Raw genomic sequence first — 142,752 nt, 5'->3', positions numbered from 1 at the left:
ACAGCCAACATGCACAGTGGTTAGCTATTGTGCGAGGCAGCAAATGACCGCCGAGCAAATCGCTTTGTGCGTTCGCCGCCTCGCTGCCTAGCAAAGCGTCGTCTGCCTTGGGCGCCTAGCAAAGCTGCGCGTGCCGTCGCCGTCAAGCAAAGCGTTGTGTTCCTTGGGCGCCTAGCAAAGAAGTGCCTGCGTTGGGCGCCTCGGCGCATCGCAGCCTAGCAAAGCGCTGCGTGCCTTCGGCGGCTGGCAAAGCAGTGCGTGCCTTCGCCGCCTCACACAGCGCGGCGTGCCTTCGGCGCCTCGCCGCCTAAGAAAGCGCTGCGTGCCTTCTCGCCCTCGCCGCCTAGCAAAGCTCCGCGTCCCTTCGCCGCCTCGCCGCCTAGCAAAGCTCCGCGTGCCGTCGCCGCCTAGCAAAGCGCCGTGTTCCTTCGCTGCCTCGCCGCCTAAGAAAGCGCTGCGTCCCTTTTCGCCCTCGCCGCCCAACAAAGCGCCGTGTCCCTTCACCGCCTCCCCAATCGCTTCGTGCCTTCGGCGCCTAGCAAAGCGCTGCTTGCCTTCGCCGCCTCACACACCGCTGCGTCCCTTCGCCGCCTCGCCGCTTAGCAAACGCCGTAGTAGCGCCGAAGGGACACGGCGCTTTTGTAGGCGCCGAAGGCACGTGGCGCCTTGCTAAGCACCGAGGCAGCGAAGGCACGCAGCCATTTGATCGTGGTCGACGGGCTCGGGCGCCTTGCTAGGCGGCGAAGGCACGCAGCGCTTTGCCAGGCGCCGAAGGCACACAGCGCTTTGCCAGGCGCCCAAGGACGCAGCGCTCTAGGAGGCGGCGAGGGCACACAGTGCTTTGCTAGGCGGCGAGCGGACGTGCAGCTTTGCTAGGCAGCCAAGGCTGAGGACGCTTTGCTAGGAGGCTAGGCGGCGAAGGCACGAAGCGATTTGGGAGGCAGCGAAGGGACACGGCGCTTTGCTAGGCGGCGAGGGCGAGAAGGCACGCAGCGCTTTCAGAGGCGGCCAGGCGGCGAAGGCACGCGCTGCTTTGCTAGGCGCCGAAGGCACGCAGTGCTTCCTTCGTTTGCGAGGCAGCGAAGAGATGCAGCGGTTTGCTTGTTGGCGAGGCAGCGAAGAGATGCAGCAGTCTCCTTGTTTGTGAGACAGCCAACATGCCCAGTGCTTGCTCCTTGTGCGAGGCAGCGAAGAGATGCAGCACTTTGCTTGTGCACCAGGTGGCGCAGTGGCATCGCGGATGGCTTTTTCGCCTGGAGGCGAAGCGAGGCAGCACTTTGCTAGTTGGCGAGGCAGCGAAGAGACGCAGCAGGCTGCTTGTTTGTGAGACAGCCAACATGCACAGTGGTTAGCTATTGTGCGAGGCAGCGAATGACCGCCGAGCAAATCGCTTTGTGCGTTCGCCGCCTCGCTGCCTAGCAAAGCTCCGTGTCCCTTCGCCGCCTCGCCGCCTAGCAAAGCTCCGCGTCCCTTCGCCGCCTCGCCGCCTAGCAAAGCGCCGTGTTCCTTGGGCGCCTAGCAAAGAAGTGCCTGCCTTCGGCGCCTCGGCGCATCGCAGCCTAGCAAAGCGCTGCGTGCCTTCGGCGGCTGGCAAAGCAGTGCGTGCCTTCGCCGCCTCACACAGCGCGGCGTGCCTTCGGCGCCTCGCCGCCTAAGAAAGCGCTGCGTGCCTTCTCGCCCTCGCCGCCTAGCAAAGCGCCGTGTCCCTTTGCCGCCTCGCCGCCTAGCAAAGCTCCGCGTCCCTTCGCCGCCTCGCCGCCTAGCAAAGCTCCGTGTTCCTTCGCTGCCTCGCCGCCTAAGAAAGCGCTGCGTCCCTTTTCGCCCTCGCCGCCCAACAAAGCGCCGTGTCCCTTCACCGCCTCCCCAATCGCTTCGTGCCTTCGGCGCCTAGCAAAGCGCTGCTTGCCTTCGCCGCCTCACACAGCGCTGCGTCCCTTCGCCGCCTCGCCGCTTAGCAAACGCCGTAGTAGCGCCGAAGGGACACGGCGCTTTTGTAGGCGCCGAAGGCACACAGCTCTTTGCCAGGCGCCCAAGGACGCAGCGCTCTAGGAGGCGGCGAGGGCACACAGTGCTTTGCTAGGCGGCGAGCGGACGTGCAGCTTTGCTAGGCAGCCAAGGCTGAGGACGCTTTGCTAGGAGGCTAGGCGGCGAAGGCACGAAGCGATTTGGGAGGCGGCGAAGGCACACGGCGCTTTGCTAGGCGGCGAGGGCGAGAAGGCACGCAGCGCTTTCCTAGGCGGCGAGGCGGCGAAGGCACGCGCTGCTTTGCTAGGCGCCGAAGGCACGCAGCGCTTCCTTCGTTTGCGAGGCAGCGAAGAGGTGGAGCGCTTTGCTTGTTGGCCAGGCAGCGAACAGGCGCCGTGCTTTGCTTTCTGCCACTCAGCGAATACACGCAGCGCTCTGCTTTTTGGCGAGGCACTGAACAGATGCAGCGTTTAGTTTGCGAGGCGGCGAAGAGACGCGGCGCTTTGCATGCTGGCGAGGCGGCGAGCAGATCGAGTGCTTTGCTTGTTGGCGAGGCAGCGAAGAGATGCAGCGGTTTGCTTGTTGGCGAGGCAGCGAAGAGACGCAGCAGTCTGCTTGTTTGTGAGACAGCCAACATGCACAGTGGTTAGCTATTGTGCGAGGCAGCAAATGACCGCCGAGCAAATCGCTTTGTGCGTTCGCCGCCTCGCTGCCTAGCAAAGCGTCGTCTGCCTTGGGCGCCTAGCAAAGCTGCGCGTGCCGTCGCCGTCAAGCAAAGCGCCGTGTTCCTTGGGCGCCTAGCAAAGAAGTGCCTGCGTTAGGCGCCTCGGCGCATCGCAGCCTAGCAAAGCGCTGCGTGCCTTCGGTGGCTGGCAAAGCAGTGCGTGCCTTCGCCGTCTCACACAGCGCGGCGTGCCTTCGGCGCCTCGCCGCCTAAGAAAGCGCTGCGTGCCTTCTCGCCCTCGCCGCCTAGCAAAGCTCCGCGTCCCTTCGCCGCCTCGCCGCCTAGCAAAGCTCCGCGTCCCGTCGCCGCCTCGCCGCCTAGCAAAGCTCCGCGTCCCGTCGCCGCCTAGCAAAGCGCCGTGTTCCTTCGCTGCCTCGCCGCCTAAGAAAGCGCTGCGTCCCTTTTCGCCCTCGCCGCCCAACAAAGCGCCGTGTCCCTTCACCGCCTCCCCAATCGCTTCGTGCCTTCGGCGCCTAGCAAAGCGCTGCTTGCCTTCGCCGCCTCACACAGCGCTGCGTCCCTTCGCCGCCTCGCCGCTTAGCAAACGCCGTAGTAGCGCCGAAGGGACACGGCGCTTTTGTAGGCGCCGAAGGCACGTGGCGCCTTGCTAAGCACCGAGGCAGCGAAGGCACGCAGCCATTTGATCGTGGTCGACGGGCTCGGGCGCCTTGCTAGGCGGCGAAGGCACGCAGCGCTTTGCCAGGCGCCCAAGGACGCAGCGCTCTAGGAGGCGGCGAGGGCACACAGTGCTTTGCTAGGCGGCGAGGGCGAGAAGGCACGCGCTGCTTTGCTAGGCGCCGAAGGCACGCAGCGCTTCCTTCGTTTGCGAGGCAGCGAAGAGATGGAGCGCTTTGCTTGTTGGCCAGGCAGCGAACAGGCGCCGTGCTTTGCTTTCTGCCACTCAGCGAATACACGCAGCGCTCTGCTTTTTGGCGAGGCACTGAACAGATGCAGCGTTTAGTTTGCGAGGCGGCGAAGAGACGCGGCGCTTTGCATGCTGGCGAGGCGGCGAGCAGATCGAGTGCTTTGCTTGTTGGCGAGGCAGCGAAGAGATGCAGCGGTTTGCTTGTTGGCGAGGCAGCGAAGAGACGCAGCAGTCTGCTTGTTTGTGAGACAGCCAACATGCACAGTGGTTAGCTATCGTGCGAGGCAGCGAATGACCGCCGAGCAAATCGCTTTGTTCGTTCGCCGCCTCGTTGCCTAGCAAAGCGTCGTCTGCCTTGGGCGCCTAGCAAAGCTGCGCGTGCCGTCGCCGTCAAGCAAAGCGCCGTGTTCCTTGGGCACCTAGCAAAGAAGTGCCTGCGTTGGGCGCCTCGGCGCATCGCAGCCTAGCAAAGCGCTGCGTGCCTTCGGCGGCTGGCAAAGCAGTGCGTGCCTTCGCCGCCTCACACAGCGCGGCGTGCCTTCGGAGCCTGGCAAAGCAGCGCGTGCCTTCGCCGCCTAAGAAAGCGCTGCGTGCCTTCTCGCCCTCGCCGCCTAGCAAAGCTCCGCGTCCCTTCGCCGCCTCGCCGCCTAGCAAAGCTCCGCGTCCCTTCGCTGCCTCGCCGCCTAAGAAAGCGCTGCGTCCCTTTTCGCCCTCGCCGCCCAACAAAGCGCCGTTTCCCTTCACCGCCTCCCCAATCGCTTCGTGCCTTCGGCGCCTAGCAAAGCGCTGCTTGCCTTCGCCGCCTCACACAGCGCTGCGTCCCTTCGCCGCCTCGCCGCTTAGCAAACGCCGTAGGAGCGCCGAAGGGACACGGCGCTTTTGTAGGCGCCGAAGGCACGTGGCGCCTTGCTAAGCACCGAGGCAGCGAAGGCACGCAGCCATTTGATCGTGGTCGACGGGCTCGGGCGCCTTGCTAGGCGGCGAAGGCACGCAGCGCTTTGCCAGGCGCCGAAGGCACACAGCGCTTTGCCAGGCGCCCAAGGACGCAGCGCTCTAGGAGGCGGCGAGGGCACACAGTGCTTTGCTAGGCGGCGAGCGGACGTGCAGCTTTGCTAGGCAGCGAAGGCTGAGGACGCTTTGCTAGGCGCTTTGCTAGGCGGCGAAGGCACGAAGCGATTTGGGAGGCGGCGAAGGCACGCAGCGCTTTCCGAGGCGGCGAAGGCACGCAGCGCTTCCTTCGTTTGCGAGGCAGCGAAGAGATGCAGCGGTTTGCTTGTTGGCGAGGCAGCGAAGAGATGCAGCAGTCTCCTTGTTTGTGAGACAGCCAACATGCCCAGTGCTTGCTCCTTGTGCGAGGCAGCGAAGAGATGCAGCACTTTGCTTGTGCACCAGGTGGCGCAGTGGCATCGCGGATGGCTTTTTCTCCTGGAGGCGAAGCGAGGCAGCACTTTGCTAGTTGGCGAGGCAGCGAAGAGACGCAGCAGGCTGCTTGTTTGTGAGACAGCCAACATGCACAGTGGTTAGCTATTGTGCGAGGCAGCGAATGACCGCCGAGCAAATCGCTTTGTGCGTTCGCCGCCTCGCTGCCTAGCAAAGCTCCGTGTCCCTTCGCCGCCTCGCCGCCTAGCAAAGCTGCGCGTCCCTTCGCCGCCTCGCCGCCTAGCAAAGCGCCGTGTTCCTTGGGCGCCTAGCAAAGAAGTGCCTGCCTTCGGCGCCTCGCCGCATCGCAGCCTAGCAAAGCGCTGCGTGCCTTCAGCGGCTGGCAAAGCAGTGCGTGCCTTCGCCGCCTAGCAAAGCGCGGCGTGCCTTCGGCGCCTCGCCGCCTAAGAAAGCGCGGCGTGCCTTCGGCGCCTCGCCGCCTAAGAAAGCGCTGCGTCCCTTTTTGCCCTCGCCGCCAAACAAAGCGCCGTGTCCCTTCACCGCCTCCCCAATCGCTTCGTGCCTTCGGCGCCTAGCAAAGCGCTGCTTGCCTTCGCCGCCTCACACAGCGCTGCGTCCCTTCGCCGCCTCGCCGCTTAGCAAACGCCGTAGTAGCGCCGAAGGGACACGGCGCTTTTGTAGGCGCCGAAGGCACACAGCTCTTTGCCAGGCGCCCAAGGACGCAGCGCTCTAGGAGGCGGCGAGGGCACACAGTGCTTTGCTAGGCGGCGAGCGGACGTGCAGCTTTGCTAGGCAGCCAAGGCTGAGGACGCTTTGCTAGGCGCTTTGCTAGGCGGCGAAGGCACGAAGCGATTTGGGAGGCGGCGAAGGCACACGGCGCTTTGCTAGGCGGCGAGGGCGAGAAGGCACGCAGCGCTTTCCTAGGCGGCGAGGCGGCGAAGGCACGCGCTGCTTTGCTAGGCGCCGAAGGCACGCAGCGCTTCCTTCGTTTGCGAGGCAGCGAAGAGGTGGAGCGCTTTGCTTGTTGGCCAGGCAGCGAACAGGCGCCGTGCTTTGCTTTCTGCCACTCAGCGAATACACGCAGCGCTCTGCTTTTTGGCGAGGCACTGAACAGATGCAGCGTTTAGTTTGCGAGGCGGCGAAGAGACGCGGCGCTTTGCATGCTGGCGAGGCGGCGAGCAGATCGAGTGCTTTGCTTGTTGGCGAGGCAGCGAAGAGACGCAGCAGTCTGCTTGTTTGTGAGACAGCCAACATGCACAGTGGTTAGCTATCGTGCGAGGCAGCAAATGACCGCCGAGCAAATCGCTTTGTGCGTTCGCCGCCTCGCTGCCTAGCAAAGCGTCGTCTGCCTTGGGCGCCTAGCAAAGCTGCGCGTGCCGTCGCCGTCAAGCAAAGCGCCGTGTTCCTTGGGCGCCTAGCAAAGAAGTGCCTGCCTTCGGCGCCTCGGCGCATCGCAGCCTAGCAAAGCGCTGCGTGCCTTCGGCGGCTGGCAAAGCAGTGCGTGCCTTCGCCGCCTCACACAGCGCGGCGTGCCTTCGGCGCCTCGCCGCCTAAGAAAGCGCTGCGTGCCTTCTCGCCCTCGCCGCCTAGCAAAGCGCCGTGTCCCTTCGCCGCCTCGCCGCCTAGCAAAGCTCCGCGTCCCGTCGCCACCTAGCAAAGCGCCGTGTTCCTTCGCTGCCTCGCCGCCTAAGAAAGCGCTGCGACCCTTTTCGCCCTCGCCGCCCAACAAAGCGCCGTGTCCCTTCACCGCCTCCCCAATCGCTTCGTGCCTTCGGCGCCTAGCAAAGCGCTGCTTGCCTTCGCCGCCTCACACACCGCTGCGTCCCTTCGCCGCCTCGCCGCTTAGCAAACGCCGTAGTAGCGCCGAAGGGACACGGCGCTTTTGTAGGCGCCGAAGGCACGTGGCGCCTTGCTAAGCACCGAGGCAGCGAAGGCACGCAGCCATTTGATCGTGGTCGACGGGCTCGGGCGCCTTGCTAGGCGGCGAAGGCACGCAGCGCTTTGCCAGGCGCCGAAGGCACTCAGCGCTTTGCCAGGCGCCGAAGGCACACAGCGCTTTGCCAGGCGCCCAAGGACGCAGCGCTGTGCGAGGCGGCGAGGGCACGCAGTGCTTTGCTAGGCGGCGAGCGGACGTGCAGCTTTGCTAGGCAGCCAAGGCTGAGGACGCTTTGCTAGGAGGCTAGGCGGCGAAGGCACGAAGCAATTTGGGAGGCGGCGAAGGCACACGGCGCTTTGCTAGGCGGCGAGGGCGAGAAGGCACGCAGCGCTTTCCTAGGCGGCGAGGCGGCGAAGGCACGCGCTGCTTTGCTAGGCGCCGAAGGCACGCAGTGCTTCCTTCGTTTGCGAGGCAGCGAAGAGATGCAGCGGTTTGCTTGTTGGCGAGGCAGCGAAGAGATGCAGCAGTCTCCTTGTTTGTGAGACAGCCAACATGCCCAGTGCTTGCTCCTTGTGCGAGGCAGCGAAGAGATGCAGCACTTTGCTTGTGCACCAGGTGGCGCAGTGGCATCGCGGATGGCTTTTTCTCCTGGAGGCGAAGCGAGGCAGCACTTTGCTAGTTGGCGAGGCAGCGAAGAGACGCAGCAGGCTGCTTGTTTGTGAGACAGCCAACATGCACAGTGGTTAGCTATTGTGCGAGGCAGCGAATGACCGCCGAGCAAATCGCTTTGTGCGTTCGCCGCCTCGCTGCCTAGCAAAGCTCCGCGTCCCTTCGCCGCCTTGCCGCCTAGCAAAGCGCCGTGTTCCTTGGGCGCCTAGCAAAGAAGTGCCTGCGTTGGGCGCCTCGCCGCATCGCAGCCTAGCAAAGCGCTGCTTGCCTTCGCCGCCTCACACAGCGCTGCGTGCCTTCGCCGCCTCGCCGCTTAGCAAACGCCGTAGTAGCGCCGAAGGGACACGGCGCTTTTGTAGGCGCCGAAGGCACGTGGCGCCTTGCTAAGCACCGAGGCAGCGAAGGCACGCAGCCATTTGATCGTGGTGGACGGGCTCGGGCGCCTTGCTAGGCGGCGAGGCGGCGAAGGCACGCAGCGCTTTGCCAGGCGCCGAAAGCACTCAGCGCTTTGCCAGGCCCCGAAGGCACACAGCGCTTTGCCAGGCGCCCAAGGACGCAGTGCTCTAGGAGGCGGCGAGGGCACACAGTGCTTTGCTAGGCGGCGAGCGGACGTGCAGCTTTGCTAGGCAGCCAAGGCTGAGGACGCTTTGCTAGGAGGCTAGGCGGCGAAGGCACGAAGCAATTTGGGAGGCGGCGAAGGCACACGGCGCTTTGCTAGGCGGCGAGGGCGAGAAGGCACGCAGCGCTTTCCTAGGCGGCGAGGCGGCGAAGGCACGCAGCGCTTTCCGAGGCGGCGAAGGCACGCGCTGCTTTGCTAGGGGCCGAAGGCACGCATTGCTTCCTTCGTTTGCGAGGCAGCGAAGAGATGCAGCAGTCTCCTTGTTTGTGAGACAGCCAACATGCCCAGTGCTTGCTCATTGTGCGAGTTAGCGAAGAGACGCAGCACTTTGCTTGTGCACCAGGTGGCGCAGTGGCATCGCGGATGGCTTTTTCTCCTGGAGGCGAAGCGAGGCAGCACTTTGCTAGTTGGCGAGGCAGCGAAGAGACGCAGCAGGCTGCTTGATTGTGAGACAGCCAACATGCACAGTGGTTAGCTATTGTGCGAGGCAGCGAATGACCGCCGAGCAAATCGCTTTGTGTGTTCGCCGCCTCGCTGCCTAGCAAAGCTCCGTGTCCCTTCGCCGCCTCGCCGCCTAGCAAAGCTCCGCGTCCCTTCGCCGCCTCGCCGCCTAGCAAAGCGCCGTGTTCCTTGGGTGCCTAGCAAAGAAGTGCCTGCGTTGGGCGCCTCGCCGCATCGCAGCCTAGCAAAGCGCTGCGTGCCTTCGGCGGCTGGCAAAGCACTGCGTGCCTTCGCCGCCTCACACAGCGCGGCGTGCCTTCGGCACCTCGCCGCCTAAGAAAGCGCTGCGTGCCTTCTCGCCCTCGCCGCCTAGCAAAGCGCCGTGTCCCTTTGCCGCCTCGCCGCCTAGCAAAGCTCCGCGTCCCGTCGCCGCCTCGCCGCCTAGCAAAGCGGCGTGTTCCTTCGGCGCCTAGCAAAGCGCCGTGTTCCTTCACTGCCTCGCCGCCTAAGAAAGCGCTGCGTCCCTTTTCGCCCTTGCCGCCCAACAAAGCGCCGTGTCCCTTCACCGCCTCTCCAATCGCTTCGTGCCTTCGGCGCCTAGCAAAGCGCTGCTTGCCTTCGCCGCCTCACACAGCGCTGCGTCCCTTCGCCGCCTCGCCGCTTAGCAAACGCCGTAGTAGCGCCGAAGGGACACGGCGCTTTTGTAGGCGCCGAAGGCACGTGGCGCCTTGCTAAGCACCGAGGCAGCGAAGGCACGCAGCCATTTGATCGTGGTCGACGGGCTCGGGCGCCTTGCTAGGCGGCGAGGCGGCGAAGGCACGCAGCGCTTTGCCAGGCGCCGAAGGCACGCAGCGCTTTGCCAGGCGCCGAAGGCACACAGCGCTTTGCCAGGCGCCCAAGGACGCAGCGCTGTGCGAGGCGGCGAGGGCACACAGTGCTTTGCTAGGCGGCGAGCAGACGTGCAGCTTTGCTAGGCAGCCAAGGCTGAGGACGCTTTGCTAGGCGCTTTGCTAGGCGGCGAAGGCACGAAGCGATTGGGGAGGCGGCGAAGGCACACGGCGCTTTGCTAGGCGACGAGGGCGAGAAGGCACGCAGCGCTTTCCTAGGCGGCGAGGCGGTGAAGGCACGCACTGCTTTGCTAAGCGCCGAAGGCACGCAGCGCTTCCTTCGTTTGCGAGGCAGCGAAGAGGTGGAGCGCTTTGCTTGTTGGCCAGGCAGCGAACAGGCGCAGCAGTCTCCTTGTTTGTGAGAGAGCCAACATGCCCAGTGCTTGCTCATTGTGTGAGGCAGCGAAGAGATGCAGCGGTTTTCTAGTTGGCGAGGCAGCGAAGAGACGCAGCAGGCTGCTTGTTTGTGAGACAGCCAACATGCACAGTGGTTAGCTATTGTGCGAGGCAGCGAATGACCGCCGAGCAAATCACTTTGTGTGTTCGCCGCCTCGCTGCCTAGCAAAGCTCCGTGTCCCTTCGCCGCCTCGCCGCCTAGCAAAGCTCCGCGTCCCTTCGCCGCCTCGCCGCCTAGCAAAGCGCCGTGTTCCTTGGGTGCCTAGCAAAGAAGTGCCTGCGTTGGGCGCCTCGCCGCATCGCAGCCTAGCAAAGCGCTGCGTGCCTTCGGCGGCTGGCAAAGCACTGCGTGCCTTCGCCGCCTCACACAGCGCGGCGTGCCTTCGGCACCTCGCCGCCTAAGAAAGCGCTGCGTGCCTTCTCGCCCTCGCCGCCTAGCAAAGCGCCGTGTCCCTTTGCCGCCTCGCCGCCTAGCAAAGCTCCGCGTCCCGTCGCCGCCTCGCCGCCTAGCAAAGCGGCGTGTTCCTTCGGCGCCTAGCAAAGCGCCGTGTTCCTTCACTGCCTCGCCGCCTAAGAAAGCGCTGCGTCCCTTTTCGCCCTTGCCGCCCAACAAAGCGCCGTGTCCCTTCACCGCCTCTCCAATCGCTTCGTGCCTTCGGCGCCTAGCAAAGCGCTGCTTGCCTTCGCCGCCTCACACAGCGCTGCGTCCCTTCGCCGCCTCGCCGCTTAGCAAACGCCGTAGTAGCGCCGAAGGGACACGGCGCTTTTGTAGGCGCCGAAGGCACGTGGCGCCTTGCTAAGCACCGAGGCAGCGAAGGCACGCAGCCATTTGATCGTGGTCGACGGGCTCGGGCGCCTTGCTAGGCGGCGAGGCGGCGAAGGCACGCAGCGCTTTGCCAGGCGCCGAAGGCACACAGCGCTTTGCCAGGCGCCCAAGGACGCAGCGCTCTAGGAGGCGGCGAGGGCACACAGAGCTTTGCTAGGCGGCGAGCGGACGTGGAGCTTTGCTAGGCAGCGAAGGCTGAGGACGCTTTGCTAGGCGCTTTGCTAGGCGGCGAAGGCACGAAGCGATTTGGGAGGCGGCGAAGGGACACGGCGTTTTGCTAGGCGGCGAGGGCGAGAAGGGACGCAGCGCTTTCTTAGGCGGCCAGGCGGCGAAGGCACGCGCTGCTTTGCTAGGCGCCGAAGGCACGCAGCGCTTCCTTCGTTTGCGAGGCAGCGAAGAGATGGAGCGCTTTGCTTGTTGGCCAGGCGGCGAACAGGCGCCGTGCTTTGCTTTCTGCCAGTCAGCGAATGCACGCGGCAGTCTGCTTTTTGGCGAGGCAGGGAACAGATGCAGCGTTTAGTTTGCGAGGCGGCGAAGAGACGCGGCGCTTTGCATGCTGGCGAGGCGGCGAGCAGATCGAGTGCTTTGCTTGCTGGTGAGGCAGCGAAGAGATGCAGCGGTTTGCTTGTTGGCGAGGCAGCGAAGAGACGCAGCAGGCTGCTTGTTTGTGAGACAGCCAACATGCACAGTGGTTAGCTCTTGTGCGAGGCAGCGAATGACCGCCGAGCAAATCGCTTTGTGCGTTCGCCGCCTCGCTGCCTAGCAAAGCGTCGTCTGCCTTGGGCGCCTAGCAAAGCTGCGCGTGCCGTCGCCGTCAAGCAGAGCGCCGTGTTCCTTGGGCGCCTAGCAAAGAAGTGCCTGCGTTGGGCGCCTCGCCGCATCGCAGCCTAGCAAAGCGCTGCGTGCCTTCGCCGCCTCACACAGCGCGGCGTGCCTTCGGCGCCTCACACACCGCTGCGTCCCTTCGCCGCCTCGCCGCTTAGCAAACGCCGTAGGAGCGCCCAAGGGACACGGCGCTTTTGTAGGCGCCGAGGGCACGCGGCGCTTTGCTAAGGCACGAGGCAGCGAAGGCGCGCAGCCATTTGATCGTGGTCGACGGGCTCGGGCGCCTTGCTAGGCGGCGAGGCGGCGAAGGCACGCAGCGCTTTCCGAGGCGGCGAAGGCACGCGCTGCTTTGCTAGGCGCCGAAGGCACGCAGTGCTTCCTTCGTTTGCGAGGCAGCGAAGAGATGCAGCGGTTTGCTTGTTGGCGAGGCAGCGAAGAGATGCAGCAGTCTCCTTGTTTGTGAGACAGCCAACATGCCCAGTGCTTGCTCCTTGTGCGAGGCAGCGAAGAGATGCAGCACTTTGCTTGTGCACCAGGTGGCGCAGTGGCATCGCGGATGGCTTTTTCGCCTGCAGGCGAAGCGAGGCAGCACTTTGCTAGTTGGCGAGGCAGCGAAGAGACGCAGCAGGCTGCTTGTTTGTGAGACAGCCAACATGCACAGTGGTTAGCTCTTGTGCGAGGCAGCGAATGACCGCCGAGCAAATCGCTTTGTGCGTTCGCCGCCTCGCTGCCTAGCAAAGCGTCGTCTGCCTTGGGCGCCTAGCAAAGCTGCGCGTGCCGTCGCCGTCAAGCAAAGCGCCGTGTTCCTTGGGCGCCTAGCAAAGAAGTGCCTGCCTTCGGCGCCTCGCCGCATCGCAGCCTAGCAAAGCGCTGCGTGCCTTCGGCGGCTGGCAAAGCAGTGCGTGCCTTCGCCGCCTCACACAGCGCGGCGTGCCTTCGGCGCCTCGCCGCCTAAGAAAGCGCTGCGTGCCTTCTCGCCCTCGCCGCCTAGCAAAGCGCCGTGTCCCTTTGCCGCCTCGCCGCCTAGCAAAGCTCCGCGTCCCTTCGCCGCCTCGCCGCCTAGCAAAGCTCCGCGTGCCGTCGCCGCCTAGCAAAGCGCCGTGTTCCTTCGCTGCCTCGCCGCCTAAGAAAGCGCTGCGTCCCTTTTCGCCCTCGCCGCCCAACAAAGCGCCGTGTCCCTTCACCGCCTCCCCAATCGCTTCGTGCCTTCGGCGCCTAGCAAAGCGCTGCTTGCCTTCGCCGCCTCACACAGCGCTGCGTCCCTTCGCCGCCTCGCCGCTTAGCAAACGCCGTAGTAGCGCCGAAGGGACACGGCGCTTTTGTAGGCGCCGAAGGCACGTGGCGCCTTGCTAAGCACCGAGGCAGCGAAGGCACGCAGCCATTTGATCGTGGTCGACGGGCTCGGGCGCCTTGCTAGGCGGCGAGGCGGCGAAGGCACGCAGCGCTTTGCCAGGCGCCGAAGGCACACAGCGCTTTGCCAGGCGCCCAAGGACGCAGCGCTCTAGGAGGCGGCGAGGGCACACAGTGCTTTGCTAGGTGGCGAGTGGATGTGCAGCTTTGCTAGGCTGCGAAGGCTGACGACGTTTTGCTAGGTGGCTAGGTGGCGAAGGGACGAAGTGATTTGGGAGGCGGTGAAGCGACACGGCACTTTGCTTGGCGACGAGGCCGAGAAGGCACGCAGCGCTTTCTTAGGCGGCGAGGCGGCGAAGGCACGCGCTGCTTTGCTAGGCGCCGAAGGCACGCAGCGCTTCCTTCGTTTGCGAGGCAGTGAAGAGATGGAGCGGTTTGTTTGTTGGCCAGGCAGCGAACAGGCGCCGTGCTTTGCTTTCTGCCAGTCAGCGAATACACGCAGCGCTCTGCTTTTTGGCGAGGCACTGAACAGATGCAGCGTTTAGTTTGCGAGGCGGCGAAGAGACGCGGCGGTTTGCATGCTGGCGAGGCGGCGAGCAGATCGAGTGCTTTGCTTGTTGGCGAGGCAGCGAAGAGATGCAGCGGTTTTCTAGTTGGCGAGGCAGCGAAGAGACGCAGCAGGCTGCTTGTTTGTGAGACAGCCAACATGCACAGTGGTTAGCTATTGTGCGAGGCAGCGAATGACCGCCGAGCAAATCGCTTTGTGCGTTCGCCGCCTCGCTGCCTAGCAAAACTCCGTGTCCCTTCGCCGCCTTGCCGCCTAGCAAAGCTCCGCGTCCCTTCGCCGCCTCGCCGCCTAGCAAAGCGCCGTGTTCCTTGGGCGCCTAGCAAAGAAGTGCCTGCGTTGGGCGCCTCGCCGTATCGCAGCCTAGCAAAGCGCTGCGTGCCTTCGGCGGCTGGCAAAGCAGCGCGTGCCTTCGCCGCCTCACACAGCGCGGCGTGCCTTCGGCGCCTCGCCGCCTAAGAAAGCGCTGCGTGCCTTCTCGCCCTCGCCGCCTAGCAAAGCGCCGTGTCCCTTCGCCGCCTCGCCGCCTAGCAAAGCTCCGCGTCCCTTCGCCGCCTCACCGCCTAGCAAAGCTCCGCGTCCCGTCGCCGCCTAGCAGAGCGGCGTGTTCCTTCGGCGCCTAGCAAAGCGCCGTGTTCCTTCGCTGCCTCGCCGCCCAACAAAGCGCCCTGTCCCTTCACCGCCTCCCCAATCGCTTCGTGCCTTCGCCGCCTAGCAAAGCGCTGCTTGCCTTCGCCGCCTCACACAGCGCTGCATCCCTTCGCCGCCTCGCCGCTTAGCAAAGGCCGTAGTAGCGCCGAAGGGACACGGCGCTTTTGTAGGCGCCGAAGGCACGTGGCGCCTTGCTAAGCACCGAGGCAGCGAAGGCACGCAGCCATTTGATCGTGGTCGACGGGCTCGGGCGCCTTGCTAGGCGGCGAGGCGGCGAAGGCACGCAGCGCTTTGCCAGGCGCCGAAGGACGCAGCGCTGTGCGAGGCGGTGAGGGCACACAGTGCTTTCCTAGGCGGCGAGCCGACGTGGAGCTTTGCTAGGCAGCCAAGGCTGAGGACGCTTTGCTAGGAGGCTAGGCGGCAAAGGCACGAAGCAATTTGGGAGGCGGCGAAGGGACACGGCGCTTTGCTAGGCGGCGAGGGCGAGAAGGCACGCGGCGCTTTCCTAGGCGGCGAGGCGGCGAAGGCACGCGCTGCTTTGCTAGGCGCCGAAGGCACGCAGTGCTTCCTTCGTTTGCGAGGCAGCGAAGAGATGCAGCGGTTTGCTTGTTGGCGAGGCAGCGAAGAGATGCAGCAGTCTCCTTGTTTGTGAGACAGCCAACATGCCCAGTGCTTGCTCCTTGTGCGAGGCAGCGAAGAGATGCAGCACTTTGCTTGTGCACCAGGTGGCGCAGTGGCATCGCGGATGGCTTTTTCTCCTGGAGGCGAAGCGAGGCAGCACTTTGCTAGTTGGCGAGGCAGCGAAGAGACGCAGCAGGCTGCTTGTTTGTGAGACAGCCAACATGCACAGTGGTTAGCTATTGTGCGAGGCAGCGAATGACCGCTGAGCAAATCGCTTTGTGTGTTCGCCGCCTCGCTGCCTAGCAAAGCTCCGTGCCCCTTCGCCGCCTCGCCGCCTAGCAAAGCTCCGCGTCCCTTCGCCGCCTCGCCGCCTAGCAAAGCGCCGTGTTCCTTGGGCGCCTAGCAAAGAAGTGCCTGCCTTCGGCGCCTCGCCGCATCGCAGCCTAGCAAAGCGCTGCGTGCCTTCGGCGGCTGGCAAAGCAGTGCATGCCTTCGCCGCCTCACACAGCGCGGCGTGCCTGCGCCGCCTCGCCGCCTGAGAAAGCGCTGCGTGCCTTCTCGCCCTCGCCGCCTAGCAAAGCGCCGTGTCCCTTCGCCGCCTCCCAAATTGCTTCGTGCCTTCGCCGCCTCGCCGCCTAGCAAAGCTCCGCGTCGCGTCGCCGCCTAGCAAAGCGGCGTGTTCCTTCGGCGCCTAGCAAAGCGCCGTGTTCCTTCGCTGCCTCGCCGCCTAAGAAAGCGCTGCGTCCCTTCGCCGCCTCGCCGCTTAGCAAACGCCGTAGTAGCGCCGAAGGGACACGGCGCTTTTGTAGGCGCCGAAGGCACGTGGCGCCTTGCTAAGCACCGAGGCAGCGAAGGCACGCAGCCATTTGATCGTGGTCGACGGGCTCGGGCGCCTTGCTAGGCGGCGAAGGCACGCAGCGCTTTGCCAGGCGCCGAAGGCACACAGCGCTTTGCCAGGCGCCCAAGGACGCAGCGCTCTAGGAGGCGGCGAGGGCACACAGTGCTTTGCTAGGCGGCGAGCGGACGTGCAGCTTTGCTAGGCAGCCAAGGCTGAGGACGCTTTGCTAGGCGGCGAAGGGACGGAGCGATTGGGGAGGCGGCGAAGGCACACGGCGCTTTGCTAGGCGGCGAGGGCGAGAAGGCACGCAGCGCTTTCCTAGGCGGCGAGGCGGCGAAGGCACGCGCTGCTTTGCTAGGCGCCGAAGGCACGCAGCGCTTCCTTCGTTTGTGAGGTAGCGAAGAGGTGGAGCGCTTTTCTTGTTGGCCAGGCAGCGAACAGGCGCCGTGCTTTGCTTTCTGCCAGTCAGCAAATACACGCAGCGGTCTGCTTTTTTGCGAGGCACTGAACAGATGCAGCGTTTAGTTTGCGAGGCGGCGAAGAGACGCGGCAGTTTGCTTCTTGGCGAGGCAGCGAAGAGGCGCAGCGTTTCCTTAGTTTGCGAGGCATGCAAGAGATGCAGCGGTGTGCTCGTTTGTGAGGCGTCGAAGAGACACAGCAGCTAGTTAGTTGGCCATGTGGCGAAGAGACGCAACGCTTTGCTTTTGGCGATGCAGTGAAGAGACGCAGCGGTTTGCTTGTTGGGCAGGCAGTGAAGAAACGCAGCAGTCTGCTTGTTTGTGAGACAGCCAACATGCACAGTGGTCAGTTATTGTGCGAGGCAGCGAATGACCGCCGAGCAAATCGCTTTGTCCCTTCGCCGCCTTGCTGCCTAGCAAAGCATCGTCTCCCTTCGGCGCCTAGGAAAGCTCCGTGTGCCGTCGCCATCAAGCAAAGCGCCATGTTCTTTTGGCGCCTAGCAAAGAAGTGCCTGCGTTCGGCGCCTCGCCGCATCGCAGCCTAGCAAAGCGCTGCGTGCCTTCGGCGGCTGGCAAAGCAGTGCGTGCCTTCGCCACCTCACACACTGCTGCGTGCCTTCGGCGCCTAGCAAAGCAGCGCATGCCTTCGCCGCCTCGCCGCCTAAGAAAGCGCTGCGTGCCTTCTCGCCCTCGCCGCCTAGCAAAGCGCCGTATCCCTTCGCTGCCTTGCCGTCTAGCAAAGCTCCGCGTCCTGTCGCCACCAAGCAAAGCGCCGTGTTCCTTCGGCGCCTAGCAAAGCGCCGTGTTCCTTCGCTGCCTCGCTGCCTAGGAAAGTGCTGCGTGCCTTCGCCGCCTCGCCGGCTAGGAAAGCGCTGCGTCCCTTTTCGCCCTCGCCGCCTAACAAAGCGCCGTGTCCCTTCACCGCCTTCCGAATTGCTTCGTCCCTTTGCCGCCTCACTGCCTCACACAGCGCTGTGTCCCTCCCTCCCACCGCCCGGCAAATGCCTGCCTCCTTCGGCACCTCAGCGCCTCGCCGCTTCGCCACCTAGCAAAGCGCTGCTTGCCTTCGCCGCCTCACACACCGCTGCGTCCCTTCGCCGCCTCACCGCTTAGCAAACGCCGTAGTAGCGCTGAAGGAACACCGCGCTTTTCTAGGCAGTGAAGGCACGTGGCACTTTGCTAAGGCACGAGGCAGCGAAGCCATGAAGCAATTTGGTAGTCGTTGACTGCATACAGTGCCTTGCTAGGCGTTGAGGAGTCGAAGGCTTTGCTAGGAGCCGAAGGAACACGGCGCTTTGCTTGTTGGCCACAGTATGCGGAGCTTTGCTAGGCGGTGAAGGGAGACGCTTTGCTAGGCAGCGAGGCAGCGAAGGCACGCAGCGCTTTGCTAGGTGCTGAAGGAACACGGCGCTTTGCTAGGCGAGGATAGGAGGCGGAGCTCTGCTAGACGGCCAGGCTGCAAAGAGACTGGGCCCTTTGCTAGGCGGAGAAGGGAGACGGCGCTTTGCTAGGTGGCGAGGCGGTGAAGGCACGCAGTGCTTTGGTAGGCAGCAAAGGAACACGGCACTTTGCTTGGCAGCAACAGGACACGGAGCTTTGCTAGGCAGCGAGGTGGCAACGGGATGCGGCGCTTTGTTTTTGACAGTGAGGGTGAAAAGGGACGCACTGCTTTCTTAGGCGGCGAGGCGGCGAAGGCCCGCACTGCTTTACTAGGCGGTGAAGGGACGCAGTGATGTGCGAGGCGGCGAGAGCACAGAGTGCTTTGCCAGGTGGCGAGGGGACACGGCGCTTTGCTTGGAGGCGAGTTGGCAAAGGCACTCAGTGCTTTACCAGGCGGCGAAGGGACGCAGCGGTGTGCAAGGCGGCGAGGGCACACAGTGTTTTGCCAGGAGGCGAGGGGACACGGCGCTTTGCCTGGCGGCGAGGCGGCGAAGGCACGCAGTGCTATGCCAGGCGGCGAAGGGATGCAGCAGTGTGCGAGGCAGCGAGGGCACACAGTGCTTTGCTAGGCAGTGACTGGACGTGGAGCTTTGCTAGGCAGCGAAGGGTGACGATGCTTTGCTAGGCGGCGAGGCGGCGAAGGGACAAAGCGATTTGGGAGGCAGCAAAGGGACACAGTGCTTTGGTAGGCAGTGAGGCGGCGAAGGGACACGGCGCTTTGCTAGGCGGCGAGGGCGAAAAGGGACGCAGCGCTTTCTTAGGCAGCAAGGCGGCGAAGGTACGCGCTGCTTTGCTAGGCGGCGAAGGGACGCAGCGTTTCCTTAGTTTGCCAGGCAGCGAACAGCTATGGTGGTTTGCTTGTTGGTCAGGCAGGGAACAGCCGCCGTGCTTTGCTTTCTGCCAGTCAGCGAATACACGCAGCGGTCTGCTTTTTTGCGAGGCACTGAACACATGCAGCATTTAGTTTGCGAGGCGGCGAAGAGATGCAGCAGCCTCCTTGTTTGCCAGGCAGCGTGCAGATGTATGGGCTAGTTAGTTTGCCAGGCCGGGAAGAGACTCAGTGGTTAGTTAGGTTGTGATGTGGCGAACAGACGCAGTGGTCTGCGTGTTGCCAGGTAGCGAAGAGACGCAGCGTTTCGTTATTTGTGAGGCAGCGGACAGACTCGACGGTTTGCTTTTTCGCAATGCAGTGAACAGGCACAGGTATTTGCTTGTTTGCGAGGCAGTGAACAGGCGCAGCGGATTTTATGTTCGTGAGGCGGTGAACAGATATAGCGGTTTGCTTTTTCACGAGGCAGTGAAAAGGCGCAGTGGTATGCTTGTTCGCCAGAGAGCAAACTGGTTCATTAATCTGCTTGTTTGTGAGACAGCGAACATCCTAAATGGTTACTCATTCCGTGAGGCAGCAAGAGATGCAGCACTTTGCTCGTCCACCAGGTGGCAAAGTGGCATCGTGGTTTGCTTTTTTGCGTGGAAGTGAAGCGAGGCAGCACTTTGCTAGCTGGCGAGGCAGCGAACAGATGTGGAGGTCAGTAAGTTTGCGAGGCAGCAAAGAGACCAGCGGTTTGTATTTTCAGGAGGCGGTGAAGAGATGGAGCGGTGTGCTTGTTTGTGAGACAGCCAACATCCACAGTGGTTAGTTATTCTGCGAGGCAGCGAATCACCGCATAGCAAATCGCTTTGTCCGTTCACCCCCTGGCCGCCTAGCAAAGCGCTGCCTCACTTCACCGCCTCGCTGCCTAGCAAAGCGCCGTCTCCTTTCGCCGCCTAGGAAAACTCCCCGTCCTGTCACCGCCAAGCAAAGCACTGCATACCTTCGTTGCCTAGCAAAGAACTGCATGCATTTGCTACCTCCCCGCCAAGCAAAGCGCCTTGTCCTTTGCCACCTAGCAAAGCAAAGTGTCCCTTTGCCACCTCGCCTCCTAGCAAATCGCCGCGTCCCTTTGCCGCCGACCAAATTGCTGCATGCTTTCGTCACTTCCCACTTAGCAAAGCGCCCTGTCCTTTCACCTCCTCGCCGCCAACAAAGCCCCGTCTCCCTTCGCCACCTCACCTTCTAGCAAAGCGCCGAGTCCCTTCGCTGCCTCCCAAATCGCTTCATCCTTTTGCCGCCTCACTGCCTAGCAGAGCATCGTCTCCCTTCGCCGACTAGCAAAGCTCCGTGTCCCATCACTGCCAAGCAAAGCACCGTGTTCCTTCGGCACCTAGCAAAGAACTGCCTGCGTTCGACGCCTCGCCGCCTAGCAAAGCCCTGCATGCCTTCGCTGCCTCGACACCTAGAAAAGCGCTGCGTCTGGTTGGTGCCTCAGCGCCTCGGCGCCTAGCACACCGCTGTGTCCCTTTTCCCCCTCTCCATCTGGCAAAGCACTGAGAGCCTTTGACGCCTTGCTGCCTAGCAAAGCACCATCTCCCTTGGCCGCCTCGCTGCCTAGGAAAGCTCCGCGTCATGTCACTGCCTAGCACAACGCTTAGGGTGTGACGTGGGTGGTTTGAAAGTGATGCTTGTGTGACGTGGGAAAATCGAAGGTGACATGGGTGTGACGTGGGTGTGACGTGGGAAATTCGAACGTCACGTGGGTGTGACGTGGGTGGTTTCGAGGTGGAGTAGGTGTGCCACCCTGCTGCAGACGCTCCCCCACCCACCAGGGCTCAGAGGCAAGAACACTGGGAAGGCAGAGCTTGCCTCTGCATGCCTAGGGCAGTCCCTCCACAAGTGCCTGGCTCCCTTGCCTCCCCTCCCCAAGCCTACACCAGGTGTCCTCACACCTTAGCACTAGGACTGTGATGCTGCTGCAAGGGACGACTGTGATTGTGTCGTGGGTGATTCGAAGGTGACGTGGGGGTGACGTGGGTGGTTCAAAGGCGATGTGCATGTGCTGTGGGTGATTCGAAGGTGATGTGGGTGTGACGTGGGAAATTTGAACGTGGCTTGAGTGTGACATAGGCGATTCGAACGTGATGTGGGTGTGATGTGGGTGATTCGAACGTGACGTGGGTGTGACCTGGGAAATTCGAAGGTGCCATGGGTGTGCCGTGGGTGATTCGAGCAAGACATGGGTGTGATGTGGGAAATTCAAACGTCACGTGGTTTTGACGTGGGTGTGACGTGGGTGGTTCAAAGGTGACGTGGGTGTGCCACCCTACTGCAAATGTTCCCCCACCAACCAGGGCTCAGAGGCAAGAGCACTGGGAAGGCAGAGCTTGCTTCCGCATGCCTAGGGCAGCCCCACAACAAGTGCACAGCTCTCTTGCCTTACCTCCACAGGCCTACACCAGGTGTCCTCACACCTTACCACTAGGACTGTCATGCTGCTGCAAGGAAGGACGGTGGTGTGATGTGGTTGATTTGAACGTGACGTGGGAAATTCGAACGTGATGTGAGTGTGATGTGGGTGTGACGTGGGTGTTTCAAACGAGTCGTGGGTGTGACATTGGAAATTCAAATGTGTCGTGGGTGTGACATGGGAAATTTGAACTTGATGGGGGTGTTACGTGGCTGGTTCAAATGTGCTCTGGCAGCTCTCTACTGTGAGGGCCACAGCTTTGAAAGCTTTGATGCAAGTCCATAGGCAGAAGGGATTTCCCTAAGTGCTCAGAAAGACCCAGGGAGGACTTATGGATGCCAAGAGAAACCCATCCCACCCACACCAAACCCACTGCTCTTCCCAGTGACCTTCCTGGACCCTTCGGCTGGGAGCTGGAGGGGTCATAGGGGCACTGCCACATCCCAGATTTGCCTCCATTAGGCCTTCATTGTAATCGCTGATTACAGGTAGACAGAGGAAATGTGCAGGTGGCTCTGATGCCATGTAAAGCCTTCATGTGTTTTATCAAGCAAAAAAGCCAAGCGCTGACACCAGGCCCCTGGGAAAGGAGACCCTTTGCCCCATGCGTTGCCCAAGGCTCCTCCTGAGGGCAGTGTGAGGGTGGGGACGTGCAGTGCCAAGTGCAGGACAATGATATGACACCTCTCAGGGCCCCCTGGGGGGCCAGGGGTCAATGAGGCCCCCCCAGTGTGTACTCGTAGGCCTCGGTGGCAGAGACAACAGCCATAGCCAAGAGCACAGAGACCTCAGTTCTGTCAGGACCCTTCAGCCTTGGCAGTGCCCTTTGGCCGTCTCCACTCCCCCACTGCCTGGCCCCTAGCCCTCCCCAAACATTGTATCCGTCTTCAAGAAGGACAGGAAAGAGGATCTGGGGAATGACAGGCTGGTCAGCATCACCTCGGTCCCTGGGAAGCAAATCTTCCCGGAAGCTAGTTCCAGCCACATGAAGGGGTTGGGAACAGGCAGCAGGAAGTCATCAAGGGCACGTTGTGCCTGACCAACCTGACTGCCTTCTGTGATGGGATGACTCCAGAAATGGGGACATAAGGGGGCTGAAGGGAAATCTCTCTGCTCTTTCTCTGGACCTTCCATCTCCATGGCAGTGACCAACTGAGACCCCAGATGGCATGAGATGAGGTCACAGTGGGATGTGCCGCATCACAGGGAGGTCTCCCTGCTGCTGCAGTGATGCCCTCCCTTCCCACAGCTGCCCTTTGGAGCTGCTCCACGGCAAGCAGTGGGGACAGGAGGCAGCAGGGCCACACTGTGGCCCCTCGCCAACACACACAGCAGCAGGAGCATGTCTGAGAGCAGTTTTGGGTGACGAGATGGGAAGAGCATCCTTCTTCCCCAGCTGGAGAGGCAAGACAAGGGCAAAGGGGCAAGCAAGATGGAGGACTGCTGGACCCATACCATCAGCCTGGACAGCAGTTCCTTGTTCCCAGTGCTCGTGCGGCTCTCCACCAAGGGTAAGGGCTTCGGGAGCTCCTTCCCGAGGTGTCGCACAGAGACTGTTAACTGCAAAAACTGCTGTGGTTCCCGGGCTGTGGGGGTGGCTGGACAGGGCTGGGGCTGCTGCGAGAGCCCTGCCTGAGGGTCCCCTCTGGCTCGGGGGACGATGTGGCAGCCGGGACTCCTGGGTCGTGGGGCTGGGGCTGCCCTGAGCCCCAAGGCTTCTGTGGCGTTGGGGGCAATCCATAGCCAGGTTTCCCTGGGAATGGGTCCCCCTTTGGGATGTGGCTCTGGGAGGAAAGGGGCCTGCATCCCAGAGGCTGGGGTGTCCTGCAGCCAAGCGGGGCTCTCCAGAGCCTGCTGCAAATGCCTTTGTTGGAAAGGGATTCTTCACCTTGTAAAGAAGAGCCCCCAAGCGGGGCAGGAGGGGTGAGAGGACACCGCCCTGCCCTGGGGGCAGCAGGACGCTGCCTGCGGGCTCTGGCGCCCCGGCCATGCCCAGGGCCCCCACGCCGGCACCAGGGCTGCCACCAGCACAGGCCCCAGAGCTGCCCCCCCCCGCGCCCGCCACGGCCCCCAGGGCGCAGGGCAGCGAGCAGCCCCGCAGGGCCCCTGCGGGAGATCCCAGCCCCGGCGGAGCAGCAGTTGCGCCCCGGGGCCCCGCACTGCCCGGCCACATGGCGCCGCACTGCCCCCAGGCCCCGCCACGCCCCGGCCCCGCGCTGCCGCCCACAAGATGGCGCCCGACCGCGGGGGGAGGGGGCAGAGAGGGCCGCCAGGGCAGGAGGGCCCAGCGTTGCCATGGCACTGCCCAGTGCAGCCCTTGGCTGCCTATTGGCTGGCATGAGGAGGAGGGCGGGGATGGATTTCACTGATGGCTCTGCCAGCCAATTGAAGCCCACCATGGGAAAAAAAAGCGACGTGAAAGAGGAGCGGGAGCAAAGCAGGCGAGAGGCGAGCGGGAGAGAGAGCGGTGGCGAGGGCGTTTGGTGGGGGCTGCGGGCGCGTTCAGCTGCTGGCGGATGCCGCGGTGCTGGTGACGGGGCTGCTTTGCTGCAGGAGCTGCATCAGGGGCTGGTGGGGCCGTGAGCATGGCACAGAGCGACCTGGGCCAGAGGGGGGAGCTGCCCTGCAGCCAGAGGTGCCGGCCTGCCGTGAGCAGCTGGGCCGGGGTGGCTCGGTGGGGTTCTGGGTGCAGGAACCTTTGGCCCTGTGGTGGGTCTGGGATCCATGTTAAAGTGTTTCCCCGAGCTGCTGCTGCCACCGCAGCCCCAGGTGCTGCTGCGAGCTGCATTTGGGAGCTGCTGGGCCAAGTGTGAGCAGGCTGCTGGTGTCGTCGCGAGGTGCCCTTCCCAAGGGCGTCTTTTGTTCTGAAAAGTGCACTTCCGAGTGGCTCTGAGAGAGGCTGTCCCGCGTGTGATGCCGTGCCTTAGCCATTGTTTTTGCTGCAGGCCTCTTGCTTCGCCCCGAGACCTGTGAGCCTGGCAGCAGCCTGAAGGGTGTTTCGAGAACAGCTCTGTAAGTGTGAGCTGTTTTGCTTGTGAAGGGCCTTGAAAGTTGATGAACGACCAGTGCTTGCACTTGCCATTGTTGTTTCCGTACTGCTAGGTCAGGGTGAAGAGTTGGTGAATTGTGGCTTTGCTGGTTTCCCCAAGCCGGGCCAGGATGCCCTGGCCTGAGTCCTTCCGCGTGTCTCAAGCTGTCAGGGCATAAAATAGGAGCATGCTGGTTGTCCTCGACGCCCTCGACGTGTAGAGGATTTTCTGGGTTTGTTCAGCACTGGGGAAGGAGCTAGACTTCTGGGTTGCAGGAAGTCTTCTCCCTCTGACTGGGCCATGAGGCCCTGCTGTCTTCAGGTTCGTAATTGCTGCTCTCATGCAATCCTGCCACTAGAAAATGTTGCTAAGAATTACTGGTAGGCCTTTCTGCCATTCCTAAGTGTCCTAGACTAGGTGTAGGTGTCACCTAGGCCAAAGCTCATCTTTTTTTGGGGTAGAAACTGGTCCGTAATGGGTGTTTTGCTGCACTATGAGCATTGAGAGGAGCACGAAGTGAGTGAGGGTGGCCATTCAGTAGGTGGCTCAGCCTTGGGGGAGGGCATGCAGGTGGCAACAGACACATGGTCAGGGTGTGGGTAGTGAGGTCATGAGTGTCTACGAGAGCCATGCCAGAAAATCCCCAGTGTCAAATGAATTCTGTGTAAAAGTTGCCGATAGGCCTGGAGGAGGCACGTGAGTCGGCCATTGCTGATGAGGTCACTTCTGCCAGAGTACGTGATAGGGCAGCTGGAGGAACAAGGCTTGGCTGTTGATTGTGAGGTCCCTTCTGACTGCTGAACCGATTGGAGAGCAGCAGAGATGTGGCTGGAAAGGTGACTGTGAGGTCATTCCTGCCTGAGCAGTTGATAGGGCAGCAGCAGGTCCGTGGCTGGGATCTGTGTTTTTGAGCTTATTTGTGCATGAGGTGCTTGCTGCTAAGGCAGGATTTGTCTCATGGCTGGGGAAGTTCTAGTGAGGCAATTTCTGTCTTAGAGGCTTCTAGGCCAGTGACAGAGACATGTCCGTGAAGGTGATTGTGAGGTCCTGTCTTTCTGAGTCCCTGCTAGGCCAGCAGCAGGCAGTTAGGCACGGGCGTTGATTGTGAGGTCCCTTTTGTCAGAGTGCCTGGTAGGCCAGCAGTAGCTGATGGCTGGGGAAGTTACTTTGCGGAAACTTCTGCCTCTGAAGCCCATAGGCCAGCAGCAGGCACCTGGTGGGGGCATGCACTTGGTGAGGTCACCTCGATGTGAGCAGCTGCTGGGTGAGGAGAAGACACATGGCTTGGATGCTGGTGGTGAGGTCACTTCTGGGTTTGCTGAGTGTGCTCAGAGGAGGGCTTGACCCCTGCAGAGCTCTACAGCAATACAGAAATGCAACTAATCAATCAAGCAGGAGTAGATGTTTCACGTCATCTGGCACAAATTTTCTTCCACTCCTTCATCATGAGTTAGTACTGCTCCATTGAAAATGCGGCTGATGTTCTGTGGTGAACACGGGCATGGAGTTGGCCTTTCCACTTGTTGCTAAGTAGAAGCTTGCAGCCTCCTGCCGGTCAGCTCGGGAGTGCAAGCAGCCTTTTTCGGCTGCTAAATTCATCTAGCGCTGGTGTGAGCAGTGGTGTTAGTAATCTCTTATTGCCAGGGGGTGTGTGCTTTAGAAATTGCCCCTGTCAAAAGAGCAGGGAGCTTGTGAGATTTTCCTGCAAGGTCTGAATGCTGTGTCTGTCTTTGAGGTGTCCACCTGCTTTTATGACACGTTAGGAAGTGTACCATGTTAGAGGTCTCTGATTTTCTGTCCGCGTACGCAGTCATTGGAGAATGGGTGCAACGGCTGTTGGAGGAGACAGAAGGAATGTCACTCTGCCAGAAATGGTATGTGCTACGTTTTCCAAGAGATTTCTTGTGCAGAGAAGTTGAGGCACAAGCGAGAAGCAAGAGCTGGCCTGATGAGCCGCTCTGAGGGCACTTCTTGTCTGCTTCCTGGAGGTGGGAAGTGAGCAGGCCCCAGGCTGTGAGTGGATGTTCAGAGGCAGTGCCTGTTGCAAGGCCTTGGAGGCCTAGAAGGGAATGGAGGGGCTGGAGAGTTGGGCTTTGTGCGTTGTGGGGCGCTTGGGGTGCCCTGTGTGCTGCCATGTGTAGTGCTGTGGCCTGTGTGTGGCTGATGCAGAGGCACGTGTTGGCTGCGAAGGCTCTGTGAGGTGTGGGGGTAGCGGCGTGTTGCAGTGCGAGATGCCCTGTGGTGGAGCCAGGTGGTGGCGCCAGTGTTTTGCTGCTCAGCATGGGAGGAGGTGGCTGGAGAGAGCAGTGCTCTGCTCCTAGAGCCCAGCATGCCATCACAGTGTCCTTCTGGGAGACGTGGGTGAGGACTGTTGGTGACCGTGTTCCCTCCTTGGAGCATGCTCGTGTGAGCCAGAGACGCTCGCAGTTTGGTCGTTTCTGTTAGCTGAGTTTCAAGCTTGGAGTTTCTGAAGGTCTTGACGCTTCCGTGAGTCTTTGGGATTTTACTGACTGCCCTGGAGAAAGTTGTCTTCTCCCTGCTTAAAGGCTTTCTGTTGAAGCTGGACCGTCATTGCATCTTCCCACCTCAGACCCTAATGCATTCCGATCCCTCAGAGAGATGGGTAGTTAATCAAAGCGGTCAGAGGCATTTCTGCAGTTTGTGTCTACGCAGAGCCTTGCAGAGAGGGGAGATGCCACCTCACAAGAAGTCAGGCCCCTGAGGACGATGGGTGGCTCTGAGACAGCTGTCCTTGGTCAGCAGTGGAGGGGGCAGCTGTAGAGCCGCTGGCGCCTTTGGAAAGAGTCTCAGAATAGCAGATTCCTTGAGGCTGCGATGGGGGAGACATGTGGAGGTAAGGCTCCAACACCCTGGTCAAAGCAGGTCGCAATAGAGGAGGTATCTCTGGGCCTTTTGCAGTGCAGTTTTGATTATCTCCAGTCTTTGATTATCTTGGAGATTTGAGAAGCCTCTCTGGATCCCTGTGCCATGGTGCGGCCACCGTCCCAGAGAAAAAGGTTTCTTCTTAACATCGAAGAAGAATTTCCCATTGTGCAATTTGTCCCGGTTGCCTCTCATGCTATTAGTGTGCACCTCCAAGAAAATCCGGCTCCGTCTTCTCTGTACCCTCCATAAGGTAGCTGTGCACAGCATGAAGATCCCCGTTGGCCTTCTCTTGTCTAGGCTGAACAAACCCAGCTCTCGCAGCCTCTCCTTATAGGCCCCACACCGCAGCCCCTGACCATCTTGGTGTCCCTGTGCTGGACTCCCTGCAGTGTGTTAGTGCCTGTGCAGAATTGGAGAGCCCAAATGGGACCTGGTATACAGACATAGTGTCACCTGTGCCAAAAAGAGGGGTAGAACGTCTCGGTGGCCCTGCTGGCTGTGCTCTCACCAATACAGCTCAGCATCGAGGGGAGACATTTGCTGCTGACTGTCACGACTATGTAAGACCAGCAGAACTGATAGTAACACTCCGGTTCTCTCTTTCTCTCTCTCTTTCTCTCTCTCTTTCTCTCTCTCTTTCTCTCTCTCTCTTTCTCTCTCTCTCTCTTTCTAGGTTGCTGCACTCATGGAGGCTCCCAGTGCGGTCGTAGAGCCGCTGAGGCTGGAGGCAAGATGCCAGGATGTGTCCGTGTACCTGTCAACATCTTTGCCAGCATCGTGAGCCCTCTGTGAAAGCAGCTGCAAGTGAATGAGATGAAGCTACGTGTGGATGCAAAGGCTTCCATAAATGCACCTGGCTTCCATGGGTGACTTGGGGTGTGGCTTCACCTCCCGGTACCTCTGCTGTGCTGCAAATTCCTCCTCCCGCAACTGTTGTTCCTGCCAGCCCGCTCAGCAAATGCTCTTGTGCCCCCTGCTTTTCCTAGGAGGTTGTGGGGCCATATAGGACGAGTGCAGGACCCTTATACTAAATGCCAGCATGTCTTGAGGGCCTTTGTGTGAGTGCTTGTGTGAGTGTGAGTAGCTTGACCGGAGGAAGTCTCAGAGCTCTTGGGCTGCTGGCTCTGCGAGGGGTGAAGATGTGCCCAGGGCCAGGTTGCCTGTGGCACCCAGCCCTCAGTGCTCTGTGAAGCCAGCGGTGGAACCCGGAGGGCTGCTGCAGAGCCTGCGCAGGCAGGACAGCTGTCATTTCAGCAGACGTCCAGTCTGGGGCTGTCTCATTGCTTGGGTCTCATGTCAAAGCCTCTGCACACTTTTCCCCTTCAGAGGGGCTCCTTGTGCAAGTAACTAAAGGAAAGGACCCGAGGTTACTTTGGGCTCAGGAGGCCTTCAGGATTCTCAAATGATTCTACATTGTATGTGTACCTTTTGTATTACTAAACAGAATCCCCATCCCTAGCTGGAGGTTCCTGAGGGGATGGAGGTGGAAAGAAGCAGCCTGCTGTGCCCAAAGAAAGCAGGATGCTTCCCTCTGAAAAGAGCAGCATCGCGCAAGGAGCCAGCTAAGTGCCTGACCTTGTGCTGCTCATTTGCACAGGCCTTGTGAGCCTCGAGTGCCTTGGCCACCTTGTGGTGTTACCGCAAGAGCTTGCCTGTGTGTCTAGGTTGAGGAGCCAAGAGATGGCATCGAGCAGAGCAGTGGCTGGGGAGTGTGCAAGTGGCGAGTGTCCTGCAGGCATCTGTTCTTGCTGGCACTTGGTTGTATCTAGCAGAAGAGGCAGCTGTGTGGGGCAGAGGCAGTGTGTTTGTAGAGCAGGTGGCAGAGCAGAGGTCTGGCATCAGGTTGATGGCTGGTGCAGTGCCGAGTTGATCTGAGAGTGTCAGAAAGCCTTTGCAGTGCAGCTGCTCCCTCAGCTGATCTCTGTCCCTAGAAATGCACTAGAAATGGAAGTGGCATCCTGCTGCCATTGTGTAGGTGCTGCAGTGCAAAGGCTCCCAGCTCGGACTTGATAGTACTAAAGGAAAAGCGAGACCAATTGTTCCCTTTTGTGATTTGTGCGCAGGGTGACAGAGTGGCGCTGTGCCATGATCTGGAGAGAGTCTTGCCAGGAGATGAAAGCTGTTTGCAGAAGACTGTTCTGTATGGAGTGATAACAGCGTAATCAAGGGATGTGAGAGTGGCCCAGGTGAGCTTGCACTTTTCAGATCCCTTGTGACTCGGTCCCAGATAGGGCAGCAGCAGGCAGGTCGATGCCATTTGTGCTTGTGAGGTGAGTTGTGCCTCTGAAGCTGGTAGGCCAACAGCATGCCCATAGGTTTGGTGATGCTGGTGAGGTCCCTTGTGTCTCACTGCCCCATAAAGCGGGAGCAGGCCCTTTGCTGCTGTTTGTGCTTTTGCGGTCAGTTGTGCATCAGTATGTGACTGGTGATCAGCATGCACATTGCTGCTGTTTGTGCTTGTTTAGGACAATTGTGCCTCAGTCCCTAAGAGGCCAGGAGCAGATATATGGCTTCATGGCTGCCTGTGAGATCACTTCAGCCTGAGCACCTGACAGTCCAGCTCGATGCATATTGCTGCTGTTTGTGTTTGTGGAGTCATTCGGCCTGAGTATCTGCTAGGCCACGAGCAGCCACAGTGCTCATTTTTGTACTTGTGAGGTGAAGTTGCTTCAGTACCTGATTAGACAGCATCAAGCACATTGCTGCTTTTGTGCTTGTGAGGTCACATATGCCTCAATGCCTGATAGGCCAGTGCTGGTCATGTGGCTGCTGTTAGTGGTTGTGAGGTCACTTGTTCCTCAGGGCCTGATAGGCCAGTGTTAGGCCCATGTCTGCAGTTTGTGGTTGTGAGGACAGTTCTGCTTCAGTGCCTAATAGGCCAGTGCTGGTCATGTGGGTGCAGTTTGTGGTTGTGAGGTCACTTGTGCCTCAGTACCTGATAGGCCAGTGCTGACAATGTGGCTGCAGTTTGTGGTTGTGAGGTCACTTGTGGCTCAGTGCCTGATAGGTCAGGGCTGTTCTTGTGGCTGGTGCTTGTGGTTGTGAGGTCACTTGTGCCTCAGGACCTGATAGGCCAGTGCTGGTCATGTGGCTGCAGTTTCTGATTATGAGGTCACTTGTGCCTCAGGACCTGATAGGCCAGTGCTGGTCATGTGGCTGCTGTTAGTGGTTGTGAGGTCACTTCTGCCTCATAATGAGAAACTGCAGGCACACCACCAGCACTCGTCTATCAGGCAGAGAGGCACGCGTGACCTCACAACCACAACCTGCAGTCACATCACCAGTACTGTCCTATTGTTACCAAAAGGCCCCAGACAAGAAAGAGTCTCAAAGGGGTGGGGGGAATGGGGGAACTGTTACCAGCTCGGACAAGAAGGAGTCTCAACAGGCGCCTCAGGTAAACATACCCAAGGACACAGGTGCAGCTGGGACTGATACATTCTGAGAAAGTACAGATAAACCAGCAGAAGCCAGTTGGAGCCAAAATTAGGACCAAGACAGCTTTTCTCAAACAAGGAAGCAAGCCAAGCTGAGACCATGTATGGAAAAATAGAGCAAAGTTCATGGCAAGATGCTGAGTGACACCTCTTCTGACACCACTAGGGACCACCAGAGACCACCAGAGACCCCCACAGAAGACCTCCCCCGAGACTCAGACCACATGCGTAATGATTATGTAAATGTAATAATTAGTTCTAGGAAATAGAATGAATATGTATAATCATTCCTGGAAATTGAATGCATATGTATGTGATAGAGCAATATAAACTTTAGATGATGTGACACATGGTGTGCACATTGGGTGGAGCTTTACCCTGTGCACCCGGCGCCATAATAAAGAGAATGCCTGCTTCTTAATGCTCCATTGGTGTTAAGGAGTTTTTCTCCCGATTTCAGTGACAAAACGATCTCCAAACCCGAACAATAGTGGGCCCTTGCAAACCATTGGGCCTTGCTTTTCAGCAAAGGAAAAACTCCCTTTGCTGAAATGGGATTGTTTCTAATGTAAATGCACGTTCTGTGGGTATACTGTCTCTTTTCTCTGCAAAAGAGTATTTTACCAGGAGACAAAACAAGGACTAGAACCGAGCTGGAATCTGATGGACTTTACCCAAAAATTCTTCCCCGGGCAAAGGCTGCAGCAGCAATGGGGGCTGCTGAAAGCAGGTTTTGGCTCTTGGAGTCCTGTGAAGTGGAAAATGCCAGAGGAACGGGGTTGCACTGTGCTTTAAAGATGGGAGTGCAGGGAAAGGTTTGTGTTGTTTGCCCCCAGGAACCGGGATTGCTCTCTTGCTTCAGGGCTTCCCTTCCGCTGTTCCTGCGGGGCCAGGTTCACACAACTGCTGCTTTATCCTCTGCTCATGTTTTGTCAAGAAAGCAATGTACTCACAGCAGCTGAAATATGTATACCAAAGCACATTTTTGACAATGGGGAGTTCCAGGTCCTGTGATGTTTTCTCATGTCGGTTATACAGCTAGTTCTGTTGTCCCCAGTCGGGGATTCGTTACACGGTGTGCAGAAAATCAAGCTACACACAGAGTCTAGATACCGTTTTTATTTTGAGATAGCGCGAAGTCAGGTGCTAGGTGGTAAATCCACAAAGCTAGCACACCAGGTATTTCTTTATCATTCCATTTATACAGCTTTTCTCAGCCAAGAGCTGCCTCTTGTTCCGCCCCTATTACATGATTGGTTAAATTATTTGCATATTACTTACACTGCAATTCTCACTTCTGCATGCCCAGTGGGGAAGGGTCTCCCCACAATTAGGGGTCTTCAACCTAGGGGTGTGATTTTTAGCATTGTAATGATATTATAATGAAAATAGATTACTCTCAGTCAGAGCTAGTTATTCTTTTTTTGCTGACTGATTAGCTATATACATGTTCCCAGGATGTTCCGAACTTGAAGGAGGAACATCGTCTCCGACACTGACTAGGAATTCCTCCTTGCTCATTCTTGGCAACTTGAAGGATAGGTCCCCCGGTCCTAAATCTTAACCATTAAAATTCCTTCCAAAGTAAAATTTGCAGGTTCAGTTAATAATTTCTCCTAATTCAGATAACAGGAAGGGTGTGAGCTGCAGGTCGAGGCAGGTGTTCCTTCCCCTGTGCTCAGCACTGATGAGGCCACCTCTGGAGTGCTTTGCCCCGTTCCGGCCTTCCCAGCAGAACAAAAAGGCATGGGCCTAGTGGAGCGAGCCCAGCCACCAAAGGTGACTGATTAAGGGCTTGGGGCATGTGTCATATGGCGAGAGGCTGAGCAAGCTGGAATTGTTCAACCTGGAGAAGAGAAGGCTCAGGGCAGGGGCAGGGGCAGGGGATCTTATCAATGTGTAGAACATCTGATGGTGTTATCTGAGTTAGGAGAATTATTAACTGAGCTTGCGAATTTTTACTTCAGAAGGAATTTTAATGTTTAAGCCTTAGCTAAGAGGCAGCTTTTGGCTGAGAAAGACTGTATAAATAGAATAAGAGAGAAATACTTGGTGTGCTAGCTTTGTGGATTTACCACCTAGAACCCCATTTTGCGCAATCTGGACATAAAAAATGATATCTCGACTCTGTGTGTAGCTTGACTTGTTGCACACCGGTAACGAATTCCAGATTTGGGACAACATTTTCTGGCGACCCAGGTGGGACTAGCCTTGCCCGGCTTGACTCGCTGCGCTTGCCGGGGAGCCCAAGAGCTGCGTGGACTCCAGCGCGCACCGACCTTTTGATTGGGGACTCCGGTGGCTCGGGCTCCGCGGCTGGACGGTGAGCGACACGGTGGTGCAACGCTGGAAGAGAGATATCGATAGAGGGAACAAAGGGGAGATCGATGAGTAGGAAAATTTGTTTCTGTAGCTCTACATAAGTCGCCCCATTGAAGGACCGCAGCAGTAGCATAAATTGGCTTCTACCCATAGACGCGGAGGAAGGAGAAGCAGGAGGCTCTCTTCCTAAATAGCCGAGTGTATGAAGTCTTGGTTAAGGAATTCTGGAAAATAATTATCCCATGGGGTCGGCTTCCTTCACTGAGATACTCCCCTTGTTCTCCCTTAGGATGCATCGTGGAAAACTGGAAAAAAATTGGTGGGGATCCCCTAATGAAAATACAATTGAAACGGTATTGTAACCAATGGTGGCCCATGTATAAATTAGATTATGAGGAAAATGGCCTGAAAATGGAACTTTGAATTATAATACTATTTTGCAGTTAATGTTGTTTTGTAGAAGGTTGGGAAAATGAGATGAAGTACCATATGTGGATTTGTTTCTCACTTTACGAAACGATTATGAGGCGAGAAAAAAAATGTAAATTGATGGATAATGACTCTAATGGTAGATATGTCTTGGCTGAAAAGGGGCAGAAGAAACGGAGACCGGAATGTTGTTCTGCATGTGACATTGTGCACGTGCCTTTTACAACCTCAGCTTTGCTAAATTGGAAGCAATCTGTAGGGTCTTATCGAGAAAACGTATCAATTGTTAGAAACAATTATGCTTACGCATAATCCAGATTGGAGCAATGTCCAGGCCTTACTAAATACTTTCTTCTCCACGGAGGAGAAACGTTTAATATTGGAAAAGGCTAGGGAGGAAAATGAATGGCAAAGTGTTGATAATAAGCCTGAAAGACACATGCCCAAACCAGAACCAGAATGGGATCCTAATAGCAGTGCTGGGAAAGCAATGATTAAACAATATCAACGATTGATCCTGTATGGAGTACAACACGGGGTAATGTACTTGCTAAGGAAGTGGAGGACTGGCAAGGTAGGAATCCTTCTGTTACTTTGTTGCAGTATGTGGATGATATACTATTGGGATCTGAGAGAAAACGAGAATGTAAAATGGCTACTATAGACCCGCTGAATTTCTTGGGATTAGCCAGATATTGGGTGTCCAGGAGAAAGCTCAGGTGGTGCAGCTTACGGTAACTTATCTAGGTTTTGAAATGTCTCAAGGAAAAAGAAAATTGGGGATGGAAAGAAAAGAAGCCATATGTAGAATTGCTCTGCCGACCTCAAAACGAGAATTGAGAGGCTTCCTAGGAATGGCCGGATGGTGCCAGCTGTGGATACCGAATTTCAGTCTGACTGCTAAACCATTGTACGATGCTATGAAGGGACCTGGAGAGGTCTTAGAATGGACCCCTGAGTGCCGTAAAAGTTTTGGCACTATAAAGACTGAATTAATGAGAGCGCCCGCGTTGGGCTTGCCAAAGCTGAATAAGCCTTTCTCATTAGATGTGCATGAGCAACAACATGCAGCATTAGGAGTTCTGACACAGACCTTGGGAGAATGGAAGAGACCAGCAGCCTACTTTTCTAAACAACCAGATGATGTGAGTAAAGGATGGCCAGCATGCCTCAGAGCAGTCGGTGCAACAGTATTATTGATTAAAGAGGCACAGAAATTGCCCTTAGGACAACCCATCACCGTATAGGTACCTCATGCCGTTTTAGCAGTATTAGAACAAAAAGGACATCCCTGGCTTTCACCAAGTAGATTGATTCAATACCAAGCCGCCTTCATTGAACAGGATGATGGTTCTTTAAAGGTATCTTCCGTTTTGAATCCTGCTACATTGCTCCCGACAAACCAGGAAGGAAAATTGGAACATGAGCGTTGGCAGGTTATTGAGCAAGTTTATTCCAGCCGGCCTGACCTGAAAGAGGAGCCCCTGACAAATCCTGAATGGGAACTGTTTACGGATGGAAGCAGCTTTGCAGTAAGGGGAGAACGGAAGGCCGGATATGCAGTGGTGACTTTGCAAGGAGAGATATTTGAATGAAAGAGATCCTGTACCTCTGGACACCCCGGTGCATTCATTTCGGCCAGGAGACACGGTTCTTATCTGAACATGGAAGGATGAACCTTGAAAGGAACGCTGGAAGGGACCTTATCTAGTATTGTTGACTACTTGTACTGCTGCTAAGGTTCGAGGTGTGAACTCCTGAATTCACTATACCCGAGTAAAATTTTCTCCAAAAGGGAACTGGATATCTGAGGAAGTCCATTAAAACTGAAGATTTCCAGAAGCTAACTAATGCGGTGCAGTCTGGCTGTACCAGAAACATACTTTGAACTAGACTGTAAACAAGGACTTGTTGTACTAGTGTTAATAGGATGATTATTTTGTTCAGCATCACTGTTTTGTTTATGCCGATGTACTGATTACCTGAAGTCAAAACATGGGAGTCCGAGGGAAGGTAATACCCCTTTGGTACTTGTTAATTCACTTACGAACTGAAGATACTAACCTAGTATTGAAACGAATCCAGTCATTTGGGAGAATTCACAATTCAAGTAGTATTACTGCCTGTCTCCCCTTACCTAAATCAGCTGAAAATCTGATAGACTGGGGAGTTTTAACAATAGACTTGAATGAAACTTTGGCATCAATGGTTAGCCAAACGGGAGTATTAATTATGAAATATAATAAAACAAAGGTGGTAGGCCATGGACATTGGACACCCAAACAAATGGGATATTGCCACGTAGAAGAAAGAGGGGAAAAGACTCTAACTATAAAGCCACAAGAGGGATGTGAAAATTTCCCCTGGGGTGAAACCCTCCCTTTGATATGGAAGGAATCTGTTGACAGAAGGTGGACGCATGTTCAACCCACTTCCTGGTGCATTTCATGGAATGGTACAAAGACAGGCGGAATTGACGACAAGTTGAAATTATTACGAGATGTAACTGATTCTGGGAAAGTAAATAGGATGCCCCAATGGAATTGTACCCGGATATTTGATTGCCAATCAACTGAAAAATCAATACAGGTTTTGGCTCCGGTCGCACGAGCGTTAAGGCTTGGGTGTACGTGCAGGAATCTGACTAGTAGTATAAAGAATACCTGGACGGGGAGAACCGTTGAAGATCTGATAGATGGACTCGATTGTGAGAAACTTGCCCTACTTACTATGGATCATTTAGTTTGGGTAAGCGAAGACGGAGACTGGACAACTGAACTGCGCGTAGCAGGTAAAATCAAACAAGGGACTTTGGGAATGTTAACCTTATGTCCTCTATGGAGAAAGAGACCTCTGGACGGTAACTGGTGGGGGAAATTAAAAAAACAAGATAATTCAGATCCTTCAATCCAGATTCTCCCTGACTGGTTGGCTAGCTAGCTTATTACAATCCCTAATTGTTGTAACAATAATCCTCGTTATAATATGTATCACTTTAAGTTGTGTAAAAAATTTAGCTATTCATACTTTAAGTAAGTACTGAATGGTGAGACTTGTGAAGATATGTATATATATTTCTCATGTCTCAAAGGGGGGAATTGTTATCTGAGTTAGGAGAATTATTAACTGAGCTCGCAAGTTTTTACTTTGGAAGGAATTTTAATGTTTAAGACTTAGGGCCAGATGACCTATCCTTGAAGTTGCCAAGAATGAGCAGGGGAGGAACTCCTAATCAGTGTTTGGCAACGATGTTCATCCTTCAAGTTAGGAACATCCTGGAAATATGTATATATCTAATCAGTCAGCAAAAAACAGTAACGAGCTCTACCCTAAAGTCTACTATCCTCATTATAATACTAAAAATCACACCCGCTAGGCTGAAGACCCCTAATTGTGGGGAGACCCTTCCCCACTGGGCATGCATAAGTGAGAATTGCAGTGTAAGCAATATGCAAATAATTTAACCAATCATGTAATAGGGGTGGAACAAGAGGCAGCTCTCAGGCAACTGTTACCAGGGGCCTCAGGCAGCTTTTCAAAAGGGGGTGGGAAAGGGGGGAACTGTTACCAGGATCTTCAGACAAGAGTGCACCCAAGGACACAATTCTTGCAACTGTAACTGATGCATCCTAAAGGAGTACAGAGAAACCTGCAGAAACCAGGTGAAACCAAGGTTAGGAGGAAGACAGCTTTCTCAAGCAAAGAAATGAACCAAGCCAAGACCATATATGGAAAAGGAGCTCAGAGTTCATGGAAAAGGCATCTCTTCAGCAACCACTACGGACCACCAGGGACCACCAGTGACCCCCATAGAAGCCTCCTGGAGACTCAGACCGCATGCGTAATGACTATGTAAATATGATAATTAGTTCCAGGAAATAGAATGAATATGTTTAATCATTCCAGGAAATTTAATGCATATGTATGCAACAAAGCAATATAAACTTTGGCTAATGCAACAGACAGCATGCATGTTGGAAGGAGTGTTTCCCCATGCATCTGGTGCCGTAATAAAGAGAATGCCTGCTTCTTAATGCTACATTGGTGTTAAGGAGTTTTACTCCCAATTTTGGTGACAGTTTTGGCGACCCAGGTGGGACTCTGCTTCTGAATCTCGACAGATCTGCGGGACCGCAGGACCTCCAGCCGGCACCGAGGTATTCTAAGGGAGAACCTCCGATCCCCAGACCAAAGAGCTCTGAACAAGACCCCTGGGAAGGTAAAGGCATTCCTTTCTTAAATTAAAAAAATAATAATAATTAAAAAAAAAAAGCAACCTTACAGGCTAGGGGCTAAGCAGCTGGAAAGCAGCTCAGCAGAGAAAGACCTGGGGGTCCTGGGGGAGAGCAAGTGGCCAGGAGTCATCAATGTGCCCTTGTGGCGCAGAAGGCTGCCAGCATCCCAGGCTGCATTAGGAATGTTGTCCCAAATCAGGGATTCGTTACCCGGTGTGCCACAAGTCAATCCACACGCCCAGTCGAGATGTCACCGAAATCGGGAGTAAAACTCCTTAATACTAATGTAGTATTAAGAAGCAGGCATTCTCTTCAGCCCCGCCGCTCTCTCCAGCACGGGCACGGGCACGGGCAGAGTAACCTTGGGTGCGCTCACCGCTCGGTGGGAGCCCCGCGGGGCCGCGGCAGGCTGCGGTTCACACGCGTGAGGCGTCTGGCTGCAGTGCCGCGCCACGAGCACGTGAGGGCGCCATTGCGGGTCTCGCCTCGCTCCTGCTCCCGCTGCCCTCCCCTCGCTCTCCCCACCCCCCCGCCCCTCCCAGTCGATCTGGTCTGTAGCCAATGCATGCGCGGTGCTCGAGCGCCGGGCCGCCGCTGCGGCCACGCTCCGTTCGCGGCCAGCGCATGCGCGGTGGCAGGGAGCAGCATGGCGGCAAGCAGGGTCGACGTTTTCGCTCCGTGGCAGCCCGGTCCTTTAGGGCCCTGGTTCCTCCCCAGCACGGGCTGGGGCGTGCGCTTGCCCCTGTGGATGTGGCCCGGAGGAGTGGGGAGGCGGGCGGGCCCCGGAGCAGGGTTGTGGCATGGTGTCGGCGGAAGGACGGCTCCTGCTGTGGCAGGCACGCCCGAGAGTGCTGGTAAGTCACGAGGAGGTTTAAAACCACTGGACCAAGCAGATTGAAGGTCACTTTGAGTCAGGTACGATTAGTGCAGCCCCAGGTTATTTGCTTGAGAACTGTGGCTAGGCAAGCAAGAAGACGGATAGAAGAATGACGCTCCCAGGCACCTGGAGGCCTCCCCCACCCCCAGGCACAGACTGTGGGCACCAGCCAACGCGGGCACCAGTTGACTGAAAGCCCCGCTGAGCCCTGCTCCCTCCTGTACAGCTGCCCCAAAGCCATGGGCTTCCCCACTGCGGTATGTGGTGATGGGACCTCCGTTGCCTCTGACATCTCCCCAGGCACAGGGGAGCTGCACATATGCTGCACAGAGGTCTGGATGTCTCCAGCAGTGGCACAGCAGCCTGATGTTCCCTAGCCCCAAACAATCCTAAAACCACTCCCAGACCCAGTGCCCACAGCAGTGAGGTGTTCTAATAAATATGGGGGGTGATCTGTGTCTCCCCTTTGACTCAGTCCCACTTTAGAGAAAAGGGAATTTACAGCACTTCTTGGTGAAGAATGTTGATGGGTGGGTGCGCAGATGACAAACAGACTTTTCTCTCTTTTCTTCTGAGCCATCTCTTAGAAGCCTCTGTGCGTGCAAGAGGACTCTGTTAATGCGGTTGGTCTCGGATAATTGTGCTGTACACAGTGCTTAAGGGGAACGTTAACATAAAATTGCAGGCTAAGGAATAACCTAAAAAAAATACAGGGCTTGGGAAGAGCCTAAGAGAACACTGGTGGGCTATGGGAAGCCCCAGTGATGCTACTACAGAAAACAGCATGGCTTTTAGGCACCTCCTCAGAGCAGGAGAAATGACTTACTCCAGCCCATAGGACAATGGATGCTCTTAATTCCCACCTTTAATTACCAAAAGCATTGTGATAGCAGAAGGGACTAGAGATGATGTGTAGCAGGTTATGGACTACATGTAAAGTTTCAACAAACAGCAATCCCGTCTTAAAATAGAAACAGCAACCTGAGTATTTCCTTTGCCTACCTGTAATCAGTGATTACAGTTTTCTGCTCCAATCGGGTCCTGTGGAGCCTTTGTTGCTAATGGCCCTCAGTGGGACCCGGTAATGCTCTATGAACCTTTGGGGTTTACTTCTGACTTTGACTTCTTCGATGTTTTGTTCACTTTCCTCTCAGTAGCTGAGGTTCATGGACTCAGCACCAAATACACCATGGGGCTCATTAAAATGCAAAAAGCCCTGACAAACCATGTCTCTACCTATAATTTTCTTCAAGTCTTGCATGGCTAATTGGAGAGGTTTGGGGAGCGTAGCTGAAAGATGGAGACGTCAGTAATATACAGGTATTTTTGCTTTTAAAGGGTATTATTATTATTATTATTAACATTATTCAGCTACAGCATAAGTGCTAATTGCATAGCACAGAAGTTGCCAAAGAAATTTAGCAAAGCGTACCCCACTAAGTATTTGTCGATCAGCTGCTTTCATTAGTTCAGTGAAGACTCTATCATGCATCAATTCTCCAGCACTAAGTTCGTCACAGAGGGCAAAAGGAGAGAGCAGCCCCGTTCTTGGGAAAGCCTTCTGGAGGGAGAAAGTCAAAGCATGCACGCCATGATGAGGACGCACGCTAATACTAACGCGTAGTAGCGTCAGGCTTTTCTGCTAATTCCTGGAGACAGGTGAGCTTGTGCCGAAGCTTCCAGAATGACTTAAAAGTTTTCTGGAGTTCCAAGGTCTTCACGCAGGCTTGCTCGTAAGGGCTGTTGAAGGGCTGTGTTTCTCTGGTGCCAGTATTGCAAAATCAGCCGATTGCTTTCCCTCCTGTCCTTGACAGAATTCCTTGAGAAGGGCCCTGTAGGACAGCAGGTGGTGTGCTCTACAAGTCTTTGGGACAGAGTGGCAGACACCAGAAGAGGGCAGAAGACACCCCGCGCCAACGTGAACATGCCAGCGCAAACTGCCCAACAGGTACGGTGTCAGCAGCATGCCTTTTTTTCTTAGTAGGCTGCTTCTGCCTGGGAAGGAGGCGTGAGCTGTGCTGGCGGAAGCACAGCCCCCGCCCCCGCCACGAGTGGGGCAGCGCAGCGGCCGCAGGCTGCGGAGGGTGCCCGGCGGTCCCTGGCGCCAGGGGAGCGCATCTCCGCCGCGGCCTCGCGTCATAAAGGGGGCAGGGCCATGCTGCCCCCGGCAGCCGCCCGTCACAGACACTCTGCGATCCAATTGGCTGTGCCACATCAGGACCGGCCCACTCGACTGCTACGAGCCTCCTCATTGGCCGAGCTGCCCGCCATCACAATGGCCCGCAGGGCTGGGGTCACTCTCCGGCAGAGAGGGCGGCGGCGCAGCAGCTGCTCGCGCGCTCTCTGCCCGGGCGCTCGCGGACACGCTGGCGGGAGCGAGCGTGGGCTGAGCGAGCCTTCTGGATAGCTGGGCTCATTCCTTTTCCACTTGGAATTGTATGTGCCAAAAATGGAGTCACGCTCTGCAAGCTGGGGTCGGGTACCACCTGCAGGAGCTGGCCGAGAAAGGAGCTCCTCCTGTGAGTAAAGACTTCAAGAGTAAAGGGTAACTTTGTGACTCCCCGAAGGCAGCGGAAGTGGCTAGTGTTTGTTGCAAGGCTGACTTTCAATAGGTTGACAGGCTCTGGTGGATGCTGGGGAGTTTTCTGGTAATACAGAGACTTCTGCAGGTGTGCACGACACTTGAAGACTACATTGCCTAGAAAAAGACCTGATCCTGGGAGGGCTGCTGGCTTCTTTGGGGGTCTTTGTTCTTCCCTTTATTACCATGTAATTGCAAGTCTAAGGGTAAGGGTTAAGGTTAGGATGAGGAGAAAGAACCGAATAATTGCACTGCCGGATGAGCGCCTCGAGATGGAAGGGACTCAGCAGCAGTTCCTGAAGGCCGAGTAGTAATTGTTGCCCATGAGAAAAAGCAAAGCAGAGGAATAAACTCTTCTTCCCCAACCGTGCGCTGGCCAGCCAACATGAGCGGCAGCCTTCGTGGGCCGTCTCTACTATGTACTTGTGTTCTCCAGGGCAGCTGGTTCTTGTGGGGGCTGCTCTCCAGAACGCTGCCTCTGAAACCTGCGTTCCTAAAACAAAGGCAGGCAGTCTCTTTTACGATCTGATTTCCTTGCAGTCATTGCCGATGGAATTGCTCCGCCACAAAGGATTCTTTTCCCACCCGAGAAGATTTCTGTGGCTTGGCGGCAAGGGCAAGGTGTCGGAGCTGGACTCTGCAACCTGGGCAATACGTGTTTCCTCAACTCTGTTCTACAGTGTTTGACCTACACTCCCCCTCTGGCCAATTACCTGCTTTCCGGGGAACACAGCCAGTCGTGTGAGTACTTGTGAACATGTTGCTTGCAACCTCCTGGACAGCTCTTCAGGTGAAAGAACAAGAATGGCTCTGTGAAGCAAACTCTGAGTTTTCCTATTTTCCCTGTAGGGGCTGGCTTTTAAACGCGCGTTCACAGCAGGCTCAGGATAGCTGGTGGAGTGCTTGCTTTCATTTAATGCCCTGCGCTCAGATGTCAAAGAAGGGTTCTTTCTTCCCTCGTGTGAATGATCAAGGGCATTGGGAAGTAAGGCACTTCATGAAAATTTGGCCCGTGGCTTTCCAGCTGGTAGGAAGAGGATAAAATTTTGGAGGAGGGCATCACAGGTTCTCAGTGTTCCTTCACAGCCGGGTTTCCCTAATGCACGACCGCTGTGAGAACTGATATGGTCACTGTTGAACCGTGAGAAGAGTAAAAGTCCCGAAGAGCACCGTGAAAGCAGTATGAGCTGGTCTGGCTACTCCTGTGCACCTCCCTGCAAAAGAGGGCTTGGCAGTAGTCCTTCAGGAGTTTCATCAGAAATTGTGTGCCAGTACAGACTGAGTGGTTAATGCTTATGCACACGGGCTGGGCTGTTGGCACCTTTGGAGAAGAGAGCGTGGAATGGAGAACAGAGACTGCACTTACAACTTCAAGACTGCTGTTGCTTCAGGTTTTCCACAGGTACGTAGGTGTCTTTCACTAGGCTGAGGTGGTTTCTTCCTTGACTCTTGACAGGTTGCGAGCAAGGCTTCTGCATGCTGTGTACGATGGAAACCCACCTTAAGCAGGTCCTGTTCTGCTCTGCCAGTGCCGTCGAGCCTACGGCTGTCTTCAGTAACCTTAGACGTAAGTCATTTCAGGTGGCGTTCTTTGCAGAAATGTCTGAATTTTCAGAGGGTTATTTCATGGGTGCAAAGGGTTTGGAGAGTTTAATTTTTTAAGGAAGAGAGCTTTCAGAAAAGTACGCTTTCTGTCCCTTCTTATGAGATAAGCGTTGTACCCTTTGTATTTCTTAGGAATAGGGGAGCATTTCTGTTTTGGCAGACAGGAAGATGCTCATGAATTCTTACGTTACACCGTGGCCGCTATGCAGACAGCTTGTTTGAATGGAAGCTCCGAGTAAGCAGAACCACGTTAACCTTTAAGTGTTCTCTAGCACGTTTGACGCCTTCGTTTCCTACCCTACGTGAAAACCTTTGTCCAGGGTTTTCGTAGAAAAGAAAAGCTCTTTGTTCAAAGAGCTAACTCTCTGCCTCAGCTCTTCTGAGCGCTGATGATCATTTGTTTCCAGCTTGGACGCATCGTCGCAAGCCACCACGGTCATTCACCAAATATTTGGAGGATTTCTAAGATCCAGAGGTACTTTTTAGAACTATTACCGTCCTTAGAACTGATCTGTGCCTTTGTGTCCATTTGTCGCAAAGAGCTTGCAGTGTGACTGAAGTAGTGGGTCTCAGTAATGTCAAGGGGTGAAGTGAGTCTCCTTCGCATTTTGTGACGTGCTTCTGTTTGGATTCCAGTAACATGCTTGAGCTGCCAAGCAGTTTCAGAGTCCTATGAGGCGTTCCTCGATATCCCTTTGGAGATAGAGGTAAGACATTTTGGAACTGTGGCCAAAGATGCGGTTGAAGGTGCCGAGCTTTTGGGGTTTGTTCTTTCTTCTTGTGGCTTCCTAAGCTCGACGGAGTTCACCTAGGAATGTATGCTGTTCACAGCAAAAACGCTTGGTGGTGGCTGGCAAGTGGATTGGACTCGGTCCTCCTCTGGAAGCCCTGTGAATAGTCTCCATGTATGCATGGGGTTTAAGCTGGAGAGAGGTCAATTAGCATATCTCCACACGCATGTTCAGCCTATGATACTTCCCAGTTTTGGACTACCTCGATACACTTCTGATCGGGATACGATGGCTCTTTTTGCTTTTGTTATTTATGAGACGGCATACCACAGATAACTTAATTGTGCGCTACCGCAGACAGGCAGCTCTTTGTATCAGAGTCCAATCATTTTCAAACAAGGTCAGTGCTCAGCATGCTCAGCTTCTGCCTCTTTCTTCATGGTGTTTGCGGCTTCGCAGTACGTCTCCCACGTGTGAACGAGGGAGGCCCTGCAGCAAAAGAGTAGTCGTGGGTCGGGATTTGCGTTTCCAGGAACTCAGTGTCCTCCTTTCTTCCTCATTCAGGCCGCCTCCTCTGTCCCCGGAGCGCTAGAAGGGTTTGCGAGACCTGAGCTGCTGGATGGTGAAAATTGCTACAAATGTAGCAAGTAAGATTCGTCCTAATGCCATCTGAATAGGAGATACTGGCTGAACCTATTGCCTGTCTCAGAGCAGAAGTTATCCTTTGACTAAATTCAGAAAGACAAACGAGACAACGAGACGCAGCTTTTTGTTGTGCAGCCGATAGCCTGAAGTCACCCAAAGCCTGGAGTAGAGTGCATGCGCTTCTAAGAGCGGGATCTTTGTCATTCTGTTCAACTAGTTGGAAATCTTTGATAAGAAGCGCAGACGCTAGCTCGCAGGCAAATTTTATTCCTAGTGTTGTCTTCCCTGGGGGTGGTCAGCCTTGCTAACTGTGAAGCTGCGCACCGACCTATTCCTATGGCCAGAAGTTAAAAGCCGTGTCCTCTGTGCTTGAGCAGTGAGCTCAAGCAGGAAGGAGCTGTGCACAAGGATTTGGGGTGGGAGGCCACAACAGCTTCCGGAAGGTCCTCGTGTTCCCTGTGGAGCGCACCTGTGGGCCTAGGTGACTCTCAGCTGGCTCGCTGGTAATGAATGTTAGCAAGCTCTGCTGGCTCACTAGCAGAACATCTTGCGCAGTTCTTGAATTGTAAAAACTGCAGCTAGGCATTCTGTTGACGGGTTTGGAACTCTCTGCCTTGTATTTTGACCTCGGAACTGGGGAGGAGGCTATTTCAAATAGCTCTTTCCACTTAGTAGCTATCAACAGTCTTTTTCCTGATGAGCTAAGCCAACACCTTTCAGGGTGCATCTGTCACATATCCTTTGTGATAGCAGTTGAATGTCACTGGCTACCCTGCATGTCCTGCCTTTGAGCGGGCCATGGAGCAAGTTTACAGTGAACCAGTTCATTTCCAAGGATTTCAGCTGGTTCAGTCTCTTTCCAGGTGACTGTTGGCATCTTGTATTTTTGATGCTGATAACTGATCCATTTGTGAAGTTCTTTGTCGTTCCTAGTCCTGAGGACTGAGGCTCCCTTTTTCCAGCTCTCTTTCACTGTTGGCACTCCAGCAGAAAGCGGGTAGCCAGGCCATGAGTTGGAAATAGCCACTTCTGCGTACCGGGAGACATCACCCTTGTGTTGCATTCTGGAACCGTGCTCTTGTGAGAGAGTCAGGTTCCGGCTGCCTTACGAGTTGTTGGCAAGCCTTACTTTTGGGCACAGCTCAGGCATTTGTTTGGCTACCAAAAGACAACGCTCCCAACCCGTATCGAGCTGCCCTCATACATCCTGCTACGTTCTCTGCACGAGCAAGGCTGAAATGCGGTGTGCGGCTTTAAGAAAAGAAGCACCGCCTTAGGCAAGGAAATCGCGTTCAGCTAGGATGAGCGTTGTGAGAGACATGGAAACTCGTCTGACTTTGGCGTGAGGAGGGAGGGGGAAAGATGCCTTGAAACAATTGCCTGTGCTTGCTTTGAAGGTGTGAAAAGATGGTTGCTGCGTCCAAGAGGTTTACAATACATCGCTCTTCCAATGTTCTCACCATAGCCCTGAAAAGATTTGCCGATTTCACTGGTGGAAAGATTAGCAAGGTATCTATGCAACTGCCATGCCTTCTTGGGAAGGGAGATTTCCCAAGGCAGAACACTCTTTTAAAAGTTGTTAATGTCCGTCAACTGTAACCGTAGTGACGGAAGATGTCTGGGAAAAATCAGCACAAGAAGTAGGTCTTACTCTTTTTCTTACGGTAACAGCCAAGTTCCCGTGTGACGCTAAGCGTATGCTCTGCTCTTAAAGAGCTGATTTTGCACTGAGCAGTTCTCTGCAACTGAAATGATTAAATGTTGTCTCTGGGAAGACCAATTTCTGAGGAAGCAAAAAATGTCTGTCTAAACTTCCAGCCCATGTTCTTAGAAGTGTTTTTCTCGGGCTCTTTCATAAAGTGTTCCCAGTTGAGTTTTGAATCCTCTTGCTCTGTCTTCAGGATGTGAAATATCCAGAGTATTTGAACCTTAGAACATACATGTCTGAGTCAGTCGGAGAACCAGTCCTCTACGCCTTATATGCGGTCCTGGTGCACAGAGGTGACAGCGGTCATGCAGGACACTATTTCTGCTTCACCAAAGTAAGCATCAGCTTCATTTCTTGCAGGGTAAAATCTGCGCTGGTGAAGAGAAGCTTGCCCCAGTACATTACTGGCAACCACTGTTTTTAAGGGGAGAGGACTCGTTACATGTCTCCTTTGACTAGTCTCGGTGTATCCTTTGTCTGGCAGTGTTCTGTCTGGGTTTTCCTGTGGAAAGCATGCAGCTGCTCTAAAGACCTCGTTGCCTTTATTTGCAGGCCAGTAATGGACTGTGGTATGAGATGAATGATGCCTCGGTAGCCCTTTGCAACATCAAAACTGTTCTCAGCCAGCAAGCGTATTTACTTTTCTATATCAGGTAAGAGCAAGTATTGAGATGGGTTCAGGCTACATTTCCTTTTTGCGCTACTGAAACTTCTCTTCTTCTCCTCTGACGTGTTTTTCTTTCTGTGCTGGGAGGAAAGGGCTATTGGTAGAATTCATTTCTGTCCAATCTGGAATTCCCCATGTCGTGTATTGTCTTTCATTGCTTGGCCTTCACCTGCTGCACTTGCGTAACTTGTTATGTGCGTGCTCTCTGTAGCTGGCGAACGCGGAAGAGAGGAGAAATTTAGGCCAGAGGTAGTGTAAGGATGAGTTCTTGCTATGAAAGGGACAGCCGTGGTAGGGAGACCAGTATCTGTTTTTCAGCTTGTAGTCTTGGTTACATTTTCAGTAAGGCGTATCAGCTGCTCCTAGAAAATGGTAGGATGGGATTCAGCCCAAGAGGAGGCTGAGAGAACATGTCTCAACTGAGGTCACTGTTGTTTCCCAAGGTGCTATGATGAGACACTTGGAGAACGCTCTTCTTACGCGCCCGTGCCATCTTATCCCCCTTCGTTCCTTGGTCAGCAGGGGGCTGATAATAAGCAGGCTGGATTTCTGGGACCACAGCATCCTCCTCATATGATGAAAGTAAGTGTGTGGGGGGGGGAGGGAGAGGAGGGGAAGAGAGGGAAGGATAAAGGCACCAAATTGAGAGCGGGATTTTTCTTTTTCTTCCTTTTTTTTGGGGGGGGGCAGTAGTGTCTGCATCGTATTTTCCCTCCCACACTGCAGCTTTCTTCACAGCTCTCCTGCTGCAGCCAGAATCCTTCAAACAGTGGCTAATGCTAAATTGTGTGCAGCCCTGCTGCTTCTTTAGTTGCAGCTCAGCTTCCTGAAGCACTGTGAGACATTGGAAGTAGAGCCTAGTCATGCTCAAATCATGAAAGAAAAGGAAAGATTGCTTAGTTTATTTTTAGTGCTGTCACTTTAGCTGAGACAGCAAAACCGGAGTGGCTTATTCGTGAGCACTGGAACAATTATGTCTGGGATTACAGGGACAGTTTAAAGGGGAAAAATGAACACACATACATATGTACATATGTAAAGAGAGAGAGATAGAGAGAGAGAGAGAGAGAGAGAGAGAGAGAGAGAGAGAGAGAGATCTGGGACCATCTTTAGCCTGTGCTCAGCTGTTTAGATGGGTTTTCAAAAATGATGCTCATTTGCTTCCAATAGACCAAAACCCAAAAGTAGGAATGAAAAACACTTGCTGGCCTTGCACTTAGAATTAAAGCAGAGTGTTTTTTTTTTTTTTTTCTGTTCAGCTCCTGAGACAATTTGTGGGACTACGCGGTAGGAGGGGTTTGTGTTTGGAGCTTTTCAAAGCTGTGTGTTTGCATATAGCCACCTTAGAATCTCTTCTTTTGAAATACAGAGCTCAAGTCATTTAAAGAGAAATGGAGCCCTGAAAGAGGATCCAAAGGCCATTGGTATCACAGAAATGGGCGATCATTCTCACAAGAAGAGGTGCTGTCGCAGGCTGGAAAGAAACAAGCAAAACTGCCGTCAGCAGCAGTACTGTAATGGCAGCAGGTGCCCATCTTCCTGTAGTGACAGAAACTGCCCGGATAAGGGCAGAAGCTCTGAAAAAAGTCCTCATTACCGATCCCAAAACAGAGGACGAACAGAGCAAGACAGGTCACATGAGCATTCTTGCAAAAGCAGGTGGCTCCACCTGTCGCCACTCTCCAGAGGGGAAGATGGGCATCACTTCAGCAGCCACCGAGCAGACTCGTGCTGCCGTTCAGTACCGGAGCAGCAGTCTGAAAAATATTCTCATCAAAGACGAGCACCTTTAGCTGTATCAGTTCCTTCCGGTCTTGAGGGCTCTTCCTGGAAGACTGAAAAGCAAAGAAACAGAAAAAGAGGACATCCCCATGCAGAAGGGAGCGACAACAAAATAGAAGGGAAACGGAGAAAGATGGAGAAAAGAGATTTCAGCAGTTTGCTCCTCGTTCTTCTCTGGCTGTTCCTCTTGTCCGCCCAGTTGGCTTTAAAGAGCTCTCAATGATGTGGAGTCTGTCTGGAGAGCACATGGGTAGGTTGATCAAGTGAAGATAGGAAAGATACTGCTGAATTGTGTTAGAACTTCAGAACGGGACTGTTAATGGTGCTAACTGACACTTGGAATACACAGAGGTAGAAGACACCACTCTGGAATAAAGTTATTAGATGTTTATTACCTTGAAATCCCTGAACTGCAAGGGGAACCCAGGAACCTTGCGGACAGGTGACTGGGCTGTCCCAGGCACTGTGGAGCATTGACCCACAGCGAGGTTCAGGGGGGTGTGGTGGATGAATGGCACGGACACAGGAGGATTTGCGTCCTGAGACCTTTATTGTTTATTTCTGAGCATATTTAAAAAGTTAGCTGCTTCAGTGGTTTCACAGACACACTTTGCTAGGCCAATCACCATGCAGATTATGTCACAGGTAGCCAATCATTACACCGATCACGCACGCAGCGATCATGCCTTGTACCTTGCTACTTGTTTAGAAAAGCTGTCTTGCCTTAACCTTGGTTCCCACTGGCTTCTGCTAGTTTATCTGTACTTTCTCAGGATGTATCATTCCCAGCTGCACCGGTGTCCTTGGGTACGTTTGTCTGAGGCTCCTGTTGCTTGCTACTTGCAACTTTCCACCAATTTAACCCTGTCATGACCCTCCACATCTCCCCCTTCTTTTAATAATTGAAGGGCTAAGGCTGTATGGATCTGCAGGGTCATGACTTGCTTCATACTCGGTCAATCATTCTTCGCACACAGCTCAACAAGCATGGTACACAGATTAGTATTGCAACAAACATAAAAATTACAATAAGTCCTAGAATCAGTATGCGTTTTAACCAAGGCCCTATAGCAAGCATATTCAACCAATCAAACAGTCCCCACAAGTTTTCACCATCGTCTTCTTGCAGTTGTTTTGTTAATTCCTTCAATTTTGTAATGCTTGTATGTACTGACTCAGAATGATCACTCAGGATCATACAACACATTCCCTCAAAGTCCTGACAGCCATGGCCTTGGGCCAGTAGCAGAAAGTCAATTGCAGCCTGATTTTGTAAGGTGGTGTATCTAATTGAATCTACGTCTGTTAATCAGGTGCTTAAAGCAGTACTAGTAGCATTTGCTTCTTTTGCAAGCCAGAATCCTAATCTGTTAAGTTGTGATAAAGCATGAGCAGTCCCTATTCCTGCAAAAATACTACTCAAGATACGTTCTGCTGGATTCCAAAATTCTACGTTACTATCGCAACCTGACGTAAAGCCGTGGGTGGACGGCTTTGTTCGAGTGTGGACAGTTCCATTAACTAAGAATTTTTTGGGATGAAACATCATCAAAAGTCCAAAGATACATGGTCCCCCCACAGCTTTATCCGGTATGCCCTTCCAGGCTCTCTGATCACAAATTAAGAATATTTTAGCAGCCAACCCTATGGGTTGTGGTCCAGGTGTTATTTGACCTGAGGTGGTGTGATTACACCATACAGATGTATTGGCATAAATGCCTGAGGGAGATACATCAACGTCACCCTCTTTGGTAGGTGCCCTTGCAGTATAATTTAGATAAAAGCAGACTGCAGTCTGTGTAATTCCCAATAAGTCAAGTTCTTGCGGCTGCAGTGGTAAGGCAGGAAAATTGTGTACATTGTGCATATTGTTATACCACGTGGAAATATTCCGTTCCTGTGTCTCCATTCTGCATCGCACCACCATTTGGGCTGAAGTGTACCTGGTGCACTACAATTTCTTAACACTGTATCATTGTAAAGAGACCCCCATGCGCTGTATATAAAGAAGAAGTCCGGTCAAGCAAGTGTGGAAAGGGTCTGATGGCGTCGCCATTGATAAGCACAGGATGTCTGTATTGGTTTCATTCGCAAGAGTCACCCAGACGTTGCCACGTTTCCAGGTGCCTGGTCTGACGGGTGTGCTTGTTGCTCTGAGGATGAGGCAACATAAGGTCATACACGTCGCGACGGCACCCATCGTAACCGAGTTCCTGTAGAAACACAAGCATTTTCCCTCCCCCAGGTTATCAGTTCCGTTGGTCCCACCCGTTGGCCGGAAACCAAGTCTTTGACCAAACCTGGGGGCTTTTGTATTGATCTTATGTCTGTGGCTTGCTGACGTTTGGAATTATTACGACCTGTTTCATCACAATTCAAAAAATTAAGGACATATAACGCTTTGTGTAGTCATTCTTGTGGGGTGAGCAGTGTCTGCCCCTTTTTTTTGTTTTTGTAGCATGTCTTTCAGGCTGCGATGCGACCGCTCAACAATGGCTTGGCCGGTTGGGGAGCGGGGTATGCCTGTTACATGAGAGATGCCCCATGTATTGAGGAATTGACGTACATGGCCTGAGCAATAGGCTGGGCTGTTGTCCGTTTTGATGGTTATTGGCACCCCCAAGACCTCAAAGCAGGCAAGCCAATGACGAGTCACATCCCTAGCCTTTTCACCAGTGTGGGCGGTGGCCCACAAAAATCGAGAATGGGTGTTGACTGTGACATGTACATATTTGAGATGTCCAAATTCTAAAATAGGCGTAACATCTGTTTGCCACAGTTCATTAGCCTTAAACCTCTAGGGTTCACCCCTTCCTTCGAAGGCATTGGGGCGAACTACTGACAGTCTGAACAAAACAAAATAATGTCTCTGGCCTGCTGGATGGGTAGTTGAAACTGCCTCTTCAGTGAGCGGGCGTTTTGATGAAAGAAGGAGTGAGACAGTCTGGCTTGTTCTAGAAGGTTGGGTACCACCGCTGGCATGGCTGCAGCATCAGCACGTCGATTTCCCTCAGCAATGGGTCCGACGAGGTCCGTATGTGAGCGTACATGTAAAACATAAAAGTCATGCTTTCTGTGATTAATAAGAGTCCAAAGAGCATAAAGTTCTGCAAAGAGCAATGGATTGGAGACCTCATGGAGAAAGGAGGCCTCTAACCTTTGCACAAGGCCGGCGGCATAACAGGAATCAGTAACAACATTTACAGGTTCATTGGCACAAAGTTCAAAAGCCATATGGACGGCCACCATCTCCAATACCTGTACCGACCTCGTTCCTGTGTATGTACTGTTGTTTTCCATTGTTGCGTGACAGGGTCCTGACACGTGATAGCAGCCCTTTTAGATCTGCCCGAAGCATCGGTGAAGACAGTTAAACCAGGAACCGGGACAGGGCGACAGCGGCACCGAGTGACTAGGGATAGGCTGCCGGCCTCTGCCCATAACTTACGTTGAGGATAATGGATGGAAAGTTGTCCTGTGAAATCAGCAAGGGCTACTTGAAAACCCCAATCTTCTGAAATTAACCAGTTCAAGTTGTCTATAGTGGCTGGGATATAAATAACTTCAGGGTCACAGCCATTCATGGTTTGCAGTCTCTCCCGTCCCTTAACGATAAGCTTAGAATACATTTCTGTAAGAGTCCATAAGGTTTTCGGTGGAGTATGTTACAGAAAAATCCATTCCAAAATGTGCAAGGGATCTTTGTCTCTTAGGTCCCATTGAAATAATACTGAAAAAGGCTGGAAGCAGTTAGCAATCAGAGCTAAATAAAAAGGCAATGAGAAATCATGTCGCCAACTCTGGCGTTCCTCCAGCGCGTGGGCACATAACTGGAGTGCCTTTCTCGCTTCAGGTGTCAAAGTTCGAGTGGAGGTTAGGGAGGTGTCCCCTTTGAGCATTTCAAAAAGGGGCTGTAGCAGTTCCGTGGAAAGTCCTAGCACTGGTCGGAGCCAATTAATGGCTCCTAATATTTTTTGTAGGTCATTAAGCATGACAATATCGTTTAATTGCAGTTGGACTGGCTGCAATTACAACAAGAAGTGAAGGAAGAGAATTAGAGCCATTATCTCTGAGGGTCATAGTCAAAAGGTTGTAGCATTACTTTGAATTTGAGGTCGGTGAGCAGATCAAGCACCAGGATCTGCTCGTGCTTAGCCCGAGCCCCGGCGGCCGGCATCTCGCTCACTTGCTATCATGGGGGGGGCAGGGGAGGAGCGGGAGGGGGAGGCGGGGAGGCCGGGCGGTGGCTCGGTGCTGGTGCCGGCACTGAGGGGCGGCCGCCGCCTTGCACACCCCCCCCGCCCCCCGCGGTGCTGCCCCACAACGGAAACATGCTTTTTTCTTTTTTGTTTCCCCTTGCTCGTACATCTGAGCAGCCAGGGCAGCGGCAAGGGATTCGGTGTTGTGGTATATAGAGCCTACGTTTTGACAAGCCTGCACCATCTCTGCAATAGTGCAAGTTGCTCGGTTCTTAATCACCTGCAAGGCTCTCGCACAGTCAGCATTAGCATTCTCAAAAGCAAGCTGCCTCAACAACAGTGCCCGAGCCTCCTCATTCTCAATCTGTCGCTCAGTTGCTGCATATAACCGATCAACAAACGCAGGGTATGGTTCTGTAGGTCCCTGCAATACTTTCGCAAAGGACAAACTTGAATCGGCGTTTGTACCTGTCAGTCCGCGCAAGGCTTGTAAAACGAACTTTGCAATCCTCTCATATGTTTCTCTATTATATTCTGTCTGGGTTGCCGGATCCGCATGCAGCCCCTCTCCAGCGAATTGGTTATAGCCTACTCCTCGTCCGTTATTCAGGTTATCAACCGCCTGTACAGTACATTTGTCTTGAAAGTCCGAAAGCCACACAGCATACTGAGTGTTAGTCAAAACCATTTTCATTAACGCTTTCCAGTCATAGGGAGTCATCACATACGTAGTAGAAAGCGTTTCTAGGAATGTGATAGTATGAGTAGATTGAACTCCGCTTTCCTTTACCAATTTCCGCAATTCCTTGACTATCTCATAATTAAAACTCTGATAAGCCAGATGTTCCCCTGGTTTATAGATGACAGGGAATGCAGTAATAGCTTGGAAGTCCCCTGCTAGCAAGGCTTCCTGACGGCACTTGACCCATTTATCTTTCCCTTTTCCTGCCCGTAGCCCCTGCTCGCCAGCGAGGGGGTCCACAAATCCCGGATCAAAGGAATCACCACCTTCATCAGGACCGTCAGTTTCAGAGGGTGGGGTCAGTTTGCAAATACCCCTCTCGCCTTCCCTGTTCCCCGATTCAGGGATCAATTGGGCAGGATCCAGGTTGTGGGGGGATGCCACGACTACCAGGGGTGGCTCCTCAAGGGAAGGTGCCAAGGGTAAAGACGTATCAGAGGCGAGGGGAGCAGGAGGCAAACTTTTTTGCATGGCTTTAAGAGTACTCATAATCGTCCCCCATGTAGCCAGATGCTTCCAAACTGCAACATCTCCAGTCCCTACTTCTTCATGTAATCTTTGACCTACTTTCACCCATTCATCAAGTTGAAATATCCCATTTACAGAGAAGTCAGGTACATTTCTCGTAATCCAGTCCAAAAATGTGAATAATTTGCTGTCTGAAAGGACCCAATTCTGTCTGTCCAGAAGCCGTCTCAATACATCGAGACTTTGTTTCTGTTCTAGGGATAACCTTCCCCTTTTGTTCAATATCTTAACTAAAATATGCACAATCGCCTGTTCCTCTGTAGATATCTGCGATCCCATTTTCCGTTCCCGCGTTCCCAGCCGCTCACCTTAAAATCGGTGCTTAATTTGTCCGCATCCGGACTGCAGCTCTCTGGTCCGCTGTGCAGCTCTCTAGTCCCGGGTCCCGCTGCTCCCTAATACGTTCGGCTGGGCTCCACCACCGATTGCTCTGTTTACCGTGATTCTCACCCCACGTTGGGCGCCATTTGTGGCGGATGAATGGCACAGACTCAGGGGAGTTTGCGTCCTGAGACCTTTATTGTTTATTTCTGAGCATATTTAAAAAGTTAGCTGCTTCAGTGGTTTCACAGATACACTTTGCTAGGCCAATCACCATGCAGATTATGTCACAGGTAGCCAATCATTACACCGATCACGCACGCAGCGATCATGCCTTGTACCTTGCTACTTGTTTAGAAAAGCTGTCTTGCCTTAACCTTGGTTCCCACTGGCTTCTGCTAGTTTATCTGTACTTTCTCAGGATGTATCATTCCCAGCTGCACCGGTGTCCTTGGGTACGTTTGTCTGAGGCTCCTGTTGCTTGCTACTTGCAACTTTCCACCAATTTAACCCTGTCATGACCTTCCACAGGTGCGTGCACCAAGTGCTATGGAAATAAATAGATGAGGTGCAGCCTGTGGTCCCCAATTCCGCTCACTGTTGCTATTCCAAATTACTCCATTAATCTCCAGGAATGCTGAGGGAAATAAGTAGAAAGATGTGTCATGAGTAATGTATCATCAGTGAGCTCCAGTTGCTGGTAAATAACCATTCCTTACCTGTCAAGTGTTTATCAGTAGGTACCGTCACAGTGCAGGTGCTCTCCAGCAGTAGTAACCGTACACGTTACAGCTTACAGTGCCAGCATAGCCCCACACTTGTAAACCTCAGGAATGCTTCAGGACAACCAAGGTAGAGATTTGAACAAATTAAGCTTCTGAAAGGGTCTGATCTGGATAAGTAAGAACGACAACAACAAATCCTAACACCCGCCTGACCCCCAGGAGGGGTGGGGAAATCTCATCCCTGAAAGCAGTTGACGTAGGAAAGAGCACAGGCAGGGTCATTTCTTGGTATTCTTGGCCAGAATACGAATGCACCATTAGGCCAAAAACTTAGATCTGAGCTTACAGAAAAGCTTATTAGGGCGTGAAGTAGGCAAGCACTTCCCATAAAGACCTAGCTCTCTCCTAGTGATAGCAGCCACCAAAAACAACTCTTCGCTGAAAGGCGCAGGTGGGAGGCTGCCATAGGTTTTTAAGTGTTGATCCACCAGTGAGCTCAGCACAGTAAGGGAAAAGAAAGGAAAACTTCCTAAGGAATCTTATGCTGGTAGGTGAGAATACCCTCTGCAGATTCAGGATTCAAATGGTTGAAGGGACACCTGCATCAGTTCGCTTCAGGAAAAAAAGGAAGAGCGACGAGCACAGGCAGGACGCTCTCAGGAAAAGACTGGCAGCAGGAAGGCGAGCCACTCTTGCACGCGGCCACATTGCTCTGTCCCGGGTAAGGCTCTCTACTATTGATCACACTGCTTTAATAGGGCCTCACGCTGTTGAGCAGGTGGCTCTGGTTTCTAGAGCCTTAAACATTTGGCCCGTGAGCTGAGGAAGGCCAAGGCTGGGGTAATGACTGACCTGCGTGCACTTGAGCAGCTCCAGGAACCGCGTGCGAGTCCTGGGATGTGCAGGAACAGGCACGTCACAGCCACACTTTTGCTTGACCTTCAGGGGGACTTTTATATGAGGTAGGCTCACAGGTAAAGCATACATAAAACTTACCTGGTAATCAAACACGTATCTACCCTTCATTAGCCATGAATGATGATGGAGTCCATCTGCTACCACGTTCGAGTCTTCGGTCAGAAAACATGGCAGCATTATATGAAGTAGTCGAACAAAAATTTCTACTGATCCATTGCTTCCCACCACGGAGAGGCTGTCACTGCTCAGATACAGAGTCGCTAGTGCCACCGAGCGCGCAGCGGGTGGGAGACACAGGTATGCTGTTCTTCCCGCTCCAAGCTCCAGGCTACGGAGGGCAAGGCGGGTTTCTGCAAGGGATCGGCACTGCTGCGTGCCGAGACTGCTGCAGTGGCTTTCCTGCTCCGGGACATATGCATCTGCTATCCTCAGCCCAGATGGCAGAGGGAGCATTTGAAAGGGCTTCCTCTCAGTGATACTGTTGAGGATGTCATATAGGGAACTTTGGGTTGCTTGAGAAATAACAAGTTCATCGGCTGATGCCCAGATGACCGTGCTGTCCAAAGCCAAATCTGCATTAACCAGGCGAAGCCAGCCTTACGCTGCACGTTTAACTCGCTGCAGGAGCAATGGGACGTGCCACGGTACCTGCTGCACGGAGGCCAGCCTGCATTACAGAGCAGGACACACGATGGTCCTGTGAACTCCTCACGGAAGACTAGGCCTAAGGTCTGGCGAAAGAGGCAGTTTGGTCAACTAAAATTGATTGTCTCGTTTCAGAAATACCTGCCTGCCAGCTGAACTGCTCCAGACAACTACACTGTTTTGCCCACATTACTCAGACATTTTCTAACACTGGAATAGCTTCCTGATTAACGCTGGTGCTGATGCTCCGATTAGCGAGGAAGGATGGAGTGCACGAATAAAGAATGAGTTCCTTTCCTTGGCCTTTCCAGGTTTGGAGTTCTGCCGTCCAGAGGTCAACACAGAGAGGTATTTTATTCCTCCACCTCTCACCCCTCTTGAAGAATACGCAATCCCTTTTTCCCTAGAACAGAGCGGCACCAAGTGTTCCCATTCTTTTCTTTTTTGGGGGGTTTGTTTATGATGACGGAAATGTCAGCAGGACAGCATACCTAACAAATCACAGAGTGCTCAACAGCCTGTGCAGGCCAAGCGTAACCGACAGCCTACAACAACATGCACCAGGACAGGGGTGGGAAAAACGTGTTTGCCTGCGCACGGCAGGGGCAGCAATACCAACCTGAGTACTGCTGAAGCTAAAAAATTATTCAGTTTGCAGTGCTTGTGCATTCAATGCACATGTAGGCAAGCACTTTAAGGAGAAACTGAGCCTTAAAAATTTGGGGACAAGGACAGAGAGAGGCAGACAGAGCCAGAGAGGCAGACAGAGAGAACAGGGGCAGCATTGCATGACATAAAAACTTACGCCTAGATTTCACACACAGGATCAAATCTCAAATGTAGGATGGGACCTTACCGAGTGACTATTTCCTGCTGCTGACAGGTACCTTGGGATTTTCATTCCCTGGGAAATGTTTGTTCTATTCACATTTGTCTTTGTGGGGGGGGGGCAGGGGAGAAGGGGGAGGAATGGGAAAAGAAGATGTAATATTTCACTTCTCTTGCAGCTCTTCCCTCCCTGTAAGACCCAACGTTGTCTTCAGAACCGCTGTTTATGAAAGCAAAATGCTCAGTGGGGACCACAGCTGCATCTCAAAACACATCAGGAAAGAGAATAAGTAGGTGGTCGGTCCTGTCACAGGATCTTCTTCCTATGACCAGTAACTAGAAAAGACAGGATCTAGCAAATGACAAAAATGAAAAGGAACATGGTGGATAAAAACAAACACATGTAGGGGCTAATCTCCTGCCAATGAGATGAGGTGGAAAAGAAAACGTTCTGAATACAGTAGGACTTTGGTTTTGTTATGAGTTATTTGCTTCCAGCATTGGAACTGGCAAATTCAGGATAGGCACCTTGAGCCAGCTTTCTGCAGCAGGAGAGAGGAGATGAATTCTCTACTCACTGACTTCTCAAAATAGGATTTACATGAGCTGTGACAAAGATACTTATAAGTATTTTACTATTAAAACAATTAATTTTGTAAGAAATTAAGACTACCAGAGAAGTGAGAAGTTTCTATGAATGGCTTTTATAGTGGATGGGGTAAAAATGAGGGGTTCAAAAGCACTGTGAAAAATAGAAATTTATCTTCATATTTACTATGACAAGAAATTCAGTAGGAAAGAATGAAGACATAAAGATGAGGATTTCTATGATCCTCAGGGAGAATTAAGAAAGGGAAGAAAAACATGATTTCAGCTTTGCATTTGAAACAACTTAAAGCATATTTTTTTCAGACTCTTCATGAGGAGAAACATAATTACACTGGCTCCAGCTGGGTAGCAATAGCACTGGAAAAAAAAATCAAAAAGGCAAACCAAGGAGGTGAAGAAATTGTGTCAATGACAGTGATGGAGTTTCTTTGATTTGCTCAGAAAAACAAAAAAAAACAGGCTTGAACCTGTCCCACTTGTTTTCCCGTAGATTTTAAGTGCAATCACCTGAAATGTGCATGGTAAGTAAAAGCACCTGTCAATTCATGCTACATCCTCATTACAGGCAAGCTTAAGGCATTCTGAATTTTTCAGCCGTTGCATGTTCATTTAATCAGCGAAACAAAAACTAACAGGGACCTACTTGGAGGAATCCCATGGGTGAGGGCCCTGGAAGGAAGGAGTGTTCAAGAGAGTTGGTTAATATTCAAACATCACTTCCTCCAGGCTCAAGAGCGGTGCATCCCTATGAGTAGGAAGTCAAGCAAAGGAGGCAGGAGACCTGCATGGATGAGCAAGGAGCTCCTGGCAAAACTCAACCAGAAGAAGGAAGTATACAGAAAGTGGAAAGGGGGACAGGCCACTTGGGAGGAATATAGGAATGTTGTCAGAGTATGCAGGGATGCGACGAGGAAGGCTAAGGCCCGTTTGGAATTAAATCTGGCTAGAGATGTCAAGGACAACAAGAAGGGCTTCTTCAAATACATCAGCAGCAAGAGGAAGACTAGGGAAAATGTGGGCCCTTTGCTGAATGGGGTGGGTGCCCTGGTGACGAAGGATGCAGAGAAGGCTGAGTTACTGAATGCCTTCTTTGCTTCAGTCTTTACTGGTCAGGCCAGCCCTCAGGAACCCCAGACCCTGGAGGCAAGAGAGAAAGTCTGGAGAGAGGAAGACTTTCCCTTAGTGGAGGAGGATTGGGTTAGAGATCATTTAAGCAAACTTGACACCCACAAATCCATGGGCCCTGATGGGATGCACCCACGAGTGCTGAGGGAGCTGGCGGACATTATTGCTAAGCCACTCTCCATCATCTTTGAAAGGTCATGGAGGACAGGAGAGGTGCCCGAGGACTGGAAGAAAGCCAATGTCACCCCAGTCTTCAAAAAGGGCAAGAAGGAGGACCCAGGGAACTACAGGCCAGTCAGCCTCACCTCCATCCCTGGAAAGGTGATGGAGCAGCTCATCCTGGAGGCCATCTCCAAGCATGTGGAGGAAAAGAAGGTGATCAGGAGTAGTCAGCATGGCTTCACCAAGGGGAAATCATGCCTAACCAATCTGATAGCCTTCTATGATGGAATGACTGGCTGGGTAGATGAGGGGAGAGCAGTGGATGTTGTCTACCTAGACTTCAGCAAGGCTTTTGACACTGTCTCCCATAGCATCCTCATAGACAAGCTCAGGAAGTGTGGGTTAGATGAGTGGACAGTGAGGTGGATTGAGAACTGGCTGAATGGCAGAGCTCAGAGAGTTGTGATCAGTGGCACAGAGTCTAGTTGGAGGCCTGTAGCTAGCGGTGTCCCCCAGGGGTCAGTAGTGGGTCCAGTCTTGCTCAACTTCTTCATCAATGACCTGGATGAAGGCACAGAGTGCACACTCAGCAAGTTTGCTGATGATACAAAACTGGGAGGAGTGGCCGATACACCAGAGGGCTGTGCTGCCATTCAAAGAGACTTGGACAGGCTGGAGAGGTGGGCAGAGAGGAACCTCATGAAATTCAACAAAGGGAAGTGCAGGGTCCTGCACCTGGGGAGGAATAACCCCATGCAGCAGTACAGGTTGGGGGTTGACCTGCTGGAAAGCAGCTCTGCTGAGAAGGACCTGGGAGTGCTGGTGGACACCAAGTTAAGTATGAGGCAGCAATGTGCCCTTGTGGCCAAGAAGGCCAATGGTATCCTGGGCTGCATCAGAAAGAGTGTTGCCAGCAGGTCGAGGGAGGTGATTCTCCCCCTCTACTCAGCCCTGCTGAGGCCACATCTGGAGTACTGTGTCCAGTTCTGGGCTCCCCAGTACAAGAGGGATGTGGCACTACTGGAGCAAGTACAGCGAAGGGCCACAAAGATGATTAGGGGACTGGAGCATCTCTCTTATGAGGAAAGGCTGAGAGAGCTTGGCCTGTTTAGCTTGGAGAAGAGAAGGCTGAGAGGAGATCTTATCAATGTGTACAAGTATCTGAAGGGAGGGTGTTGAGAGGATGTGGCCAGACTCTTTTCAGTGGTGCCGAGCGACAGGACGCGAGGCAATGGGCACAAACTGAAACACAGACACTTCCATCTTAACATGAGGAAAAACTTTTTCACTGTGAGGGTGACAGAGCACTGGAACAGGTTGCCCCGAAAGGTGGTGGAGTCTCCTTCTCTAGAGATATTCAAAATGCACCTGGATGCAATCCTGTGCAATGTGCTCTAGGTGACCCTGCTTGAGCAGGGGGGTTGGACTAGATGATCTCCAGAGGTCCCTTCCAACCTCAGTGATTCTGTGATTCTGTGATTCTGTTATCTCAGATCTCAGTAACAGACTTTATAGGAAAAAGATTACTGCGTGTGTAACTCTACTCAAGCAAACACCAGACAACATTCCTCGTGTATGAAAATAATATACCTTTAATTTATTTACAAGGCTGACAAACTGGATGAAGCGGCTGTACTTCAGACGCACTGCAAGAGCTTTCCTTATGAACTATGTTGCTATTCATATGTCTGTATTTTCTTTCTATCAGTTATAAAACATACAACCAAAAAAGAATCAGGAAAGGACTGTGGAGTGAGATAAAAGGAACGTACACAGTTATTAGAAGTTAAGAGGAAAAAACAATGAGGATCTTTCTATACCCAGTTTTGAAAATGTCATTTTAAAAGGTGAAGATCATTTTTTCACTACTTAGTAATATGAAGGGGCTGATTTTTTTGACCTGTCAAGAGAGGGTGATTCAAAATATTGCAAAAGGTTAACATCTACAGTAAAAGCCGGTATGTCTCAAATTTGCACGCTAGCTAGTAACGTCTGTCAATTGTACAGAAGTTTAATACATATTGAGTTCTTTAGGGAGCTTTAACATCGCTTAGCCGTAAAACACATTTGACATTAAGATAAGTAAATGTAAACTATAGAGAAAACCTGCACTTCACATTTGTTACCTTCTGGTCAGCAATTTGCAACACCAAATTAAGAGGCTGTTACTGTTTTCTATCATCATTTTATATCTCCCATAAAAGTGCATGTAAAAAAGTTCACAGAGGTGCTAGGTAGCATACAATTACAAAAAAAAGTCTGTGTTTCTGATACATTCAAGTTGCTAAATTTATGCACTAAAATGAAAGATACGATGCAGACGTGGTATCAGTTCTTTATCTTTGGTAACATCTTTTCATTTGATTATAGCCATATTTGCTCTGATATCCATTTTGTGCATGGTCTGCTATTATTTAAGCCAACAGGAAGCATTTAAATGGATTTAAACAGCATCAGCATATTATTTAGTACATTCATGACTTTCTTCGTACATTCTTTGAGAATGTTGCTAGAATATGGGGAAAATGAGCAAATGCTACTATCTATTATAATCTACTCCTGCTTTAACATAACACACTTCTGCTAATTCTTGTCATTAGGAAAAAATGTTTTGCTTTTTGGTTTTTTTAAAAGGAGGGATCAATATGATTCTAAGAACAATAAATTCTAAAAATCCGAAGTAAAAATACCAACTATTTTGTACTTCCTTACAAATGCTAAAATAGAAAATTACACTGGAGCTGACTTAAAATTTGATACTATGAGCCATCTAAATAAACAAAAAAAAAAGGACCACAGAGAACATCAACAATTGCTCCAAGGCTTTCCAGAGACGGTGTTAAGCAATCACTGTCTTCACTGACCTAAAAGTGAAGGCCTGACTCTCTCTCACCATATACATCAGTATAAAAAGAAGAGGAAAACTAATTTTTAAGCAGCACTCTCCAGTGAATAAATCATACAGCAAAGTCACACTGGCTTCCTGGTGGTCTTGGTTATGCGCAAACATATTAAGGATGTAAACTTGATCACGTGAACCTAAGTTATGCTGTTATGCCTCCACATACCTATTAATTGCACTGAATCAATTTGGATAAAGGAAGGAGTTCACATATCCCTAGACCTGAAAAATCCAGAGAGTGCTGCATTTATGCAAAGAATGAGTTACATTACCATAGCTCATAAGTGGGGACCCTGCAACACTTCATTTCATCACAAAAACAATCTTTGCGTGTACTTCTTACATAAATTAAATATTAATACTGGAAACCTTTGGAATAGTAATTTTGATAGAGAGCAAGGTCTAATTTTTTTTTAAGTTCTTGTTTCAAGTCTTTTGGTTTTTTTTGTTGTCTCTGCTATTTTACAAATAGAGTGACCAGCAGGCAATGGCACTACCTTCCATGGCTATAGGCTTGGGGGTGCTCTGCTAGCTTTGCCCAGACAAGCCATCCTTAATTGTGCCAGCAGTGACGCTGAACACAACAAAATAAAAATCACGGGGGCAGGATTAAGCTTGTGGTGTCAATGCAGAAGAACATTTACATTGTGTCTATTCTCAAGTCTCAGTTCATAACTATAATAGTTCATTTCTTATTTATAGAAATAAAACATGGGTAACAGTTAAAAATGGAAAGTATACCATTCTGACCCATTTTTGACACAGTATTATTATTTTCAGTATCTCAGTATCATCAAGAACAAAAATAGTGTATAGCTGCAATTACTGTAGAAGCAAAGACTGCTATTCCAATGAACATGGCACTTTCAAAAACCGTGAAACTTGTAAATTTAAATGAAGGTTAAACTTCAAACTTTCAATTCACTAACATGCCTGTTTTATAAGGGTATAATGAAAAACTGCCCCTGAAGAGCACAATGATGTAGTTAAAAAAAAAAAAACAACTTTGTTATTAGAAAGTGATAAAAAAGGAAGATGCAGAAATGGGGAGTGGACTAATACAGTTTTAATACATGTATTTGCACCAGTGAAAGTCATGTTCTTAATGAGTCATGAATAGCTCTATCACTGATGACTTATGATCTTTACCCATGCACAAACGTAGTAAGCCACTTCCCACTGCTGCAGTGCCCATGTATATGCGACACACACACACATTAACAAGCAACAATCTTAGTGCCTAACTGTCCTAGCTGCTGAGCGCCCTCAGCTCCCGACAGGCCCCTCAGGGAGGTCTAAAACAAAGTGTAATCCTGACAAATAATTTAGTGGTCAAAGTCTTAGGAATTTCAAGAGCCAGTCACTTTCTTGCTTTCTTTGCCGCCTTCAGTATATCACCCTTTTTCCTGTTAGGACGCCGGCATCTTTCATCAATGCTCGGTATACATTCGTAACGCCACACTTCTTCCTTTTTCTCCACGGGGTAAACTGCTTCCACGTAATGACAGATCAGTCTCAGTCTGATGGGATCGAGTTGTTTTTTGTTACAAGCACCTGAGTGGTTATATTGCAGTCTGAGATTCTCTGGAGTAAAGAGTTCTGGAAAGAGTCTTACCAGAAGCCGGGCAGCGAAGTTTCCAACTGAAAGGCTCTGCTGTGCTATCTCTCTTACCTCCTTATCAGACAGCAAATACGGAGAAGGCACAGGGAAGTCTGGATTAGGAGCTTCTTCCTGCTCTTTATCCTCAATAAAATGAGAGGATTCTACCTGTTCAGTCTCATAAAAACTGGATGATTGCACATTCTGTTGACTATTTTCCATCTCCCTTTTGGCCCAAAATCTATGGAAAAAATCACTGACTTGAGGCAAACACTCCACATGCCACACAGCTGTGTTCTTCACAGAAGGATAACAAACTTCCACATAGTTACGGATAAGCTGCAGATGAAGAGAATCAAGTTTCCTTCTGTTGAGGAAGCCGCACGCACTGCAGTTTCTGTTGAATTCATCATCGTTGAAGAGCTGCACTAGCAACCGGCAGGCTAAGTCTCCACCTGATGTGCTTTGATCCATCATTTGTTTGAGCTCTGCAGAAGTCAGCCGGTACTCAGGAGGAGGCTTGAACTCTGCGACAGACTCTGCTGGACTGACTTGCTTCTTAATTCGGCTGACCTCCAGAGACAACAGGTCAACTTTGCTGTGAAGCTGGCTCACATTGGAATTGAGGGTGTTAAGTGTGTAAAACATTTTCAGTATCAAAGAATATATATTTGGATCGGAATCTGTGGTGGCAGCTGTCACAGCAATGGTTGCAGCAGAGTCTCTTGTGCGCTGATCGTTCAAAGTTTGAAGATGCGAGGGACTGCTGGGACTGATTTTTTCAAACAAATCGTAAGAAGCAAACTGCTATGTTCCTGGTGGGTTCTTCTTCTCTGTAATTTTGTGTGAGATGCCATAGAGAGGTTTTTTATAAGATGGAGTGCTTATGTCACTGAAGGCTTCTTCTTCACAGAGCCGTGCTGTATTAGGATTCTTGTTCTCGTTTGGCTGCTCTGTATTTACCTGAGTGGGTGAGCCAGTGTCTCTGTTCTTCATGTTTGAATGGGGGCCCTTTGAATGAATAAATACTGTATTAGCAAAACTGCCTTAAAAATATTAGCTATAAATGCGTGCCTCTTAAGCAGGTATCATTACATAAATATGCACTGCCAAATTTTCTCCAGAGGACTTAATTCTGTTACATATATCAAATTAATAAATGCATTAGAAAAAAAATCAATTAAAAATACAGTAAAGTATTATTTAGGGTTTTTTTTGTTTTGTTTCATTTCATTGTTTTTTGTGTTAGTTCATGGCCTTCCCCATAGTATAGAAATGCAATTGTAATCCTAAACACTTTTACCCCACAGAGCTCTAAATACTCTCCCAAATTAAGTGTCATTATCCTCCACCTTGCATATGAGGATCTTGGGCTGCAGAGAACTTGGGTGGCAACAAGTCAGCAACAGAGCCAAGAACAGAATCCAGATTTTCTGACTCCTAGTCCTGTGACCTTGCCACTGCCTCCACCAACTGCATTTAATGTTTCAACATTCTCTTTAGGTTAGCTTTTGAAAACACTGCCAAGGCTATCAGACACCAAAATTATGCTTATTCTCTTCTTTCTGATGTGAAAGGTTTATATAGCTATTTTTATCTTTACAACATTGTACAACTCCTGAACAGGTTTCTGAGAATGAGTAAAATTAAAATATTATTCAATTCAAACAATAAAAACCTAAAAACATAGTATCTTGATACTGTCTTTTTAAAAAGGGGAGTCTAAGATTTCTTTAATTCTGAAAGGCAAGGAAGTGTAGATTCACTGGATTTCTCATCTTCTAAATGGTTTCTATAAAAAACAGCACTAAGTTCTTAAGAAACTCATGTTCTCAATCATTTTCTAACTCTTCCTCATTGTTTGAAATCTGAAGCAAGCATTTTATCAACTTACAGTAAATATTTACAGTAAATATTTACAGTGATTTTTCTTTTTTTTTCTTTTTTTTTTTTTTTTGCAAACACATGGATATTGCAAATAATTCTTAGGAAGTAGATACAACAAAATCAAAATCCAACATATAGAATTCAAACATGAGAGGTGAAACACTAGAATAGGATAACTGAAAAGATTATGGACTCTCCTTCACTGGTTAGACAAATGTCTGGATTGTCACAGCTGGGATGTTGCACCAGTTCAGAAGTTGTAATACCTTCCATTCTTATCTGTTGAAATCTTCTGCATGCCTGCATTTTTATCTTTCAGTCAATATGTACATTCATACCTGCCTCACTGACATCAAAATCCGTTCATAGATGGCAAAGTTACAGCCCTATTTCTCCCACTGAATAGCCAAGGACTGTGTGACATGAAAGGGGCTGTAATCAGTCAAACTTAGTTAATCCAAACCACTACCTGTTCCTATGTTCTATGAAAAACAACAAAAATACTTCCAAATGAGTAAATGAACCTATAAATGTGTTTCATAAATATGACAGCTCCCACATCATTTAAAGAAATAGCCAGACAAGTAATGTGTGCAGATTGGGTCAAGATTAGCTATACTTGACTCTAACTCATTACTAATGTAAAACTAGTTAAGTGACTTGCATTTTGCCTGTAACAGCAATAAATTTAGCCTACAAGATGCAAACAGAAAAATCAGAGCTGTGTATAGAGAAGTCATCTCTTGTGCAAAGCGTCTTTTCTTCACACTGGGTAAGACATCTTGCTGGCTCCCTGAACCATCACAACCAAGCAAGGTCTGTTTCCGTTTGTTGGATTCCTGTAGGCAACCAACTGCGCCATCCAGTGAGTGTTCCTCAGAAGATCTGGGTGTTACCGAGAAGTCTAGAGCTTCATCTTCATTTTCTGTTTCTACTTTCACAATATCTTTTCTAGGAATTTCTACTGGAAAAAGAGAAGGTTTAGAATGATAAAGCACTCTCTCCAGAAAACCATGATACCCTTAAAACAATATCTTTTGTGCTTTGTTTCTTTTTATGAAAATGTATTTTGAACAACATAACTCTTTTTTATCACTTATATAATAAGTGCTTGTTAAGGCCACCCCAAAGTCAATTTTTTATTATGCAAGGAACCATACAAACATCTAGTAAATGCCATTTTCTTCACCGAAGAAGAGCTGAAAGTATAAATAAATAAAGTTACGGTAGGAAGAAGGGTTTTTTGGAGTGGGAGGAAGGAAATAGAGGAGAAAATACCATGAACAAAAAAAAATAGTAGGATGTTTTAGATAGCTTTTCAAAAATCATTAATACAATTTTCCTTGATGCAGCTGCATTCTTCATCAGGTTATGAAAGTTTTCATTCAATATATATTTTTGCCTGATTATAAATTACACAAAGTGTAACATTTTACCTTCATCATCATCAGTGATTTCAGCTGAGTTCATCTTCCATCTCACTAAAGAACAAAACAAAAACAAAGTGGTATCAGCACCTTCTGGAATCAGGACGTATATTTTTATAACTATTTTTAATCTACAGCCACTGGTCATTAACAGCCCATCGGTGATTTCCAGTCTGAACTTTTGCACTAGCCAGCTATTTTAATGACTTTCTCAGCCATCTATAGTCCTATCAAGCATGTAAACTATACTGCGAACAATGTAAGATAGCCAGGAACTTGTTTAAAACTGTACGTCTTTTTCTGATAAGGAGAAAAAATAAAAGTCATTTAACCTTCTCCAGAATAATAAACTACCTTGGCAAGATATAGATGGAAGTTGTCTGCATTAAATTCTCCACCCTGTACTAAGTGCCTACTTCTTATTACAGTCAAACGCTTTTATATTATCATTGTGGGTCATAATCTAAAGTCATCACAGAAGCAGAACTCACTGTAAAGTGCAATATACGTGCTGGAATAAATTTTCAGTTAAAAACCCTGTCTTTTGATATGGATTGCATTAATTCAAAACAGAGGAATCTGTAGATTTGCATTAACACTCATTTTTTTCTTACTGGCAGCCAACAGCCTCTAAACAACACAAACATGCTTTTTGTAAGGAAAAAAACAAATATTTGTTTTATTATAGCATGATTTTAGCCTTACCTCTCCTATAAAAGACCGAGTTGTATTTCTGTTTCCCTGAAAACTGATTTTGCAAATTACTTGAGATAAACATCTGTGGACATGTCCATAAAAAGATATTTTAAATCTGTTGGGGATCTACAAAGCAAACACCCCGATCAGATCTCACTGGCCATCATGAGTACACAGCTGCAAACTGACGCTTACAATTGATAAACTGTCACATGCTGATTATGTTCATCTACACCCAGCATTATGTTTACTTGGCCCCAGAATATTTTACATTTTCCACAGTTACATTCCTTTTTCAAATAGCTTTCGTTCAACTCTTCGTGCCTATCCTTTAGCCAAGGTCTGAAATTTGTCAATGTTACTAAAAAAGACGGGCCTGGTTCTGTCCGGAGCTAGAGAATAAGGCAACTAATCTATCAAAACTGTACTTACAGCGTCCGTGTGGGAATTGTGATGAAATAAAAGAGAGAGAGAATCTGTACTGGAAAAAACAAAAAATTTAGTCTTAGTCTTCCTTTCTAATACTGTTGTATAGAAATTTATTTAAAATAATCTCAAAATATTGTTAAAAAACCCTGCAAACACTTGAATACTGAGTAGCTGTGACTTCTTTCACATTCAGGGTAAGATTTTGTACTACAGCACCACGACAGGTAGCACATACATCCAGACAAAGCAAAACATGGATGGAGTTATAAAAGCTGCTCATACTGGACCATTTGAGGAGCCAAAATAGCCTCTGACACGTTCATCTTCAGTATAGCCCCAATACATAGCCTTGCAAACAGCATCCTTAAGAGAACTGCCTTCACCATTTTGCCACCGGAAAATCTCCTTCAGGTGGACGTAGAGCCACTATAAACCCCTTAGATATCTACTCCTTTTATCCCACATAATTCCTTCCTTCAGGATTTGCATTTATGAATTGATCTACATATAAATTATGGCAGCTTAACAGTTCTAAAAATCACTTCACTTAAACTTGTGCAAACTCTGTAAAGACATACCAATGTGAAACCTAACTGGCCCACACCAACCTGTAAACCACCCGATAAGTACTGGCGAAGGTCAATACCCAGTGTTACTAACTCAATACTATTTATGAACTTAGGTTAAGCCATTACAGTTCTTTACAAAAAATCCCAAGAAGATAGTGTATTTCCTACTGCGTCATCAGAAAGCTATGTTAAACTTTAAGAAAAGTATGTAACACTAAATGTCATATTTTGCCCTGATATCCCATATACACTGATAGTCAATTTTTGGATCTTAGACTTTACTACACCGTATTAGGCTTAGCTCTAAGGGGTGTGGCACAAAATGCAGACGTGCACAAGACACACAATCCTTTCGTGCCTGAGGTGCAAGTAAGCAAATCAGCTGATCCTACTACAGAATATTTTCAAATGGAAATCAAAATGTTTAGGTTTTCAAGCCAATTCCTATACTGCAGAATTGGAGCAAACCACTAGAAGCTGGTAAACTAGTAATCACAGAGCCAGAAGGGAAGAAAATAAGGGGGAGCAGGGGACAACACAAAATATCTAAGTGGGGATATACAACAGAATTTTTTTTTTTTTCCCTCCTTTTCACTACTCAGCGCTACTACTGCTACTCAGATTGGAAGAATGCTTTAGGAGAATTCCTCTAAGGTAAGACAAGCAAGCTGGAAGGAAAAGATAAAGGAAGATCTGAATAATCATTCCTTAATAAAAACTGGAGAAAAGTGAAAACTGAAGCTCAGCACATATCTTGGTTAACAGCTAACTTTCTAAAAGATGCAACATCAGGAAAACCAAAGCTATCCCAGACTCAGGTCAAATAAGATGAAATTAAAACATTTTGTTTCACACCTTTGAAACAAAGAGTTATTATTTTGGAATTATGTTTTTGATTTGAAAACTGCCAGCATGCAATTAAAAGCAAATGGTCCAATGAGCATCAGAACTAATGAAGCTTCGAAATACCGGATTTTATATTTGGTGCCAAATAAAAACACAATACAAAGACGAGAGGTCTTGCTGATGATACATAATAAAAAGAATCTTGTGATCAAGGCAATTCTCTGCCCCTGCAATCATTCTTTAAGAAAGTCTGACTGATCATTTTCAAGTTACAACTATTTATATACATATATACCTACTTATATATGACTATTATATATAAGTATACATATATTTATATACTTGTAAAAGTACAAAAGTGCATACATACCACATACAGAATACAATTCCATTTTCACAACAGAAGCGTATTATAATTACAAATTAAAATGAATCATTATCTTAACTAATATACTGTAATATAATAAAAAATACTGTTACCAGTTTTATAGAAGGATTTGTTATTCAGTAATTTAAACGCTTGCACAAGATGGTATTGTTCAGTTCGTTAACGCATGGATAAGTGTGTAGCTGCTGTTTCTTGAATGCAGATTATCTACGAAAAACTTTAATATTAATATGTTCATGAAGGCTGGAAGAAATGTCTCTAATTCTTCATTATCAACTGTAAGAACCTGCTATTAAAAATACATGCTTTTAGACATTACGCATTATGAGATGTTTATTCCTTTTATACCTTCATGGTGGTACATTGCTTCCTATATAAAACTCACAGGCCTCAGTGAAAAGTATTCTACTTGATTTTTTTGTGTGTCTGATGAGGTGAACTGTTCCCTACATTTTGGCCAAAAGATAAGATACGTGTGTTTGCTAGTAACATTAAATATTCCGTAGAGTACAGGGAAAAAAAGTTCAATCTCCTCACTTTCAGCACGCAGTGAAAGACACATAGCAATTTCTTTGAAGTAAAGGTAACCTAGTAAAGCTAAGTAAATGATGAGAACACCAAAAAAGCTGCTGTTCTAAGGAGATAATATTGGCTAAATTTCACAAGCTCTGTGTATCGAACTGCTGTTATTTTACTTCATACTTAAGAATAACATGAAAAAGTCGCTCCTTCTCTTACACATGCCCTCCCGTAACACAATGTTAGCAGAACAAAATGACAATATTATTACACTAGATAATTAAAGCATAGTCCGCCCTCAGTCAACCGTAATTATTGTCTGTTTATTAATCTTTAGCAGAGGATGACGACTAATTAATCTAGCAGATAGGACACTCACCGGACAGTAGAGTGTCCGCGGTTCTGCTCCTCGCCTACAGGTCTCCGCCGTACGTCACGTGAAATGTACCGGGCCAAGCACCAAGTGCCCGATCCTTCCGCCTCCCCAGCCGTAACTGACTCCCTCCAGCCTTCTGAATTCCCACGTCTTTGCATCACAGCAGCCAGGTTCCGAGGGGGAGCCCAAGGGCAGCCGTGGGCAGGTGGGAGCAGTGACGGCAGGTGGGGGCACCTCCAGCCGGGAAACTTTGTCCTGCACGATGTTTTAGAAGAAGGACCCCCCCACACACATAAAGGCATTGAAATAATGAGTGCAAACTCCCGTTCTCAAGAGGATCCCACCAGCCCTTTCGGGCCCGGAAGGAGAGCGGACCATAGGCACACCCCTGTTTTCAGCCTGTCCAGGAGCTGCCCGTTGCTCGGGGAACACGATGCTTTCCAGGGTGTCTGGCTCTGCTGCTGGACGGCAGAAGGGAACCTAGAGAACCAAGAAGTCTGGGTTGTCCGTTGGGAGCCAACTAACTTAGATCTTTTCCTTCCTAGCTTCAGTGCCGGATTCGGCAACTTCAGAATTACACTTATCATTACGATATATGACATTCCCCCCATTTGTAAAAAAACACTGCAACTCAAATTCAATTCAACAGAACTACCACATATATACCACTCCAAAACGGAGCCTTAAAATGCATTTATTAGAGCCAATGTTTGCTTTCTGCTCAGTTCAATGAGATAGTGACTTGACTTTAATTATTGTAGAAGATCTCCTCAAAAAAACCCCAAAACAATGCAAGTAATTTTTCTGGACTTCCTGGTATTGTTATTAACATCCTTATTTTCTATTTAAGTATCCTTTTATTGTTGAAAACCTCATCACCATACTCATTACGATCATACTCACAATCTTTAGAATAAGCAAATAACTAGAAAGGGTCACTGTCAGTGTACTGCACTTCTGCCTGAAACATCTTCACCGACTAATGCTACAAAGTAACACCTAAACCTATTATAACACACAGAAATAATAATAATAAAAAAATCTGTATTATTTGTTTTGTACACCTCACCGCTTTGTATATATTCAGTCAGATATCCTTACAAATTGTGATTTTTTTTTTTCCCCTAGAGAAACATTTTTTAAAAGGGTTGTGAAGTTACTTGAACTTGAGAGGTTGAGGTAGCAGGTTAAGGAAGTTAAGTCTGGTACCTGAAACCACCTTAATTAAAAAAGAAGAGAAAATAATATTTGATTTCCAATTGACTATGCATCTTAAGAAACTCCGAAATAAGAATGTTGCTTCAGTTGTCTGAATAAAGAGCAAAATGCAAGAAGACAGCACGAAGAATAGCACAAAAAGCATGTTTTCTATTCTATCAATCAATTTTAATACAGCAGGGTGCTGCTAGCGACCCAGCAATGGAGTTTTTGAATAAAATTTATTCTTGATATTCAGTATTGATATTCAAAATACTAAATAACAGAAAACATTACAACCAAGTAACAACTATAAACACATGTATAACACAAGTTTTTAAACTATGAAAAAAATATTTTTAAAAGAACCAGTAGATGTTGGAAGCATTACCCCTATGGACAGAAAAATCCCTATACTTAACATAGTTCGAAAACCTCCTTTGCTGCAATAAAACCTTGTTTTCCTTCAGTAAAGCAGAAGATGCATTCTACAATAATGAACTCTGGCTGAATGGAGAAAAACTATGGAAGAAAAGTAGAACTGTAAGACTTTTTGAAATTTTAATACTTCTAATACAGTGCAAGAAAATAGCCAAGGCGTTACCTCTTCTCACTCCTTTTACTTGGGTCAGAAGAGCTAGCCACTAAATCGCTCTTCAAAGGTGACTAGCATTGCTAAGAGCACATCCAGCTCTGTGTGTGAGTGACAGTAGTTCCCCAGGTAAGACACTATCCCTAAGAGAGGAGACATGCAGTATTAGAGAGTAAAAACTAAGGGTGAAAGTGGAGAGAAGGCAGATGGCAGCAAGGACACAACTTTATTAGTTGCTGAAGGAAATTATAGTTGCGGTTGACGGAGCAGAAATCGTTAAATCTACGAAAGATACTGGTGGAGCAGGCACACGATTAAAGGAAAAGAATGTTTCATGATAGAAAGGGAAACTGGGCTTGCTCAGGAAAGGTTATTGGATCTGTAATAGAGCAGGAAAGGAAGCATTTGGAAGACGAGTCAGAGGGTAGGAGACCCAGCTGCTCATGCTGCTTCTCAGCGGAACTTCCCAGAAGGGCGACAAACGCAGTCCTACACACCCTCCGTGCGAGGGTGATCCCGTTCCTGCGGTCAGAGGGCAGCAGGAAGAGGAGCTTTAATTCCTGATCACTTCAATCTGGGGCTAGTTTTTGAGAGGTATAGTGCTGTCTTTTGTGAACTTTGAAAGGAGCATAAATAGTCGACCGGTACTCTGTTCTTTAAAATACTTTAAACTGTTTTTAAGCAAGGAGGGAGAATTTTGAATTTTGCTGTTTTATGTCTGTGCTGATACAAAAGAGGTTGGTAGGAAACGTCAGTCAGTACTATCTATCATAACTAAAAATTACTACATTACACCTTTTTCACAGAGCTAGGTATTGGTTCTTAGAGAGGAAGGGTAAAGACCTTGGCAGGGAGGGTCATGACGAGACATTTTATTGCTTAGTGCCTGGGCTTTCTTAGAAAATCATAGCTGGAGGATCCATAACAGGGCTAGTAGAGCCTTCCTTCCTCCTCTCCTGTGAGATAAGAATAATAAATGGAAAGAAAGGAACAAAATTAAAATTGCACGAACACTGTGGGAATTTGCTTTCCCCAGAAAATATTTATGATCGTTCATCTTCTCTCTCTGTTTCCAGGTGAAAATTGGTGACATGCTGGATCTTATAGCAGGTGAAGACGAAGAAACAGGAACTGCTGCAGTTATGCGTGTTGTCTTAAAAATATATATCTAACAAGACTGAAAATGAAAAATACCAGGTAATTTTGAGGCATTGGAAAAACTTAAAAGCGCCCAAACAGGATGTACTTAAGTAACAGGAGTTTGCATGTGGCAGCATGAGATGTTTTGTAGAAAACCATATCATTTGTTGTTAAATATGAATTTTGGTTAAACAGAATTACAGTACCCTTTTTAAGGGCTTGTGCTAGAATGTAATTTCCCTCTGCTGTGTGCATCAATATTCCTGTGCTAAGTCTGTCACTTTTTGCTGTTAGTTCTGTTTCGTGGCATTGCAGGAGACAAGACCCAACTTTTACATTTCCAGGTAGTTTCTCCATACAGAAGTTATATATAATGAATGAATGAAGACTAATTTGATCATGGTTTAATTGCTGTCTGATTTTGTTAATTAACATTAAAGTTGGCATCATAACAAGTAGGATAAATTTCTTAGCTTTATCTCTAGACTCATAAAATACTTATGTAAAATTCTGATTATGTAAAACTACTTTTTCTTTTAATTATTGATTTGATTTTGGTTAACAATACCAACTGTGTGTTTATCTACACTGCTGCTGTAACAAAAATACAAAAAGATACTGGTTGCAGCTGTGCATTTCTAAGTGGGAAACAGTGACAGAGAATGAAGGCAGAGATACTCTCTCCTGTCATAGAGCGGGCACATCAGTGAGGACAAGTGTGCAGTATGGCTTTTTTTTACTGTTACTGAACAAAATCGAATCTCAGTTTCTGTCATATACTCATTTCAGTGTGGCGTTTAAGAGAATATTTAATACTTGTGCTCGGTGGCTATAGAGATCTGAGCAAAGGTCAGGCAATACTGCCATAAAAAGCTCATGTCTGTATTACTACAAGAACAGGCATCTCGGGATTAATCACCCACACTTGTAGTATTGAACATATGCTTCTGCCAACACAAAAAACTTTTGGGGATGAATTGTGGTTCTACAGCATTTTTATTCTGCTCATGTGTATTTAAACAGCCGCACAGAGAAGTGCGCATGGAGGAAAGCTGGCCAGTCGGAGCAGGTAGCGACTGTGCATCCAGTCTGTGGGCTGTTCCCTACCTGGCCTGAAGAGCCCGGAGGGAAGAAGACAGCCCAGAAGAGGCAGCAGCAGCATGCTCCAGACCACTTGTTCTTGCACATTCCTCAAATCTAAGTGAGCAGGGAACTAGGCAAGAAATTACTGCTCATAAAGTGAACCTGACGCTCTGGTGAAGCGCTGAACTGTCAGGTACACATAAAAGCTCTGGTCATATAACGACTGGGCTTTCACTGCAGAAATGTCCCTGACAGGAGAGGAAGCAATGGTACGCACTTAGTGAAGAGTTAATGGGAACCATTGGTTTAAACTACCAATAGCTACACTATGGCTGTCTTCAGCCAAGCTATACCTGCCGCTGCCCATTGCCTCCGAAGTGCTGCTGCTGAATGCGTTATTTAAAATGTTGAGGAGGGAAGACAGGATTGAATACAGCATATTGAATTATATTGAATATAGCATATTGAAACATAGCATATTGAATTCTTCTCAGAGTCTCAAGCTAGGAGAAACAATTTTAGCACTGCAGCTTTGGGTTTTTCTTTTTTTTAAAAACCTCTTGATCAATATAGCTCTTGTTTGTGCTGCTTCTGCAAATGCATCTAAGGGGAAAATCATTCCGGAGGAGAGGACTTGCACAGAACTTAAACATGGTTATTATGGGTTTGTTTTACAGTAGCAGCTCAGGGCCCCATTATACCTAACTCTGTACAATGCCCTTGTCTTCCGATGCAACAGGCTTCCAGTGCAATAGGCAAAGGATTTCAGTGGTGCCTGTGTAAGACATTTTATTGTTGTCTGTGTGGACAGGAATTTCATCTACATGTTTTTTTGCTAACTTTCACTGTTACCTTTTGTTCAAGATATTTATTACACTTACCAGAACAAATGTGCAGACGTTAAAAATTCAGAGTGACCAGAAGGATTTATGATCTCATGTACAATGATATTGCAACAGAAAAAATTAAAAAAAAAAAAAAGGGGAAAAGGATCATCATGCCTCCATTATACAGAAACGGGTATTAAAGGCAATGTTCAGTTGCTGGAATAAAAGGGTTGAGTAGTTTCAAATCTCTGCACTGTAACACCCAATAACCCTCAGATGTGTGAGGCCAGAAGGCAGAACAGAGCCAGTGTGTTTTGTGTTGTCCATTATCTTTCTATATTTCAACCCTCTAAGCTCTCCTATTATCATCTCTAAATTAAATAGCTTCCATTTCAAGGCTTTGAACAACTTCACCTCAGCTCACATCTGTGTTAGAAAATTAACTCCTCTGCTTCTCTAACTGGCAGTCTTATTTTTCTTTTCCCCCTATTTTTTAAAGTGGAAGTACCGCCTGCTTTTTCCTCAAAACCCACCCACAACTCTGATGTCTGCACTTTTTGCAGAACAGACTATCTTTGAAAACCTAAACGAGATGTAAATAGTTAGATGTAAAAGGACTCTAGTCCCATCCCGCCCCCATACTGCTAAAGGCTACTGTATTATGTTTACCCCCATATTTTGTGAGAAACAGAGCTACCATTACAGTGCAGAGATGTTGCAGATGTCATACCCTGGAACAGATTTCAGCATCCCTTTCCAAGTATATGAAGGACAAGAAGGTGATCAGGAGTAGTCAGCATGGCTTCACCAAGGGGAAATCATGCCTAACCAATCTGATAGCCTTCTCTGGTGGAATGACTGGCTGGGTAGATGAGGGGAGAGCAGTGGATGCTGTCTCCCTTGACTTCAGCAAGACTTTTGACACTGTCTCCCATAACATCCTCATAGGCAAGCTCAGGAAGTGTGGGTTAGACGAACAGACAGTGAGGTGGATTGAGAACTGGCTGAATGGCAGAGCTCAGAGGGTTGTGATCAGTGGCACAGAGCCTAGTCGGAGGCCTGTAGCTAGCGGTGTCCCCCAGGGGTCAGTAGTGGGTCCAGTCTTGTTCAACTTCTTCATCAATGACCTGGATGAAGGGACAGAGTGCACCCTCAGCAAGTTTGCTGACGATCCAAAACTGGGAGGAGTGGCCAATAAACCAGAAGGCTGTGCTGCCATTCAGAAGGACCTGGACAGGTCGGAGAGGTGGGCGGAGAGGAACCTCAGAAGTTCAAAGAAGGGAAGTGCAGGGTCTTGCAGCAGCAGCGTGGCATTGCTGCAGCTCCTGGCTGACAAGGTAATCTCCTTGCAGGATACATCAGGAGCTGCAAAATATTGATCTGTAATTTAAAACTAAGACTAATGTTTGTTATTGGACACACGTGCTAAGGTCTGTAATTACATTATGTCTATTTTCAGATGATCATTTCAGCTGTTTATCCTATTTTGCAAAACAGTATACAGTTTCTAATGCTACTTGCCGCCTGTGTTATTTTAGCATATAATTACACTGATCATAAACACTGCAAAACAGACGTGGGGTTTTGGTCTCTTCTCAGTATAGCTGGCACTGTACACGGTGTCTGTAAATAATGCCTACAGCAACTGTCTTCGCCTTCCAAGCCTTGACTTTAAGGTTGAAAAGATATGTTTAATCCCTAACCTCCTTCCATTTTCTAGCTGCTTTCTCTCACTGAAAGAATTTGCACAGCACATGAGATCTTCAGCCTTATGCATAGAAACATCCATTATGATTTGGAAGGGTTTTCCTAACATCATTTAAATTGCTCACCTAGTCAAGTTTAGATTAAAACTATAATATACAAGTAGACACTGGGAAAAAGGTTCAGGGAGAAAAATGAGCCAGACCATTCCTGCCATGTAAACAGAGAGGAATTCTCAAAAGTTCACAAGATTCTGAAATTACAGGAGAGAGTCTTGCAAAGCATCAGATATTATAGCACTTATTAAAAAAAACAAACAAACAAAACAAAAAAATTCATGAAGTGATATACTGAGGACATTTAGAATATGAAACTGATTTCTGATTCAGCAGTATAAGAGATGGGAATAAATTAAAAGAGGGTGGTCGATCATCTTTTGCAGGAAAGATGAGATGGTGATGGAGTTGCATAATGAGATAGAGATTGAGTAATATGATTATAGGTATAATCCAGTTTAGGAACAGAACTCTTTTTCCTGCTCTGACACTGTGGGGCATCATTTTTCTTTGGAGCCTTTAATATTTTCAGAAGAGAAATGAACATTCAGAAATAAACTTCCAGCACTGAAATCCAACCATCATGCAAATTCTGCAAATCAAAAGCTGAGCTGGTAGCATGTGCAGTCTGAAGTCACACACCCCTTTCAATTCTAACACTGAGTTCTCACATTGCTATTTGAACTTTACATATAATAATTGCCTACTTGTACACATCGGTCATTTTTGCCTGCCATCACTCTGCATATGTTGTACTTTTAGAACCAACACACCGTAAGCTCAGACTTCTGGATATTGTGAATGAAATACCTGTAAATTAAGGCATTTTACCTCTATGCAAGACCTCACAAGTGCTTTGGGTGGTAAGCTCCATTATTTCTAGCTACTTTGCTACAAAAGCCACCTTCATTATTTCTTGCCAACTTCAGAAGTATACTAATAATGCAGAAACCTTACAAGGTATGGGATTGTCTTTGCATAAAAAGTTGAATTGATAGCAACATTGGTACCTTCCTGCAAACCAAAACCTTGAGCGTAGCAGAACGCTGGAACATGCAATCCAGGAAAACTTGGTTTCCAAATGCTAAATGGTGCTGGGATTCCTTTGAAGGTGTCTTTCAAACTGCTGTCAGAGAAAAAGAGATGAAATCTTACTTTTAGAATATATTACATTTCCAGAATCGGGCTGAAAGGCGAGACAGGCACTGATTGCATTAGCAATTCTGTGTGATGGCAGCAGAGTCTTTCCAGGTCCAGCCTCTCCTTAAAAGCAAATGAGCCACTCTTCACACGTTGTTGCTCCTTACCCCCATGCTGACAAGAACGCTGTGAAATATTTGTGCTGATAAATTTTAGGTGGATTTTGTATTTCATTTTTGTCTCCCTTTACAACCTCTAAATGTGAACATTTCCATAAACATCTTTACCAAGGTACACATAATTTCTAAGGGAAAGACCACCATTTTTGAAGAGAGGCATACTTTTACGCAAATATCTTTTGATGTGGAAATAGCCATTTAGAGTGACATTTTTGCTTAAAAGGCAATTTCAGCAGCAGGAAGTCATACAAAATTGGGAAAATGGACATTTAGAGTCTGAGAAAATGGAAGAGTGGCACATACCACACTGATCTACAATAAGCTATGTACCTCTGGCCCTAGAAAAAGGTGACTACCATACTAGAAGATCATTGTTGTTCAGAGAGTTTTGGTTAAAACAAACAAGAAACAAACCCTTAGAAACCTTTTTTGCTAGCTGAGGATCACAATCACAGCTGAATTAGCAAAACATAATATTGAACAGTATTTTCTAGGCTGTAATTCCTTCATGTGCAAGAAAGAACACATTTTAAAAAAAAAGAAAAAATCTCAGGAGAATGTTCTTGTTGCTTTGGCTAGTCCCTCTGAAGGACCTCAAATCCTCTTTGTGGAGAGTGGCAGAGCTCGTCCCACAAACCACACAGAGAAGGTAAGGATCACGGCAGGAACACGTATGGTCCCGACAAACCAACCAGCTGCAGCTCCTGTAGCATGAAATATCTGTATGTGCACATCAACATTTCCTTCAGAGCAATAACATCACGATCAGGCAATGCTTGCCATCGAGGAGCTTGCTCCTCCAGACATCCCTCTGCTCCAGGCTTGCTGCCAGAGGCTCCTCAGGGAATTTTCCAGGAGCATCCAGCAAAGCAGGTTGCCCCAGTACCCACTGAACAAAGGTATGAGCCCATGCCATTTTCTTCAGCCAGAGTTTCTCATCATCCCATGCAGCCGTTTCACCAGCACTGCATGCCCACGTATCCCTAATGACATCCAGGGCGGCTCAGCTCAGGAAGCCACCGTAAAACTTTATTGCACGAGTGGAAGCGAGAGCAAATTCAAAGCACCCATTAACATTACCCTCTCCAGCAAACACACACTTCCAAATCCCCTAGTTGGTTCACAGCCAGTCCTGGGTGTCTGCTTTATTAGATGACAGGGAACTCATTTTCTGATAAAACAGAACTTGCCAGTTGTTTTTGAAAAGGGTAAGCGCAACAGCTTCATTAGAGCATCTGGCATTTTGATGCTACTTCTCATAGCTCACCTAGGCTGTCACATCCTCCCTCTGATAGGAAAAGGAACAGCAGCCATTTTATTTATTTATTTTGAGAGGCAGCATTTTTCTGTAATCAAGTATTACATTTTAAGAAGCTGATTTTCTGAAGCATGAAATGGGTATATAAATACAATTCCATGACCTGCAACATCCAATTTCAAAATCTTTTATTGAGCAGCAGCTATCTAACAGGAAACTAAAGATTCTCATTTATTGGAAAGTTAACCGTAAATTATTCAAAAGCATTAATCATGCAAAGTGAATTTTGGAACCTTACATTTATTTCAGATGTTTTGGTTTACTTAAAAATCCAAAATGCATTTTTTTTTTCCAAAGCCAGGGCATGCATATCAAATCACTTTTTCACCCCTTTTCTTCATGTATCATACACAAACATAACAACAGATCAAAGACACAGCTGATAGCCTGCACCCGCGGAGCACGCAGCCTGGCATTCCTGGCATCAAGCAAGAACAAGACAGACTCTGTGGCATTGCATGTCCCAAATCTTTGCTGAACTGCATCAGACCTTCCAGAAAACCATGGTCTATTTGAGGTGAATTCCTGCCTCTGTTGACACCATTGACAGAACTCCTGCTGGGTTCGGGGAGGCCGGGATCGTGCCAAGGGCGAGGGGCGCTGAGGCATGAGAGATGGATTTCAGTCTGTGCAGAGCCTGTGTGGGGACTTGGACGAAGCTCCAGATCCTAGCTGGCCTGGACTCCCAACATCCAGAGCTCTCTTTCCTACAGTTAGCTTATTGCTTCTGTCCTAGATGGAATATATCTTTGTTTTATATTTTTCCCCAAAACTGCACATCTTTTTTTCTCCAGCTAAATGGTGCATTGCTTTTTCTCCAGCTTGAATCTCAAAAGAGCCTCCTTTTCTATGAGCGGACTGACTATCTGGGCCTTTACTGCTGGTGATTATTACTTTGATTACAGTGGCATGTAGCAGTCCCAGACTGCAATAAGGATCTCAGTGAACCGGGTTACTTGCATCCTTAAATACAGGAGATAAAGCACTCGTTTCTGCATATTCTTCCTCATAAGCAGAGATGCACATTTGCTAACCCAAATCTTGGCAACAGTTTCAGGTTTTAATGTTTCTCTTCACTGAACAGCACCATTGAAATTACTTTAACAACTAGTGGCATTTTCCAGCCCAGCTCTGCAGGAAAATCATTACTCTCCCATCCTGCCATGAGGCATCCTCCCCAAACCTAGCCATGAGGCAAGGGATGCGCCCAAGTGAGGGTCAACCATTTGATTATGAACAAAACTTCCTGTGAAGACAGGTGGTGGAGCATATTCCTCAGAAATATCTTTTTTACTTGCTGACGTCCAGCTCCCTGCCCCTGAGAGGAAGGATTCAGCCTTCCCACTGCCATCCTGGCCCTGGAAGAGGGGAGGGAAGAGGGGAGGGAAGAGAAGAACCCGGCAGGTTGCCTTCGGTTTTGGTTTCCAGAGCATTTCTGCTGGTAGCACAGCTTTTACCTCTGTACGCTCAACTATTTGTGCAGTCACAGGATGAACTGGACTGCAAGACAGATCTGGATTATACCAATCACTTTTCTTGGGTTAAAGCTGATCTCAGGTTGGTAGTTCCCCAGTCTTGTTTATCTGCTGATACTACTGCTACTACCGGGTACTGCAAGAGAGGGAACAACAGGGAGGGGAGAAGGTCTTCATCTCCTCAAATCAGTTTTGTTGCCTGAAGAAGCGTCTGCAAAACTACATCCTGTAGCCTCTTATGTAGCTTAATTGGCAAATGAGAGTTACAGAACACTGACCTAAGCATAGAAAGATAAAAACAGATCCACAAGGTATTGAGACGGGATTTGCTTTGTCACTCCTCAACAACACAGCGCTTTGCACGAGGTCACATTTAAAAGGGAAAGGGTCATATTTTCTTCCTTTGGTTCTCCAGCATCTGTCCATTTTTATAATTCAAGCCAAAATTAGCAAGGGAAATTTCTGGAAAGGTTAAGCTGGAGTTTAGTGTATTGTGGTCCCATTAAGAACTCAGTGGCAATAATCCCACTGATTTCAATAGGCTCCAAATTTCACCCAGTTGATTACTTTATGCAAAGCCGAAAAAGTTTGGGCCGCTACCTGTGTGACTGCATTGGGCACCGGTGTGGTAAACACCCAGCCAGGTGCGAATGACTTCAGCCAGACGGGAAAAATATGTATGCTCTTTGCCCCCATGATAAAGCATCCAGTCCAAGTTCGACAAAATGTGTTGTAGAAATGCATTCTTCAAAAATACCGGTGAGGATGCATGTATGACAGCCACGTTTCCAGAACACATGAAAAATCATTAAGCACCAGATGTTCTGCAACTCTGAGTATATTCCTTTTGGGTGAGCAAAACCAGAAGACCTATTATAAGCATTCTTCGTGAGGCCTGCAGTAATGGGAGAAAATGCTAATTCGGCAGCTCATATTTCTGAAACTACTTGTCTTTTCCTCCCTGCCGCTTTAGTGTTGGATTTATGCAGTTCCCAGGAGAACAGGACTGTGCCTAGGAAAGACTGAATCATAACAGGAGACGCTTCCTTTGCATGACAATTTGAAGAACTTTCTTCCTTTCATAAACTCTGTGAAGAAAAAGCCTCCACATACGAAGGAATATTTTCATTGATTTTTCTGTAGGAGATACTGGGAAAACAGACACATAAAATCTCTTTTGCTTTGAAAAAGCAGGGAAAGAAATGTGTTTGTGCTCAGTTAAAATAAGTTAATATAGTAATCCCATATCCACATGGCAAGCTTTCTCCACAGAGCTCCTCTCTCTTGCTACCATGGAATAGGAATTGCTAGAATTAGATGCATGGGGTATATACAATCATTTTCTAATATTTTGGGTATTTTAGCCTATAATACTAGCACCCTAGCGCATAGTGGGGAACTAGAATGTTAACTTACACATTTACACAGTTTACACATCTAGTTTTCATTCAAGTAAATAGCTCATCAAGTCAGGAATCATCATCAGCGCCACTTTGCACGAGAAGAAACCGTGGTAGTGAGGAGTCACACCCCTGGTCTGAGCTCAGACAGGAGGGTGGTGGCACAAGTGGGAACATCACTCTGTCCTCTGACCCCTGGTGCAAAGCCTTCATCTCCTAGGTTAGAGTATGAACCACTTCCCTTGCTTCCTTCTCCAATCCAAAACTGTGTTCCAGAAAAGGAAATTACCATCTTTCATACGCAAAGATTTCAAGCATAACTATAGAAAAAGTGAAAATGTTTGAATCAAGTTTTTATCACTATCATAAAATGCCTTGTACTGGAAGGATTACACAGAAAAGGAGCTTCACATCTGCCCGCACTGCTGCTATAACAGGAAAAGGAAGGTTTTGTAGGAACCAGGCAGACCGATCAAACCTTTCCCCAAGAAAAATGTGATCTATGTCATGCTACTTTCTTTCCGTGCTAGCTTTCTTTCCAGCACTACCAGTCATCTTATCACACTGATGAGAGGAGGAGAGAAGAACATCAGGGACTGATTTCCAGACTGAAGTGGTGGTCCAGGAGAAACCCCAAGCGAGCCTGCGGAGGCTGCCTGATGGCATTCTTCTTCCAAGGGCTCTGCAGGAGGAAAGCTGAAGCCTGCTTGGAACCACTGCAGCACAAAATGAGCAGGCAAAATATTTTTGACAGTTAGCCAAACCAATCAGTAGTTGCAAGAAATTCAAAACCATGTTGGTGCAAAGTGGTTTTTTTGTTTGTTTGTTTTTAAATAACAACTGATGCCAGAACACAGAGGTGCAAGACTCTTTGGCAACTGAACTTCATTATAGTGAAACATTGTCCATTTTGATGGATGCTATATTTTATAGAGGACAGAAACTACAAGCTTTGGTAATTAGTATTTGCTGCTTGTGTGTGATGCACCTTAACCTTAAAAGTCTGAATAGCAACTGGGGATTTCAGAAGTGCTTTTCCCTCAACCAGCTCTACTTATACTCAAAGGCAAAAATTCCTGCAAAGATCCTACCTCTTATTCTGCAGCACTAATAAAACCACCTTAGCTAAGCAAACAGCACAGTCACTGGACTGTTTAAAATTCAAGCCACAGCTTAGTCAAAAAGCTGTTGATGGAGAAAAATTTTAGTGCAAGCTAATGAGGCATAAGGAGACACTCTCTTCCTCAACCCTATTCACACATCTCTATTAAAAACTTACACTTTGAAGAAGTGGAAGACAGAGTAGCCTGGGACAGACTTTCTGTGATCACACCAGCTTGTAGAAAAGGCATATAGGTTTTATTTAAAACTAGGTTTTCAAAAAGGCTGAAAAATAATAATAATAAAAAAACCCCCAAACACTCCCATCATTTAAGCATGCGCAAATCAAGAGTAAGCCCTGCTGTTTCTTCATGCTTGCATTAATGTCGTACAGAATAGAATTTGATATGCAACTTATTATTGTTAAACAGGGAAACTAGAGAGCTTTAGAGGGGCCTTTCCATCACACGCAGCGCGGTACACATTGCGGCAGCACAGAGGGTCACCACGACAAGGGGCATGCCGCTCCAGAAGCCCACAGCCTTTCGGCAGAGCCCTTTCTCTGCTGAAAGATGCCATTTTGACAAAATCCAGGTGTCTGTACAGAAGGCACAGACATCTGTTGATGGAAAGCAGGTATGGGATCTTTCCTGCTTGCTGCCAGCTCTTCCTGGGAATGCCCAGGGTCACTACAAAGAAAGGAGCCTGTGCAGGGGCAGTTGCCCAAGGACACCACTAGCTCTGTGATTCCTGCAGAAGGAGATTGCAAACTTACAGGCCTCAGGCTGCAAGAAGCCCTTTCACTGATTTCAGAGCCCCTTTCCACTGATTTTCATAAACAAAAAAATTCCTCTTGCCCACCTGGGATAGCTAGAAGAACAGGTATCTGAAGGAAGACAACACTAGCCAGACAAATGCAAGAGGACCACTGATTACACAGATTCATAGACCATCAGGTCAAAAGAACTATTGAAATAACTGCATGACACGCCATAGAGTTGTAACATTTCACTATACATCCAAACTGTAGATTGAGAGCAGAGCTAGTCCAGGCATAGGAGAAACTTACCTTGGTGGCATCTCAGCCTGGGTAAACAGCTGCAGCACCTGCACCCCCAAAGTAATTTGCTTTAAATTAACTTAGGAATCTACATCACCTGCTACCAGCCTACCCTAAAGAAACCACCTGCAGTTGCAAGCATTAGTTTACTGGGGATGAGGAAGGTCTGGAAAGTCTGTTATCCCTTCTTCTGCACTTATGCTGAAGGCAGGTGTGCTCCCAGCCACCTGATTGTGAAGGGACTTTGCAGGCCTTGAGAGCCCCTTCCACTCCAATTGAGGCTGCATCTACCAAATTGAATTCATAATTCTGGGTTGAACAACATTTGGAGATAATGTCATCTGTGTGAGGGAGTCCTTTATGCACTTGAATGGGGCTGTTTATCTGATAAAATTAAACCAGACAATAAAAAATATATCTTGTTCAGTGTTTGCCTGAATGCCTGTAAGAGAAAAAGAGGAAAGGGGGGAAAAAAGGGAAGGGAGCTATTTTCTCCCAGGGTACACAAAGTAAAATTCAGGAAAAACTAATGAATGGGAAATTAAAGCATTTTACAGTCAGATTACAGGATTTTATTGCCTGGCCAGAGACAATAATGATCTTAGGTAACACAGGGAGGGATCCTGCCAAAAGTATAATGAATCTAAGCCAAGACCCAGAATTTACAGGGCTGTCAGGATTATTGTTCTGCCTCGAATTTGCCGGTTATCTTAAAATAATACATTAGCTTTCTTCTGCATCACTACTAAGGCCTGATGCTGTTTTTTTCTTTCACTGATTTCAATAGTATTACTACTGCTTTACACCAATGTAAATGAAACTAGACTGAAGACCAAAGAATCTCGTGGTACGAAATGTGTTTTTACGTGATAATAGTTGCTGAGAGAAAGATCTCTAATACTTGCTCAGGAAGTTGGGTTTTTTGTTTTTTTTTTTTAATACTCAACCACAGTGCATGTTAAAATGTTGGAAATTTGTGGATTCATGTACAGGGAAGCAGGTTTTAATGTTGCAGAATTTCTCTACCCTTTCACATGGACTGTGATTCTCTCCTTTGGCCTAGAAGCACATAGTTGGGTTATTGAAAAGAGAAACATGAAGGCTATATTGCCCAAAATGCAGGGCATTACCACCATTTCTGCACATCCTCTGTCTGATACCGATCTTGGATCAAGTATTCTTCTGTGGTCTAATCCTGATTTAAAAGAATCAGAAGGAATCAGAATTTATCCAAAAACACAAGCCTCATTTAAATGAAATTCAGGAGATTCTCTATTTTTGAAGGAAAGTATACTCGACTGGTCTGTATTTTTCAGTTTGGAGATATATTTGTCAATAAAGAGAGTGGGGTTTTTTAAATTGTTTTATTCTTGAAGAATTTTTGTTCTCCAGTGTTTAAATACTTCTGAATGTCAACCCTGAATATTATATTAGACTGTTTATTAATAGGCATTTATCTTTAAGAGAAACGCACATTGAAAACAACTCAAAGAACCTTTCATAGGTCTGAAAGAGAAAGTGATGAATTAGGTAAGAATGGAAGAACGAACTGCCTCTGAGCACCTACGAAAGTGCATAATAGTGTCCGGCTGCCTGTAGACCATTAATAATAAGGAAGAAGAGAGGGGCTGTTTCGTACGCAGGAATGTAACTCAGAAAGAATGAGTTGAAATAAGGGAGGGAGAACTGAGGCTGAATACCCTAAAAGCGCCAACCCTACCTTGGCAGAGGGAAGGACTGAACGAGCTGATGGATCTGAGCCACATCTATCCACAATTACCCTGTAGCTTTAGATAAAGAGGGGGCCAATTATTTTGCCTAATTGAGGTGAAGCTTTGCTTTGCTTTGAAGCAATATGCACAATATTATGAACAGCTGAGGAAATGCAAAGTTGTTCAGACTAAACTATTTCGCTTTGGTTTAAATATAGACTAAACCGTTTAGCTAAACTACGTTAGCTGCAATTAACACAGTATGGTAGAGCCTACCGGTATAAGTTATTACTTCATTTAGACAGAGAAGTCAACATGTCAGTTTTTATTAAAATAATAGCAACAAAACGAGTAACGGCTTCCTGGTGGCATTCGTTTAACCCTATCGCCAGTGCTCTGTAGCCAGGGCGTTTCAGAATGTGTCCGCTTTTGCACTCTTTGATCTCCAGCTATTGAAGAAGTCCAATTTTTTTTTACCAATCTGTTTCTTTTTCCCTTTTATTCCTTGATAATCAAGTGATCAAATGACTAACCACCAGCCAAGACACGAGCAGATGAGAAGGGACGCATCGTACTGAAATAGGGAAGCCGGACTGGTAAACAGAGGCTTTCGACAACTGGGACTGGCCCAGAGGAGTGCCGGGGAGAAAATATTAACTAAGAACACACAAGCACTCATTCTTTGCTTCTGTCCATCGTGGCAAATCCTCATCCCCAGCTTCACGTGCAAGTGGCACGCGAAGACGTTCCCGAGTGTTGTGCCTGTACAGGGGAAACTAAATGGCACAAATAAGTAACTTCCATGTGGCCCTTGCTGAGTTGTTCCAGTAAGCGGATGGGCAACGGGACTGGGGTTTCGAGGCAGCAATAGCGGGCTGCTGGTGTGAGCGAGGATCGTGCGCATGGAGGTAATGCATCTCCGCTGATGTGCAGCAGGAGGGGGATCGGGGCCCTTCGCTGCCAAAAGGCAGAATAAAGAGCACTAGATGCATCTAGTTTGCTGTTCCCACTAGTCCTCCTTCCCCCCAGCACCCAGGCTGGAGAAGCAATTCACATTTCCCTTTCAATTTGGGCTGATTTCCCTGCACAGGGCTCGAACGCTGCGGTGCTCCTTCGCGACAGCTTGTGGAAGTCAATACCCTCCCATGATGGCGCTGACCTTCCTGGCATTCGGTGATTTGATTAGCTGACTATTCACGTTCTGCTCTTTCACAACCTTGATACCCCTCTTTGGAACAAAACGGGGAGAGGAAGGAAAATGCAGCATGGGCAGCTAGTTAAAAGGCACAGAGAAAAGGTCGGGAGAGCTGCGCCGCTGAGTTTCAGGTGCCCCCTTGTAACACCTGCGCGCTCCACATGCAGCAGCTCCACGCACCCATTAAACAGCTCTTACAGCCAAGACTTTTTTTTCTCTTCCAAGAAGTGGCCAGCACAGTAATCGCTGGTTTATTGCAGTTTAATCATTGTAGGGTTCAGCCTCCTTGAGATCAATGCATATATCCAAATGCATTTTAGATTTCTCATATATTATATTTGTATATGGGGAGAATTTGGGTCCAGTCTTGCCATTTACTTGGACTGAAGCACATTGTACTATATACAGACATTATTATTAATATTATATACATTATTATATACAGACAGCCCAATATGGCAAATGTCTCCTTGCCTATAAAGTATCATTAATATATTCTCTGGTAATATATTGGCATGGCAGTACACACAAGTTACATGTCATTTATTATAAGAATTCAGGATGAGAGTCTAAACAGAAAGTGTTAAAATAATCATGCAGTAGCCATATTGAGAAGGCTGTTGGGAAAATTGTCATTAAAGGAATCTCCCAAGGGGCAGCTTTATCTCATTGAAGTTCATTTCGTCTCTGTTAACCCTACCTAATTTCAGATATCTAGTGCTATGCTTTATTTCAGAGCACAGTCACCCATGTACGGTAAGCAGGGAGAGCTGATGATTCCAGAGTGACTCAAATCTTAGGTGGCCTGAACTTAAACGTGCCTCCTGCTGACAATTTTCAGTGTACAAAGATGGCCACAGTCCTATATCCTGGTCCTCAGCAAGGTGCTGGAAGGTAGGTGTGGTGGAGCTGGACCTTGACATTGCAGAAAGGTTTCACAGATCAATAGTTTTTTCATCCAGAACTAGAGTTCTTGGCTCCATGGCAAAAACCTGGAAAACCAGATAGGAATCTGGGAGCTCTGGTGCACTTAGTGCCATTGCAACTGGGAGGAGGAAGTTGCTTCCAAGCCAGTGGGCAGGGATGTAACAGTAACAGACAGCAAATTGAAGTAACAGACAGCAAATTACCTCCCAGCAGTCAGGTGAGCTGGTTGAAAAGCAGACATTTCCCACAGGCTCCTGCCTGTGAATTAGTGGAAGTTCCATCAAAACTGATATATTTTCTACAAAATAGTTTCATTTCAATGAATCAGTATTTGTCAATGAAATCTGGCCAAGCAACTGTAGTCTGTATTCCATCCCCACAAGCCTCTGGAAAAGGATTACATTCAAAGGTCAGATCCACCTACTTTGCAAGTCTTCTAGATTAATGAAAAATTGAGAGTCACACCAGCATCTACCCTGAGCCAAGCTAAAAGCTGACAGCTGAGCACATCTCTCAGATCTGGAATCTCACTTCATGGATGGACTGCCTGAAGAGATCAGATGGAAGAAAAATCAGTGCAACATGATGCGACAGGGCAGCCCCTGTAACTAATGTTTATCTGCTGTATGCCCATCAAACGTTATATTAGTCTCCAAAATTTTAGTCAACATCAACAAGAATTTTACCTGCTTGTGTGCAAGGAATATAGACCTTGCTGTAGTTATGCACTGTAGGCAGGAACATAAGGGGATTTAGGCTCCCAAATTTGGCATAAATCATTGGCTGCTGAGTTCCCAAATGTCACAAGAATCTGAGGCTATAACTTTCATCAGTTGGACTTAACTCCTATTACCTCACTCTAATCAGCTGGATAAAGGCTCAGCTTTTGCTAAACCCTTGCTTGTTCTTTCACCAAACTTTCAGCACTTGTCATCCAACCAGAGGCCTATCCTGCCTCTCCTCTTTTCAATATGAGCAGGTTCTAGTAACTTCTAAAGAAAATTTCAATCTGTAGGTGGATTAGTGACTGTGAATGGCAACTTCAGTTTAATAAAGTTGGTGACATTTTTAAAGGAATGGCATTTTGTTAATTATTAAGAATCCTTGCCCATTCTTCTTAGAATCAGGTTAAGTGATATACTTCTTGACAAAAGTAATTGTATTATTATAATAAAAAGTCCAAAGCAGAATAGGTACTTCATAGCTCTCTGGCAAATGGTGTGTGCGTATGTGTGTGTGTGCGTGCAGAAGATTAGTTCCTGTGCTAGATTTTTCTCTTGGTACTATATGGTGAAATGCAAATTCCACAGATTTTCCCTCCACCCACAATTAGTAGATTCTGTCCCCACCATTCCTGATTGCATGATGGAGGTCTGTGAAAATGATATGGTTGCTTCTTTAAGAGAACTCACTGTCCTCAAAGTGTTCAGAGGTCTGCGAAATGCAATGCAAAGAGTATGATAGGACATGTTTGTACCTGTTAAACAGTCTAAGAGATTGCCTAGGGAGAAGGTAGATTATCCATCATCAGAGGCTTTAAGAAGAGATCAAATATTAGTCAGGAGCCACACAGGTGTAGTTAATCTGCCTAAGGTTAGTAGAACTGATTAAATGACCTCTCAAAGCCTCTTCCAGTCCTATTTTTCTGTGTATGCGTATGTGTATGTGTGTTTGTAAAGATCAGGGCAAATCTGCCTTGAATTCTCCTTCCCGTCAAAACCCCACACTGCAAATAGAGTCTGCAGCAACCTGCACATCTCTTTCACAAGAGCTTCATACAAATCCTTTCCTGAGGACTCCCAGGGTAGCCATAGGTGGACACATTGCTTAATGAAGAGTCATGTTAGGAACTTAGAACCAAACTTCTGTGTGCAAAGACGAAAGTGAATCCAGACTGTGGTGCTGCTGCACAACTTCTGAGAAGCTGTCGTTCTAGCCTACAAGCTAAAACAGCAGCCGGTTATCCAGGGGATGGTCCATTTCTGTAGGCCTCACATTCTTTACGGAAGATCTGCTCAGAGGCAAGCAGACGTCTCAGAGACACTCAGAAGTCTCCTCTAATGCGATTCTCTGCAGAGCTTATTGCTTCCATTAGCATAAACAAAAAAATGGCATGCTAGAGTGGGCAGAACGAAGAAAAATGGCAAAGAGGGATTTCCATTTCTAAAATATTCATAGCACTCAAAAGCATGCTATAAATGCAATAAAAATGCACCTTTGCATCCTCATCTCAGAGATTACCACTAAATGTTAGATGTGGGACAACAACTAATGGTGACGAATGTCAAGGAGAATATGGTAATGTGAGGGTTACAACAACTGTGATGTGAGCATTTAGCTATCTGAGTGTGGAAAATTGGTGTTTGAAACCCTAATTTCTGTTGCTGTCACAAAGCTTTATAGCGTGTTTGCGGCAGTGAGACTTGCATTTACTCAGGGAGCCAATTCCAGCAGCATCTAATGGCTCTGCTCTGGACTACCATGGAGGAGATGAGGCGAAGATGACTCTCCTATACCCAGAGGGAGACAGACGACTGTAGCTTCACTCTGCCTGACATCTCAGCTGGCTGGATGAAGGCCAGTTCTTGTCCAGATGTTATGTGGCAGTCATGCAGGCTGTATCCAGCCTTCCAGAGCCTGGCTGGCTTGTGGCATGGATGGATGCTGCTGCCCAGTTAAACACTGGGTGGGAGGAGGATTGGAAGAAGACACAACATTTCTTATAGTGCTCTCCTCTTCTCCTGCTTACCTAAAAATGTCTTTATGTGGCACTGTGTCAAATACTTCAATAAATTCTGCGTAGTCTGAACCTAAGGTTCTTCTCTTCTGTAAAAAAAATCATTTTTTGCTTACAGAACAACTACCTGTTTCTTTTTCAGACAGTCTGTCTCAGAAAAACTGTGTTTAATTTTAAAAAGACATCTTTTCCATTTATGTCCCCTCTCTTCATTTATTCTTTCCTTCAATATTTGCTGTACAGCATCACATACTACTAAGGTCTAGTGGGCCTGTCATTGACCACATCATTTTTTCTCCTTTTCCTAAATGTAGATATTCTGCTTGACACTCCTCACTCACACTGTCCCACCTTCGGTTTAGAGTCCTAATATTGATGTTCCAATTCAGACCATATAGTTACATGGAATAAAGGCAAATCATGAGGTATTAGAAGATATCCTAGGCAGTGACTAATAAAAATCTGTTTGTATTAGATGCTATCTCATACTTTCTGTTCTGCACAATACGCATTACCTGTGCAGGAGGTCCGACAAAATCTATTGCCCTTATTCTGAGACAACATGGGAGCTTTTTGCCTTCATTCTTCCTGCCAAACAATCCCCAGTGGTGTGTGCATATTTTCCCCCAAAAAAGTTACTCTCTTTTCCATTAGGAATCATACCTTTGTAACAAGAAATCATTTTGTCCCATTGAGCCCCAAACGTCATATGTTAGCAAAGAGCAAAACCAAAACATTGTCCCTTTTAGTTGTCTCCCTCTTGACTAAAGTGCATAAAGCTTGAGCTGTTTGGATTTGGTTCGGTTTAGTTCATTTAGGTATTCATTAGGCTATGATTTTTTTATTTCCTCATTGAACTAGACAGGTTTTGTTTTCTTCTTAGTTCAGAGAATTTGGAATAGGGCTAGATCAACAAAGTAATCACAAATCTTTCTAGAATTCATTTATCACCATCAAAATAAATGAATACTCCAGTCATTTTGAAATGACACATAATATAGATAATGGGCTTCACAAAATCTGGCATGTAACTAAACTATTATCACTGAACGTACAAGGACTTGACTTTGCTTCCCAACACAAACAAAAACTGCTCCTCAAGAGATTTGCTAATAAATTACTGTGTTGAAAGGAGGTGATTAAGCACAAAGATAGAGCACAAGTATGAATTCCTCTCTGTGTAGTTAAAGAGAGTTTCTAATGAAATACTCTTGCTTGAGTTACTTCTTTAACAACCATATAAATACATTTGAGATTAATACTTTGGATGGAAGGGTTATTTTGGATAAAATAATAACAACAAAAATGTCTAAACTTTTTCAAAAACTCTTAATGAACAAGAAGTTTTAGATGGCTTTTGTTTGTTCGCTTGTATGAAATTTGGATTTTGAGTGAACAAGCTTTTAGATTTGGATGTGTACAGCTCTGATGTAAATCAATTAATTTTTACCATTTTAACCTCTGGGTAAACAGGAGTGTGTCATTAAAGACAGGCCTGAGTCAGCAAGCGCTTGCAGGAATGCTTATTTCCACAGGGCCACGGGCAAGACAGATGAAGAAATGTGAGTTAAAGATCAAAGAGCGAGTCAGTAGCTGAGCAGTTTGGTGGTGCTGTGTGCATGCTCTCTATCAAAAAAATACAGCTTTCCAGGAAACTGATGCATGAATATATCAAAAGCTGGAGAACCTCTAAGATGAGGTGGCTGAGAAGTCAGGAGGTTAGAGAATCTACATTTTACACCTGTGCGGCTGCACACTGGATAGCTGTGTCCCTATAGGGATCCAGCTGTAAGACCTCTTCTACCTACTAAAGGGAAACACTGCATGTACCTATATAAAAATAGCCAGTGACAGCTATAGCTCCTCATAGCATAATAGCTGTGAGGAACAACATTGCCTTCGTGTCTTCTTCCTCACACTTGACTGTTGATCTTCAATTTGAAACAACCAACATGCTGATTTTCATGAAACTAATCCCAGGAATTAAAGCATGAGAATATGTCTCCTGAGAAGAGAGTTGCTTTTTTGGGTGGGACACTAACCTGGACATTGTACTGCACGTGTAGCCAGAATATCTAGAACTCATGTTTCTGTAGTCCTTCTGATGCTGTCATGAACAAAGACCATCCACCAGATCCTCTCACCCCTCCAGTCTTCATCAGGCTTTTGAGGGCTGTGTTGATAGACTGGGAATCTTCCTTTGCTATTCCTCTTAACATCCGTCTATTCTTCATAAGATCTGTCTATTCCTCATAATAGCTGTCTTCATAATGTCTGTGTTCTCTTTTCCGCTCTCCATGGTACCACTTGACATTGAAGTCTTATTTGTAGTATTTTGAAGCACACCTTGAATATGCCCTTTTCCTTCTACAATTCTTATCTTCTGCTACCACCACAGCCTTCACTTTGAAACTCACCACTACAGTTAACAACTAAAGCTTCAGCAATTACTCCAGTTCTTCCCTTCACATGGCCCTGTCAGTTAGCTTCAGCACAAACAGCACTTTGTATTGCAACAAGTATTCTGGCCTCTTTTTTTTTTTTCTGAAATTTAAGGAATGTTGTTAAAATTACAAAAAGAAGAGAAGCTCTGGAAAAGCCTTTTTTCCACATTTCTGTAAAAGTAACAGTACAGTTTTTCAAAACAGTCTAGGGAATTTTGACACATCTTAATAGTATCTCACTGATTCTTAATAATTTAGACATATTTCTAAATTCCCAAGACTGATCTGAAAAATGTCAGCTTAAGAAAACCTGCAAATGAGTAAATAAAAATATAATGCCTCTTGCCTTTATTCTATATGACAAAATAATCAACTTCAGTCATTACACAGGCATTAAACAGAAGGATAATGATTTCTCAACTATCCCATCATTTCCACGGACTGCAATTTCCTTTGTTCCACTGTAATATTTTCATTAAACGGCAGAATAAAAGTGTTCTGTTTTTACATAAAAGAGTGACCATTTCTGTAATGATGGTCAAACTCCATTAATTCTTTAGAAATTTTTTTAGCTTAATTTTTTCCAAACAAATAAGATATTTCCCAATGAGGTCATCATGCTCTGAGGCAGACAGAAGCATTACAAAACACAGTTCTGCCGAGGCAGCTTTCTTATTGCTATACCTGCCTATGATGTATTTATATGGATGTCTACCATAAGGTGATAAATACATTAAAGATGATGCACCTTTTTAATGTCTTTCCTTTTTTTATCAGGCACCCAAACATCATACACACACACCCCTATACACACACACAAATATATACGTACATGGAGGATAAGACAGTCCTCCTGGCAATGGGGAAACCAGTTGAGCAGCACGTAGCTGCTGCAAAACAGCACAGTGCAGATCTTGGAAAGGAGAAGGGAAAGTCAGTGAAGTGCCCTAGTCAAAACAGCCTTGCTCGAGTTCTAGCATAAAGGCAATGCCTAAAGCTCCCATCCCTACCCTTTACACCATGGACTGGCTTGCTTCATCCACTGGAGCATGGGTGACTGCCAATCCACCCTCTGTACTCAAAGTCACTAAGATCAAAATCCCTGGCAATAACAGCATTAGCAGCAAAAGGCAGCACAGCTGCTGTAAATCAAATGTAAAGCAGGAGCTGAAGGTATTATTGAGTATGGTATATTTCACGGGTAGAGAAATATTAGGGATGCTAGATGAGTACAAGTGATACAAGTGAGGTTGTCTCATCTGACCCTGGAACTACAGGCTTTCTGACCTGCCTTCACAGATTATATTGATGTGGCTTTGATGTTCTTGAACCTGATTTCCTCTGTATAGAAGATATTACAGCACTTCCCAACCTGAAAGGATTTTTGAGGAGAAACGCACTACAGATGCGGTAGTGATTTGGAGCTCTCCTTGACTGTAGATCTGTCTGCTTGCAGTTCCTGCTGGCCAGACTCTAACAAGGTGAGGGCTGAAGCTGGATGGGTCTCACCAAGACAGCCTGGGTAATATCTCACACTCTGCGCTGTGCCAAGACGGGCTTCCAAAGCACATTGGGTGTTCGGCTGGCTAATCTGGAGCCTGGTTAGAGCATTTACAGGACAACATGCCCTTCAATGATTTATATACATCAAAGAAGCAAGGATTAGTGTCAAGATACCATGATGAATTATTTAATTTCCCTACTGTGCTAATGTCTGAAGTTAGCTGTGACTATATAATTACTGTATGCAAGTGTATCAGAGCTCTGTTAATGTTGGTGGGTGCTACTGTAAGAAAAAATAACAATTGTGCTGTATCTTCAGAATATATTTCATATTTTCTTTTTCCTTCTAAATGCAGCTAATCTATCTATCACAGCTTACCTGAGAAAGCCTGACATATCTTGGAGTGTTTTTATTGTATGCAAAATGCACAGGAGAAAGGTATTTGAGGGTCTGAACACTAAAATCAAACACAGAAAAAGATGAAGAATGTTGATAGTGTCTCTTGTAGATTGAGAAGACAAGAACACATACAGCAGCTGAATTGGTTGCAAAACCCAAGAGCTGCAAAGAATGGAAAAGCACAGGTGCATTGGGGCAGAATTCAAGCGGAAAGAGTTTTAAGAATACCCTGAGATCAAAGTTCAAATACATGCTCCAGAGAATAAACTACATTCAAATACAGGAATGAGCATTTTGTCCAGGGGCAGATATAACAGCATTTCCATTCACACTATCCACAGGGACCTGTCCTCCCCGGTTACCTGTACGGTGATGGATTTGCTCAATCACTGTCATACAAATGGTATCTGAGTGCAGTCATCTGCATCCAGCCTAGATGTGCAACTACTGTGTAAGTCAGATTTATATCTAAAATCTGCTATATTCACAAGTGAAACATGAAGACTGAATAATCACTGCAGCTGACTGAAGCAGAGGAAAGCATTCAATTGCACTAGTCTGAATCTAGTATCTCCCTTTAGCTAATATTTAGTTTTAAATTAGCGTAAATCTAGAACAATTCCTCCTGACTTACTCTGAAATCACAGTGATATAACCCAGAGAGAATTTGGCCAAGGGAAAAAAAAAACAACAAAACAGAACTAAATAAAGATTTTCTACTGAAAACACTGAGTTAAGAACTGAAACTAGCAAGCAATGGGAGAAAAAGGGTGGGAAAAAAAATGAAATAAATTAAATATTGAAAAGGCACTTTAAAGTAGGCTAACATTCTTTTTTCTTGTTGAAAGTCAAACATCTGATTTGGTTCCATTCCAGCAGTAATGTTTGAAAACAGTGGTACTGCATTCTGCAACAGTCCCATGACTGCAGAGGTACTAACCTTATGTGACTGCACTGCTTAATCTTTATTCAGGAGATGTAAAAGAATGTGTAATCTCTGGTGCTTTCCTGTGATCCCAGCCTTCTCTTGAATATATACAGTATGTCCTATGACAATATAAGTCATGACCTTCCTCCATGAGGAGGACTGAAGGAAGATAGGTCAAGAAAACTGCGGTAGCCCACATTGGGGAATTCTTTTGCTAGGTACAGCCATAGAAGGAAACAGTGCTTGTCTGGCATGCCGGTCAGGTCTAGAGAGTCTGAACTGGACAAAACAAGAAAGAAATATGAATTTCCACTTACTTTCTGATCCAAAACCATTGCTGAGACAGAAAGAGTAGTCAGTGTCTGGTCGGTGATTTTAAAAAACAAACTTCCTGTCAGCACCCATAATTTACAACCTAGCATAGCCTGATGACAAAAATTATTTGCTGATGTAAATGCAGAGGCACTGCTTGTGCTCCAGATTGACTTGGACACAAGCCCACTCTGAACTGAAAACTCGGCACTCCCGGTGGTGCAGCAGCGTACCCAGGCTCCTACACCTTGCTGAAGGGCTCATCTGCTTTGCTCAAGCACAGCCCCACACGAATCGAGCTGTGAGGCTCCTTAGGAGGGACCTTAGCTCTCAGTAGCTCTGAAGTCAGGCAGAGGTTCAGGTCTGTTTCTGTCTGGGTAGCTAGGCCTATAATCTAATCCAAGGAGAAATTACACTCTGTTATTAAGTAACTGTTTTGTCTTGGTAGGCGTGTTCTGACACTTTGCCTGTACCCACTCTATGGTTGATACACAGTTTTCAGTTTACATCCTGTTTACACCTGTTAGTTTGCATAGATAGAGAGTTATTAGTTCCACAGCAGCCTATTCTACATGCCTCAATATTCTCATGCAAACCTCCTTTTCAGCAGCACGCAGGAAGCCCAGAGGACAGCACCAACTATCTTTTATACTCCACATGGCCATGTAGAGTGGGGGGCTCTTGGAGTCTCACGGGAAGCTACATTTACTACATTTTTACAGCACAGTCCAGCACAGGCACCAGTTTTGGTGCTTGCAACATCAGATGTACGTCATGCAAATCTCCCCAAGGAGCTCTTTCATTGGTAGTTTTCCTTTTTCAGTTTCAGATTCATTTATGGATCTCTTAAGCACCTGAATGCTGTGCTTTCCCAAGCAAATGCATACTGATACCACTAGGACACCCTGCCTGAATCTCTTAAAATTTGCTTAGGCAGAAGACAATACTGAAAACACTTGTCTAAACTGTTTTCTGACTCAAGAGATTCACGCTGACCCAGCCTTCCCCCCTCCTCCCCACAGGCTTATTAGACAGATGTATAAGTTTGCCTAGGAGAAGAATTCCCGTGACTTTGAGATAGTTACTTATATCCTGAGTTCAGTGTATGTAATATGTGCAATGTAAAAGGCAAGCAAAGTACATTCACCAAAAGCCTGCCTTCTGACAGTCTGCCATTGCAAAATATAGTTGTCACATTGTTCATAAGAGAAATCCAGTTAGCATTTCAATGCCTTAACCAAGATGTCAGTTCTTTCTTCATGAAGGCCAAGGCTTGAAAAATTGGGAAGCTCAATTCCACCTTGTGTTTCAGGGACTTTAGCAAGACAACTACACCAATTCCCATCAGCAGACTTCAGTAGGAATGCATCCTTCGCCTTCTAGACTTCTGAGAGTTCACGTTCAAGGAAGGCGATAAAAACATCGAACAGGTTACTCTCATGCTGACGATTTCCTCCTGAATACAGAAACAAAAATCTTGACTAGGTATGCTTACCGTCCAATACTTTGAAAGAGCGGAACTTGGAATTTCTACAAATTTGTCCCACTGTTAATAAATTCCTTCTAAATTGAACACTGCACTTCCAGCCATGTCAACAGTTGCTGGCATCAAGGCAGTTCCCTTTTCTCACAGAAGGCTCCAGCAGTTCAGGCCTAAGCCCCCAGGTCAGGGCTCAGTGCTGTCCCTGGAAACAGTCCTCCGTTTCCTCAGGACTGCAGAAGCCAGGTCGCTCTCCCATGGAATACTCCAGCAGCCAGGGTGCTAAGTTTCTACCTTATTTTTCCAAAGACGATGACAAAAAATGGTGTTAGGATACAAGAGTTAATATTGGCCTCCTCAAAGAGTGCAAAGCACTTCAGCCCTAGTAGCACTACCTCAAACACTGACATCTTGGAGTCTCTACCGGAAGCCATTCTTGCAGTTCCTTCAAATGATAGCATGAAATATCATGACTAAGGCCATCCTGCTATCTAAAACTTTGCAGCTTCTCCCCAAACTACCGCTGTTTCCCCCTAGTGGCCCATCTGCCTCCTCCCATTTCTATTTCTGTCTTTAACAGTTCATTGAGCTCATTCACAGGTCAGCCCTCAGCCACGTATCTGATCTCTCTCTAGACAGACAGGCAAGACTTGATAGTAAAGCCTTTGGTTACTCTTTAAGAAGATGCAAGTTCTTGGATTTTCTCTCCCGGAATTTGTCAGCAAGAGTTGAGCAGAAAGTCTAAAGCTGGGGGAAAGAAAAAGGTATTCTGCATCTCCAGATAATACCTAAGTATCAATAAGAAAAGCTAGCCTGCTGGTGTTTAGAAAAGAATTACAAGGAATAAAGAAGAAAAATCATTCAAAACTTTTGGTTTTGTTCTTTGCAATTCCTTTAAACTTGCTGAAAGCAAAGAACTTAAAGTCATATTTCATCATACTGTGAGTTGAGTTTTGCTGACAGAGAATAGCTACAGGTAATCATTACATCTACAGATATTGTGCCCATACAAGGAAACACCTGGTCTTTCAAGCAGCAAATTAGAATTGACTTCCAACAGTTAAACCTGTCGTGCTCATAAACTAATCAAGTGTACCTAAAATGCTCAAAAAATCCCCACATCGCCAAACTCACCTTTTTAAACCAGGACACTTTTGGAGTACAGTCTCCTTGTAGTACACAGGACACTAAGCCCTTAGCTATGAGAAGGCATTGCATATGCTTTGATTCTACATATATTCCAGCTTTTATCCACCCTTAAGAAATTACTACCATAAAAGCTCAATACTGATAGAAGTTTTCTAAGCACGCAAATGTACTGATTCCTCAATTTAATATTCTCCTGCAAACAGCTGAGTTTGCATGGATAGTGGTAATACAGTCTCTGTTACCTTGGACGCCACACTTTGGATCTGTCATAGGACCTCTGGATAAAGCAACGGAAAAATGACCATCTCTCTTTTTACATCTGAACTTTGGTCAGAGAGGCCACCCACACCTAAAGATAAATTCAACAGAACACATACCACAGGTTAAAGAAAGGTAAAGAAACTCCATCATTGCCTCTATTTATAATTTTGGGGTTATGGGAGTATTCTTTCTGAATAAACTACTGTAAAGCAGAGGGGCAGTAGAATTTTACATTCAAACATTTAGAGTTTACTCCCAGCCCCTCCAGCAAAGTCCAATTGCTCTTAAAGAATCACTTCTAAAAGGCCAGGTGTAGACAGCCCAGCTAGAGTCACCAGTCCCAAGAGATTAAATATTATGCCAAGAGATTCAATGCTGACACCATTTAGAATCTGTACAAGAGCAGGGAGGAGAGCACTTCACAGCCACGCGGTTGCTCCTCCACTTCCGCAGATTCCTCCCTCCCCTCTTCTCTAACCGCACTCACCTTCTGAAAGCTCTGCTAGGGCTGCGCTTCCTGCGCCTCGCAAAATCTTCCTCATCCTCAGAAGAGGAAGAGGGGGAATCACTGTAGGAGACTGCATGTTTCCGTCTGCCAGCTTGTCAAGAACAACAACACAAACAAGATTAAGAACACACTATGTCAAAAATCAACAGAAGTCTACCTTGGAACGCACTGTGAGAGAGATCTACAAATTGTCCAGCCCGTTATATTCCTCAGGCATGTGATTTCCAAAAGCGTTACATGTTTTTCCTTCTGAGAGCAAAATTCAGCCTTTGCTGGGAAGGCAAAAGGCCTAACTAGTTTGCAACCAAAATTCAGCTCAAATTGCTCATTTTCTCCAACGCAACTGACACAGAAAGCACCCAGTTTCACTGAGCATGAAGTATCCACTCTCTGAAACATAAGCCACTTGCACATACCAGTCTGTCTTCCAAAACTGAGGCCCCCTCTTCTTTCCTAAACGGACTGCTCTCAAGAATGCTAAACAAAGTGCTCATATCATGCAATAGAGAGCATTTTCCAAGTTCCAAGTGCTTACAGAATCCAAAACAACCTCTGTCACCACACTCACCATTACCGCTTCTTTTTGGACTTGTTCTTGTTTAAGTAGGCTTCCACAGAGAAACAGTCCAAGAAGAAACTAGGATTGGCAGCTGAGGGATTAGAAAAGAACATTGCACTTCTATTCAGTCTGACTTTTGCATACAGTAGGCCAGAGCTGTGCAAAGGCACTGTATTGTGCTTGCGAATCTATTGCCCCTGGTTTCCACTGAACTTAATGTTCAAAGCGGTTACCAAAAACAGCAGGAAAAGGAAAGAAGGGAGCTCCTGAGACAGCTTCAATTAATTATGATGCATACAGGAAAGGCTTTTGCCATTAGCTTCTGCAAAGTAACTTGAAATTCTTTCAGGAATGACACCAAGAATGCAAAACACTGAGTGTACTTGTCTAGTCAGCTTTTAATAATACCTTCTCAAGTAAGTAGCCAGATGCCAGCAAAGGAACATACATGCTCTGTTTACCTACCTGCCAACTAAGAAGAATTTCATATTAGTTCTCAGTTAAAAAAATTTTTTTTCAAAAAAAGAAAATCGGTCCTGCTTTCTGAATGCAAGATAAATGATGTGGAGTATAGAGACAGAGCACATGGAAAACTGAGAAATGAGTCTGTGAGCACTGCCAAGCCCACACCTCACTCCTCCAGCACTCTTCTCTTTGATCACAACGGCATGAACTTCTCTCCTCTTCTGTTCTTTACTCTCCTGTTCCTTGAATCCCTCCACTTGGTCCAGTGATGCCATCTAACTTCCTTTACACCAACACTCACACATGCTTCCCTGTAATCACGCATTCTCTTCTGGCACTCTTCCCACTAGGAAAGCATACTTCAGTTTTTCTCCCCATTTCAAATTCCACAGTTTTCACTTTGCACCTTAACAACGAAATGCCGCCCCGTACTCTTTTCTCCCATTTGACACACTATTTATAGTGCCTTTATGCAGCTTTCTCCCATTCACCTCCCTGAAATCCACACGCTTGAACCAAGTCACACCGCTCCACTCTCAAGATCGCCCAGGCCTTGTATTGAAGCCACTCTGCTTAAAATCATAGGGTAACTTTTCTGAATTAGACTTCCAGACCATTAGTCAACTCTCATTCTTCCTTACTAGTCTACTGCCTTTGGCACATTTCACCATGCTTCTTTTTAGGCATCTCTTGCCCTACCTCCACTTATTTCCACCACCTTCCCTAGCTTCATCCTTCCCTCTCAGTGGTCTCTCACTGTTCTACAAGGAGTCCTGATGCCAACGTGCTTCTTTGGGTGGCCCAGGCTATGGCTAAACTAACGCATAAAAAATGGCCGTGCACTCTTCCCTGGCCTGTTAATGACTAATAACAAGATTACCCCAGGGCTAACTAAGACCTCATACCTGCACGTTTGCCTTGAACTTTTTGGTAGGTTTTCGTTCCCCTCATTCAAAGTTTTGCACAGCCTGCAGAACATGTGCGAGGAACCGCCTTCACGAGGTATTGCATAATTACATCTCTCCCTCAAGGCCTGATCAGCTCAGCTACTGCAACATGCTCTTCTCTCCTGAAATACAGCCTTGCCCCACTCACATCCTTTCAGAAAGGTGCTGCAAAGCTCATATTCTGAGCTTAGTGCCTTAATCACAAAGAGCATTCTCCCCAAACCCTTCAAGTTTCTTCTCTCACAGCAAACATAAATTTGCTAAGGCTTTTCACGATTTAGCCTCATTCCTACATTATTTCCTACGGAGTACCCAGAGGACAGCTCTGAATTCCAAGCCGGCCCTGACAGCAGCTCCAACTGCCTGCCTGCTCAACACACAAATGCGGAAGCACGTTCTCTTCTCCCCTGTCATCTTCACGCTTCACAGGAGCTTTTCATATGCATCTGGCAGTTTTCCTCACCTCCTGAATATTCTGGCTGGGCTGCTCACAACCCACAAGAACTGTCAGGCTGCTGCTGTAGTGAGAGCAGTGCTTATCATTCAGAGTAGTACTCTCCATTTCCTTGTATTCCCACCTGCCCTCAGACAAGCCTTTTCTCTTGTGTTAGGTTGTAAGCATTTTGGAAAAGGACTGGGTTTTTTTTGAGGACTCTAGGTCCTGAGCTTACTAGCGGCGCCTTGGAGTCCATGACTATGGCTTTTAAGCTCCTTGGCTATATAGAAATATGAAGAGATGAAGAGTATCCAGTAGTTCAGCTCATTTCTTTAAGATGAGGTTCTGGCTGGAACATGGTAAAGAAAACTGAAAGCCGGAACAAACCTACACTGCCATCCTGAGTGTCAGCGATTTCCTCATCCGTTCTTTAAGTTTCTTTCTTGTTCTTTCCTCCTCGGGAGTACATACCAAGGTTTTCCTAATTGCAAGAAACAAGAAGGCTCAGACACAAACATGCAGAAAATCTGACACGCACACTTGGTGCCTACATAGGAACTTTATCAAGGCTCTGCATATACACAAAAGATTAGCATACAGTTCCACTATGCAGAAAGCAAGAAAGAATCCCTGGAAACCAACCATCTAGTTTTACTTGTTTTCACAGTAGGCAAATTCCAGTTTAGGCTTGTAGCCTTCCATCTAATAGTGGTGAGAAGTTGGAAGCGTATTTTAATAAAAGAAATGATTAGCAAAACAAAAAGCAGGACATCCACAGAGATTCCTGGAGTATATGAATCTCTCTTTCCTTTTTATCCTAGAGTTCTCAAAGAAGAGGGCAGTGATCCCCGCAGGGAGCACCCAGGAGGAGAGAACAGGAACATCATTCTGGCATCCAGGATTGACCACAAGAATTTCTGCTCTAAACTGGCGTTCAGTAAATGGGGAAGCTAGCATGCATTTCTTATCCAGATACAAAACTGAGTGCACCAGCTAATCACACACTAATAATCCACCAGTAGAATCATGAAAAAAGCCATATTTAACCAGCAGATACAGAAGTATTCATACTGGCACTTGACAGGTATCATATGAAGCATGGTGGATAATTCTGGTCTCTTCTGGAAGGAAAAAAAAGGGAATTTATATTCAAACAAAAAGCAACAAAGGCAGGCTGTGAATATGCTCCAGAAATGAAGTGCCTGTCATTCAAAAGGACACTAGGAGAATTTAACAGTGAAGAGCACAGTGAAGACAGAGGAAACATGATTGTTACATATAACCGAAGGTGCTCTAGGCACAGAGAACCACTTAAGCTCACGGGAAATGCTGGCACAAGAACAAACATCCATAAAGTTGCCACCAATAAATGTAGTTGGATTTGAGAAGGCTTCAAATCCCTGAAAAGAAAATTCTGGAAGTAGCTCGCAATCAAGGGAATCTCACGAGGGAGCTTAAGTCCATTTCTGAAAATGATTCTAGGATACATTTGCCCTGTAACGGGTGACTAAACTACCGGACACAGGAGATTCTTTGAGAGGTGATGAGATGTCAAGGAAAAACAGGCAAATGGGAATCCAAACCTGAGTTTCAGTGAGAAGCACAGGAAACAATACACTGCCTTTTTAGCCTGTAGGCTAACCACACTTCCCAAGTGCACATCGTTCTTCAGTGCATGACGAACAATAAGAGTCAGTAACTGCGGAGGAAAATCACGACACATTAACAGCTGGTTGTGCCCATGCAACGGAAGGCATCAGGCCATCTCTTAGCACATTTCAACCCCAGCCATCATTTTGATAAGTTTTAGAGTAAAAAGGCAGGCCCTGGAACAGCTGTTTGTAAACAGAGTGTCCATTCCAAAAAAAAAAAAAAGAAAAAAAAGAAAATCACAGAAAGGGCCTTCAGAGAATGCAGCATAAGGTGTATATGCCAACTTGTCCCTGTGGGATCTTGCAATGGCACTGTCATTTCTGAGGTCTGACAAAGCTTCCTTGCCATAACTTGAGGGGAAATCCCCCTGAAAGGTAACACAGTACCTGCTGACTTTCTGCTACCAGGAAGATCAGGCTCTTGCCAAGAAGCACATCCGTACTTCAGAGATGCTGACACGCCAGGCTCCCAGACATCTACGTGCGACTCTGCAGTGACTGACCAAACATGTTGCAGGTTGCCTACACGGAGCAGAGAGAGCACAGGCAGCTTCACTGACTAGCATCATCCTCAAACCCAGCAGGAAAGGAGAAAGCATCCTTCCTTACAGAGAGTAGCAAACCTACGTAAGCCTCACCCACTCTCGCTGGAGTACAGAATTGCAGAATGGCCAAGGTTGGAAGGGACCTCTGGAGATCCTCCTGTCCAACTCCCCGCTCAAGCAGGGTCCCCTAGAGCACGCTGCCCAGGATTGTGTCCAGACGGCTTCTGAATATCTCCAAGGAAGGAGACTCCACAAACCTCTCTGGGCAACCTCTTCCAGTGCTCTGTTACCCTCACAGGAAAGAAGTTTTTCCTCGTGTTCAGCCGGAACTTCCTATGTTTCAGTTTGTGCCTGTTGCCTCTCCTCCTATCGCTGGGCACCACTGAAAAGAGTCTGGCCCCATCCTCTCTACACCCTAAATTACGGAAAGCAGGCAAAAAGTCATGGGAAGGACAAACTATCCAGCACAGAAAGGTCAGGAGTGCTGCTCTTTTCTGGTTTTCCCCTTCTGATTAGAGGCCTCCATGAACATTTTTGCTAGTACCCCAGAGTGGCAGGAGGACACAACTGAAGCCTGTTCATTGCTTGCTTCCACCCCGGCCGAGCTTTCACAGGGAACACGCTCAAACCTGCTTTCCTGCAGCACAAGTCCAGCTTTTCTGACCGCCTTCTACGCTTAAGCAGAAACCCCAGCCATGAGGAGGGCTCTGATGGCTTTCCAGACTGTCGGTATTGTCAAGAGAGAAAAGACAGTCTGCACTGCAGTCAGTGATATGAAGGAACAGGAATAACGTTGGGCTCTGGATCCAAAGACGGGGAGAAGGGAAAGCAATTCAAAAAGAAGAACGAATCTCCTCGCTTTGAGAGAGGCCTGTACTCCACGACTGTCACGCAGACACCGCAGGACAGACACGTGATAGCAAGAGAAGGGTCCTGTACAAACCTTCTAGGGCGTGTTATATTCCTTTAGGGAACGGGTGCTGTAAAGATGAGTGGGTATTTCCTCCCAGTCTGGACAGCGCAGAAACAACTGGGCGGAAAGAAGAATACCCTAGTCACTACCCTCTCATCTAACATCTCAAAAGGAGTGATGAGAGACCTCCCTTATACCGTCCACAGAAATGACTGATCATTGCCCTCGCAAGATCAAACTGTGAGTCAAGGCAAGGGAAAAGCCTGTCCTGCTTGTCCAGGATTGGCCTTCAGCAGTTAGAGGTAGTTGGAGATGTCATCTTCTGAAATGGCTTTCAAGCCCTTCCTTCCTTGCAGCATATTTGAATCACCATAAGGGAAATAAAATGACTTACTTACTCTGTGACTTGATCTTACTTCAGGAAGATTATGAGTGAAGGACCAGGGGGCAGAGAGGGAAGAAAGGGAGGGAAGATTGGGTCTTTCGGGACCCCACTACATCTGCCCAGCCACAAGAGTTCTCACTTCAAAATGATTTCCAAAAAGGGAACCAGGGCACGTAGTTGAGTGCTGCCTTAAATACTTAGGCTGAAAAATTATTAGTGAAAATCAGTTTTCTGTTCCTCTTGATGTTTGCCCCAACAAAGAAATACAATCTAAACACATTCAGAATCAGAGCAGGAAGATGGCCAGTAAAGCCTTTGCTTTTTTTTTTTCTCTCCTCCTCCCTCCCTAGCTCTCCAATCAACTTAAGCATTCAGCTGCCAATTCTTTCAGGTGACAAAGTTCATCTGAAGAACACTCCACACCTGCCACTTTGGGGGCAGCATGGCTTCGCCCATCTCCCTCCTACATGCGTGCAAGACAGGACAACCCAGCAAAACCACATCGACTTCACTAACAACAGCTTGCAAGCCCCTGAGCAAAAGCTGCTCCTCGAAACAACTCCTGTTTTAACAGGTCAACGGGTTAAACACATTTCTCCCCAAAAGACACAAAGACCACATACATTACAAAGCCATTGGCTGCAGGCCCTTGCCCAAGAGGAAGTGCACAGCTTCTGCTGGCAAGCACGTGTCAGAAATCCAGACAGACAACACAGCTCTGACCTGCAGAGGCCTCTGGAAGTCCCAGCCCTCGTCCTACACACCAAATATGCAGAGAGCTGCAAAACCCCAGCCCCTGCCCCAGACACTTCACACCTACACCATTTCCCCACTTCTGCCATTTGGGCAAGACATCTGCAGCTGATGAGGAGCTGCACTCACCTCTGCGAGTCTCTCCTTTCCTTCACCTGCTTTGTCTCTGGACACACAATCTGCCCACATGCACAGAAAAATCCTCACAGGCACTTCCATTCAGGTGTCGTGGAATCTCCTAATGAATGGAAAAGAGAGGGAGAATTTGCCTCTCTCTTGGCTGCCTGGCCCACTTGCCCTCTCAACTGGTCCATTAAGAAGAGGACAAGATGCCTTTGGCCCTTCTCTAATGGCTTGCGCTCATTAGTACGGGTTCAGGCCTTACGAGGAGGAATTCCATTCCCTTTCCCAAGCCAAGCAATGCTCACATACACGTGACTCCAGCTGCTTAAAACAAAAAACAAACACAAAAAAACCCACTCACTCATCTCCGTATGGTAGGCCAACAGAAAGAATCAAAGGACACTGCCTGGCTGGGCAATAAAGTGTCCGAGGATAGTCACTGCAGGACAAGTAAAGCATCTGGGGGAGAAAACCCCCAAATCTTAACTTTACATGCACAGCAACAGGCTGTGACCTAATGGTTATTGGTCAAGAAGACCCAACCACTCAAACAGAGATGGCCAGGAAAAGACATGCTCCTTGCTCTGCAGAGGTCAAAAGAAGCAGAGCAAACGGTATTAGAAAAGGAACAGAGAACCCAAGCAAGAAATTGCATTAGGCCCTTCCAAGGACTCATGGTGGGCCTTCAGCCCAAAGACTGGGTGCACCTCTGGAAGAACAAATACAGCCAAGGCCATCGGGCTACTACGTCTGCCTGACAAAGCTCCCAGGTCCGTCACAGCCTGCTGGAAGAATACTCTAAGGAGAAAAAAAAAAGTCACTATATACTGCCCTCTTCTGGTCCTGCTTCCTCGACAGCTGCTGTTCAACACTAGCCAAGAGAGTATCAGGCTGAAACAACATCTCGTTCAACCCAGTGGCCCCTCTGCTCCTGCTCTCTAAAGCTGTTGGAGTAATCATCTTCACTACCTCTGCATCAGGGGCCAAGACGTACAAGCGTGTCAGCTGAGCTAGAGATTTGTGCTATGCCAGCTAACACACGCAGAAATGTTTGCTAACACTGAAGAGCTGCGATAATTTGGAAGCTCTTGAAGTGGGGAGAGCGGGGGCCGGGAGCAGTTACAAAGCTCTTGGAAGAACGCAATGCCTCCCATGGATAGCACGCTTCCTCTTACACTCAGGCTGCTACTAGGAAGCACTTCCTTGACATTCTTCCCTCTGCTCAAAAGCCTAGCTTTACTGATTGCTCTGTAAAGTTAGCACATTTGTGCCAGAGGCTACCATGGATTTGACAGCAAAGTTGTGGCTCTGAATATACTGGGAAGGTGGCAGAACCCCGGCATCCAAGACCCCGCACGGAGGGCACAATGCCACACAAGATCAATAACTCGGGTCCCACTCCCTCCAACTTGCAGCAAGTCAATCACAAAGATTGACGGTCTGCATCTACTAAGAGAAAAGCAACAACATCTAATCCTGCATTAAACAGAGAGAACCTGACAAATCCTTCTGGTGAGTCAAAGCAGAAAAGCACTGACTGAGCAGTTACTTACAGCAAAGCTTCACAAAGCTGGCTGCCTTTTGGTCCCATTGCATCAAAGCATTTCCTGGCCTTCTTTCTGACCCGTTATTAAGATACACTTGTTAAAGGAGACACAGCACAACCTTGGGCTGCACACAATAAAACCAAAATGGACTATCCTTACTTGCTGGTGCTCCTTACCCAACTCTAAAGAAAAGCCAGTTTGACTCACCACCAGTGCCCAGGGCGTTCTCAAGTGAATGGGCACTAAGATGCGGTCCTCTTGGAAGACGTACACTCCTCCCCTCCATCTTCTTACTGCTCCATGGCCCCCACAAATTAGTTTGCGATAGAACAAAGTACCCAAAGCATGAACCACTGGCTAGCCTTCCTTCTTCTTTCTTTACACCACAAGATTCACGTAGCAATTGGTGATCTGTATAACAAAAAGAAAGCTTGAGGTGAAAAATGCAACACTGCTTTACCAAAGGAAAAGTACACCAACACTTCTCTGCTGGCCACCCTGCAGCAGGCAGCTGCCTGAGAGAACTCCAGGCGCAGCTTCTCTTCCCAGACTTTAGCACATGGTTACCTCTTCAGAGTTTGCTAGGAACACTTGTCACCCACTCCGGTCAATCTGGACTTGAGTAGGACTAACTCCAGGAAGCAGCACCAGAGAAGAAGGACAGGTGCTTTCAGAAATACTGCGCCCTTCGAGGCTGAAAACAGAACCTGAACACAGATACTTCGGAGATCTGCAGTGGGAGGGGGGGGTCAGCAACGAATTGGGAAAAGGAAACTCACATACACCCTCAAGGGGTATTTTTCAATATATACTGGTGGAGAACACCACTGCACTGCAGCAAGTTTTACCTCATCCTTCAGCCAGCCAAGCTCCTTTAGCCTGTGGATGTGCTCACAGGTGACCCTGAGGTTGACAGCACTGCTCATCATCTCCTCTGGTTTGCCTTCCTCCAATGCAGCAAGGACCCCTCTCGCCATTCCTGCAAAAAGCACAGGTACAGGGGAAAGGGCTCAGGAGACAAAGTCCTCAGCACAACCACCTGTGCGCAGCAGTCAGCTGAAACAAGGCCTTGCAAAGCCTGTCAAGCTACAGCTTGGAAACAGCAGGAGTGCTTCGGAGCACCGGATCACTGGCTTCCTCAGTTTGCTGCTCAGTTAGCAACAGCAGCCTGGGTTTTTTTTTCCTTTCAGAGTCCTAATTTGGAAGGGCAGGGTTGTTTCAATCTGTTTTCATATCAGTGCTGACAGGTGCAAGAGAGGAAGCTGACAGAAAACATGAGCGCTAGCAAACACAGGAAACGGCTGAGGAATGAACACAAGAACAGCAAGAGCCTCCTCTCCCACATCAGGCTGCAGCCCTCACAACACTGAGCTTTAACCTCACCGCAGCAGGCATTCTCCACACTAAGGCACCTAACACAGGAGCCTGGAAGAACTTGAAGCTTCAAAGGGAACAGAGCTGACAACACAAGGGCAAATGGACATCACTACACGGGAGTTCAGGCAATCAGAAGTCCACGCTGGGCGTTTGACTCGCTGCAGTAGGGCTGCTGGCATCCAAGTCTGCTTAAAGAAACCATGGGCCTGTTAGCATAAAATACTCTGATCTGCAATAGCACCTCCTTCTTGCTTGAGGCTGGGTTCACAAAATTCAGAAACCACCCTTTTCCCTCAGATTGTAGCATTACTCTGCAGGCTTCAGTAAACCCTTGTTTTGCTAGTCCTTTCCAAGCCAGATTGGAGCAAGTAAGGACAGACTGCTCGACTAGCACACAACGACAAAAGTCTTGCTCACGCATAAAAGTGCAAGAAGGATATTTTGTGCACACAACCAATCAGCCAGCCAATTCCTCCCTTTTCAAACTCCCAAGTGCCTTTTTAGGGATGGCCGCTTTCAAACTGTGCACCCGTGTGCTACAGAATCCAAAGCCAAATAGAGCCAAGAAAGCCACAGCGTTGGCTGAGTTTACACAAGCGTTAAGAAGCTCAGCAAAGCCTCTTCTATAGCTCTTCAGCTGAGATTGAGTTCTCATGATAATTCTCATTTCCACGGTTAAGCTTGTATTTCTCATCTCATTACTTATCACAGCTGAAAATCCAAGAGATGCACCACATATCTCACAACACACGGAAGAGCAGACTAAACACGTGTTGCAACCTTGTACTGGAACTCAACTAAGCTGGTGCACTGTGCACTTTCAAGCATTACCCCACAGGCAAGAGGGAAAGAATGAAAACAGCATAGAGTGGAGTGCTCCGAATGGCACAGCCACAAAAGAAACGACAGCAGGAGACCTCTGTCAAAGCACCGTTTGTTGAAGAAGGCCCCCCCTTCCCCTGGGAAAAACAGCTGGCACCACAGAGCATTCTTTACTCAACAACATACTCACGAGAGGGCAAACAGTTACAGTTGAAAACACTCAATCAGCTTTCCCTAAAAAAAGAAATAATAAAAACAATAGAAAGACCTTGTGGGAGACAGCGTGGCGCCTTCCTGAAGTCAGCGCAAGAGCAGCCCCTGCTCTGCCCTCCTGCACCGAGCTGGGCAATGCTGCTGCTGCCTCCCCAGGCACGTGGCTCCCTCCTGGCCAGGCCCTTCCCACCAGCACACGTCCCCAGGGCAAGGACCAGGCTGGGGCTGCGCTGCCAGCAGCAGCCTCACGGGAGCCTGCTGCCAGCTCCCCGCTCCGAGCCCTGGCCTGTTCCCTGGAGCCCAGAGCTGGGCGCCAGCAGCTCCCTCCCCTCGCCCACCGCCAGGAAGGCTTTGTGCCAGGCAGCACCCAGCTGTCTGGGGGAGTGTGCGGGGAGGGCTTGGAGGAGCTCTGCAGCTCTCCTGGACCTGGGAGGGAGGTGGCGAGGGCCACGGTGACTCCCGGAGATGCCTTTTGTGTCCTGCTCATGCTGACGTGGCAGAAGCCCCCCAGCGCTGGGGTCATCATGCGTGGGTGTCGTGCTGCTTGCTGCCCACACCTGCATTTCGGAAAGGAAAAAGGAGTGTGGTGTGGGGCCAGTCACTGCAAGTGCACGAGAATAACTAACAGGCATTTTCCAAGGCAAAGTAACTCTTCTTGTCCTGTTGGGTGCCCAAGAGATGGCTTCTTTCCTCAGCAGCATCCCTCAAAACCTGTAGCTGCATGACGGCCTGCGCTGTGTCCCAGGCCCTGGGGCCTTGGGGCCTTGGAAGGCCTGAAGGAGCCACACGCCCCCCATGTTGTTGTCTAGAAAGGAGGCCGGCCCACGGGAAGGGTGCCAAGGAGAGCAGCCCGCAGCCACGCGGCCCCCTGCCCATGGAGCCCCCTGCAGCCCCCAGGATCCCCCCGCGCGTGGGGACCGAGCCAGGCATGCCGTCACCATGGCGCGCGCGTGTCAGCAGTGAGCTCAGCGCCGCTGTTCCAGAGCCGTTGAGAGGCCAGTGGTGGGAGAGGGCCCGCAGCGAGCTCTCCGTCCCTGCCGCCATGGGCCAGCCAGAGCGGCTGTGGGCGAGGAGGAAGGCGGTGCTGCGCATCAAGAGGAAGGTGGGCGCAAGTGTCTGGGAGCGCCGCGCCGCCCTCCTGCGCAGCGCCGCAGCCGTCCCGGAGCCCATGCAGGTGGAGCCTGCGGAGGAGGAGGAGGAGCCCATGGAGGTGGACCCTGCGGAGGGGCAGCCCTCCCCGCGCCCCGTGGACCTGCCCCAGGGGCCGAAGAGGAGGAGGAGGCGCTAGCGCGGCAGGAGGCCCCCAGTGGCCACCAGCCGGGGCACGGCCCCCCAGCAAGAGCAGGCTGGTGCCGCCCCCAGCCAGGGCAGCGGAGCCCAAGGCGCTGGGCTGGGAGGCCGAGGATCGCCGGTCCGCGCAGCGCCTCCACGCCCGCCCCTGGCTGCCGGGCACCAACATCTGCCCGGCAGAGGCAGGGCCGACCGCGGGGACACGTCCCTGCCAGGGCTCCCCTCCGCCTCCGCTGCGGGACGGAGACAGTGCCCGCCAGCGGCTCCCACCACTCCGCCACGGCTCTCTTTAGGTTATAGGGAGTAAAGTGTAATTAATATATTAGGATTATTTAGTAGGATGAGCATAAAGATTAGTGTAGTTGTAGTTATTTCATTTTTAGTAGTTAGTGACAGTTAGTTTGAGAATTCTTAGGGCAGTTGGGGGGGTTCTCAGTTCATAGGTATTTTGCTAAGAGTAGGATAGAGTTCTTAGTTCCCCTTGCATCAGTTATTTGCTATAGGTGTCATTAGTCATAGTTACTAGTTCTAGTTGTTCAGTATCATTAGTAGCATTAGTCATAGTTATTAGTTATAGTTATTCGGTATTAGTAGCATTAGCCATAGCTATTAGTTATAGTCTTTCAGTATCATTAGTAGCATTAGTCATAGTTATTAGTTATAGTTTTTCGGTATCATTAGTAGCGTTAGTCATAGTTATTAGTTATAGTCTTTCGGTATCATTAGTAGCATTAGTCATAGTTGTTAGTTATATTTATTCGGTATCATTAGTAGCATTAGTTAAAGTTATTAGTTATCGTTATTTGGTATCATTACTAGCATTAGTTATAGGCATTAGTTATAGTTATTCTTAGTCAGACTAAGGGCATAGTTCTTCTTCCTGTAGCACAGTTAATGGTCCAGTGTAGTTTGAGGCTAGGTAGCTTAGAGCTGGTGACAGTAGTCTTAGTGTGTAGTTAGCTACAGTCAGTTCCAGTATTGTTAGAAGACTGGAGGGACGAACGTGGGCCAGAGCTTCCCAGAGTGTGCGCTTGCCAAAGACCGTGCAGCAGGGAGGTGGCAGCACCTCCCCCAAGGAGCATCCTGCGCACACATGCATGGGGTGCCAGGGCACCTGGCCTCAGTCACCTGGGCTACGAGTGGAGGCAAGAGTGCGTCTGTGCGCAGATGCTCGTAGGACTGGGCCCCCCAAAGCAGACTCTTTCCCTCTCCGGAAAAGCAGCTGGACTCTGACATCTATTGCACAGGGACATGAGGTGAGGGAGTTTCACCAAAGACGCGTCTAACGCCAGCATTTAGGAACAGGAGAAGGTGCTGTGCCAAGTGCCTGCGGCCACAACGGTGTGGTTCCTATGTGCCTTCCTACAAAACCTGCTGAGGAGCCTTGAGGAAGCGCAAACAACAGGAACTTGACTTCATGCCTCTCCTGCCAGCTTGCATCTCCATCTTCACAAGTCCACAGCACGGACACAAAGACTTTTCCCCCTTCTCTGCCAGAGCACCCCCTCACAGGGCTTGGATTTTGCCCATCTGCACAGCACTTCCTGAGGATTCTGCATTGCACACTCAGGATTTCCTCTTTTCTTCAAGACCTGTGGCAGTGGGGTGGAAGGTGATGAGTGGGCAGGTGTCGCAGCCCAGCAGGCAAGAGCGGGCCTCCTGGCTAGCAGAGCTGCGATCCCAGCAGGCTGCGCTGGTGCATCCCAGCAGTTGGCTGTCGCCTGGGGTGTCCACGGCCTGAGGCACCACACTGCAGGGCTGTGTGGGAATGGAGGGATGAGAAAGGAGGTGGCAGTGCAGAAACACTGCCCTCTGGCACAGCAGTGGGAAAATGAGTGATAAAGAAGTCAGACGAGGGAGTTGTAGGGAACAATGAAACCCCATGGGAAAAAAGACATTTCAGCTGGTGATTGGTTTAAGCTGCTACCTTCAGGTGGGACAAGGGGGAGTTGTTTTGACATGCCACATGGTGTGGACCCTGCTCTGGACAGCTGGACTGACCCCAAGACCCCACACGGTGGGAAGAGGATGCCTGCACCGCGATTCCTCCATGACTGATGGGACAGCGAAGGATCGGGATCCCTAAGACAGCAACTTGGTTGCGAACCCAAAGCATGTGCAGAATATTTTAGTGTTTGGCTATAGCAAATTGCGCTGCACGATTGCAATGTAGGAGTGAGCAATAAAATACATATAATGGAGAGCCGGGCTGCACCCGGAGTCCTTGCTCTGGTACGGTTCCCCTTAAGTTAGTGAACATCCCAAGGAACCCCGGGTGCAGCGCCACCTTGGCGCAATGCCACATTTGTGGTGTCTGCAGCGGGATGTTCCAACATTAAGGGATTGATACCGCTGGTCTCCTAGTGTAGCGGCCGGAGTCCAATTAGATGGATGCACATCTTGCTGGTGCTGTTTGGTATATGGTGGCCCCTGGGTGCAGCCGCCCCTCCCATTGAGGAGAACACAAGGGTGCCCGGGACCATCTCTGAGGCCTCTCTATTTCTACCTCAACCTTTTAGATATGGTCGGAGACAACAAGAGGAGGAGGAGGAGGAAACCCCCAATTAGTGCTGCTTAACCCTCTGCATTGAGAATTACACAATGCAGGATCGATGAAGTACCTATTGGGAAAAGCTAGCGCTAATTTTTGAAGCAGCAGCCAATCCTGCTAGTGATGCTGTAAAAGTCCTTACTGCTGCAGGATCAGCAATACAGCAAATGGTGTTGCAAAATCGGATGGCACTTGATTTCATCCGAGCTGTCAAAGGCATTTTTTGTACCCTGATTGGTAAAGAATGTTGTACCTTTCTACCCCCAAATGATGAAGTGTGCCATGATATTCAGAAAATACTTGTCGGAATAAACCCATGACATCAAAGTGACAATTGGTCCTTGTGGTTTTCGGGAATACTTGGACATGGAACTTGTTTTACAAAGTATGTTTGCTATCATCATTCTGCTCTGTGTGTGTGTGTAATAGTTGTATTAATATGCACAATAATTCCGATTTCCCTAATATGCTAATATGTGTGTGCGTGTGTGTGTGGGCATGTCTGTGTGTGTGTGGGGGGGCATTCACGTGTGTGCTGGGGGGAATGTTTGTGCACGCGCCATGTTGTACTGCGTGTTAGGATGCGCAGGTGGGGGCACATATGGACATGATTCCCTTCCGCTGCTACAAATAGTTCTGGCACCACACATGGGGTGTCGATAATCCAGGCACACCAAGGCATCACCAGGCACGCATTGGGCACTCCAGCTGGGAACAGCAGCACTGCTCTTTATTTGGCATTTCTAGGGGGACTTTTGCATTTGGAAAGCCCCCCATCCCCTTTCCTAACAGCCCCACTGCCGCAAAGGCCATGGCACTGACAGCACCAGCAGCAGTTCCCACACAAAGACGTCTCCACTCGGCAAGGGAGGTGCCGTCCCTTGGGGCTGGCCAAGCTTTAGGGCCAGGCACTTGCCAAGGCAGCGGCCGAGCACCTGCCTTTGCGCTTGCTCATGTTGGTCCCCTGTCTTTTGCACCGCCGACGTTCTTTGTACTGCCCCCTGCCGTGCCATACCAGCAGCTTCTCCGAGTGCTAGAGAGTTAAAGAGAAAGAGGGACAGCTGGGTGAACAGGGAGAAGGCAGAGAAACAGTGCAGGCCTAATGCAGGCCAAATCTTAGGCTGTCTGCTTCCAATGAAGTTGCAAGCTCTCTGTGATGAGACACAGGCCCCTTGTGCCCAAACATCAGACGGATCCTTTTGTCAGCAGGCAGCACTGTCATGGCCCATCTGGAACACCTCTGGTGGTGCCCAACAGCTGTCCCTTGCATTTCAGGGACATCCAGCTCAAGGCCAGGGTCAACAACGTGCTCCTGTCTCCGCAGGGCTGCCCGAGAAAAAGCCCCTTTGCCCACCTAGAGGGCTGTGCTGCCATTCAGAGAGACTTGGACAGGCTGGAGAGGTGGGCAGAGAGGAACCTCATGAAGTTCAACAAAGGCAAGTGCAGGGTCCTGCACCTAGGGAAGAATAACCCCATGCAGCAGTACAGGTTGGGGGTTGACCCGCTGGAAAGCAGCGGAGAAGGACCTGGGAGTGCTGGTGGACACCAAGTTAAGCATGAGACAGCAATGTGCCCTTGTGGCCAAGAAGGCCAATGGTATCCTGGGGTGCATCAGGAAGAGTGTTGCCAGCAGGTCGAGGGAGGTGATTCTCCCCCTCTACTCAGCCCTGCTGAGGCCACATCTGGAGTACTGCGTCCAGTTCTGGGCTCCCCAGTACAAGAAGGATGTGGCACTACTGGAGCAAGTCCAGCGAAGGGCCACAAAGATGATTAGGGGACTGGAGCATCTCTCTTATGAGGAAAGGCTGAGAGAGCTGGGCCTGTTTAGCCTAGAGAAGAGAAGGCTGAGAGGAGATCTTATCAACGTGTACAAGTATCTGAAGGGAGGGTGTCGAGAAGATGGGACCAGACTCTTTTCAGTGGTGCCGAGCGACAGGACGCGAGGCAACGGGCACAAACTGAAACATAGACACTTCCATCTGAACATGAGGAAAAACTTTTTCACTGTGAGGGTGACAGAGCACTGGAACAGGTTGCCCAGAGAGGTGGTGGAGTCTCCTTCTCTGGAGATATTCAAAATGTGCCTGGATGCAATCCTGTGCAATGTGCTCTAGATGACCCTGCTTGAGCAGGGGGGTTGGACTAGATGATCTCCAGAGGTCCCTTCCAACCTCAGCGATTCTGTGATTCTGTGACCTGCTGCCACCAGGGGCAGCATGGGCATTGCAGCAGGGGGAAGCACCCTCCCTCTTTGCACATATTTACCAGGGACACTGCTTCTGCTCCGCTTGCTGCTGTCTCTTCCTCTCCGCAATATGTTTCCCGACGGGCTTTATAGGGCTCCAAGCTTTTCAGAATCTGCACCGCTCGAGGGGAAAGGTGGCTGCAACAACAGGGCAAAACTCTCACCCCCTGCCTCGGCCCCTTCCTGCCTCGGCCCTGCTCCAGCCCCGGCACCCACCCATGCCCGTGTGCACCCACAGCCCCTTTCAACCTGGGGGCACTTTGGGGGCTTACCTGTGGACTGCAGAAAGGCCCCTGGCAGGAGGCACGCCTAACCCAGCTCATTCCCGGGGCACCAGAATGCCCAGGGTCTTGTAGGCAACACCAGGCCTCAGGGATTTGGTGCCAGAACACCCCGGTGGCGTCCTGAGTGCTCAACTGCCCCAGGCTGCCGCTGGGGTCAGCGCACACTTACCGGGGCTGCACTGTCTCCACCTTGGCTCCTGCTTTCTTCTCCTCCACTGGCGGAGACTTTTCCTGCCTTTTCCACCTCACGCTGTGTTCCTTTCTCCTGGGCTGCGCTGGAGGATGGGGAGCCCAAGTCTCTTCATGGCCAAAGTCATGCCAAGAAGGAGACACTGTCTGCAAACCAGATGGCAAAGAGAGGAGCCCTTTCCCAGAGGCCCTCTGGCAAGGACCCTGCAGCAGCAGCTGCGCAACCAGCACGCTCTCCACCCCAGCTCCCAGGGCAAGGTCAGTGGGGCAGCAGCCCTTCACTGCAATTCCCAGATGTCCCTCCGCTTTCCTTCTGACATCACTGAGACCATCAGAAATGGGCAGGAGGGAATTGCCATTTGCAGGGCAGCAACTTCCCACGAGTTCCTCCCTGGCTTTGGCAGGGCACACCAAGCGATCCGAACCCTTCTCGCCTCAGGTTTTACCTGCACCTTCCAACAGTGACTGTGTGCATGTGTACAGATGGTGGTGAGGCTGAGCTGCAGACCCAAGCTCATGTGACAGCCTTGGAAAACCCATCAGTCTGTGCTCAAAAACCTTGGAGGGGGTGTGCAAAGTAAGGAGGGAACCACTTGCACCCGAAACACTAAGTGCTGGGCAGGGAAGGGAGATCCAATTACAATTGAGTATTAGCTGGGTGGGAGTCACGGGAGTCACCTGTGGGACCACGGGTGGTAATTAGTAGGGCTCCAGTTGCAAAGTGTCCCCTTGACTGCGCAGCAGCCCTCACCCCTCCGCCTGCAGACCTTCCACCCTCGGCTCCCTGATGCAGAGGATGGCTGTTGTTCTGAAGGGTGTCCAATGGTGCCACTACCTGCGCCTGCTCTGCACCCTCCCCTGCACTCCAGGCATCCCACGCGGCCTGTTCTGCCTCTGCTTGTTCGTGCCGCTCTCTGTACAAGGAGCCCAGGCTCTGCCTTCGGTCCCACTGTGCACACATCTCGCCAGTTTCCTGGAGGGCCACAGAAACGCCACAGCACACAGCATTAGTCTCAGCTGCTGCGAGGGAAGGGCTTTCTGCAGGTCGTACCCTCACTCCTGGGCTCTCTCTTCAGCCCGCCTGTTGACAGAGTTCGCCTCCACAAAGGCTACGAGGCCTGAAGTTACGCCAGGCTCCTCACTTCATTACACACACAATTGAACGGTCTGTGAGGAGCAATGATCTCAACTAGCCAGCGTCTAGAAAAGACCTGCGCGTTTTCCACAGCCTCACAATGCACCACGTCCTGCTGCTAGAGCCAGCAATGCCCCAGGGAAGTGTCCCTGTGTGCTTCATGCAAGTACAGGAGGGAAGAACACACTGGAAAGGGAGAGCACAACTTCTGCCTACTAAGGAGATCTGAAGGAAGGAAGGGAAATGGTCACATGAACAGCTCTTAAGGGATCTTGGCAGAATTGCTATGCGCACAACGGGGCTTTTGCACCCTTTCCAACAGCACAGGCATTACAGCAACCCATGGCATGTACCTGCAATATTCTCCTACAGCTTTCGGGAATAGCGAGTGCAGCCGTGGAGCTGGCAGCAGGAGGTGGTTGCTGCTTGCCGGCCTCCTTCGTCCTGGGGGAGCTGCCTGGACACGGTGGGAGCAGACTACAAAGAGACACCAGGAGGAGTCTGCATGAGCACAGGCGCAGGCTGTTCTTCGGCCCGTGCTCCCAAGCTCGGCCCCTGCCTCTGCAGCGCGAGGCACTTCTGCCAAACATGCAGCTCTACTGCACTCATCGTGGTCACATCAACAAAAACAGAGGTGACCCCCAGCTACAACACTCACCTAGGGACCAAGGTGGCCTCAGCAATGCGCACAGAGCCCCTGCATATGCCCCTCTTCCTGCGCTCCAAGGAGAGCAGCAGCAGCTTTTGCAACAACAGCCTCCTACAGCTACTGCTCTACCCTGCCTGCCCACTGCTTCCACTTCTGCTCCGTGCTCCATAAGGCACTGTGTTTAGTGATGGGGAAGAGATTCTTGCTGGGCAGCCAGCGTCAAAGAAGGAGCAAGGGCTTACTTAAGAAAAGCAATCCTGCCATTTCCCTAGGCCTGGCACTCTCTTGTGCCTGACACAAAGATGGCATTTCAGAGGAAAGAAGAGGCTAAAAGGAACTCCCTCCTCTGCTGTCAATACTTCCCAGGCTTGCAGAAGAAGCAGCAGAGATGGGGCTGCTTCCCATTGGAAGCTGGCAGGTGGCCACTCTCAGGGCCGCCTTTGAAGAGTTTTGAAGAGCCTTTGCTGTGCCATGTCACCTAGACAGGCAGGAGAACCAACACAGCCGTGGGGAGCGCGTCAGCAGTGCCCAGCAGCGCCCAGGCCTCGCAGCGAAGTGAGGGCACTGCTGGGCACCGCGGAGACCTCCCTGAGATGCGGCACATCCCACTGTGAGCTCAGCTCCTGTCACCTGCCGGCTCGTGAGCTCAGCGCCACCGAGATGGCATAGCCCGGGAGAGAGCGCAGACATTGCCCCGCACCGCCTGGAAAGCAGTCACCTGCCTTCGTCCCTGGTAGTTTCCAAAACTCGATGATAAATCCTTCCGCACCCTCTGCAGACGCTGACAAAGGCTGACAAATCTCTCCCCTGCGGCACTGCTGAAGGGCCTTCTGCAGCCCTGCCCTCACACCTCTCTGCCCTGGGCAGAGCTCTGCGCCAAGCCGGGCTTTGGCACTTCTCTGGGCCTTTGCTCTTTTGCAAAGACAGCACCAAAGTCACGGGGCACGAACCAGCACAAAGCGTGCCCATGGGCTGACGTGCTTTGCTCAGCCTCCAAACTGATAACTCTCGGGGGAGGCCTGGCCCGGCACGACGCCCCCTGCTGCCCACCAGCCGCAGCACAGCCCCCCCACCAACACCAGCGATAAAACTCTCTGCTCTCTTTTGTAACGAACAGCAGCAGTTCCTCTGCAAAACTCGAGCAGAGTGGAAATTGCCTTAACGCTCCCTCCTTTTATTTCATACATACCTGCTTTCAACAGTACGCTGGTCTATGCTTCTATCCCCTTACATGGGAGAAGCAAGTTGAACGTTTGACCCATACACGAGACACAACAGCGGCGAGGTGGGGGCCCGGGAGCGCCGCCGCCGCCTCCTCTCCCCTCCGCTCCGCTCCCCTCCCCTCCGCTCTGCTCCATGGCGCTGCCAAGGCCGGGGCCGGCACGGGGGTCCCCGCGCTGCCGGGGCACGAGGGGCCGCCAGCAGCTCGCCAGCCCCGCTGCCCCACGCTGCTGCCCGCCAGCGCCTGGGCCTGGCCCCCACAGCCCCGCCTGCTGGCCAATCAGCGCACGGCTCCCCCATGGCCCCTCCAATCAGCGCTGCGGGGCTGCGCAGAGGCGGGACGCCGGCGCCCCCTGGTGAGCGGGATGGGGCGGATCTCCCCCTCCCCAGGACCCGCCCCCGAGGGCCCCGGCCCTGTCCCCAAAGCCGCCATTTTGTGCTCTCTCCCCTCCCAACGGCCGCGGCTGCCCTTGCGCCTCTCGCGCGCCCCAGGCCCCTCAGTTTGGTTTCGGCGTCCCCCGAGCTCTGCACTTGGTTTTTGGGTCTCCCTGGGGCCCTACAGCTGCCTTTTAGTGCCCCCCACGTGCACACGTGTGTTTTCGTGCCCTCCTGGGTGCTCCGTCCTCTTTTTGGCGTACCCTGGGCACCTCCGTTTGGCTCTAGGCGTCCCGGGGGCCTCCGTTTTCACAGCTCTGTGCCCCGCAGACCCGCGGGTTTGCCCGGGCAGCACTGAAAAGAGCCTGGCCCCATCCTCTCAACACCCTCCCTTCAGATATTTAAACACATTGATACGATCCCCCTTCAGCCTTCTCATCTCCAGGCTGAAGAGCCCCAGCTCTCTTGGTCCTTCCTTGCAGGAGAGATGACCCTCTGTCTGGAAAAGATAGAGCCAAACACCGGTGCAGTCCTTTCCTCCTCAGGCACCCGTGCCCCATCTTGCAATCTTACTCCCAGTGCCCCGCACCAGCTCTGTGAATAAAGGAGTGTCTGATCCGCAAGCACAGACTGCAGAGGCTGCTGCTCTCCCTCCAGCGAAGGCTGCCTGAGACAAACCCTCTTTGCCCTGGGTGCTGCAGGGAGAGGAAGGAGGGGCTTTGTGGGAGAGGGGAAAGCCCATCCATTCTTGGTGGTATTTGTCCAAGCGACTGCATGGGGTCATTTCTCATCTGTGTGCACATCTCAGCCTTCCTCCATGTTTCCAGCTGGGCTGCACACATCGCTACCTCTTGTCAAATCTGCCTGCAAGCATTTGAAAAGCAGCTGCAACAGCAGGCACAAACTCGCTCTCACGCCCTGGCTGAGCCCCCCTGCCTCCCACAGCCGTGCACCTGCCGTGCCAGGGTTACCCAGAGCCCCTTCCCCTGGGGATGAAGTGCCGGGAGGTGCTTGGGGCTGCAGGGAGGTGCCTAGCATGAGGGTGTCAGCCAGGTCGTTCCCATGCCAAGAGCAATGAGAGGAGGCACAGTGAAGCCCTGGCCTCAGGGATGTGATTCTGGATCGCGCAGGGGCATCATGGAAACTTGACAGTCTCTGGCCTTTGCTGGAGCTGGCACACGTTCTTGGGGTGACATCTGCAGCGTGTGGACCTCTTCCTTCTGAGCGCATCGCTGCTGTGGGCCTTGGCTGTACTCCTGCCCCCTGGTGTCAGCGGCAGCCCTGAGCATCCTCCTTGAAAGAGGGCTGGCCTTCTGCCAAGGAAGAGACTCTCCCCAAGCCGTGCTGCGAAGAGAAGGGACTGTTTGTGCCTCAGAGGAGTGAGCTCCAGAGTTGTAAGAGAAGGGCTCTGCAGCTGTGCCTGTCCTAAGTGAGGAGCCAAACACTGCTGTCTTGAGAAAGGCTCATGCTGGCATCCTGGGAGTTCCTGAAACACAGGAAGTTCCATCTGAACAGAAGGAAAAACTTCTTTAGCGTGAGGGTGAGAGAGCACTGGCACAGGTTGCCCAGAGAGGTTGTGGAGTTTCCTTCCCTGGAGATATTCAAAACCTGCCTGGACACAATCCTGTACAATGTGCTCTAGGTGATCCTGCTTGAGCAGGGGGGTTGGACTAGATGATCTCCAGAGGGACCTTCCAACCTCAACCATTCTGTGATTCTGCGATTCTGTGATTCTGTGATATGCGACTCCAGGCGCTGAAATCCACAAAGCGAGGGGGAGAGAGACAGACACACAAAATGAGGCTCTAATTCCTAGTCAGGAGAAAAATGCAACTGATGGGAGAGTCTCCCCAAAGCCTGGCAGGTGCTTGCTGCCCCCCAAGCAGACGTACCTCCCTGGGAAATGTGTCCCTCACTGTTCCCAGGTCACACAGCCATTGTGCCTGTGGGAATCACCTCAGTCCCCCATGGAGCACAAGGCCCCCTTTTCCCTTTCACAGAGTGTCACCTGTCCAGAGGCTCTTTTCCCACCCCTTTCTCCCCAGATGGATTGTCGGAGTGGGGGGACGGGCCCGGAGTAACGACGGAGTCTCAATATGAGTATGGTCGTTCTCCCTTTATTAGAGCTTACACAAAGTATATATATCGACAAGCAATACGCATGTGCTAGCAATAGTTACAGGATTGGCTACAGTTTCTGTCCACACGCATAAAGTGGATATATGATTGGTGCAAGGTTGCTGTCCACGCTCCGTCGACATTTATGGAACCTAGTTCCTTCCAGACTTGTTTACCAGTTTTGTGAATACCCTCTTTTGTAGTGCTCAAGGCCGCTGCAAGGATCGCTTGCCTTGGCCTACATTCCTTCCCTTACCCTGAGAATGGGATTGCTCATCCCAATCAGATCATACCCTCTCTCGCTTAACCATTTCTGCATAAGCAGTGGCCTACTTTTCTGAACAACTGAATGATGTGAGTAAAGGATGGCCGGCATGCCTCCGAGCAGTTGGTGCAACAGTATTATTGATTAAAGAGGCACAGAAATTGCCCTTAGGACAACCCATCACCGTATAGGTACCTCATGCCATTTTAGCAGTATTGGAACAAAAAGGACATCCCTGGCTTTCACCAAGTAGATTGCTTCAGTATCAAGCCGCCTTAATTGAACAGGATGATGTTTCTTTAAAAGCGTCTTCCGTTTTGAATCCTGCTACATTGCTCCCGATAAACCAGAAAGGAGAATTGGAACATGACTGTTTGCAGGCTATTGAGGAAGTTTATTCCAGCCGGCCTGACCTGAAAGATGAGCCCCTGACAAATCCTGAATGGGAACTGTTTATGGATGGAAGCAGCTTTACAGTAAGGGGAGAATGGAAGGCCAGATATGCAGTGGTGACTTTGCAAGGAGAGATAGAATCATCCGCTTTCCCCGCAAATACGTCTGCCCAGAAAGCAGAAATTATTGCCTTAACTCGAGCCTTAGAACTGTCTAAAGGGAAAAAGTCAATACTTATACATATTTATACATATTTATATATTTATTCACCATTGCACTCCATTGCCCTCCTCAGCCCCCTCTACCCCTGACGACACCCCTCTGCCCCCTTTGCCCCCATGACACCTCTCTGCTCCCCTTGTGCTTCCATTGCACCCCATTGCCCCCCAAATCACTCCATTGCACCCCTCTGCCCTCTCTGCCCCCCATGGCAGCTCATTGCACCCCTCTGTCCCCCATGGCACCCCACTGCACTCTTCTACCCCCACTGCCCGCCACGGCACCACTCTGCTCCCATGGCACCACTTTGCAGCCCTCAGCCCCCCATGGCACCCATCTGCCCCTATGGTACCCCATTACAGGCTTCTGCCCCCACCGCCTCCCATTGCACCCCATTGCACCAAATGGCATCTACTGCCCCCCATGATACCCCTGTGCCCCCTCTGCCCACTTTGCACCCTGTTGCACCCTTCTGCCACCCCATGGCACTTCCCTGACCTCTCTGCCCCCCATTGCACCCCTCTGCTTCCTTTGCACACCATTGTGTGCTTCCGCCCCCCAGGGTGTCCCTCTGCCCCTGCCTGGGGCCTTTGGTAACAGGATGTGCAAAGCATGGGGTGCAATAGTCGTCATGGAGTATCCCAAGGAGCAGAGGGGCCTCGCCGACATCACTTGGCTCCTGTGCCCAAAGGCAGCTCCCGTTGATGCAGCTGTTGGTCAAAGGGCTTTTGGTCTTTGTGGCTAGGGAGCCAAAGGCAGCTTTGGCAAAGGCCCCCAGAGAATTCCCCTGTTGGCTACAGTGGTTCGGGGGCCTTAGCCTTGGAGGCCAGGAGGGCTGGGCTGGCCCCGTGCTTGTGGTCGGGCGCTCTGGTAGCTGGGTAAAGCAGTTTTCCGAGCTGAAGGCAGAACGTGGCGCACTAAAGCAAAGCCCTCTGCTTTCTGTGGGCTTCTAGTCTTTGGAGGCCTGCCAAGTGCGTGTCTGGAGGTCACCTGTGTAAAGGGACAGGTGGACTGACAGGGCAAGTCCTTAAGGAAAGAGATGGAGGGAGACAAAGGCTCTCTGGAGAGGAGGGAGGGGCTACATCTCCTGTGGGGTACGTTTCCATTTAGGTCTTGTTCGATCGTGGTGCTTCTTGCACTTGCAAGAGCAAGCTGAGAGGGGCTGGAGCACAGTTTTAGGCAACTCCTTCCCCCTAGCCCTTGCTTGTGACCGATGTGTAGAGCTCCTCTGCGTTTGGTGCCCCTCTCTTGCTTTCCTTCGGCGTGCTGCAAGTGCCTGGAAAGAGGCTCCCAGAGGACCAAGGCCTCTTTTCTTAGCCAGAAGCTGCAAGTGGGAAGGTTCAGGCCCATGTGTGCTGAGTATTGGGAGGCCGGCTAAGCTTGCTGAGCATCACTGTCCCGTCGGCCCTGGGCCACCCCCTTGGGCCCAAAGAGAGACCCCCTTCCTCTCTGGGCAAGTGCCTGGGCTCCTCCTCCCTGGGTTGTCTGGGCTGCTTAGAGGCCAGGAAACGGGCACGTCCTCTTCCTGGCACCCCCAGGCTGCTCACAGTCCCATACTGCAGTGAGCCAGCCCCTGCCAAAGAAATCCTTGTGTTTCTGCTTAGAGGCAGTTGGAGGCTTCTGTGGCCTTTGGGTCTTTCCTCTGCACCAACGGCATGGGCCGTCTCTTCCTGCCCACGCGTGCCAGCAGGACAAAATGCTTCTGGTTTCTGCAAGGAAGAGCTGAACGCCACGCGACGGAAGAGCTGCAGATGGCCGAGGATGGCCAATGCCTTTTGCAAGTGGCAGCGGGCCCCTCTCCTTCGGCTGCCTTGCGAGGAGAGTGCCCCTGCCAACAGGGGCCGACGGAGGGGGCACCTTCCCTAGCTGCAGCCTGTCAGCATGCGGCTTCTGCCGCTCGCGGCTCCTGCCAGGCCAGGTGCTCTCCTGCCCCTTTCCTCAGTGTCCGGGCAACAGCCGCACCCGGGAAGCAGCAGCCCTGCCGTGCCCGTGGCCGCCTTCTCTCGGACGCCCCTTCTGGAGCAGCATCACCTCTCGGCAGCTTCTCTCTGCCCCTCCCTGGGGACTGCTGCTCTCGGCGGTGGCCCTTGACTCCCTGGCACAGAGGCATTGCTTCCCCAAATCTCCCTTGCCCTCTCCCACAACAGCAGCAGCAGCAGCAGCAGCAGCAGTGCTACCGCTGCTCAGTGCCTTGCCCTGCTGCTACGGTGATGTGCACGCCAGGGCATGCAAACAGCCCCGCCGCACCTGCAGAACCATCCCAAAGTCAGTGGAGGACATTTGGCGCCCGAGTGTTGCAGGGAGAGACAAGGAGCCGTCAAATCGTCCTGCGGAAAAGGGCTTTATTGCAGTGAAGTTACACGGGCGTAAATCCAAAGTCCCCCTGCTCCTGGTCCGAGGCTCCCCGGGGCCCTCAACGGGGAGGTCAGTGCTAACCACAGACAAGTTCCCACAGGTAGAAGCACACTGCCCATCCCGGCAGGCTTCCCGCTGTTACAAGGGGATGAGGATGCCGCCAAAGGCGGGGTTGGGGGGGGGGAGGGGTTCCTTTCCTTTTTGTTCTTTCCTTTTTTTCGTTCCTTTTTACCTTCTCCTTTTTCCTTTCCTTTCCTTCGTCCCTTTTGTCTTTCCTTTTTTCTCTTTCCTTTCCCTTTTCCCTGTCCTTTTTTTCCCTTTCTTCTTTGGCCCCTTTCTTTTCTTCCCCCGCTTTTCTTCCCCTTCCTTTGCTTCCCCTCCTTCTCTTCCCCTCCTTTTTCTCCCTGCTTCCTTATCTCCCCCTTGCTAATCTCCCCCCTTATCCGCCTTGCTCATCTCCCCGTTTCTTTTCTCCCCGCTTTTCTCACCAGTTCTTCTCCCCATTTTTTCTTCCCCTTTTTTCCCTTCCCTTCTCCTCCCTTTTTTTCTCACCTTTCCTCCCTTCCCCCCCTTTTATCATCTTCCCCCTTTTTTCTCCCATCTTTGTCCCCCTTCTCCTCTTCCCACTTTTTCTTCCCCTTTTCTTCCCTCTTTTCTCCCCCTTCCCCCCGTTTTTCTCCCCCTTTTAGCTCCTTTTCTCCCTTCTTTGATGTTCTCCCCATTTTTCCTCACCTTTTTCTCCTCCCTTTTTGTTCCCCCTGCTTTCCTGCCCCCTTTCCTCTCCACCTTTTCTCCCCCTTTTTTCTCCCATTCCTGTCCTCCCTTCTCTTCCCCTTTGCTCTTCCCTCTTTTCTCATCTCCCCCTTTCCAGCCCCCCTTTCCCCCCCACCTTTTCTCTGCCTTTCTTTTCTCCCCCTTTTCTCTTCCTCCCCCCCTCTTTCCCCCCTTCTTTCTTCCCTTTTTTCTCCCTTTCTTCTTTCTCCCCCTTTTCTTCTCCCCCCTTTTCTCCCCCTTCCTCCCCCTTTTTCTTCTCCCCCTTTTTTCTCCTCAGTTGCTCTCCCCCTTTTCCCTCTCTCCCTTTTTCTCCATTCTTTTCTCCATTTTTTTCTACCTCTTTTTTCTCTCCTTTTTTCTCTTGCTTTCTTATCTCCCCCTTTTTCCTCCCCTTTCATCTTCCCCTTTCTTCCCTCTTTTCTTTTCTCCCCCTTTCCCACCATTTTCCTCCCCTTTGTCTCCCTTTTTTCTTCTGCCTTCGCTTATTTTCTCCCTTTTTTCTCCCTTTTTTTTTCTCCCCCCTTTTTCTCTCCCCGCTTTTCTCACCCTTTCTTCTCCGCCTTTTCCTCTCCCCCTCCTCCCTCCCTCCCTCCCTTTTTTCTCCACCTTTTATCTCCCTTCTTTTTCTCCCCTCCTTTCTTTTCTCTCCATTTTTCCCCACCTTTTTTCTCCCCCCTTTTCTCCCCTGCTTTTGGTCCCCCTCTTCTTTGCTCCCCCTTTTTCTCTCACCCTTTCCTCCTCCTTTCTCTCTCCCCCTCTTTTTCTCCTGCTTTCTTTTCTCCCCCCTTCTTTCTTCCCCCTTTTCCCTCCCCTTTTCCTCCCATTTCTCTCCCCCTTTTTCTCTCCCCCTTTTCCTTCCCCTTTTTTCTTCCCTCTTTTCTTAGCTCCTCCTTTCCACCCCCTTTTTCTCCCCGTCTTTGCTCTGCCTTCCTTTTCTACCCCTTTGATTTCTCCCATTTCTCTCCCCCTTTTTTCTATTCCTTTCCCTTCTTTCCTTCCCCTTTTCCTTCCCCCTTCTTTCTCCCCCTTTCTTCTCCCTTTGCCCTTTCCCCTCCGCTTCTTGCCCCCTTGCCCCTCCTCCTTTTTCCTCTCCCCTCTCCTCTTCCCTTTTCTCTCCCTCTTTTTCCTCCTCAGGCTTTCTCCCCCTTTTTTCTCTCCCCTCTTTTCCTACCCTTTTTCCTTCCCCCTTTTTTCTCTCCCCCCCTTTTGCTCTGCCTCTCTCCCCGCTTTTCTCCCCTTTTAGCTTCCCCTCTTTTCTTCCCTCTTTTCTTAGCTCCCCTCTCCCACCCCTTTTTTCTCCTCATTTTTCTCTCTGCCTTTCTTTTCTCCCCCTTTTATTTCCCCCCCGCCTTTTTGCTATTTCCCCCTCCTTTCTCCCCATTTTTCTTCCCCCTTTTTTCTCCTCCTTTCTTCTCCCTTTGCTTTTTCTCCCCATTTCTCTTCACTCTTTTCTCCCCCTTTTTTCCTGACACCTCTTTTCTCACGCTTTCTTACCTCCCCCTTCTTCTCCCGCCTTCTTCTCTCTCCATTTTTTCCCTCGCTTGCTTATCTCCCTCCGTTTTTCTCCCCTTTCTTCCTCCTCTGTTTGTTCCCCTTTCTCTCCCATTTCCACCCTCCTTTTTTAGTCCCCCTTTGCTTCTCTCTTGCTTATTTCCCCTTCCCCTCCTTTTCTTCTCCCTTTTCTCACTCTTTTTCTCCCCCTCTCTTCTTCTTCTTCCCTTTTCTCCCTCTCCCTTTCCTCCCCTTTTCTAGCACCCCTTCATTTGGCCGCTTTTTTCACCCTTTTGCTCCCCTTTCTTTCTCCCCCCCCCTTTTTTCTCCCTCTTCCTTTTTTCTCCCTCTTCCTTTTCTCCCTCCTCTTTCTCCTCTTCTCTTAGCTCCATCTTCTTTGCTCCCTTTTCTTCTTCTCCCTTTTCTCCCCCTTTTTTGCCCTCACTTTTCTCTCCCCCTTCCTTTCTACACCTTTTTTCTCCCCGCTTTTCTCTCTTCACTTTCTTGCCCTACCCCTTCCTTTTCTTTCCCTTTCTTTTCTCTCCATTTCTTTTTACGCCATTTCTTTTCTTTCTCTTGGTTTTCTCTCCATGTCTTTTCTTTCTTTCTTTTCTCCTCCCTTTATTTGCTCTCCATTTCTTCTCCTTCTCCTTCCCTTTCCCTTTCTCTTCCTCCTTCTCTTTCTTTCTCTCTTCTTCTCCTTCTCCTTTGCTTTTGCCTTCGCCTTCTCCTTCTCTTTCGCCTTCTCTTTGTCTCCCTCTTTCTCCTTCTCTCTCTCCTTCTTCTTTTCCTTCTCTGTCTCCTCCTCCGTCTCCTTCTCTTTCTCGCAGCTCTCGCCGCCGGCAAGCAGCAAGCGGGAATGGCAGCAGCTCCCAGGAGGCTTATGGAGGGGCCCTGCGAAGCAGCCCAGCAGCTCTCCAGGGAGCACCTGGAGGACGGTGCGGGTGCAGAGGCAGCCGAGAGTGGTGCCGCCTCCATGGCAGGTGGCTTTTCCAGGGCCCCCTTCTCCATGCCCAGCTGTTGCTGACCATCCGCAACACTGGGCGCCCGGCTGGTGCCCCTCTGGCGCCTTCTGCAGCCTCGCCAGCGGCCCGGGAAGGACAGGGCTGCCTCCGAGAGGCTCCTGCGCAGCGTGCCGAGCTCCTTGCTCTGAGCAGGCAGTGGAGGAGCAGAGACGCAAGAGGCATTTCTGCGCCTCCCGCTGGGGCTTCTGCCTCTGGGCTGCTGCGTCTCAGCGGTTGGGGGGCCGCAGGCAGCTTCAGCCTCTGGGCTGTGGAGGGCAGAGGCGTCCTCCAGAGCAGCACCTGGGTGTGCTGTGGGGAGAAAGAGGCTGTCAGCTCCTTTTTCCTGGGCCTCTGAAGGGCCAAAAGGGCACTTTCCCGGTGGGAGCACGCAGCCCTGCACATGGCACATGGCACATGGCAAGGGGCAACCTTAGCAGCTATGGAGGTGAGGAGCAGTTCAGGAGGAGAGCCAAGTGCCCGCGGGGGCAGTATCCTGCCCGGGGAGTGCAGCTGCAGTCCCTAGTGAGCAGCGCTGTGAAGAGCAGAGGGCTACAGAGGTTCAGCACGTGCGATGCCTTTTGTGCAGTGAGTATTGTCATTGTGAACTTCTGGGAAGTGTGGCAGGAGGAAAGCACTGCCAGAAGGTCTCGAGCCCTCTGCCCCCCTCGGCATGGCCACAGGCGCCTTGCGATCTCCAGCTGCACAACTGGCACCAGCAGCCCTGCTCGGTGCCAATGCTCAGTGCATCGTCCTACCTGCGGAGCTGCCCGTGTGCTCGGGTGCCTCCGGAGCTGCTTCAAGCACGCAGAGAGCTGTGAGCAGCTGCAGCGAAGAGCCGAGGTCGTCACACTCCTGTGGAGGAGATGCTGGGCTGCAGGAATGGCCCCATGCAGCAGTGACCGACCGGTGTCTGCAGGGCTTTGGGCCCTGCCACGTGCCCTCCCGAAGCTCCGATGCCTCCCGCCAGCACCCAGCCAGGGCCGGGGCAGAGGCAGCCCCTACTCACCTCCGCCGCAGTCAAGGCCTCCACACTGCGGGCAGTCGGCGACCCCGACTAGGCAAGAGAGCAGAGAAGCCACGTGAGCAGCTGGTGGCGGGGGCCCTTCCCCAAAGCCCCGTGGCGCTCGGGGCGCAGCGGAAACCCCCGGGACACTTACGGGAGCGTCGAAGCCGACGGACTTGATGAGGAGCCGAAGGCAGGGCAGGCGGCTGAGCCGGGTCTCCTGGGCTCCTGGGCTTTGCCTGGGCACAGCGCAGGGACGAAGGCAGAGCTCGGTCACAGGCAGCCCCCTCTGCTCGCTGCCCCGACACCAGCCCCGCACCCCCACGCCACTCTGGCACAACAGAGCTTCGTGCGGCGCTGGCTGGCAGCAGCGCTCTGCAGCGCCCCCGGCCCCGCTGCCTCCGGGCCTCTTGCGTCGGGAAAGGGGCAGCGGCAGCTCGGGCTCCCCATCCACGCAAGCCAGGAGCTGTGGGGCCAGCTCCAGGGCGCTGCTGTTCGTTTGCTGTGCCAAGGCGAAGCAGCTGCTGCCACTCGGCCCCAGAGCTGCCCCGCGCAGGGGGCGTCCCTTTCCCCCACCTCCCGTGCTGCTGTGCTGCAGGCAGCTGCCCCGGCAGCTCTGCACCGCCTGCAGCCTTGACGCCGCCGCAGGCAGGCTGAGTTCCCCGGCAGGGCTCACCTGAGCATGGTGTTCAGCCACCGCTCCTTCACCTCCTGCGACCTGCAGTGAGAAGGAGAAACAGCCTCAGAGCCCGCTCCTGCTGCTGCTGCTGCTGCTGCTGCTGCTGCTGGGGAGTGGCACAGGGCCCCAGACACAGCTGGCCTGCTTGGCACCGCTGCACACCGCCATGCAGCAGAGCCCCCGCTCGGTGTCCCCCCACAGTGTCGCTGGGCTGAGCAGAGCTGCAGGGTCGTGGCGGCAGTGGCGGGTGGCTTGTGCACGCCTGGAGGTGCCCGTGGGTGCGTCTGAAAGCCCAGCGGGGCCTCTGCTTTCTCTGCCGCAGCCGGGGCTGAGCCCCAGCAAGCCCGGAGAGGACTGAAGGCGAGCACGGTGCCCTGCACCCCCCCAGCCCTGGACGCGCCCCCAAGACTCACCGGAAGGTGACCACGCAGACCTTGGTGGTCCAGACCAGGACGAGGGAATTGGTGCATTTGAGGCCAAAAACGTCCTCCTCATCTTCACAGCCGCACGCTGCCTCGTCCTTCCCACACAGCACCCACAGGTCGCTGAGAGGCACCCAGTGCTTGAGGGGTCCCGAGGGCGGGCGGAGGGGCGGGGGAAAAGGGCGGGATGGAACGGAGTCGCCACAGGGTTAAACCTCACGGAGTGCTACACCCCCCCGGCATGCCGGGAGCAGTAGTCTTCCAGTACTGGGCTTCCGGGTGGCCATTTTAGCCTGCACGGCATGCCGGGAGTAGTAGTCTTCTGTCATCAGGCTTCCGGGCGGCCATTTTAGCCTGCACGGCACGCTGGGAGGTATAGTCTTTTGGCACTGGTTTGTCCGGTGGCCATTTTAACTCTGCAGGGCATGCTGGGAAGTGTAGTCTTCCCATCCTGGGCTTCTGGGAGACCATGTTGTGCCGGCCGTGTTGTGCTCTGTGGCAGGCCAGTAGCTGTAGTTGCGGGTGCCTGCGCCTTCTCCGCCCCGCAGCAGTGGCCTGTTGTGTTTGGTCCTTACTGGACATGTTTCGCTCATGCGAGAGTCCCCGTAGGTCATCGGGGACAGTGGAATTTCCCTATTTTTCCCTGGTGGTACAGGACAGGAAGTGTTTTCCATCTCTGGTGTGACCAGGCAGGGTTGTCCCCAGGGGCTGGGACTGTTCCTCTCAGCAACGGGGAGGGCAAGGAGAGTCTGAGGGCCTGTGTGGACTGGTAGTCATAGCTTTGCTCAGAACTGAGGCTAGTTAGGCATCAGCTATGAGGAGCAGCAGCGCTGGGAGGGCTCGGTGCAGAGCTGTCCTGTTATGCAGCACAAGGGTGTGATATGTGCTAATTTGTTGCATCAAAGTGAGAAACAGCCTTGGGAACATCTTGTATTGTGGTATGTACTAATTTGTTACATCAGCGAGAAACAGCCTTGGGAACATCTGTGGGAACATCCTACAGCCTGGGGGGGGGGGCATGTACCCCGCCTGAGAAAATTGAGCTGAGCTAGCGAAGCGGCAATGTTAGTTTAGATAGCCTAATATGGCACACAATGCAGAGGAAGACTCCAGCCTTCATCCCCACGACCACCAGAGGGCTGAAGAAGACCCCCTAGCAACAGCCGGCGCAACCGCAGAAGTTACAGGAGGTGCCCCGTATACCCGGAACTGGAATCGCATATAAGGAGACTGTGAGGGGGGGTTGTGCGCGCCGTTGGTGGAGCAGGAGACTCCCCCCCGGCCGCCCAGCGCTGTTTTGCTTACTTGTGACTTGCTCAATTATTTTATAAATTGGAATTTATGCAACCCGGCCCGAGTGGTTGTCAATTTGTCACGTTTACCTATAACAAGGGAAAGTCCTCAAGGAAATGTGATCAGCACTGTTTCTCTCCAAGGACCCTAGAAAAGCCTGAGAGACCCTGGAACAGCCACAGGTACCCCACAGCAGCCCCAGGGACACTGTGTCACTGCCTCCCAAGGTCACTGCATTCAGGTACCTTTAACCATGCGGAAAGAGCCTGCAGGAGGCCTGGGCACGGATACAGAGAATCCCCAGTTGCCTCTAAGGACCTGGAACTATAAGTATTTTCTTTACAAAGATACGATCTCTTTGATGCCTTGCTGCTGCTTCTGTGTTGCTCGGTGCCCAGGTCTACTCTGTTCAGATCCACCCTTCTTCCTGCCCTCTGCTCTGTCTCAGCTGCTGGCCAGAGCAAAAGGGGTGTGCGGCTAAACACCAGGCCAGGGCGTCTCGGCTGCCTGCTATAGGACAAACAGGAAGGGGAATCGGTGACAGGAAATGAAAGTACATGTGGATGAGAAACAGCTGCTTTAGAGGACTAAGATGCAACTGAGATGCAACAGGGGCAACTGAGAAGAGTAGAAGTAATGAGGGAAAATGGTGATGAGGAAGATGTGTTGTTAGAGGCAGTACAATGGAGAAGAGAGGGAAAAATTGCTCCTATGATGAAATAAAAACTGTTCTTAAGAGATATTTGCTTTTTGCCCTTCAGGTTATGAATCTGCATGACTTCCTGAGAACTTTTCTGAGCATGTGGTGTTGTGGGTCACGACTGCCTGGGCAGCGGTCCCTAACTTGTCTGCCAAGACTACGCAACAGCTGACAGCTGCCTGTGGAATGAAAGCAAAGGCCAACTTCTCAGAGGTAAGAGATAGGGTCGAAGCAGGAAGATTATGGTGGGTGAGTTAATGCCCCAGAATCTTCAGTTTTCCCCCTTGTCTCCCCAGGACTCACACATTTGCTCCCTAGTTCCCTCAGGACCTATCTATTTGCCTTTAGGTGTGCTCCAAGGCACTGCATTTGTTCTCCTGTCCGTTAAGAAGTCTTTGTTTCTCTCTAGATCCTGCAAGATTACAAGGATCCCTCTGGAGCCCTTCTTCATGCCCAGGAGCCCTCTGTTGGCCCTCCAGCTCCTTTAGCAGCCCTCTATTCTGCTTTGGCCCCCTCCTTTGGCCTTTTAGTTTCCACCCACAGACCTCTCTTGGCCCTCTAGACCCCTTAGCACCACTCTAGTCCCCTCGGATCCCTTCCAAAGGCCTTTGTCATGCCCTAAAGCTGTCTTGTGGTCCTTGAGTCCCCTTAGAGCCCATCTAGTCTGCTCGGAACTCCTCTGGAGGCCTTTGTTGTGCCCCGGAGCCCTCTTTGGCCCTCCACATCCCATAGGACCTCTCCTGTCCCCTCAGAGCGCCGTTGGAGGTCTTTCTTGTTACCCAGTTTTCATTTTTTGGCCATCTAGTCCCATTAGGAGCACTCTAGTGTGTTCTGGACTATACTTTGGGCCTTCCTTGTTTCCCAGAGCTGTATCTTGGCACTCTAGATCCCTTAGTACCTCTCCAGTCCCCTCAGAATTCCTCTGGAGCTCTTCTTCATCCCCTGGAGCCCTCTGTTGGCCCTCCAGCCCCTTTAAGCAGCCTTCTATTCTGCTTTGGCTCCTCCTTTGGCCTTTTAGTTCCCCCTGCAGACCTCTCTTGGCCCTCTAGACCCCTTAGCACCTCTCTAGTCCCCTTGGAATCCTTCCAAAGGCCTTTGTCATGCCCTAAAGCTGTCTTGTGACCCTTGTGTCCCCTTAGGACCCGTCTAGACTGCTCAGAACCCCTCCTGACGTCCTTGTTGTGCCCCGGAGCCCTCTTTTGGCCACCCACATTCCATAGGACCTCTTCGGTCCCCTCAGAGCACTTCTGGAGATCTTTCCTGTTGCCCTGTTTTTATGTCTTGGCCATGTAGTCTCCTTAGGAGCCCTCTGGTCTGCTCAGAACCCCCCGTGGGGTGCTTGTTGTGCCCCAGAGCTGTCTGCTGCCCCCCCCAGCCCCCTTCAGAACCCTCTAGTCTCCTCAGAAGCCTTCCACGTTTCTTCCTTGTTCCCCAGAGTGATGTTTTGGCCGTGTAGAGCACTTAGCACCCTTCTAGTGCATTCTGGACTACTCTTTCAGCTTTCTTCTGCCCCAGAGCTCTATCTTGGCCCTCTAGACCCCTTTGAACCCCTCTTGTTCCCCCAGAACCCCTCCGGAGACCTTGGTTGTGCCCCAGAGCTGTCTTCTGGCCCTGCACACCCTGCACAACCTCTCTTGTCCCCTCAGACCACCTCTGGAGGTCTTCCTTGCTCCCCAGTTTTTACTTTTTTGGCCATCTAGTGCCCCTAGGACCCCTCTAGGGTGTTCTGGACTACTCTTTTGGCCTTTCTTGTTCTCTAGAGCTGTCTTTTGGTTTCTAGCTCCTTTAGGACTTCTGTAGTGTTCTCAGAATTGTTCCTGAGGCCTTTTTTATGCCCTAGAGTGCTCTTTTCATCGTTCAGTTGCCTGAGCACCCCTGTTTTCCTCTGGGCCCCTTGGGAGGCCTTGGTTGTCTTCTTCTGGCTTCTTTTAGTTGCTCTCTAGTCTCCATAAGAGATGTCTGATCTGTTCTGGATTCCTCTTTAGAGCTTTGTTGTTCTGCACGGATCTCTGTTTGTCCTGTAGAGCCCTGAGGAGCCCCTTTATTTTACTTTGGACTATTCTTTCAGCCTTTCTTTTGTTCCCAAGCTCTGTTTTGGCCCTTTAGACCTTGTAGGACCCCTCTAGTGCCTTCAGAACCTCTTTTGGAAGCCTTTTTTGTGCCCTAGAGCCCCGTGTTGGTTCTCCAGTCCTCTTAGCACCCCTCTTGTCTCCTTGTGTGTCTCATTCATCTAGAGAAACAGAGCTCGTGTCCCCCTGGAGATCTACCCATTCTGCTCACTAATCACTTTTTCTAATTACTCTAGGTGCTATATAGGAAACATCTGTCTTTGGAAGTACTCACATTACAGAAGCATACATGTTCCAGGAGTTTATTTTGATATCTTGCTTTACCCTACAGGAAATGCTGCCCTGCTAGAACAGCTGTGCTATCTGCAGGCCTGAACCAATTACAGGAGTGTGGTATAGTGTGCCCTTTATAGGTTATGTGGAATGTTGTAGCTTTCTTCCTAAGCATAAGCAGAAGTGATTTCTAGTTTTTAATGCAAAGGCTAGTGCTAGTTAGGGTAAAAAGTTAACATATCTCCTGATATTATGGATACAGTACATGAAGTCTCAGTAACCAAGTAGATGGTCCATTTCATCAAAGAGGTCTGTTTATCCTTTCTATGCTCTCCATTCTAGATACTGAGTGGAAGAAAAAGCCTTGTTTCTGCCTAGCCCTGTGTATTTATGGGTGCCATTGGTTTGCCCCTCCCCTTCCAAGGGCTTGTGGGTGGGTCAGTGGGTGGGATTAGGGTTACATAAACCCAGGGTCTGGGGCCAGGGAGTTCATTCTGCTTTTGTTCTGCTATGGGAGCAGTGCTCTGGGATTACCTTGGCAAATAACAGCATTTGAGGAAGTGAAGCTACCCAGGAAGATTTATTGCTGCATTTGGAGAAGTAAAGGCCATTCCTTAATGTAAGAGCAAGGGGATGGCTCAAGCTGGAGTTGTGAGCATGCTAGACAGCTGCTTGTAGCAGACAGTCTTTTTCTTGGGGTCAATATCTTGGTGTGGGGTGTTCAGGGGTGGAAGAAGGCTTCTGCGTTTCCAGTTGTATCTTCTGTTACCTGTCAGTATTGTTTTCTGGTGTTTCTGTGTTTACTGTGGAAGGGATGGAGCTTCATCACTGGACTCTTCCAAGATGATCACACTTGAGGAGTTGTTTGTCCCTCTCCTGGACTGCAGACAAGTGGAGACAGCAGAGGTCCTGGGAAAACATTTCCTCCTACATTTACACCCTAGGTGTGTGGGGGTTTTTTGTTTGTTTTTTTGTAGTATCTCCAGCAATTGGGGGGGGAGGTGAGGTATCACTCTCATCAGCTAGTCTGGTTTCTGGCTTGCTTGCTGGATGTTTTGCTGCTCCTCAGAAATATTGTCAGCTGTGTTCAGGGAGAAACTGTGTGGTTTTTTTGTGGTATGTAGACTTGTAGAAGAGTCCTGACTTTATCTGAAGGGGAAAGAAAGCACCCTTCCACCCTGCAAGTGCAGTACGATGAGAAAGGAAGTCACATCATTGGACACCAAACGCAACTGTGAGTAAGTGCATGTGCCCCAAGGGCTCAGAAACTAACCTACAAACAACTAACAAGCTCACCTCTTTTCCTGCCCAAGCCTCAGTGCTGAGAGGGAAGAAACTGCTGGACTTCTCTGGACCACAAGGAAACCATTGGCAGTCTTGCCTGCCAGCTCCTTTGTTATGTCCGTGCCCCTGAACCCACTGCCACGTGCTCTTCTGTGGCTCTGCTTCTGACGCCTACCCTGGCTTTTGGGGCTGTATGCTTTGCTTTTTCAGGTAGTGTGTGGGCCTTTTGCAGGAATGGTTGAGGATTTCAGGTGAGGTAGAATGGGTGATCAGAATGGTGTTTCAGTTGTTCTAGGGCTGGTCAGTGCTGCCTGGCAGCACAGAAACTTTGTTTTGTTTTTCCAGGTGCCGTGGGCGTCCCCCCAGCCCCAGTGTTGGAGTTTGGAATTGGCACGGCGCAGGTGAGCAGAGTGCCCATGGGGCTTTGATGTAGGGTGCTCTTGCAGACGAGGCTGGAGCTGACTGGCCTGGGGGGTGACTGCTTGCGCTCTGGTTTGGCAGGTGATGATGGCGAATGAAGTGACTGAAGGAAGATCAGAGAGGATGTGGCTGCCATTGAGGACAAATGCTGACCTAGAGCACTGCAGAAACTAAGTTGAGGGGCAAAGGGTGTTGATGTCAGCGCACACACAGCCAAGACTCAGTGTAGTATGGGCTCTTCTGGATGAGTGCTGTGTGTGAGACAGAGGCGGTGGGGTGTGCATGGCAGAAGGTGAGGGTGTGCTAGGCAGGGCAGCTCCAACCTGTGTCTGTGTTGTTCTGTAGTCTGTGTGGTGTGTGTTGTAGCTGTGCTATCTTTTGCTCAGGTCTTGATGTTGCTCTTGTTCCTCGTGCTCAGGGAGCACAGCCCACACTGTGCAGCACTAGCGCGGTAGGCATCCGTTGACTTTTGCTTGGTCTGACTCATCAGCTTTGTGCCAATGGATTGTGTCCCTTTCTGTGCAGTCAGCTAAAAGCAGCGGTCTGTCCCACTGGCTTTGCATTGTAGCTATTTGTTGCCAGTCATCTTTGCAGCCATCTTTGAGATCCTCTTGGCCGTTCTTCTTCCGTGTGTTTCTGGTGTTCTTTCAGGGTTTTCTTCCCTGTGTTGTCATGAACTCAGGTCTTTCTTGCTGGCCTCTTGTGCATCAATATTCCTGACTTTGCCAGCCCCTTTCCATCATGGGTGGTGGCGTTTGACTCTCTTCTGGGCTTGTCCAGAGCATCAGAGCCGCATGGTTTTAGCATTGTAGGGCTTTCTGTCTGGCAGCGTCTTATGTGTAGGAGTAGTTCCTTCTGTGTGGGGCTCTTCTCCATGTTTGTGTTTGATATTTGTGTGTATGTCTGTCTGTGTGGGGCTGGAGCTGCCTTGCCTGTGGGTGTTAGCAATGGTAGCGTGCAGAGTGTGGCAGTGATGAACTAGAATGGTGATTGGTCAGCTTCTGCGTGTTCCACCTTATGTTGTTTTTTTGTAGATGTGGCGCAGCATTCCCAGCGGGCCCGAGGGAGATGGAGGAAGAAAGGGTCATGCCCTAGGAAGGTGAGCTAGAGATTTGTTGCTGAAAGCAGAGTATTGCGGTCAGCGGTTCCCTGGTTAATTTTTGCTTTGTGCTTGTAGGCGTGGAGGAATGTGGAGAGCGGGTCGTTCGCGTGCAGGAGGAGCACGGCAAGGTGAGTGTCGGTCTGAGAGCGGTGGCAGAGCCTAGCATAGGGCTGTTGTCTCATTGGTGCTGTCCCCATTGCCCACTGCTGTTCTGGTTTTACAGGTGCATGACAGGCCTTGGCGTGGCGGCCGGTTGCATGGTAGTTGGGATGGGCGAGCAGAGCAGGTGAAGGTGTGGGAGCAAATGGTTGATGTGGGTGGGCTGTGGTTTTGCAGGTGTGACCTGAGCGCCTGCTTTCTGTTTGTGTTTGCAAGTTTTGCAGGAAGTTGTGGAGAGGCAAAGCTGAGCGTTGACAAGAGCCTGAGCAGGTGAGAGGGGGGCGCTTGTTGGGTCAGAGGTTTCTTGTGCGGTGGGTAGTGCTGGGCTGCCTGTCGGTGATGTCTCTTGCTCTGCTTTTTCAGGTCCTGTGTGGGCCTTTCCCAGGCATGGCTGAGGATGTCAGGTGAGCAGATTCCTGATGGGTGTTGTGGGATTGGTGAGTATCGCCTGGCAGAAGAGTCATTTTGTTTTGCTTTTTCAAGGTGCTGCGGGTGTCCCCCCAAGCACAATGTTGGAGTTCAGGATCGGTGCGGTGCAGGTGAGCGGAGCGCCCGTGGAGCTTTGGTGGTGGGCACTCTTGCGGATGAGGCTGGAGCTGACTGGCCTGGGGGTGACTGCTTGTGCTCTGTTTTGGCAGGTGATGAAGGTGAATGTGGTGACCAGAGGAAGATTAGAGAGGATGCAGCTGCCATTGAGGATGCCTCTTGAAGACAGATGGTGACCCAGAGCACTGTAGAAGCTAAGCTGAGAGGCCATAGGTGTTGGTGTGTCTTGACTCTGTGTGTGCGCGCATGTGTGTGTGTGAGTGCTGACAGTGAGTGTAGTGTGGAGGGCTCTGTGACGGTGTGCTGCTTTCCCCCCCCACCGCTGATGTGCTCTGTCCCCCTCAACCTGATTTCCCTGTAAACAGCACATATGTAGGGGCTAGTTGAGCATGTGCCAGCTAAGGCCTGTCTAGTATGCAAATATGACTGTGAGTCAATCATTCCCCCCCATAAATAGGGGGCAGGGTTAGGTTTAGGGTTGTTTTGGGGCTAGGGTTGTTTTGGGGCTAGGGTTGCTTTGGGGCGGGGGGGTAGTGCACATGTGCATGTGTGTGTGCTGGGCTACATGTGTGCATGTGCATGAAGGGGTGTGCGTGCATGTAAATGTGTGCATGAAGGGGTGTGCGTGCATCTGCATGTTGGAGTGTGCATGTGTGCACATGTGCACGTGTGTGCTGGTGTGTGTTCATGTGCATGAAGGGGCGTGTGTGTGCATGTGTATGCTGTGTTATATGCAGGCATGTGTGCACTAGAGTGTGTTTGTGCAAGTGCATGATGGGGTGTGTGTGTGTGCATGTGCACTGGGGTGTCTGTGCATGCCTGCATGTGTATATGTGTGCTGGGGGGGGAACATGTGTGTTTCTTATGTGCCTGTGTCCGCTGGGATGTGCAAGTTCGTGTGTGTGTGCGCACTGGCATGTGTGTTTGCTGCATGTGTGTGCTGGGCTGTGTATGTGCTTGTTCATAGTGGGTGCCCTTCATGTGCATGTGTGTGCTAGGGTGCACATGTGCACTGGTGCGTGCATGTGCTTGTACATGTGTGCATTGCAGCATATGCTTTCATGTGCATGTGTGTGTCACCAAAATCGGGAGAAAATGCTACACCAACGTAGCATTAAGAAGCAGACATTCTCTTTATTATGGCACTGGGTGCACGGGGCATAGCTCCACCCAACGTGCACCCTGTGTGCCTCATCATCTAAAGTTTCTATTGCTCTATCATATGTATATGCATTAAATTTCCAGGAATTATTATACATATTCATTCTATTTCCTAGAACTAATTATTACATTTACATAATCCTTATGCACGTGGTCTGACTCTCTGGGGGTCTTCTGTGGGGGTCTCTGGTGGTCCCTAGTGGTGTCAGAAGAGGTGTCACTCAGCATCTTGCCATGAACTTTGCTCTACTTTTCCATATAGGGTCTCAACTTGGCCTGCTTCCTTGTCTGAGAAAAGCTGTCTTGGTCCTAATTTTGGCTCCAACTGGCTTCTGCTGGTTTACCTGTACTTTCTCAGGATGTATCAGTCCCAGCTGCACCTGTGTCCTTGGGTATGTTTGTCTGAGGCTCCTGTTGAGACTCCTTCTTGTACGAGCTGGTAACAGTTCCCCCATTTCCCCCCCCTTCCCTTTGAGAGTCTTTCTTGTCTGGGCCTTTTGGTAGCATGTGCTGGGGTGCACATGTGCGCAGGGGTGGGCATGTGCATATGTATGTGGGTGTGTGCACTGGGGTGTACGTATGTGTATGCATGTGTGCACTGGGGGTGTGTGGGATGCAAGCAGGCATGTCTATATGTGCACAGGGGTGTGCATGTGTGCACTGGCATGCATGTGTACACATGCATGTGTGCATGGAGGGGGCCGTGTGCATGCCTGTGCGTGCTGGAGTGTGTGTGTGCGCACATAAGCATGTGCATGGGGGTGGGCGCATGCGTGAGCAGGCACATGGACGTGTGTGCGCTGGGGTGCGGGACTACGTGCGAACTGGTGTTTGTGCAGGTGCATTGGTGTGGGGGGGGGGCCTGGGCACATGCGTGGGGGGCAGTGCACGGACACACGCGTTGCGCGTGGGGCCGCCAGGGCAGCATGCGGGTCTCGGCGCGCTCCCTGGCTGCACCGGGGGCCCCTGCCTCCCTCCGCTCTTGCGGAGGGGGAGGACGATGTAATTGGGGGTTCTGACATCATCATAGCCGCTCCTGACGGGCGAGCGAAGAATTAACAGGACTGAAGTTTGGCAACTGATATGCAAAAGAACTGATATGCACAAGTACTGATGCATGCAAAGCTGTTGAACAGAGGAGTTAACAGGACTAAAGAAGTCTACCAACCGATATGCACAAGGATTGATATGCGCAAGGCTGCGGATTGGAAGCATTAACAAGACTGAAGAAGTTTGCCACCTGGAATGTGCATGGACCCCCCCAGGGAGGGAAGAAACAATACGGAGGTCCTGTGGTCTTGCCTCGCTAGCAGGGTCCTCCCAAGCAGACAAACAGTCCTGGGATTGTGAAACTCTGAGATCAGCAAAAGCGTTGTTTGCCCAAAGCCCCAGCCGTATAAAAAGAGACTTGGGAGCGAGGAGAGTCTGAGCAGGGACGGGAACGTGACCTGACCATCCTCTCCAGCTGGACCGTGAGTATTCCCCCTCCTCCCCTTTTCCTGGGACACTGGGTTAAGGGAACTCCTCGAGGCTGAGAGTCCTCTCACTAAGAGAGTGAACAAGAAAGCTTTCAAGCAGGGATAAGCAGTCCTTCCAATGAAGAGCGCAGTAATCGGCGGTTTCGGGTTATCCTTTCTAAATTAGTAACAGAGGGGTTTGTGTTATCCTTTCTAAATTAGCAATCGCATTATTTTAATGGATGTTACTAATCTAATAATTTGTGTGAGGAAATAAACATTTTTTTACTATTATTATGCTATTGTCTCAGTCGTTGCTGTGGAACCTTCATAGCGTGACAGTGTAACAGCTCCTTCTGACATCACCCCAGTTCTGCTCCCGGCTTCCACGCCGGGGTGCACCGCAGGGCGCAGTGGCACCTCGAGGTGCCGGCTGCTGAGCGCCGCCCAGAGCCCCTGGGCTTCCCAGCACGGGCTGGGAGCCTGAAATGCCCGCCGGCACCTGCGACGCACCCCGGGGCCGGTCCCCGCAGCTGCCCCAGCCCTCCTGCCACCAGGTACCGGCACCTGATGCCCCGCCGCTGCGCGCAGCCGCTTGGGATTTTACCGGGCTCTGTTCTCCCCTTTCAGACCCCATGGGGTGGAAACCTGTCCCCTGGGGCACCGCCATGCAGCCGCCGCCAGTGCCCGTCCTGCCGCCAGGGATCCTGTGGGAAGGCGCTGCAAAGGAGGCGTGGGTGACCAGGTGCGGAGCCACCGGCGGGCTCTTTCTCCAGCTATCAGGGCGCTAAGCCGGCCCATCTCCCCCTGGCCGGGCCCAGGCCCGCATCTGGTGGGGCGACCCCAGTGGCAGCCCCCACCTGTCGCACCTGGCCGAGGACCTGAAGGGTGGTTTAAAGCGGGGGGGGGGTGGTCCTCGGTCAGGTGTGATGCCTTCGCTGCCCCCTCACCTGGCCAGGACCTCCAGTCCCTGGCGGCGAATTTGTGCCTCGCAGGAGCTCACTGA

This window comes from Apteryx mantelli, chromosome 17, assembly GCF_036417845.1.
Source record: "Apteryx mantelli isolate bAptMan1 chromosome 17, bAptMan1.hap1, whole genome shotgun sequence".
Classification (NCBI taxonomy): domain Eukaryota; kingdom Metazoa; phylum Chordata; class Aves; order Apterygiformes; family Apterygidae; genus Apteryx; species Apteryx mantelli.
Note: the sequence above shows the minus strand (reverse complement) of the source record.